Source organism: Phycodurus eques, chromosome 1 (assembly GCF_024500275.1).
Source record: "Phycodurus eques isolate BA_2022a chromosome 1, UOR_Pequ_1.1, whole genome shotgun sequence".
NCBI lineage: Eukaryota > Metazoa > Chordata > Actinopteri > Syngnathiformes > Syngnathidae > Phycodurus > Phycodurus eques.
In genome coordinates this window covers 16733779-16877273 of record NC_084525.1, presented here as the reverse complement: position 1 = coordinate 16877273, position 143495 = coordinate 16733779, and the positions used below count along the sequence as shown (strand labels likewise).

The window sequence follows — 143495 nt, the reverse complement described above, 5'->3', positions numbered from 1 at the left end:
TTGTAACAAGTTGCAGGTACTTAAAGTTTGATATGTTGTACATATTTCCCAATTGTATGTGTATGGCTCGCCAGCCAATCGCAGGGCACATAGAAACAAAAAAAAAAACATTCGCACTCACATTCACACCTTCGGGCAATTCACAGTCTTCAATGAACTTACCACGCATGTTTTTGAAAGCCCACGTAGGCACGGGGAAAACATGAAAACTCCACACAGGCGAGACCGGGATCTGAACCCCGGTCCTCAGAACTGTGAGGCAAATGTGCTACCCGGCCGTCCACCGTGCCGCGGGGGGCAATTACTTTATCAATATAACGAATTCTAAATCAATTAAAATCAACATTTTGAGAAGAAGAATCATCTCTATTCATCGTGAACGCATGCACAGGCACATTTTTCCTCTGCATTTTACCCATCACAATAGTGGACACTGCAAATACACACATTATTAGTGGCACACACTGGAGCAGGGGGCTACTTAAGAGCCCGGGGAGCAGTTTGGGTTATCGGTGTCTTGCTCAAGGATACCACAGCTGTGCGTCTTGGGGAAATTGGCTGTGGATGGATAATTGCCCCCACCTCCTTGTTAAATAATTAATTAACTAAGGGTAATCACATTTTGGGCAAAGCTGAGTTCATTTTCATTGGCTGATTATCGCCAGACTTGTTCAATCAGAAAGAAAGAAAAATCACTTAAATACAACCTGTTTGAAAAAATGAATTCAACCAAAATATTTCAAAAAGCTGCAACAAAATGCCACAATCCAAAGTAATTCAAGAACAGATGAGAAATAAAGTAATTGACATTTGTCAGTCGTCAAAGGGTTACAAAGCCTTTTCTAAAGCTTTAGGACTCTAGCAAACCACAGTGAGAGCCATTATACACAAATGGAGAAAACAAAGAACAGTAGTTAACCTTCCCAAGAGTGGCCAGCCTACAAAAATTACCCCGAGAGCACAGGTCATCCAGGAGCTCACAAAGGAACACGGGACAACAACACCTTGCCTCAGTTAAGGTTACTGTTCATGACTCAACAATAAGAGACTGGGTTTAGAGATTGACAGTATATACACATATACTGGACATATGTACATACAGTAGATACATATGTACATATTCAGTATATATACAACATCGAAGTTGCCATCATGTTCATTGTTTTGGACAAAAATATTTGTTCTGATTGTAATGCAATATTTCACTATTTACAGTGACTGGCTTCAGACCCCATCCATGATAGTAGGTCTGTCACATTAGTTTTCTTTCATGATTGTCTTTTTCCTATTTTTCTATCTGCATCCTAGATTTACATCAAAATTCCACAATGGATTGTTTTCCGATTTTTCGCATTCTTTGCAGCATGCTTGTTGAAGCTTAAAGCGGTGATAACTTTGCATTATTTGCAGCAGGAGATTGAATTTCCCTTAAGAACCAGCAGATGGTGTGCTTTTTTGTCTCTCCCAATACAGTATGTATTTTATGTTTAATACAGAGCAAAGACTGACAAGGAATGTTCTCACATTTTCTGAGTCCTGTGATTTCAGCCGAGGCAACTAATGGCATGACCGGCGAAAAGCACACAATAGCTAAAAATGTATTTCTGTTGTTAGGTTTAATGAAACACGAATTATGCTGTCTGTGTAATTTAGAACATTGTCACTGAGGCACAAAATGGAATTTAAAGAACATCAGATAGCACGAGTGCAGCCCACCACCGATTTTCTTCCATGAAAAAAACCCTCCAAAAAAGTGATCAGGCAGCAGCAGTGCTGAAGAGTATTGTCTCAACTACGGGCATCTAGTGTGCTCGGACTACCATCTAGTGGTGGACAGACAGACAGACAGACAGACAGACGGACAGACCTTCATTTCACTGCAGGCTCAACTTCCACGTGTTCTTCTGTATGCATACACAGGTATGATGTTGGTAACCCTTCCCTGTAACCCTTCCCATCAGAGGAGAACGTGATTGCGGTTCAGAGTAAGTGCTAATGCAGTCCATGTCCCTTGCTCATATATATGGAATGTCTGGAGTTAGATTTGTTTTCTTCTTTTTTGTATGTTTGCAATTTTCTGGGCTTTTTTTTTGGAATGTGTAAGGGGGATAACAGGGAGCGGTGTGTCGTATAGGCAGATTCACAATGGAAGGTGAAAGGTATTACTGAAATAAAGGTAATGGGCGGGGTGCCACTTATGAAAATAATGAGGAGCGAGAGACAGGAAACCGATGCTTGGGGTTGGAATGAGGCCATGGGGTCGGTCACTAGTTTGGGGGAGGGTCACACGTGAAAGGGAGATGGAATTGGGGATGGGAAAATGGGTGAGGTACAATGACTTTAGGTGTTGAGAAGTGAATAAAGTCATCATCATTGAGGGTGTGTTTGTCTGCTCTGTCCAGATGAGACAACACGGAATACTGGTGGAAGAGGCTAAATGGCGAAAAAGGATGGAGTGCGGGGCCAACAGGAAATGAGGGGAGGAGGAAGAGGAGGAGGCGAGAGAAGCGGGACTGGATTGTGTAAGACAGCACTAAGCCAGAGTACTGATAAGGTGCAGCTGTTTAAGAGCAAGAAAGCATGAGGGATGACTAAAGCTCACGTGTTTCTGTTGATCTCAGACAGTTTCTTTCTGTGATTTGCCCAAGTCCCAACTAAACCCGACAAAATGTTCAGCATGTACGATAGAGTGGATCCTCCAAAGTTGATTGAAAATATGCCTCAAAAGTCAAATCATTATCTATTCATGGCAACAATCTTGTGAGACTTCAACTCAATGAAAAACTGAACTATTAACACCACGTCATTGGTTTTTGGGGAGGGCGCAGGAGTGCCGACCATAGAACGGTACCAATAATGGCAGAGGGAAAGTGTGATGATGACCATAGAACCGGAAATACAACGGACTGTGACATTGGAAAGAGTGTGGCTAGTCAGTAACCTACAATAAAATGACTTTGGGCAATAGACAGACAATACACTGGACTGGTCACCAGTCAATCACAGGGCGCATAGAGACAAACAATCATCCACTGTCACTCACACCGTCAGTGAGTAGGAACTGAACCTGCTGCCTGCACCAACATCAGGCGAATGAACCACTACAAGAAAGAAATTAATGACATAAATTACATGCACAATATTGGACTTTAAAAAAAAAAAAAAAAAAAAAAATTCAACTATTTGTTCACTAAAGCACACATTTGATAACATGAATAAGGACACACAAACACACACTCTCAAGACGCTGGCTGCCGACGGACATGATGATAAATTCGAGCAATACCTAAAAGACAAAGTTCCAAGTGCCGCTCTGCAAACATTTTATACTTCCCTCCTTATTACAGGTGAGTAGTTTTACTTTATTTTAGTTTCATTTCACACTAGTTCATTTGTTTAACAGTTAAGGAAATGTTACTTTGCCTGTGTAGTTAATAGAAGTTGAAATTAAACACCTTGGAAGACAACCAGTGTCATGTGTTTGACGTTGTAGGTTACACCGAGTGTAGTCCTGTGACGTTGTGTTTTAAGGCAATGATTCCATGAGCTGTATGCCGCAGGAACCATGAATATGTTGGGGTCCACCGTATATTAGGGCTTCCTGGAAGTGCAGTATAACAGAGTTTTGTGTTCAATTAAACATGCCCAGATTTCACAGTTACTAAATGGAGACGAGCTCATCATTATTTCATTATACTTTTTGCACATTTTGGTTTGGTGGTGTGCGTTGGGTTTTTCCAATGTCGAGTATGTGCCTTGGCTTAATAAAGGTTATGAAACACTGTTTTACAGAAGTTTGCAGACATATTGCCCAATGAAATGGTTTATTTCCCTGTCTTTGCCCTCCATCGTCTGTAACAAACAAACAAGACTTCCAAATGTTGGCCAGAGTTTGGTCCAGATGATTGTTTTGAACCCACTGGAATCTAGCCTATACAGACTTGAATACACCAATTGTTTTCCCCCTTGCTAACATGACAATACTAAAGTGGCTCTATATTTACCAATAGCTGCTCCCTCAGTGCTCCTTCCTGTCTCGGGTGTGTTTATAGTGAATGCCTGCGGCTCTGGGCCACAGTCTAGGTCAATCTCAACACTGTTGTTCACACGAAAATTACAGGGGGCGACGGACAAATGTGATATAAAACATCACAATGTCAAGTTGACTTTGTTTTTCTAATGATAAAAAGCAAAAGTGGTTTCTATTCAAGTCTTCAGTGGTGAGAACGTGAGAATGTTAGTTGAGCTAGCTAGCAATTAGCCAGGGAATTACCGGGAGGCTTTTGAGCTCGTACACGAAAGTCATACAAACTTGAGTTTTAACAGCGGCAAGGATTAACGCTCTGTGCGTGCACGTGTGTTTGGCCTTTTCTTTGAGTTTTGATGGCTTTTGTGCAACACCAAGAGACGGATCGAGAAGAACGAGACAAGTGTTCTTTTACAATTATAAATAGGCATTTTCAGTACCACTTTTTTTCAAACCGATACCGGTACGAGTATTCACTCTTGAGGACTCAGTGATACCGATAGTGAGTACCGATACCACTATTACTTTTGAGTCACAAAATTTCAATGAACGCAATGATTGATAACGAAGAGCATTTGTTTCCCTTCTCTCTTTCTGAAGCGTGTGTTGATTTGTCGATGTGTCAAACCGTAGCAGTGTAGCACCAACTACTGGTGTGGAGGACTTAGTGTCAAGATTTTATTTTTTGCCTTAAGTATCAGTGGGGGGAGGCTTCACAAGTACCCGATACCTTGAAATAAGGCTGGTATCGGCCCGATATGGTACCGGGTAGCGGTTGTTGCCGATCCCCAATTGTAAGTTGAGTGAAATCAGCAGTCACATTAAAACCAGTAGGACTCCAGCCTTGCCATTGGTGTCATAAAGGTACTATATAGCACTGTGTGTGTGTGTGTGTTTTGTTGTTTTCATGCTTTCCTGTAAACTTCATTTTACACTTGTGTGACAAGTAAAATGTCAACAAGTGTTATATGCGGTGCATCTACGTCAAGACTCACCGTCCGATCATACCGTCCCCGTTAAAGTTAAGACAGTGCTTGATTGCGTTCCCCTTTTACTATTAACAGTGTTTAACTTAGATGGCAGTTAAGAATGTTAAAATGTTAAAGGTACTTAACATTTGCCACTACTGCTAATACAAGTTTGATGATGGCGACAGTTTGACTATTCTAGTTCCATTATATACACAAATTTGTTGAAGACTCTAAATTGTCCTTGAATGTGCATTATAGTGTGATTGTCTTTCTTTTTTTTTTTTTTTTTTTGTGCCCTGTCATTGGCTGGCAACCAGTCCAGGGCGTAGCCCGCCTCTCGCCCAAAGTCAGCTGGGATAGGCTTCAGCTCGCCTGCGACCCTCGTGAGGATAAGCAGTATAGAAAATGGATGGATGGACGTTTCAAAATTGAGATTGAGCAACATTCCTGAAAAGCGTCTTCAAGAAGTGACTGTACATTTTTGTACAAAAATGAATGTGCTATGATTCGCAGAACATTCAGATCCTTCTGGGGGGTTCCTTGAAAATGTTTTAGTCTTTTTTCATGAAATATTGTGGGGAACAAATATTCCCTGATGCAGTAGTTGCATGCAAAGTAACACTTAGATACGTTAAACCTCGTCTTAGTGTCGAGATTTACTACATTTACCATTCTATGAAAATACGAGTACAGTATTTGACGATCCAAACAAGATGGATGTCACCACATGCAACAAAGAGGTAGCAGCTTCATGACTTTTCCTGTGCTCTCCCACGGAATATTGTGTTGTTTAGCGGAGCTCTGGGTGTTGAATGGAACCATATGGACGCTAACAAGAAGCAGTTACATATCTACTGATTCTCACTGTCAATTACATCTGTGCATCTGTGATGATCTGCTGCTCGGTGACAAGCACATTAGGTTTTATTATTATTAAGTGTTGGACTGCGGTTGAATGATGATGATGCTCCAACTTGCATTGGCTAACAAAGTGGTGTTTCTGCATTTGGGATGTGGTGGTGGGTCTAAAATCTCTCAAGATCATGCACGACTTCAGCTCAGTGTACACCGTAAAGATTTGTTAATAACAAAAATACGACTGCAAAATTGAGAAATGTGATGACCAAAATAGAACCAACGATAATGTAGCTCTAGCATAGCGACGGGTCATATATTTAGTGGGATACACACATACTGACAAAAGGGCCAAATTTGAGCATTTTCCCTCCCTTGCAATCAAAGTCAACAATATTCCGATTTCCCTGTGTCTCAAAAAGATGATCCTGAGCAATTATCCTGTGGTGGCGGCACGGTGGTCGACTGGTTAGAGCGTCTGCCTCACAGTTCTGAGGACCGGGGTTCAATCCCCGGCCACCCCTGTGTAGAGTTTGCATGTCCTCCCCGTGCCTGCGTGGGTTTTCTCCGGGCAGTCCGGTTTCCTCCCACATCCCAAAAACATGCGTTGTAGGTTAATTGACGACTCTAAATTGCCCGTAGGTGTGAATGTGAGTGCGAATGGTTGTTTGTTTCCATGCGCCCTGCGATTGGCTGGCAACCAGTTCAGGGTGTACCCCGCCTCCTGCCCGATGATCGCTGGGATAGGCTCCAGCACGCCCGCGACCCTAGTGAGGAGAAGCGGCTCAGAAAATGGATGGATGGATGGAATTATCCTGTGGTGTGGAGTGTGATAAGAGTGATTTATTCCTCCCGATCTGCTCGGGAAAAGGGCAGGTTAACGCTATCAAATCAATATTCACGATCACAAAAGCTCACGTGTGTGGTCATCACCGAGATTGGCATCAAGTGAGATGGAACGATAGCCAATGAAAAAGTGACCAGGTCTTCCAAGTCATTCACCAATAATGTAATAAAAATTACAAGCAGAGTTTAACTTTGCAACATCTATTTACCACGAAAGCTAACAGTTAGCCTGGCTTCTTCTATTTCCTCTTCTCGCATTACAGTCATCACTCGCAATATCGCGGTTCATTTTTGCGTGTTCAGTGGATCGCGGATTTTTAAAATGTTCTTTACAATGTTGATTATTTGCTATATCGCGGTATTTTAATTATTTTTCCACATGGACTGTTACTGCTGACTCACGTAGCAATAAGCGAAAGACAGGAGGAAAGTGCTTGAAAGAGAGAATTCTCAAAGTTTTGAATCATTTAAAATTTAAAAATTTAAAATGCAATGTGCCTGCCTACTGGAAAGTACAACTGTCTCAAGTTACACAACTGCAGAAAAGTAAACATTGTAACCTAATTGAATATAGCCTACCACGGCTACTTGGAATGAATTGTAATCCATAACAGGTGGTTTAGATAGAGGGAGGATGGAAACAACCACTAGTGCTCTTTCAGTCGCTTTAGTGAACAAACCAGAACCAAATAAAAGGAAAGACAAGCTTCGCCGACCTGCCGACAACCTCAGCTGAAGCCATCACTTTGCACACAAAGTGGATAAAGCTAAAGCCAGTAAACAGTCAGACATCTGTATGTCCTCTGTCACAGTAACTGTAGTGTGGAATGTGAGGATGGTGACCCCCGAATGGACAAACATAATACCTGCACCTCACATGCATATACTGATTCTAATATAATGTGTGCATGAAGGTTTTAAATATATATAAATAATACAATAAATACTTGTCGCTACTTATATATATTTTGTCTACTGTAGGGGTGGTCTGGAACGTGAGCTTCGTGATAAACTAGGGATTACTGTACTCTTCTTCTTTGTATTTTCTGGTAGTCTGTATGCACGGACATCCGGTTTGGGGGTTGGCTCATGATTGGTGGTGGCGACGTGGGCGGTGTGGAGAGTTTGTCATCTTGAGTAAAGCACACACTATAAGAGCATTAAGGACACAAATGGAAAATTCGTTCCTCCTTGCCATGACTGGAGTGTCTCACTTTTAAAAAATTGGTTAAGATGTTAAAAATCTTAAAGGTGGCCGCTGCTGCTTTTTTCTTGGTCTCTTATCAAAACTAACCACATGGGTATACAGTAGATGACCTCTGTAGTGCCTACGTCAACATCAAATAAATCACCCAATATTTTTTTTAAAAAAAGAAGGAAAGATAAAGGTTATAGTGAATAGCATTAATTTTGCTTCATCGGTCATAAGATTAATTCAATTGACATAATTTCCTCTTTAACCAGAGAGGCTCCACACTCAACAACTCTCCTCGGAAGAATCCATTTGAAAGGTGGAAGATGTTTGGAACTATGCCGAGATTTCATGAGCAAATAATTACATGATACCACAGTATGTGAACTGTAGTTCTTCACACACTAAACACCTTCAGATAAACAAGTGCATTAAAAAAGAAAGCCCATAAATAGAAGAGACAACATCTCTTAGTGGGACCGAGCTGCTTCCCACAGACTTTTACTCTCACAGGGGTCATTCGCCGCCAGTTGACGTGGTGCAGAGGGCGCCGCATTCCCACAGTGCTCTCCATGTGATTTTGGCCCCGCGGGGACATGTGGTGCAACCAAGCATGCATATTTAAATATAGAGCCAGATGGTAGAAGGCAAGCGTTTTGGGAGACAAAGACAGGCGCAAACACTTGTGACTGTACTAAATGTAACCAAGCAAGGTGAATATACACAACATACAATGTTGTGATATGTTATCATACCACTTTGTCACTGGCAAGAGCAGCACTGACTATTAGCTTCTTCACACTATTCATCCACAAGCCAGAGTGCCTCATTGTACTGTTACATTATCAGTGTCATTGCATTACAACGCTGACAGCATCACGCAATGCAACACCGCTTTTGTGTCGCCACAGATGTGTGGTGAGATGATGTTGATGCTGTCATCATCATCAAGTCACAATAGATTGAGAAGTCTGATATGACTTTTGACCTCTCGTTCTAAAGGTCTGCCATGCCATAACATATTGTGGTACAATTGTATAGCATCCTGCATGTGTTTTTGTTATCACTGAAGATAATTCAGTTACATACGTGTTTTTGTTCATACTGTAATTTGTGTTCAATTACATACATGCTTTTGTAAACTTTAAAGACCAATCAGATACATAACAAAAAAGATTTTGTAAACAGTGAAGAACATTCAGTCCCATATGTTTTCTAAACACTGACGATAATTTAGTCTTCAATAAAACACATACAAACACGTTTTTGTCAACACTGAAAATAATTTTACGGGTTTATGTAACTATTAAAGATAATTTAGTCACTTGCGCCGTTTTGGAAAAACTGACAATAAGCTACAGTTGTCTTCAAATACATAACATGCCCTTCATGCTTTTGTCATCACTAAAGACAATTTAATAATCTTTTGTAAAAAAAAAATAACAATAAAAATAAATAATCAACAAACTAGTTTGAAGTTACATTACATACATGTTTTTGTCATCACTGAAGATAATTCAATCATGTATTTTTGTATACACTGAAGACAAATTTAGTCCAACTTTATCACGTTTTGCCATTACAGAAGATATTTTAGTGAATTTTTTTTTTGTTTAGTTTTCTTTTTTTTAACTGAAGACTGTTTAGTCCTCTTGAAAGCCCCTCAAAAACTGTGCTGCCCCCCTGTTAAACCATGTACTGTATAATGCAATATAGCAACCACATTGCCACACTGACCTTCATCAGCCTCAATCTGCCACTGTCACTCCTGTCCAGGCTCCGAGTCTTCACAGATGGGCTCCTGACCACCGGCACCGCTTGCACCACGTCCTCCCCACACCAGTCCGAGCTCAAGACGCAACCCATGTAGGTAGACGGGTCCTGACCTCAGGGACGTCTCCCCCTCCTATCCAATTCTGGTCCTCCGCAAAGCCTCTCGATCAGGCTCCCGGGCAGCTGTTTTTGTCAGCTAGAAAAAGAGGAGATGGAGGCCCTTCCCCTTTTCCTGGCTCTGGTACAGCCTGGCTCGACTTGCTTGAAGGGACAGAGGGGGGGATATGCTCACCCACCCTTTCCTTTCCTAGAACACTTTAAAAACACCTCTTACCTAACTCCATGCTGGCACGTGCGGACCCATTATTCTACTTTTCCCACACACTTCCCTACTTGACTTTTTCCCTTTGACTCTCTCGTGTTCATTTACTCTCCACTCTTTTCAAGCTTCTTTTCACTCTTCCCATCCCAAGAACGCATCTTCCTTTCCCTCTCCTGCCCGCCCTGCCTCTGCCACTCAGCTAGGTTACCTCACTCTTATATATACACAATTACTTCTCTGTTCTTACCCCCCTCCCATCTCATCTCCTTGGGCTTCCTGTCCCCAGATGCAGGCGGCCTCCCCTCAGCTAGCTCAATCCCAAAACACATTGTTGGCATTGTCTGGTAAACAAGCGAGAAAACCACAGCAGTGACAGTGGCTGATGCTCGTCACGACATTGACTCACCCTCTTATTCACTGTGTTCAATTATGTAAACAACATATGATCCATTCAGGTAAGAAAGCCTATATGCATTTTGGTCACGGCGTCTGAAAAAGGAGCAACATATTGTGACACAGCTCGGAAAATACACCGCACGTGTTTCTCTGCTCTTGTTTATTTTTAAGCTACTCTGTTCAGTGTTGTGGTGGTTGCGCATGAGCTCACAAGGCTTGCACAAGACAGCGCGGACCCCCTTAAAAGGCAAATTCGCCATGCACCTCCACAAACCCCCACCCTACCCGCCACATCTTTGTTATTACAGGCATTTTGCCTCAAGAAAGCCTTCCAGGAAACCTTTCTTGACCAGGAGTCCATCCCTGAGAGACAAGTAGACCCACTAAAGCCCTGCCTTATACAATCTCCTCACCTTTCTTTATTACTTTAATCTCAGACTGCAGTCCTTCCAACTACATTCCCCCAATCTCCTGATTTTACTTGCTGTGAAATGAACTCCTCCTCATCAACTTTGAAGATCTATCACTGCAAAATGTCAGTCAGTATGTAGTCTAGAGGAAGAAAGGTTAATTACTTATTTCTGGAAGATGACAAACTGAGGCAAAGCTGGAACAAGAGAGTGCGGGATACTGTAGGTTAGAGACGAGTTGAGACAACGCAAAATGAAACCAAATATGGGAAAAAGAGTGTGAGAAAGAGGGTGGTGGGCCATACAGAAACAAGCACAGATACAGTCTCTTCATCCTATGAGGGAAATTAAGGTGCCACAGCAGCAAATTTATTTCGATTGGTTTGGCAGTGATGTGACTCTCATTGCCTGTGTCTTTACAGCATGTTTGTTAGGCTTAAACCAAAAACAATAAAACAGGATGTGCAGTGTAGACATGATATGATAAGCCATAGCAACGCAAACAGTCTGATATATCACAGTTTTTTTTAAATATATATATATATATATATATATATATATATATGTTGTCCAGTTTATGGACAACATGCAACATGTTAACAAAACCAACTTTTTCCCCGATATTATGCTTCCATGTAAAATTTAAAAATATTTTTTTTGTGTACAGAACACAGGTGAACATGTTTACATTTTGTAAACGGGCTCAGCATTTTATCAGTTGTGGCCAGGTTATAAAGGCGGAGACCTTTTCTGGAAATATCTGACATATCCAACATTCACTTTCCACTTTAATTAGGAATAAGTCTAATAAAATGTTTACTTAATGTTTTCTTTTTTAAATGAAGTATGATGTTTTCAAGTTTTTTTTCCAATGAACCTCAGAACACACAGATGCTGAATACAGTGAACATATATGCTTGTGTGATTTTATATTACCCTGCAATGTACAGCACTCCAATGAATTCCGATATATAGTAAGCTACTGTAGTTACTTCCCACGGGAAGGTTAAAATTTTGAAAACTTAAGATTTTCTTTTTTTTCTGAATTAAAATCTTTAAACCACTGGATACATTGGAGTTGTCTACACAATAATTTATCATTGTCCGGCTGTAATTTATTTTGTGACAATATATGACAAAATATTTCTGATATCGCCAGTAGTTGTAGTAGTAAACAGGGAGCAATGAAAACACCATGTCAATTTCACACCTTTGACCCATTGACTGCACAGACCAAAGGAGGACTGCAATTGCGTAAACAGTGACACTATTAAGAAAAATGCACATGCAAGATTACTGCAACATTTGCAAAAGTACTGTCAATTTTAAACAATCATTTCATCAGATAAATGCTTTTTAAAGGGCAAAATAAACACAAAAGAGAGAAATTGAGTGTCTAGGTCAGTCTGCTCATTCATCATGGAAAGGATGGGAGGAAGTTGATATGAAGTCAGGCAGGCCAAGACCCGTTATGTCCAGAAGGATCTGATGAGGCTGCAGAGAGAAAAAGAGTCCACTTTGAAATCTCTGTGCAGCATAAATCAACCTGCCAAAAGCTAAACACAACTAACAAAAGCTAGCGAGTGATGTGCTAAAATAGGAGAAAACAGCAGCCAAGCACCAAGTCAAGAGAGTCAGCGAGGGACCGACAGTCCACACCTTTAGAGCATACCCAGTTAATTATATGTATATATATATATATATTTTTTTTTTTAATAATGCCAGAACAACACAGAATTTTCCAATGGGTTCAAATGTGGTACATGAGTTTAAGTATCTTCTCAAGACATCCACCGACATGTTCGTCAATTTGTGCATGGCACAAGATATTTATAAACACAGGGATAGTGTTGGATGTAGGTCACAGTGTATTAAATGAAGCAAACAAACAAACCTATATTTACTCCACATTTTGTAATAATTTCCACACATTTGTCTACTCATTTGCTTTTGTAATAAATGTGTTATTATAAAGAGACTTTATAGACACCCTGTACTATTTTCAAGCAGAAGCAAACTAGGTAATCATTTATAAGTTTTAATTTGTCATGGATATCCACATTTAAGTCGTTAATTGAAACATAAAAAATTAGTTTACAGTATATTAAAAATACCATCAGCTCTTGGTAGGTCTTGGGACCGATCATGTTTTTGTAAAGAAACAATTCTGGGATAATAAAGTCACACAAAATTTTAATATTATGAAAAAAAGTTATTTTATGATGACAGTTGCAATGTTATGCAAAAAGTTGTAATTTAGAAGAAAAAATTAAATAAAAAGAATTGTAAAGGTATCTGCGAAAGTTATGATCAAATAAATACATGTAATAGTAATTTATTGCATCTATTTTTTCTTATGTATACACATTATTTTCTATATGACTGAATATTAGAACAAACTGATTAGAATGACAGATGTTTTTTGTTAAATCACTAATAGCTTTGCCATTTCCTCTAAAGTTGTATTAGCAAAAGCTGTACAGTATTATCTTGTAGCCATTCAAAATATTTTCTGCCCAATATACCACAATTTAGTCAAAAATTAAGCAAATAACTGAATGCAGAGAAGTACAAGATGCAAAATATATTTCAAACTGTCAAAAATACCTCTTTAGGTATTGCGATTTGTTTTGCAGTAAGAGATCTTGTAGGTTTCCCTTCAAAGATAACAAAAGGGATTTCAAATGAAGTTGTTATTACATGGAGTTGAAGAAAGACTTATTGTTGGTTGTTTTTGTCTGCAAGCCTCCTCTTGAGCTCAGAATTCTCCTTTTGCAGCATTTTATTCTGAAAGCGACAACAATTAGAATACAGTATTGTAGTGGACATACTGTATCAATATGCCTGTAGGGCTGCCAACCTTGTGTCTGAGGGCCTCCACTATCAGGTCACGACCTCCCCTGACACGCTCCTCTTTTTTCGCAGCTCGGAAGACATCGCCAACGACGGAGACCAGCACGTATGCCTAGGAACGAGTTTTGGAAGGTGGGGTCCACCGATAGGCCAGCGCTCAGGTGTGTGTATGAACATGTGCTCACCTGAGTCTGGCTCTTGAACAGATAGCAGTGGTACGCGTCTACTGCAGGGTGCTTGGCCACAAAGCCGAACACTTTGGATGACGAGGGCAAGACGGCGCAGAAGGAAATAGTGGGGAGGGGGCAGGTGTACAGCAGAAACTGTCAGGAGAAGGACGTCATGCCACATGCTAGGATGTTTTGTTAAGGTCGAGGTTTGGGCTTGATGTACACCTTGGTTTTGTTTTCCAATATGTCAATCCCACTCAAAGACACGAAGAGATGGACTTTGCTCTTCTTTGTAGCCTTTTCTGAGGAGTACGGGTCAGGCGTCTGTGGATGACAGGGGAGAGCTTTACAAGTCATTTACCACAACATTATGGACACCTGCACAATCCTATGAGATCCAATGCAAGAGATGTATATTTAAATTGCCTTTACACAAGGGGTGAGCAAAGTATGGCCCAGGGGCCACATACAGTACACTCTGTTCCATTCTTTAATTCGGCCAACTGAGCAGTTACATTATCAAGACTCCTACAGTGTTTTACAGGAGACACTTTTACCTAATAATTGGCAAGTTAAAATGTATTTATGCGTTTTTTTACTTTATCTCAAATAATTGATTGATTCATTGTAAATAAAATATACTACTGGTAAAATAAAAAATTGTACATGTACATTTAACAATATTTAATATTATATAATAATAATAATAAAGGTAAAAGCTGAACGGTGACTGACTTGTTAGCACGTCTGCCTCACAGTTCTAAGAACCAGTGTTCAAATCCGCCCTCGCCTGTGTGGAGTTTCATTTTTACAATTCTTTTTTTTTTTTTTTACTTAATGTATGAAAAACCCGGCCCAACTGTCTCTTTTAAAAATCAAATGTGGTCCTTGAGCACAAAAGCTCACTGGCCCAGCTTTACACTGATAATAATCAGTTGATTATCATCAAGCTATTGATTTAACAACATCAACAACAAAAAAGTACTGTCGTTTAGGTTCACAGGCAAGCATAAAGCCAAGTCATTTAACGTGCATGAGGCACAAATCATCATCATGAGAACTTTAATAAACTCTACGGGTGATGTTTTGAGGTAACATTCCTAATGGTTATACAGTCTAAAACAAAAGTTAACATCTGTATGATAAAACTACAAAAAAGTAAAACTAGTACCCGGTTGAAGACTGCAGCAACTAAAATGTATTTATTTATTTGTGTGGGGCTTAGAGCTTTAGAATTATTGGTAAAACTATTAACATTAGTTTTTGTTACTAGTATAACAAATTAACCTAATGACACTTTTACTGGCCCATGATGTGGTCAGCATAAATCTTTCTTGCTGCATATACAGTGGCATGAAAAAGTATTTGGCCCATTCTCAGTCTTTTCTTTTTCATGATTTCCCCACTTTAAGATAATAAAACAAACATAAATATTAGACACAAATAACCCAAGTAAACAAAAGAATGCAGTTTTTCCAATGGTAATTTTATTTATCAAGGAGGAGGGGGTGGAGGGAGTATTAAAAGCTACCTGGTCCTGTGTAAAAAAGTAACTACTCCCTTTCTTAAATCATGACCAATCTACGGCCCACATTTTTGGGAAAGCTGAGTTCAATATCACTGACCACACCTAAGACTGAATACCTCCAGCCCTGTTCAATTACAAGATCACGGAAATAGAACCTCTCTGTCGGCCGAAAGATCTATAATAAAATAAATAAATAAATAAATAAATAAATAAATAAACTGCAACAAAATGCCATGACGCAAAGAATATCAAGAACCAGTGAGAAATAAAGCAATTGACATCTATCAATCTGGAAAGGGTTACAAAGCCATTTCTAAAGGTTTAGGACTTCAGAACAGAAACAGAACATAATATTTGCAAAGGCAGAATTTTGTTTACGGCTCATGTATGGGATCTCATTAGCTTTTATAGGTGAGCCTGGTGTACATTGTGGCAGACACCATGTAAAGGGTGCTGCTGTATTTTCTTGACTTGCTACCTTGACGCTCTGAGCTGCTTCCTCCAGGATATTTAGTCCGTTAGGGCGAAATACCTCCACTCGGCCAAGAAACTACAGATGAAAACCACATAGGGCAATAACAAGACAGTTGTTTTTGTGTGCCTCAATTTCACTGAATTGAGATTTTCTCACATTCTACATAAATCTCCAAATAGGGATTTGTCACACTCAATAATCAGTACTAGTACTGTATAATTTACCTTCACTGAAAATGAGATCTCATTGTCATCCTCTATGTCACTCATCTTTCCTATCAGGTTGAGCCAGGTGGTCAACAGCAGCTATTCATATTTGTACACACACAAACAATTACAAGCACAGATATGAATCAATGAGACAATGCAATATTGGAAAACGAAATGTAACTTGAGCTTACCGTTTTGGAAGTACAGTACAGTAGACAACAAGGGAACTCCTATTGTGGACAGGAGTAAAGTCTGCTCGAGTTAATGAATAACATGTCTGTTCCTTATTATCCCTTCTTGGGTATCCACGGAAACCGGTGTCAAATGCAGAATAAAAATGCTTTTAAAATTGCAAATGCATTTAAAGAACCACACCAAGAAAAGCTTCCATTAAGACCTGGATTTAATATTATGCTTACAGTAAGAGCAACTTTGTGATTTTCATAGACACAAACTTGATGTTCAACAGTTGACAGACCCGAAATTCTCAAGCTAAAACTTTTGATTGCTGTGAGTTTCAGCACATACACTAACCTTTGTAGAAATTTCCTTTTAAATGATGCGTTTTGGTCTTAAATGAGCAGCTCGAGACTCCAGCAAGCACACAATTAGTTCTACACTACTGTATTCCCCTGCACTACACAGTACTTGTAAACAAAGCCAGAAATTACAGTGATCTTGTTTGGGTTTAGGCTAGGAATGTGACTGACTTGTTTATGAGGCGGGTCTGTGACAGTTGAAAAATGGACAGGAGCGATCCCTTTGTCTATTATGGTACACAATGATTGGATGGAGCCACCAAAAGCATGGAGAAGAACCAACAATCATTAAAAAGTGCCATCTTGATCTGTTCTCTTTGCTCTCTCCAAAAGGATTTAGTGTAACAACAAAAGGCTCAATTCCATCATTTGTATTTATTTAGCTTTGGCGTTTAGGAGTCATTGACAGACATCTCCTCCATGGCGTTGGGGAGGTTCTTATCTCCTGCCTGCTTATTCTTCTGTTTTTTCGCCTTTTTGGACATCTCCTGGTCGATGGGTGCTGGCTTGACAAACCTGATGATCTCGGTTATACCTTGATGGATAAACAGCGGAGACAAGTGGACAAATCTGGTATTACAAGGCGAGAACAAGTACGTTTGGTCATACTCTTCCTGTACGGTCTTCCCTCGTAGGACCAAAACCTGCCACGAATGGTGAAACTCTACAAGTACTGTAATTAACGCCTACCCCAAAAGCTTTGCAAATGCCTCTAGAAACCAAAAGATTGGGGCAAAGTACATTTTCTCCCTATTAGACATGCTATAGACTTGTTAAATGAAGTTTCTTCCCTGACTTCAACATCGTTGCTTGGTCCCAAGATGCCACAAGGCCGCGCCGAGGCAATATTTTTATATTAGACATGGCTTTGGCCGAAGCAAAACAGCCAATAGGTAAGATTTTAAGCAAACAATGGAGGATAGCAGCCGAATAAGACAAAAAACAATGCACGATAGGGTCCCAAAAAGGTGGTTTACTATATTAGTATACAATGAATAATGTATAGACATTGCAGTGGACCCAAACAACTTCCTATTAATTTGTTTCATTGGGCTGTTTAAATGTATTCACATTTGTTTGTATTTTCTCACTGGAGAAAATGGAAGTATAATAAATGCAGTTTTTTTTCATGGCTGACCAGATTCTGGTTCTCATTCAAATTTAAGACCATATTTCCCTTACAATTTCTTTTTGCTAAGATGTGTTTGTTGTGCGACTGTCGCCATGCTTGAACTCTGGATTCATAAGTAATTCTCAATTCTTAACCTTCAAGTTTCAAACAAGTTCCAAGTTAATGTGGCAAAAATCAAGCAAGTCTTAAGTCAGACAATATTGCTCAGTCACAACATATTCACACATTAGCCACTTTTGAATTTGCGTTAGGAAGCTGTTTTAATATTCATAAATCAGAGGGTAGTTTTAATGATCCCCAAACCAGTCTCTGTAACGTCTATTAATTTGTCTTCTAAATTAAACGCAAAACCAACCTTAACCTTCATTACAGGTTTTATTAGCTATCAGTTATCTGTCTGATTTTGTAGTGGCGGATAAAATATTGTAGTTGTCTCTTATCTTCCAGTTGCAAACCTTGCATGTACATTCTCTTTTCCCAATTTTAACAAAAACAATATTAAATCCAAATTTAGGTAGCACTCTGATTCATAGCATACTAGTGGGTTGCCAGGTTCGCGTGCAAGACACAAAAAAATAACTCCCCCGCCCCCCAAAAAAAGGCTCAACAAAAGACAAAACACGGAAGACTCGTCACATGTAATTCGAGTTTGAGTTGGGTCAAGTCTAATGAATACTAAGTCATATGACTCGATTCCCCCCACCTCTGCACATGGGTTCAATAAGGTTTTATGGTACTATTTGTGGGGTTAGTATTTTCAGCATGGTCACTTTGCTTACCAGGAGGCATGAATTCCCTGAGCTTCTCTGGAATAATTATGCCCTCTTCTGTTTGGAAATTCTCCAGGATGGCGCACATCACGCGTGTGGTGGCACACATGGTGGCATTAAGCATGTGAACAAACTCTGCCTGGAAACACAAGAAGTTTCTTAAGTGTAAAGCCACAGATGAGGGTGTTTCCAAAATAAGTTTCCTTGAATAACCAATTAAATTAGACGCCACCAAATACCAAAGAAAGGATGACTTTTCACAATGACAACTAAACGTTGACTGACTGAGTTGTAAGAAAACAAAAAACACAGTAGAACAGAATGGTAAGTCTAAGACTGAGCTAAACCTCTTCACATTCAAATGTACGAGCCAAGTGTTAAAAAAAACTCATGCCTTATATTCTTTGAGAAAAACTGAAATATTAAAACCTCTAACAAAAGTGAAGATGAAGGCAAATAGTTGAGTTTATACTGTAAATTGAGAATCAATCAACTTCTTTGAAGAACATGAAAAGCAAAAAGCAATACTGCCAAAACGTTTGATGTAAAACTTTTGAAAAATCAAACTCAAAGAGTCCCAAGCACCAGTGGTTGGGAACACCTGCTATATAAGATTAAGCTGGTTATTTTCTAGTTTAAAATGGTCACACAGAAACAGTTTAGGTAGAAGAAAAGTTGAGCCTGAAGTCGCACCCTCTGATGGATGCTGCCATGTAATGAAACCCTTTTATGTTTCAACGGTTTCAACAAAAGCTCAGTGACACTCATGTCTTTATTTCCACATGACAAAACACTTAAATCAATGTCATGCCAGAGTTGCTGCACTCCCACCTTGTCCATCATCTTTTTGGTCTGTCCATAGCGGATACGCAAGCGTCTGGCCTGGTAGTCGGTGCAATTGGAGCAGGAGACCAGCTCTCTGAAAGCACCGGAGCCTGGGAACCATGCTTCCAGATCCAGCTTCTTACTGGCGGCGTGATTCAGTGCACCTTAGAACCAACAGAAACTACCATAATTCTTTGTGTATAATGCGCACCCATGTATAATACGCACCCCCAAAGTTGACATCCAAATTCTACCTATGTATAATGCATGTTTACAATGCATGATTTTGCTTCTACCCATATGATCAAAACATTATCTGTATGTTGTTAGTTTTTTTTCAAATAATTATTCTGAAGTTAAGCACTTTATTTGAATGATTTTTATTGCTCATTTATAAATTCACAGCCCTACATTTATTTAGTAAATGAGAAAACACACAGTTGTGCTCATGTTTGATTACCCAGGCAGAATTTGTAAGATGGGTACAATTATTTAAAGAAAACATAAAGGACCAGGCGAAACACATTTAATTTTATTTTAATAGGATTCCAATTAAACGGTCAAGCATTTCAGAAAATCATTATCATTAAACAAAACATAACCATAAAGAAATTAATGATGGTTGTTGTTCAATCATCTGTCATATTAAAAAAAAAACAATATTTCACAAATTCTGCCTGGGTATGTAAACTTATGAGCACAACTGTATATATATGCAGTCAGACGTACATACCCCTGTCATATTGGAATGAACTTGTAGGCTACACCTTTTTTATAACCTCTAGGTGGCGGTGGCATTTTGGAATGAAAATGTACAGATTTTTCATAGCCACTAGATGGTGGCATACATTTGTAAAATGTGAAAGTTTGTTTCCATTTGCCCCCTGTAATGCGCACTATTGACTTTTGACAATTATTTTAGGGGAAAAGAAAGGCGCATTATACAACAGAAATTACGGTAAATCATTCAGGCCTTTCCAGTTTATCTCTGTCAAAAATAAGCAAACATTGCTTGGGGATTGTACCCTAGTTGACAACCGCATTTCCTGAAAATAGCAACCTGGAACTACAGGCATTTATCTGAAGGAGGCATCTCTTTGAAAGGCGACTTTTGTAAGCAAGACACACTGCGGTCTACTGATTGGTCGAAAAATTGCTATTTCCGTGCAACTAAGGGAACAGAATGTGTACCTGCCTAACATTACACAGCGGTTTGCAATTCAGTAAGACGTAAATAATACCACTCTGTTGTGTATATAGATTGTCATAAATGTTAAGTGATTTGTTTGTTTTTCACATTTGCTTGAGGCTTGGTTGGTCTAAAGCTGACATGGGCAAAGTACAGCCTGAGGGTCACAACCGGCCCATCCACAATCTCTGACCGGCCCTTGCAGACTTTACAAACTCAAAATAATATGTAAACATTGCGGTACTTTTATTTTGAAAGCAGTGGTTTAATTTTTGCACGTGTGTGGGTCGAACAAGCGAGCAAGAGCAATGACTTGGCTCTTCAATGTTGCTGACCTAGCATCATTGTCGTATTTTCTGGTCTAAAGAATAGTCTTGTTTCTTTTAAAAAGAGGTAATAAGTTACTACATTGTTACAATTGATTTGTGACTGCCCCAATTTACCAGTTAAAATTGTGGTGATTTTGCAGGGGGTGCAACGGATTAATGGCATTTTGAAGTCATTTCAATTGGGAACATTGATATTGAAATGAGTAAATCGAGCTACCGGTGAACATACCACTGTACCTTGATCTAATTTTTAAGACTTCTTATTCAGTAAATTACACGGGCTCATTATTATATCCCAACACTCTTAAGTTTGGTCTTTGGATTTATTAATGCAAACTACCCTATCCATACACAACAAAATGAAGTTTTTCATTTTGTCTGTCAACACAATTGGACAACAATGGCACTTTTTAGGCCTTTTGTCAGATTTAAACATTATTAAGAATAGCATTTTTTTCTTTTCTTTGTAACTTAAGAACAATTAAGGCCTTAATTTTGGAAAATCTAATTTAAGCCTTTTTAAAGATCTGCAGACAAACTACATGTTAATAGCCAGCCTGAAGTGTGAATACAATTTGTTGTGTGCTTCAGCATCAGATGTTGTAGCAGGTCAGACATACCAGAGACGATGTTGACGATGCGATAAGGAATACCGAGGGACTGGTAAAAGTCCTCTGCGGTCCCGATCATTTCGTCGAACATCTCCCAAGATTTGCCGTCGTGTGGCGATGAGTAGACAAACTGCTCAATCTAAGTAGAAGAAAAAGACTGAACAATTCCCTGCCACTTTTAATGGGTCACAACCAGCTTGTTCTAACAAGGCCGACCTTCTCAAACTGGTGAACTCTGAAGATGCCACGCGTGTCTCTGCCGTGAGAGCCCACTTCCTGTCTGAAGCAGGTGGAGAAGCCGCCGTAGCGTATAGGCAGGTCCTCGGGCTTGAGCCACTCTTCCCTCAGGAACGCTGCAATTGGCTGCTCGGAGGTGGCAATAAGGTACTTCTCATCGATGGAGTTGTCGTCGTCTCGCTCGCTGCTCTTACCGATGACCTACACAGAAGGTGAACGATTAAAACTAGACACAAATTGCGAGACTGCTGCATTTATCACACACATGGAAACGAAATTACTAAAATCGCTGGTCGGGTAATTTTGCGAGCAAATCCTATCAATCATTCTAGTTGTTTTCAAATAAGAAAGACAAAGCAGCAACAATCCTCATTTTGAGAGCCAGTTTACTTGTTTACTATTTTTTATAATCAGAGCTGCCAACCTATAAAAATTCACTTGCAGAACAATTTGTCCAAATTTGTCTGAATTTCCGTATTTTCAAAATTTTGTCAAGAACATTTCTGTGCGACAGTCAATCATAATTGTTAATAAATTATAACCTCAATATTTGTCATTCTAATGTTTTTATTAAATAAACCTTGTAATTGCCATTTTGACATTCCATCATCAAAAATGTCTGCGTCTATGGATTAATTGCCAATTGTGTTTTCAACCCTGGTAATATTAAAAAAAAAAAAAAAAAAAAAAAAAAAAAAAAAAAAGTCTGAAAGCAGATTAATCAGATTGCAAATGTCAAAACTAAAACTCAGCACTCTATTTTGCAAACAAAAACATAACATTGCTGACAGACTTAATTGGATAACTTATGTATGGACAACAGTTTTGGTTTCTATTTTGTGTAATGTACTTCTTGAAGTACATTACATTACATTACACAAGAAGTACATGTAAGAAGAAGAAATGTAATTACATCTTCTTTTGCATGCTATTTATATTAGATATTTATATTTCCTATATCCACAATTGCTGCTGAAACTATGCAAATTTCCACATTGTGGGACTAATAAAGGTTATCTTACAAATATTTATTAATAATAATAATATACGTTTAACCTGCCCACGTTCTGAAGTGACGTATTAATTAATATCCGGTTCAAACATGGCGTCCTGTGTGGATGTGTATTATTTTAGATTTTTATCTCTAAACGTATTAAATGGCCTGCTATTTTGTTGTTCAAAGTTGGTTACTGTCTGCGAAAATGTGGTTCGCGACAGACCGGTGTGACAAGCGTATCGTTTCACCAAATCACTTTATTTCGATGTTTTGCGACTGCATGTAACGATAGCTTAGCAATTAGCATGGCTTTGACCTATCCACCTTTCCATTCCTCATCCTCCCCTTGTGACACTTTTGTGAGAGGCATGCAAAGAAGTATATCTTATTCACTACCATGGAGGAAAAGATCAGTGACTTACAATGCATTGACAGTGGACGCAAAGAGAACTTTTGGGGGGGGATTAATAAAATAGCTTGCACAAAGCAGCTGTTCAATGTGGACGTGCCGGTAATGTCAGACGCTAGATTTTTTTTTCCAATATTCGCAACAATCAGTGTTATGACCATAACGAGTCAACATTCAGTGATTTCTGTAACAAAATACAGACGTTCGTAACATTTGGCAGCTCTGTATAATCAACCAATTAGTCACACTCAAAATAACGTACAACACGGCAGTTTAATGTGCATGTAATTCTATATTAACATAGGCTATTGCCAATAGGGGTTTTATCGTGTTTTAAAATTGAAGGTAGAGAATAGCCAACAGACCCGCTTCTGCTTTACGTTTTTCTGTTCATGCACCAGTCCATGAACTTAGTCATGTCAAAAGAGAAGTCTACAGCCTGTACTTAGTGTGTTTGGATAAGATGGTGTTTATGGAAAATCAGTGTCCAACAAAAACAAAACTCGATTATTCCTGTTTAACAATAACATCTATGAAACTTCAGACATGGTCTCTTTATATATTTTTCCATTGTGAAAAAGCTGAAAGAGTTAAATGTGTGTCAGTTAAGATTTTTGGGAAACAAGTTTTGTTTTGCCTTGTAGAGCTCTTCATCAAATTGGCTGAGCTGGGCGACTTCTTGCATGACCTCTTTCCTCATGAAGAAGGGCGTGTACAACATGGTGTAGTTCTTGTTGTGCAGGATCCTCATAGCGTAGTTGATTAGCGCCTGTTCCAGGAACACCAGAGGGCCCTGAACACAACAGGAGAGTGAAACAGTAAGAAAGGCAAAAGTACAGTAAAGTCAGTAACCCACTAATTTGTTCACCTTCAGGAAGTAGCCTCTACTCCCAGCCACGACTGCTCCCTTCTCCCCCTCAAAGCCATCAATCATGACCACCAGATCAACATGGGAGTACTTCTTCTGGATGCTGCAGTCACCCCATGTACGTTCCACCTTGTTGTCTGCATCCTGCAAAAACAGCACAATTATTGGACAGGTTTAGAAACAAGCAAGTGAAGTGGTTCTCCACGCAGCAGATTTGCAATGGGAACCAAATGTGCAATTGATTTCTCCAGAGTGAGCTAGTCAGATTTTGCATCACAAAGGTTGAGGCCACTGACTAACACACACAAATGGTTTAAATGCTGAATTTTCATCCATCGTCTGAATCACTTATCCTTTTTAAAGTCTTATTATGACATTAAGGCCCTTTTTAAAGTGTTAGAAGTAAAAACGTAATTAACTCATTCACTGCCAGCCTTCCCAGTTAACACACCCACCAACAGTAGGAGTTGCTAACAAGCGGCTTGTGGCTCGTCTATCAAACAATCAACTTCTAAATCCATCTGTAATTTTCCATTTTTATATAGTGGCTGTATCAATGTGCTGCAGTATGCGCTTTTACAATAATAAGGCAACCGTTAATGTGAGTTGATATAACTTGAGAAACTTGACATGCAGGAGTGCCACTTCTGCAAAATGACATCTCAAAGCCACCAAAAGCCCAATTTTCGTTAGTTCCAAAGATTATACTGAGCGATAATCCTGTGGTGTGGGGTGGATTGCGTTAAAAGTGATTATTCCTCCGCGATCTGCTCGGAAAATGGTGTGGGACAACAATAGAAAATGTTTGTTCAATATTTATAAAGGCACATGCTTATGTGTGTGGTCAACACCAAGTTCGCCCAAGCCTTGGACTTTGTGATTGTAATCTGTAACAAAATTATAATCAATTAGGAAGCGACTCGACGCTTGCGTGGCTGCTGGACATAAATAGAGGGCCAACTGGTTGTCTTAGTGTTTTTCAAAAAGTCTCTCACAAATCATGCACAACAATAAAAATTACAAAGAGAAGCGGTGTAACTTCAATGTAGTTATCAGATCAGCTACTATTGCATTTCTTCTTCGCCTAATTATTCTTCGTATTTGTATTTTGCACTGTGCCAGCATGCTGCCCCTCCCAGGTCAGTCTTGGTATTGTGACAGACAGTTGTGTGTATTGTGCTGTGTTGGTCATCAAGTACATCACCCACTATAAGCAGTAAGCACAGCTTTTCCTCGTTGTGTGGGATGCTGCACTTTTTAGAAATTTAATTGATATGCATGTACCCAGCTTCACTCACAGTTGCAACATTTTACGAAAATGTCTAACATCCTGTAAGCCAACAAAAACAACACCACACTATTTACAGCACAGGAAGCGACCCTAGTGAGGATAAGCGGTGAAGAAGATGGATGGAAGCGTCTTCATCCCATGGTGCATTGCTGTAGCAATCAACCCTATGGAACGCTACACTATAAGTCTTAAACCATCTAAATGCATGTGTTTGACAAAACTCCCATACAGTAATTTACAGTGGCACTTTAACTCAGGTTCCACTCTATCTCACCAACACCCACCTCATCGTTGCTGATGGGCACAGAAGGGTGCAGGAGGTTGCCGATCTCTCTCAGGTATGAAAAGCGTTCCGCCTCCAGCTTCAACCGCTCACTGTCAGTTTTTACCATGGCCTCATCCACCAGTACACGCACTTTCTTGATCTGGGTCACTGTTAGGGCCTACACAGAGGGAAGGAGGAATGGAAGAAGGGAGGGGAGGGAGGTAGGGAGAGAGGGAGGGAGACAAGTTTTCAAAATTATTTTAAAAAAATAAATACAATTTTTTATTCAAAGGGGACAAGTTATAAAACGTTGACTTATTAATAGCTTGTCTACAAATACTTGGGTCTCTGAAGTGCCTGAAGTGTGAAATTAACCAAGTAAAGCTACGGTTGTCTGCCTTTTTCCAAAAATGTGCACTTCTGATTTTTCGCCAGATTGGGACATCACAGTGTTGTAATTTACATAACTGCAGCCACACCAACTTTTCAGCCTTGACTTGGCAGATCACCAACACCATCATGTCAAAACCTAAAGGTGAGCACAACTGCAGTGTTAGCACAGATTAACGCTACATACATTCAATCTTCAAATGGGTGCTTGATCTCCACAACCTAGGCTAATAGCTGCTAGCCTCGTGGAAAGGCTGTACAGCGATGTGAATATTTGCCCCCTTTTCAAATTCTTAATTTTTTGCATAGTTTCTCCACTTTAATGTTAAACTCAAAGGTAAATATCAGACAAAGAAAACCCAAGTAAACATAAAAAGCCGTTTTTAACCGTGATTTTATTTATGAAGGAAAAATAACTATTCAAAGGAACTTGGCCCTGTGTGAAAAAATAATGGCCCCCTAAAACTAATAACTGATTGGGTCGTGCTCGGCAGCAACAACTGAAATCAAGCGTTTTGGCAATGTCTCTTTCACATCTCTGTGGAGATATTTTGGCCCACTCTTCCTTGCACAATTGTTTTAATCCGGCAACAGTGGAGGGTTTTTGAGCCTGAATGCCCTTTTTAAGGTCATGCTACAGCATTTCGACTTTGACTAGGCCACTCCAAAACTTTTTCTTTTTTATGCCATTAAGGACTTGACTGGTTAGTATGTTTCGGATCTTTGTCCTGCTGCAGAAGCCAAGTGAGCTTCAGCTTGAAGTCACGAACTGATGGCCGAACAGTCTCGTTCAGGATTTTCTGGTAAAGAGCAAAATTCACTGTTCCATCAATTACAGCAAGGCATCCAGGTCCTACAGTAGAAGCAGCCCCAGACCATCACACTACCACCATGATTGACTATTGTTATAATATTCTTTTTCTGAAATGCTGTGTTACATTTACGCCATACGTAATGAAACACACACCTTCCACTTCCACTTTTGTCTCGTCAGTCCTTAAAATATTCTGCCAAAAGTCTTGGGAATCATTTAGGTTATTTTTTTGTAACAAAAGTAAGATGAGCCTTTACGTTCTTTTTGGTCAGCAGTGGTTTTTGCCTTGGAACTCTGCCATGGATGCCATTTTTGCCCAGTCTCTTCCTTATTGTTGCGCATGAACACTGACCTTTGTAACCTCCTAGATGAGTTGTCACTGTGCTCTTGGCGTAATTATTGTAGGCTGGCCACTCCTGGGAAGGTTCGCTACAGCTCCATGTTTTATTTATTTGTGGATAATGACACTCAGTAGTTAATTGGAGTCCTAAAGTTTTAGATGTAGCTCTGTAACCCTTTCCAGACTGATAGATGTCAATACTTTTTTCTCATCTGCTCTTAAATTTATTTGGATCATGGCATTTTTTTTCTTTTGTAGCTTCTTAAGATCTTTTGGAAGACTTGATTTTGTCAAAACGTTCTATTTAAGTGATTTCTTGACTGAGACAATTAACTCAGCTTTCCATTACATGTGAGTAGCCACAGTAAATTCATGATTTAACAAGGGAGGATATTACCTTTTCACTCAGGGCCAGATAGTTTTGACTTTGTTTTCCTTAATAAATAAAATCATTTAAAATATGCAATTTATGTTCACTTGGATTATCTTTGTCTGATATTTATGTTTGTTTGATGATCTTAAATGTTACAGTGGAGAAATTATGCAAAAGAAGAATTTGAGAAGGGGGCAAATACTTATTCACAGCACAGTAGCCCAGCCCCCTGGTCATCATGGTAACAAAAGCCATACTCACTGTTGGTAGTAGTACAGGGGCGTGTGGTGAGCAAGGGCTCATTCGCATGAGACAGAAACGGTTCGGAAATCCAAATAATTTTAACCAAGGTGGTAAATGTTTATGTTAAATGTATTGTAACTATCTTTTGTGTATTTTGACTGAAGAATGTCCAGCACCTTTTATTAAGACACCTGCTTAATTTTTCTACAAGTGCAATCATGTGCACACAAACCTAAACTTCATCATACCGCGAGTATATCTGCCGTGAGCGCCTCCTGATTCTGCGCCGCTTCTGGGATAGACTCATCCTCGCCAACCGGTTCTTTCCTCTTCGACGACATGATGGGTCAGAGGTTTCAAAAATCAAAAGGTTTACATTCCTTTTTTTTAAATTTTTTTTTTTATAAAGGTCAAGACCATACCTTCATTTTGTCCCCAATACTCTTGCTGCACAGGTTTTTTGCTTTGTTGAGGTTGTCTGCAGTAAAGCGGCCTGTTTGACATGAGGAAGACACAGCGAGCGATGCATCATAGGAATACTTTTCTCATAGTACAGTACTCATGTCATGGCACCTTGCTGACAGGTAATCACGCACAATCATAATGGAATGAAGCTACAAGCCATCAATGCACAAATAACGCGTGCTTGCAGTGTGGGTCACAATGACACGCGTGGAGGAGTCAGCCAGTTGGGCGAGGTTGTCAAACTGCTACCCGGGATTGCGTCAGACAGCGCGGTACGAGCCGGCGAAGGTGAACTAACTCATCGTCAACCCTCCCACAAAGCTATACCTTGTATAGAAAACTATAGTAGGGTATTGGTGTGTAGATTTTGTACTTCCCATTTCACACAGTTAACCAAAAGGTGTTGTCTCGCTGGCTTCCTTTGCTGGCTGAATGATGCTAACATTAGCACCGTAGCGAGGTGGCATAAGCAACTTGACGAATCACATTAAACTCTACTCGAGAACTCCAACTGTCGGGACTACTTAAAGTGACTCGTTTAACACTTGAAATTAATACAAGGCGGTAATTTCGGGGAGAATTAAAGCCGCCCATCGTAACAACTGTAATTGTCAAAATGCTTAAATTACTGCCAATGGCATTGCAGTCGGACGTTTAAAGCCACTGCGGCGTCGGTGAGTGTGAAACAAAATCAATATCGTTTTAAACGTTTCCGTGTGCATTATGACCCCGAACAGTGGCCACGCCCTGACATTATCGGTAAATTTTAAGTATTAAACTACGAACACTTAAACGACAGACTGGATGGCCCGTATTAAAATGACCAAAATCCTGAATGGCGTGAAGTCTTCGGTCGTGCCGATGCTACACTGACGTTAGCATCATTGGCTACCACGTTAGCATTAGCGCCTGTGACTGAACGAGCCGCTTACACTTTCTCCATTCCGTATCCGCGGCGACCAGCTTGTCGACGAGCGTGACATCCTTAAACCTCTTCCTTTGGACCTCACGGACGATTTCAGGATCGCCGCCTTTGTCGGTCCGAAACAGGTCCAGGTCGAGCACCATCGCTCCACGTTGTCTGTGTGTGACACTCACACAGAAGAAAAGCAGCCGAGTGAGCTCCGGCTAGTTGGATTGCGTCTCTCTCGGGTTGCCAGATTCGGGAATTCAAGTGACTAAAATGCACCGTTCTACTTACAGCAGGGGTGTCAAACTCAAATTCACGGTGGGCCAAAATTAAAAATTGGGACAACGTCGCGGGCCAAACTCAATATTTAATGAAAAATCACTGCGATGTGCATGTTTCCGTTCTCTGCAGAAATGTAGCGTTAAAGTTGATCATATGACAGCAAAATAAAATTTTGCTTAAACACTTAATCTAGAATAAACAAACTTTAATATTATAAACACATGAGAAATCAAATTTGCGATAAAAGACATCAGTGGTATTTGTTTGTTGTTTTGTATTTAAATAGATAATATGAAATTCTTCTGTCTCTCTACCTTCTATTGATCTATCTCCAACTACCTTTCTTTTTTATGTAAATCCTTTTTCAAAGGCCAACAACAAAACAACCCAAAAAAATAAATGTTCTTCAATAAAAAGCCAAACTTCAAACTATTAACAGTCCCCAGTAACAGTAAATTTGGCCCCCGGGCCTGGATTTGATTTACGATTTACAGCTAGCCTTATTAGCATCCACCTTTAGTTTATCCGGTTCACAAAACATTTATAATTTCAGAAAAACTATTCTAATCCAAAAGATTTTTATAGTGCAAAAGAGGATAGTTCGTCAAAATCAACAAGAAGGTTTACACCATGTTGGCAACACACAGCAGCTCTTTTCAAACTCTGTGAGAGTGAGAGTATGCTTAGATTTTTTTTAGGCCAAATTTAAAAAGTATAGTCAATTAAATAAATAAATCTAAGATATGTTTTTTTTTTTTTCAAACAACTTATTTAAGTATAATTCACGATGCTTTGATTTCAACGTGTGCATAAAGATGTAGTTTGATTTTATTGAAGACAGTATACGTGCAGTGGGTTCGATTCCCGAGTAGTGCAAGCGATACCAACTTGAGTTATATCCATCACAGTACACGAATGATGAATGTCGTTCAAATCCCCTGCCTGACGCTCTGCCACTGTCTGCCCCAGTGGCGTCGCAAGGCCTATTTTAGGGGGGCAAGCCCCCCAATCCCATCGACAAAATATTTTCCGTGCGACACTGCTGGGGGATAGCCCCCTCCCGAATTCAGAAAACCCAGCGATGTCCCCCCAGTCTGAGCGGCCAGAGAAGGCCACTCTGGTCCAGAGAGCAGCAGAGAGAGAGAGTGCATTTCCGAACGTATCCAGAGAAGGTCTGGTCACTCTGTGAGCTTGAGACAAAAATGAGTTTGACACTCCTGTGTGGACAGGGAAGGACGGTGGTTAGCACGGGTCACAGTTCAGAGGTTCTGCTTGGCTTCCTGTGTGCAGTTCTTTACGTTGCAGATTTTCTGCAGGTACTCCAGCTTCCTCCCACATTCCAAAAACATGTTAGGTTGATTGAATACTCTAAATTATTCATAGGTTAATGTGAGTGTGACTATTTGTTTGTCTATACTGTATGTCTCCTGTGATTGACTGGTGACCATTCAATCCCTGCCTGTTGCCCCAATTCAGATGGGATAGCTTCAGTTCACCCACAGGATAAGTGTCATAGAAAGTTCATGGATGGATTATGTAATGTGTTATACGACAGTGTTTTTTTTCAGGAAAAGAGGACTGGACTGTTATTGTCTGGACACAAAAAAAGCAAAACAAAACCTGCCACTTTTTTGGGGACTTTAAAGCTATTATTATTTTATCTTCACTGGAAGATCATAGTTGCCAGGTCCTATGATGTTTACCAGTATGTGGCATACAGTAGTTGCATAACGTTGGCATCTAGATAATCTCATGTCATAGTATTTTGGTCCTGTAGACTGAAAGAAAATCCCAACCAGTTTATTGACAAGTCGACATAATCATTTACTGTACTGTGACTGTCACATGAAACACTGAATGCACCAGAAGAAAATTCTCTTGCTTTATTAAATATTTGAATAGAAAACAGCAATAAATACAATACAAAATAAGTCTTTTCATCCATTACAAATATTGTCCTCTCCATAACTATGTCATGTACATACATATATTTCACTGAGGATCTTGTATATTGATCTATATTATTGTTAACTGTTGCACTCACAAATTGCATCATGCACGGACGGACGGTCGCAAGAGTTTAAGGGTTTCCTCATCCTCACAACTTAGAAAAACACAATTCACACAGTCATATTCATTATTTGAATATTAAGGTATACAGCGCAATGTACAGTATAATACACCTACATTTTATTATGCACTTCGGGGTAGTAAATAGTCCTCCTTATGGCAGTAATAGCTTATTCATAGACATCAGTAATCACACCATTATTACATTAGCTTTTAAATAGAACAGCAAATGTTATAAAAATACTAGTTTTTGATCACGTAATCTTAACCCTTTCACACATCCTTTGGGTACACAAAGAAGTGATACCTTGCTGTAATAGTTTAGCTTCAAAATCATCACCTCTGGCCATTTATGAGAAACTTTTGGCCTTCATTAGCTTCAGTGAAAGGGAGGGGAAAATATTATTAATAATATCTTTTTGATCATTTCTCCTATGCATTTGCATTTCCTTCTTTGCCTCCCTCCTCACTATCCAATATTTTCTTTTGGTTTTCCTTCATCGCCTCCTCAGTGTCACTGATTGCCTGCTGCAAAGCCTGTCCAGCAGGTGACAAGGCAAAATCTTCATCTGAGATGTTGTTTATCTTCATATAGCGACCTGGTGTGTGAAGGCGGACTTGGTGGAGTTGGGAGAAAAGCAGCAGCAAGTCCGCAGGCAGCTTGTAGCGGAACACCAGCCCCAGTTCGGTGGGGATATCTGTCTCCTTGGAGTAGTTGAAAATGGCTGCCATGTACTTGGATAGGTCCTTGCCGTCAGATTTGGCTCGGCCCACTTCCGCTCCTATGAGGCCGACCATCACCTCTGAGTCCAGAGAGCCCTGTGCTGAGGTTCCACCTTTGCAGCAGAGACCCCAGGAACAAACAACCAAGACAAAGTCGCTCTCCTGGATCTGACGGCAAAACCAGGCCATGCTTCCCTCCTCGGCCAGGCCCAGAAAATCCCAAAGATCCAGGCACACCTTCATGGGGAGCAGATGACGACTAAAATCAAACTCAGAGAAGCACAGTCGTTGGATTGGACAACAATTTTCATTCCAGATTACGATTAAAACTTTTTTCATTTGTTCTTGGCTCATACCAAAGCTGCAAACTATTAGAAATCAAAATCCGTTCACAACTTTTTAAGTTATGTCCAATCGTTATTCTGGATTGAGGGCAGAAGGGCAATGCCCGACCAGAACCAGCAGTATGTGCTGTGTTTTAAAATATAATATTTTTATATTTAATATAGAGCAGTGATACAAATTAATATGGTTAAAGTTGTCTCATAATCCTTATAGTGCTTTTTATCAAGTAATTCCCTTTAAATTTCTTGTTTTTAATTTAAGCCTAAACTCAACTCAACATTATTTGGTTTCAATGGTCTTTTGACGGGTGTGAGGGAGTTATTATTGAGCCTAGCAACAAGCAAATAGAGTGGGAAAAATAGTCCAAATAATTCTGTCGATCTTATTTGTTGCATAGCCAACTAAATTTCATTCAAGTTAAAAAAAAATAATTCCAAAAATGATCTACACATGGGGTTAATAATTAAGAAACAAGGAATTAAATAAGTTCAACACACTTTTTTTCCGAATATGAAAGAAATGTAACATCCATCCATTTACTGAACCGCTTATTCCTCACCAGGGTCGCGGGCGTGCTGGAGCCTATCCCAGCTATCATCGGGCAGGAGGCGGGGTACACCCTGAACTGGTTGCCAGCCAATCGCTGGGCACATACAAACAAACAACCATTCGCACTCACAGTCACACCTACGGGCAATTTAGAGTCTCGAATTAATGCATGTTTTTGGGATGTGGGACGAAACCGGAGTGCCCGGAGAAAACCCAAGCAGGCACGGGGAGAACATGCAAACTCCACACAGGCGGGACCGGGGATTGAACCCCAGTCCTCAGAACTGTGAGGCTGACGCTCTAACCAATTGTCCACCGTGCCGCCGAAATGTAACATATACAGTAAAATAATACTGATGATAATCTAAAAAAATTATGCTGTGAAGTTTTATAATGATTCATGAATTAAGTTTTTCCGTATGCTGTGGGAGGATATAAAGAGTACTGTCATTATTCTGGTATGTAGGCCTACATAACTGGTTGGTTCCCCACCATTTTCTTTATAATGAAAACGCCATCAGTGATACAAAATTAAACCCATTATGTATATCATCAAAAGTTAATCAATTATATACTTCTATACAAGTGTACTACCTGAGTTGCCATGTGTTGTTGCATGAAGGCGGCAAGCTTCATGACCGCATTGACGTGGGCGGGGCCATCATTGCTACTGTAGCAAATCAAAAGGCGAGGACGACTCTTCTGGTTTTCAGACAGTATCAACACTTCCTCCTGGGCCTTCACTTCTTCCAGCTGCTCAATTAAATCTGAAGAAGTGGGTACATAGTGTATTTACACACTACTCAACACAGCATAACAAAATCAGATTTGTCACCCTGAAAAAAAAACCATGTACTGTACTTATATAATGTCAATTGAAGTGTTTAAACTGCTTTGCACCTGATTTGATAGAAGGCTTCTTCATTTGTATGCAAGGCGTCTGCCTAAGAACAGCCAACAGCACTCCAAAAATACAGACAACAGCAAAACCCACAGGAAGCACCATAGTCCAACAGGGAGATGCTGAGGCAGCTCCTGAGGTCATGAAAGTTGTTTTTAGTTACAAGACACTTTGACTTCAGCATGTACAATGTTAGCTGAGGTAATGTGTTGTGGTCCAAGTTAATTATGCAAAATAAAATGAGCATTAACCAGGTAAATTTGCTTCCTCATTTGAAGGCAATTTGACATCAGACACATACCTCGGCGCTCAAACTGAAACTTGAATAATTTCCTCACTGCGTCCATTTCGTTTGCAGCTATCTGTAACAGTCACGTTATCAAGATAAATATTCACATGGGAATTGTGATAGTGTTCTCATCAGAATTTTGTGGTAAATCATAGAAAGTGTTACGGCATATATTTATGTATCCAGTATGACTCCACCTCCTTCACCAAAACAATTGTTTTATTTATCACAACCTAATTATAGCTATTGTGCATATCTGTTGAATTCCAAAGTCATTTTACCTCGCATGTGTAATTGCTTCCTTCTTCGAGGTCTCGGAGCTCAAAGGTGTGGTGTGTTTGGTTTCGGGAAATGTTCTAAAGATGTCAAATGGAATTAATAACTTCATTTAAAGCAAACAATTACATTTTATTACATCCATGAAACAATTCATTCATGCATTAAACAAAAACAGTAAAAAGAATACTGTGTACAGTGGACCGCGCTATTCGCAGGGGATAGGGACCAGCCCGGACTGCCAATTGCAAAAATCCTGTATAACTGATGCCCATTATATTGCACCGAAAAAAATATTGATTTTTTTTTTTTTTTTTTTTTTTTAACCCCAAAAATTCTCGAATAAGCCAGGATAGACCACCAATAAGCGTTTTCGGGGGTTGATTTCTCCCGTAAAACAAAAAAATTAAGAAAAACGAGAAAAAAAAGATAAGATGCCGAACCACGAGTATGTGGGGGTCCACTGTATATAGCCATACATACATATATACATATACTGTGTTATATATATATGTATTGTACATAAGTATGTATACACAAATACGGTTTATACATATATAGTACAGTACATATTTACGTATAGGAGGTGTGTCAAAAAAGGTCCAGGACTGGTGTCACAAAATATTTTTTTCATTGACAAACTATGACTTTTGTCCTTCATTGTAGGCCAGACAATCAATTAGCACTTCAACAAAGAGATCCCGCAGATTTGGCTTCGTTCAGTGTGTGAGAGGAGGAGAAAGTTCGGGCAGAACAACTCATGGCTGTTTCACCATGAAAATGCACTTGCTTATCATGCCCTTAGCAACGGCATGTGTCTGGTTAAGAAGAACATCGCGACACAAAGCGTTAGCTGCGGGAAGCTGTGAGCCATTTACTCTGATTTGCTGCAACAGACCCCAGGCACTTCGATGGGCGAGGTACCGAACGAGTTTAAAGGCAGTCGGGCTGGTTCAAAAAATTTAAAAGGAGGGCCCGCATTCACTCAGTTGACTCTGTAGACATGGCAAGGCAGCAGGTACAGATATTAAAGCAGCAGAGGATTACCTCAAAACCTTTGCCGAATTGATAGCAGCGGAAGCATACATTCCGCAACAAGTTTGCAACGGTGATGAGCTAGCACGGTTACGGTTTGGTTACATTTCTTATCAACAGTGCAAAATATGTGTGACAGTGCATCAAAAACGAGTTATCTTTGCAAAGGGCTAATGATACAGCTCTCTCATTGGATCTCTTTAGATAGTGCAGGTGTACCTAATGAAGTGACCAGCGAGTGTATACAGTTACGAGGAAAGTCACTTACAGGTGCGATCTCTGTGTATGTGGTCTTGCCATTTGCTGAACAATACGAAAAGTAGCTTGTGATGTCCAAGTTAGGAGGCGCCAGGTTGAAGGTGATGCTGATCACAGTTCCTCTCTGCTGAACATCAATGTAATTTGGGTACCAGTCTATAACCACAAGCAACATTTTCCATGAATTCAAAGCAATGAAGTACATGGTATAAAGAGTACTGTACAGTGAAAACCCCAAAGATGAATATAATCTGTTTATAAACATTGGCTGTTCTAGTTTCAAAACAAGGTTGGAAAAGAGGTTTCACTGTACAGTATTTAACTTTAGCATGCTTTACTGTGCATTGTCATTTCTTTTCGAAATGTGGGAAATTGAAGTTGGCTTTGTTTGCTTTGTTTCCTCACCTGCTTTGCACCGCTGAAATCCGTTTTTCTCTGCACATGCTGCAAAATCACAATGTGCAGTAATTACTAAAATGTTGTGTGCTGTAAATACAGGTCTGTGCAAAAATCTTAGGCAATCACTTGTTTTATTGTTCATGACTTTGTTCAAAGCAGAATTGTTGTTAAGATTGGTGACTGGGAGTGGGGAAAGTGTCTCTATAAATCCTAAGGCTCTGATTTTATTTTGTATTTATGACAGAATAATGATTCAATTGCATGAATGTATAAATGCGTCTAACATTCCTTCGCCATTTTCACAGTGTGTGTGTGTGTTATATGTAAAAGCCTACAAACGCCTGTTATGCCAGGTTTTTGTGATAAAAGAAAATGAGAACAAGCTCATTTCAAAACTTAATTAAAAAAACAGAAATCTTTTCGACAGTGGAAGTAAAAATGAACACCTGAGATAATGTGGAACGCAAGTTCACTAATTTGACTGATTAATGAGAGGATTAATGTTAATAGTAATATTTCTCCTTTTGCTATTCCTGCAACTGACTATATTACACTATTTCTCAAATTTTTATGTGTATTTTTTAGTCATATTCTAATCAAGAGGGCGACAACTAATGAATGAAATATAAGCGTTACAGCTTTGCCAAAAAAAACAAAGACGTTTGCACAGCAGCCTACAGTGAATGACAACCATAAGTATTCAATATTATTCGTGTGCAAGTGCAGTACGTGTGCGTATCTTACAGCGTGTGGAGAAGATCTTGCTACTGATAAAAGTGCTCCCACTTCTCAGGCACCGGCAGAGCCATAACAGTAACGGCAAAATCGGACCCAAGGAAGAGACCGGGGAAAGGTTCTGACTTGTACACCTGCAAGAGGCGAATGCTGCCATGAGTTTCTTTTACTAAATCATGTACAGTGCCATCTGAAAATATTTTCCCCCTTCTCAAATTTTTTTTTTTTTTTTGCATAGTTCCCACACTTCAAGATCATCAAACATATGAACTGTCAATATCAGACAAAGATAACCCAAGTAAACATACAATGCAGTTTTTAAATGGTTATTTTATTTATTAAGGAAATAATTAACTATTCAAAGCTACCTGGCCCCATGTGAAAAACTGTTTGGGCCATCCTTTGCAGCAACAACTGAAATCAAGCATTTTCTATAACTGGCAATGAGTCTTTCACATCTCTGTGGAGATATTTTATCCCACTCTTCCATGTGGAATTGTTTTAATTCAGCAACACTAGAGGGTTTTTGAGCATGAACTGGCTTTTTAAGGTCATGCCACAGCATTTCAATCAACTTCAATTCTGGACTTTGACTAGGCCTAAACCCTTTTTTAAGCCATTCAGAAGTTAACATGCTGGTATGTTTTGGATCGTTGTCCTGCTGCAGAACCCAAGTGTCTTCCAGCTTGAGGTCACAAACTGATGGCTGAACATTCTCCTTCATGATTTTCCATTAAAGAGCAGAATTCATGGTTCCATCGATCACAGCAAGTCATCCAGATCCTGAATTGACAATGCAGCCCCAAACCATCACAGTAACCACCACGTTTGATGTTCTTTTTCTGAAATGCTGTGTTACATTTACGCCAAATGCAAGGAGACACACACCTCCCAAAAAGTTCAACTTTCGTCTTGTCACTCCATAGAACAGTCTCCCAAAGGTCTTGGGAATCATTCAGATGTTTTTTTTGCAAAAGTAAGATGAGTGTTTATGTTCTTTTTGGCCAGCAGCGGTTTTCGCCTTGGAACTCTGCCATGGATGCCAACACTGACCTTAATTGAGGCAGGGGACGCCTGCAGCTCTTTAGATGTTGTCCTGGGTTTCTTAGTGACCTCCTGGATGAGTGCTCTTGGGGTAATTTTTGTAGGCCGGCCACTCCTGGGACGTTTCACCACATGTTTTATTAATTTGGGGATAATGCCTCTCACGGTGGTTCGCTGGAGTCCTAAAGCTTTAGTAATGGCTATGTACCCCTTTCCAGACTGATAGATGTCAATTACTAGGCTGATGTCATGATCATAACACAGAGTTACAAAGATCAGAGTATCCGCATCCAAAGGATGCTGCCCAAAAACTGCCAGATGTTGCTGGACAACTTAATATGGAGAAACTGTATGTAGAGATAATACTAAAAAAAACATGTTTGCGAACATCTGTTCTTGAATTCCATTGGGTCGTGGCATTTTGTTGCGGCTTTTTGAGATCTTTTCGCAGACTTAATTTTTTTACCCAGGTTCTATTTAAGCGATTCCTTGATTGAACAGGTCTGGTCGTAATCAGGCTTGTATGTGGTCAGTGAAAATGAGCTCAGCTTTCCCAAAAAGACGATTAGCCACAGTTGATTCATGATTGAACAAAGGGGACAATTCTTTTTCACACAAGGCTAGGTAGCGTTTAATAGTTTATTTTCCTTAATAAATAAAATTCATATTTAAAAACTGAATTTTATGTTTACTTGGGTTATCTGTGAATGATATTTACATTTGGTTGATTATCTTAAACATTTAAGTGGGGAAATTATGCAAAAAATAATTCATCTTTCTTTGCCCAAAATAATTTTAGAAGCTGAATGTTTTTGCCATTTTTTTTCTCTTCATCAGATTTTGTTTGAATACATGCTTTATTTCATAGCTATGAAGCTTATTTTGTGTATCTTAAAGACTTACATGTTATACTTTTACATTACAATATATAAGGCCATGTTATTACTTCGAAGTTGTTCTTTGTCACTGAACGTTTATTTGCAGTATAAGTGTTAATTGCTTTGTGATTTCATTAAAACATTTGTTTAATTAGAATGTAATGATATACTGTGTAATATAAAGTAGTACCAGTCATCAATTATCTTGATTTCAACAGGTTCATATCTTGACTCTCCAGTAAAATGCATCTCCACCATTTGGAGATTAAACTAACATGTTTTTAACTGGACAACAACAACATACTGTACAACCAGTCTGTCTATAATTATTCTGGAGGTGTGGAAGGATGTTATCTGTTTGGTCTGTTATCAGACCAAAAAGTCTGGAAAACGACTTCAATGCTTTTGTTGACATGTAACACCTCCGTGATAAATACCTTTTGAGCGTGTGATGCTGAGAGCGTGAGGTTTTTCTGGAAAAGAAAGAGCTGACAGGCAACACCGAAACCTCCCAGGGGCTGGAGGATCACCTGAAAGCCTCGCAAGAAGGTGATACCTGCAACAAAGGGGGGGGGACAAACTAAAAACGCATGCTCGTAAAAGACCACAATGTATTCCACTAGACAGCTTTTGGATTTTCTCATATACTATTTGGAAATGTTTCGATGTCCGCACATTTGAGTTGCTCTTCCTCAGGGACAGGCAACTTTGGTGCACATGGGCCACATTCGATTTTTGAAACAGACACATAGGCCATGTCATTTGTACGGGAAGTAATTGGTAAAATTATTTATCATAATAATAAAATAATAATTCACGGGAAACCGGTGATTGACAGTCTCATCTACCCTTTGAAAATGCCATAACATTAAAAAGACATTATGGCCCATGTTGTGAGCTCACATACTGTTGTAAAGACACAAAAAAATTATAAAGATTCTAAATAAAACTGTGACCTGTGATTTGAAGACAAAATACATGATTCATCTGGTGTCATATCATGAATGCTGCTGGTATCAGTGGTAAAGCAGTGTACAGTATGTCTCTTACACTTTTACAACCATTATTAAACTTAATTGGCACGCATAATGTTCAAAAGCGCAGTGTGTCAGACATACAGTAAAGTTACAGTATTTTCATTAGCATTACTTGAACTAAACCTTATCCATGTCAAGCAGAGATAACAGCGGGGCTCCTGTCTGACATGACTTATGAGCAGGTTTCTTATTTAAAAGCATGCGCAAACAGAAAGTGGCTTTAATGTACTGTATAGGACGAGATATGAGTCTGTTGGAATAGGTCAACACACCATATTGACTTGGCTTCCAGGAGACAACCATAGTATCAGACTTGGGCTCTGGATCGGGTACAAACTCAATAGTCACATCAGTGGGTGCTTGAACGTAGTGGTTACAGATGCCAGGGTCCTCTTCACCCAACAGCTTAAAACATGGCCATGGTAAACAAGCTAAGGAAGGAAGGTACATGTAGAAAATACAGTATGAATGCTTAGACTTTGACATTTGTAACACATTTTATTTACAAAGATTTTTATGGAACTATATCGCATTTAACACCTCCTTTTGTTGTAATGCTTTGTGTGTGTCAATCGTCATACTTTAGACATTACAATTAAAAATAGTAAGGGAGTTATTTAAATTTTCAAATATAATAGAAATTACACATCTACTGTAGCCTAAAACGTATTGCTGGCTGAGGAAATAGTTAACAAAAAGACTCCAACTTACTTCCAAACTGATTTTTGGAGGTCAGGCCCAGAGCTGCATTCACATCATCACTGCTTATTCTGCAGTAGTCACATCCCGGTCCTCCCTGTAGGTAATACAAATGCAATCAATACCAACTATAGTGGCATGGCACCTAAAGAGTGAAGCTAGACACACGGCCGTTTGATGATTGGTCAACAGAGAATCGCCAAGTCAACAACAAATTTTCAGGTACCCCTTAATCTACTACACATGATTCTATTAATCACAGCTGTTCAACAAGCTACTTGCAAAAACAGTACTCTGACTTGTGTTTATAACTCAGAACAAGTTTGGTTGTCAAGCTACGAGGTCACAGCAGCTGTACAGTCTTTGAAGATTTCACTTGCACGCAAGCTTATTGCCCCAATGGAGTCATTAGGTACACTTGCACAAGCTCCAATGCAGATCCAGTGTTTAATTGGCAGTTTGAGATATAATGTACATAAACAACATGTTTTATGTTGTAGTGTTAGTCCAATCTTCAAAGTGATAAATAAGTGAGATTAGCAAAACCTTATTTGCAAAAGGGTCCAGTAGACATGAATACTAGACTGGAATGGCACTCAGTTGAGCGTGGACCTCCACCAAGGCGGAACAATCTTAGAAAGTCTGTCTGGCTTGTGCTTGGTGATGTTCCACTCCAGCTCTGTAGGTGGGGGTAATGTAAATCGCAAAGTGCGTGCCAAGTGCCCTACAGGAATCACTGCAGCTCTTTCTGCTGTATCGAATGGGTCAATGTAGCAATCCGGAATATGCGCAAAACTACTTCAGCGTGCGGCAAATCGGGTAAAAGCACTTCCGCCTCACTTGGGTTAATGGGGATGAGGACCATTTCAAAGCACCTGTAGGAACTTTAAACGTCTGCAATGTCTTTTTTAAACACTTGATGTCACCACAGATCCACCAAATATGACTGTATGGTGTTTGGGCTTCGTTCATGTTGATATACATGATATCATGTTTGTATAAATAAATGTAATAATGTATTTAAAGCTATAATCACATCTTCGATGTGACAAAGCCTAAATGCTTATCCGGCCTCCTCCTCCTTCCAACCCCACCTGCTTTCGCCTTTCTATATGGGTCAGTCAACCTGTGCGCTGTCCATATACAGTATGGGCCTGCCCGTTCGTGGATAAAATAATTCATTTCCACTAAGTCATTTTAGAGTGCCACCAAGTGATCCAGCGCAGGAATGTATCGGATAGTCGCTAAATATAAATAAATACATAAAAAATAAACATTGAAAAATATAGCAAGAAGTGTCAGAAGATGTTAGGCTTAAACAGCATTCTGTCACCTACTCTTATAGTGGCTTGGGTGAAAATTACTTTATTTTTTTTTTAACTAAAAATAATTGTGGATTATATAGATTTAACTTTGTCCGAAGACACCAGCCATAAAGACAACTTTTTTGCTTCAAACAATCATATAATCAATCCTAGTCATGATGGTTAGCAAAGCATACACAGGAAGTCAGTCGATTCAGTGTTCCGCATTGGTCACGTGACGTTCCGCATAAAGCAGATTTGGCCACAATGCAAGCAGACTGAAAAAGGAAAACTGTAACCAAGTAATGACACATTAATAGTGAGTTCTATTGGGACACGTCGAAATTTACATATTGAGTTATACCTGTATAAGATATTAAAGGGCCAAGGTTTACTCAGGTGTGCATTTATGGAAACAATATCAACATAATTATAAATTGTCAGCATCCGTCGGGATATTATTGACAGAGTAGCCATGGAAAGTACCGAACACCTGAACTGTTTCCGCAGTGACACAATCTGTGTGTATAAATAAACACTGATGAAAGAAGACAAGTATGTTTTAAGTTGAGATAACTGACCTCATTTACAGCTATGAAAACAATAGGGGTAGGAGTCACTGTAAGAGAGCAGCCAATCAAATCCTCATCAGTATCATTAAAATGCTCTCAGAAATTGCATGTGAACGCTGATTGGCCATGACTATTTCATAATGCCACAAATGACATGCCTAGCGAACCATTGTCAAATCCTTGCCATCCAATGATGATCACTACATAAGTTGTTTGGCACAGGTGACAAAAAGGTGTCACCTGTGCCAAACAACTTATGTAGTGATGGTGCTAAGAGGATTTCAGTTATAACACTAAGTAACAGGAGTATGTTTTATACATACATACATATATACATACATAATATATATATATATATGTATATATATGTTATTAAAGAATAATAATGCAATAAATTGTCCGAATCATCAATTGGTATTATGCACAACAGATAAAACAGCACAGGAGGAGGTCGAGGGGGGGAGGGCGTAAGTTGTTTACTAATATTTGTTCATTTGAGCCAAAATATATTTGCAAATGTAGTTTATATAAAAAAAAATGAAAAATTTAAAAAAAGCAAAAACTTAATGGTCACTTATTTGTTTAGTGATCGTAAATTTTTTCAATTCAAGGTTTTTTTTAAACAAATACTGAAAACGTGGCTATTTAGTGTAATAAAAGTTATTTAAATAAGTATTTTAATTACTACAAAATAATCAAGTTTTTAAACAATTATAGGAATGATTGCCCACCTCGTCGAACTCCCACCCTAACGATTTTGGGCTCTCAACTCATCTCGGCAGATTTATTTGACAACAAGGATAATTTTGTCAAATGAATAATCAACATTATTCTTATTATGCTTCTGAAATGCGGCACTGTCACTCAAGGATTGAAACCGAAATAACAAACCATGTTTTGCTTGGAATAAGGCCTACAAAAGGTTTTCTGCATCACTCCATGCTCATATATCAGCACTGGCATGTATTTTTTAAATTTTATTTAAACACACAACAGTATTTGACAAGAATGCTAGTCTCTCAGAATTCCCATCATAGTATTAGTTTTGTTCTGATGCACATCACCATTTAGCAGAGTTGCTCATCAGCACTACAATAACTAACCCAGCAGCGTCCATGGTGACTGATGTGTCACAGGATCTGCAGAACACAGCAAGGGGACTTACCTGGCGGACACATGACAGTCCACAGTTTTGAGGAGTGATGGTGGTTCTCAACTCATCGGGCGACTGGACAAGCTGACCAGGCACCAGAACATGGCAGAGGATAAGTGTTGCCCTCCACATGTTCAGACAACCGGCATCTGAACTTCCAGAAGTCTAACGAAATACTGAGCGGAATCAAGGGAACAAAGCGTGCTCAAAGGTCCTCAGCGAGAAAGAATGCAGGAAGGAGAAAAGAGTGAAGCGGGCGTGGTGTCTTGAGCGTGTCAGGGGGAGGTGTGTCTGGTGTGACTGATCGTATGAGCGTGTCATAACAAATCAACAGCTGACTAAAGCCACATGAAAGCCTTGCCATCATTACTGTCAATAAGGAGCCAAATGTTATTACAGGTTAAATTTATTCAACAATATTTACATTTACATGAGCGCATTTATATAGGGGGACAATGAATCTTTGAGGTACGTTTTGGGGAATTAGCCTCATGAGTAAAGTGAGAGTCCAATTGTGGAAGGGCGCAGGAGAGATAATACGGGAAACGTTCACAGCAGCTTCACCGGATCTGAAAAAACACAACAGGGAAAGAGGCGTCAAATTGTTAAGGCCAGCCAAACTGCCAATTTGCAGCAGTCAGAAATGTAACTAGACCGGTGTTGCATTGGAGGCTTCAGGTTCATGAGTGTGCAAGAATACTGATGGGAGGGCCACATTTCTAGTCTATGACCAAAGGCTGGGACCAGCATGAAAAGACTGGCATCATACGCTGTGCCAACACAGCCAATATCCCCGAATGGAATAAAGTCAGAACTTACTGACTGAATTTAGACACAGGGAAGCTGGGTAAATCTGTCTTTTGTACAAAAGAAAACAATATACAGGTAATGGGATTGCCGTTTTCTTATCTACGTTGGAGCCCCTTAAATGCTGGTGAATTTGTACACTTCGGAATTCAACCACAAATTTGCCAATAATTTGGCGTCAGGCGGAATCCTCCATTGCCAAAACCATCATTTTTCAGGAACCTAAAAAAATGGCATATTTGTTGAGCCACTAACATTGCATCATCAAGAGAGCAAGCCATTTTCAACACTTTAGATTGGTTTATAATTTGTAAAATAATACACGTGGGGTCTGACCAAAAGTATCGATTGGGGATTTTTCTTGTTTTTTTTTTACCAAATTGGGACACAGCAAGTTTCAGTCCAATGCCAATGAAATGCATGTGTATGTATGTCTTTTACATCCAAATGTTTTGAAGAAGGAGCAGCCTCAACAAGGGGTGTTAAGAGAAGAATAGACATCAGAAGAGATAGAAATTTGACTCATTAAAAGCAGTAACCATTCTACTCGCAAAAAGTTTGGCTTACTGGGCTAAAGTGCACGAGAATCTTTCAAGGTGAACTTACCTTGAACTCATGGAAACATTTGAATGCACATGTCCAAGTGTTCAATGTGTCAGGACTTTTTGCACAACTTGCTGTTTTCTAACAAGGAGCTGAGTGGCAAAATTCACAACCAGTTTAATCGATGAAAATTTCCTCGACACTTCTATGCCTTTCTGTGACTTCTCCAGTCTCTGTGTTGCAACCTGATCATGTCACTCGAAGCACAGTGGCAACTTCCCTTGGTGAACATCCTGTTTGAAGCTGCACAATGGCAAGGTGCTTTTGATCAATTGTAAGGCATTGTCTTGGTCTCATTGTTTCAAAATGATAAGCATGACGAAAACAACTGTTCAAATCCCGATTATAATTGAACCGGGAAATCCATTCCTATTATTTATTATCATTATAAACGCCTGTTATGAATTTGCCGTCAAGCTCCTTGTTAGAGAACAAGTTGTGCATAAAGTTCTGAAACATTCAACAGTTGGAACTGTGCATCTAAAAGTTTAGAGAAGGTCACACTGAGTTCACATGTAAAGGTTCTTGTGCATTTTAGGCTCATCCTGAAAGTTCACCAGAAAGCCGAATAGGCCATAACTCTTTTGTGAGAAGAGTATACAGTATGTCATCATTTATCAAAGTTCTACTTGTGACAATTAAAATGGTTGACAATTCAGATGTGTCTACCACCTTTGCAATATAACGTGATTAATTCATTGTATCATTTTAAAATATATAAATATATATAATATAATATTACACTTCTAAAAGTTAGTAATGTGACAAGTCAGTGAAAACATTGCCTGTGCAGTTTACAGAGGTGTACGAATATGAGTTTATTTGTTTTTTTTTATAATACTGCAGAACTTTATGGCTATTCAGAATGTATATAGAAGGGTTATGTAGGCGTGTGGGATTATTTGCATGTTGTAGAATAGGAGTGGTTCCTGGCAAAGAGGTTTTCCAGCCATGCCAGCAAAATTGGCAAACAAGTAAACTCAGTAAGCCAGACATACTGTACAGTAGGTGCAAACTCAAAATGACGCTGAACAAACCTGTGGAGGAAAACAAATCTCACCGTGTACTTGTCCCATTTCTTCTCAGGGTCGTACGGCTCCCAGCGACTGGCGGGGAAGATGTGCTTGTTCTTCTCGTACCAGCTCCTCAGCACTACTTTACCTGCGTGAGACTTGGAGACAGAGAGAGCACAATTGCATGTACTGTATGTTGATTTTGGAAAAATCTCTTAATACTAGGATGCTCTGAGCTTCTATTCAAATATTTCATTGTAATTAAAACTATTACCCACCGCTATTGATTCCTTCCAGTAAAGAATCACATTTCGTTAACAAGCTCTACATTTGACTACAAGACTACATACATTTACATCTGTTACCTCAATCCACTTTGCCCCTGACTAAGCCTGACCCAAAACTATCAGAACACATCGCTGACTAAATTCAAGTTTTTAAATCATCTGTACTGAGCTCAAATACAAAGAAACAATGATAACATATACCTTACATGCTGCTAACAATTGTCCTTACCTCATCCTTTTCTACAGTGGCATCATTGACCAGACGGATATCATCGTGGACGTCAAAGCTGAAGAGAGGACCTGTTCAGGTAAAAACAAACAAGTCCTCCTAAGTAAGGGCATACCACAGATGTTACTGTGCTTATATTTACTCCACACCTGAAACAACGCACACACAAGCAAACAACATGGAAGTAAACACTCAGATGATTACATTTAGTTTGGCATGGACTGACTCTTTGGCCATAGGTTTGAAAGGCAGGGAACATTAGAAACATTGTAATAGTTTTCCAGACTTAATGGCATATTGGAGGTCCTCAAAATCCGCACTCCAAGAGAGAAGCCCAAGGAGGAAATAAAATATGACTCATTTTTGTAAATGTAGTCTATCGGGAAGAAAGCCTGATCCCAAAATGTTCACACTTTGTATCTATGTAGAATACACAGAACACTCACAACATTATGACCACTTGCGCAATATAACGAGATGCAATACAGAGGCTGTTTTTCAGAAGTTCTACCTTTATAAAGAATTTTGTTCTCAGTTTCGATTGCCACAATGATAAAGGTATTCATTTGACAATATGATCATTTTTGTGGTTGTCGTTTGCAGCTGTGAAGAACTGTAGCGCATCAATACTAGCTGTGTCTAATAGATTACCTCAAGAGAGTAAAAAATATTTGGAACCGCCCTAAGAAGACACATACAAGACGACATTGGAACCCTTTAACTTTTAATTGAAGACCCACGTGTTATACACTCCTGATGAGTTTTTTGGTGTAGTGAGTGTGTATGTCGTCAATCGGCATCATCTGTCCGCTTAAACTGCATTCACATGAGATGAGATCTGGATCAGTAATCAGATTTTTTTTCTCCCTGATGTTTCTCCACATAAGATTGATGGATGCATTTTTTTTCTCATACTTGCACTGCCATGATGGTTCACTCGAACCATGTAGGAATTCAGTTGTTAATTTACCCGATTTGCCCCTGGCTTTAGTCACGATGAAGTCGTAGAAGCTGTGGTGCTGAATGGGACAAAAGGGGAGGACATTAGAATTCCAAAACATTAAATTTGTGAGCGTTTTATAAAGGTATTTATTGTGTAAACTAATGAAGGCAGCAGCGCACTGCGGCACTTACATGGGGGATTATAAGATCTTCTTTAATATACATCAGCTGCTCAACCCCAGCAGACCTGTACAGAAAACAACACTTTCTATTTAGTAAATGTTCCATTTTCCTGGAATCACCTGACATCATTACAAACTAATGTTCAAGATGAACAAAACAAAAAACACATGTCCATCAACTAGAACACTCATGCTTCTAATTTCCTGAAGCTAATTAAAATCGTGCGATGTTGCTTCATTGGTAATAATAATAAACTAGTTATAAAGAGCCTAAAATAAGTCAGAGAACACAATGACTTAACTAGGCGAGTAACATTCACTTGCCAAGTGAAATATTTCAAGAACTGACAGCCGGCACCACCAGGTGTCGCAGTTCCTACCTTACAGATTCAGATAAGTTATCTAACCAAAAGTACTATGCCTACATAAACCATTAACACCAAACATTTCCAAAACTAATTCCTAACGGGAAAAGCTCTGACCTGAGCTCACTGAAGTCCTTCCTTAGGACTTCCAGGGCCCTCTGCAGAAAGTTCTGGATAGTGTTGCCCTTCTTCATCTTGAGGAGAAATACACATTAAGAGAGTATGAAAGTCACAAAGAGAGGAAACCTTTTACAGGAGTTGGCGTTTTCAACGTGGGCCACACTCTTACCTTGACAGTCTTACGATGGCCGGATCCATCCCAGTAGCTAAACGTAATCTCGATCTCCTCGCCTGAAAGCAACAGGTTAAAACCATGAGATTTAGACAAAACGTGAAGGAGTGCTAAAATATTATTATGACAAATCTTACAGCAAACGATAAAAAAGTATTTTAAGGGTGTTTGGTCCATTTTGACACTTACTCTTGATCTTCTCTTGTTTGAGCTCCCACTCTTGCCTAAGCTCTTCTCTGAGACGATTCTCCTCCTCCTGAACACCATAATTCATAAAAATTTTTTTTAACAGAACCTTGTAAGGCCTTTATTTGTACACCATTTTAATAGTATTATATTGTTTTAATTATTTTGTCCACAAATGAACTATCCACTGATAGCTTGCTATAGCACTTGTCCTGATTAGGGTCATGGGTGAGCTGGAGTCTATCTCAGATGCGTTTGGGTGACAGGCGAGATGCACCGTGGACTGGTTGCAAGTAAATCATGGCCATACCAACAAACAATCACTCACACTCATATTCACACCTATGGACAATTTACAATATTTAATGAACCTAAAATGCATTAATTGAATGTGGGAAGAAGCTGGAGTACCTGGAAAAAAACACAAGCAGAATGAGAACATGCAAACTCAACACTGGAATGCCAGAGCAGAGCCTCTAATCCCAAATCTCAGGGAACCTTGGAAAAGTTTTATTAATGAATTTAGCCTTGCTAATTTTGAATGTAGTTTGTCAGACAGCTATTAGTCGCTCTCACAAATAACTAGTGATACTAAAATTATGGAGGCATATACTGTATAATTTCTACAACTGTCAAATTGACTTAATTTTTTGTGTTGTTTTGGAAATATAAATAACTCCTCAATAAGCACCCCCGCACCCTCAAAGAGCAAGGCATTCGTTCTCGGGTCAAAGTTGATATGTTTAGCAGCGTTTGAATGCCATACTGCACTCTCACTTTCTCTGCAGGTGGCATGTGCTGTGGTCATGACATGTCTATTGTGGCACCACATCATATTGGTTTCTAAGTGCAAAAAAGGAGACGCCTCTGGTGAGGTCATTTGTTGTTCAAGTGGATGATACAACCGGTGATTATTTCCATCTAATAGAACGGAGGCCACTCTTTAAGGAAATGTTTTCCTCTGAGGTGGAGGAACAAGAAACAAAAAAAGCTTTACATGTGAACTGCAGCTCTAATGAATGTGGAATTATATAACCACACCTCTCGGTCCCGATCAGGGAGGAAACTTGTGTCCACGTCGGGATTTTTTCCAAGCTTCTTCTTCTTTACCGGGACATCTATAAAAGAAGAGTCTTCTTCATATACAGACAAGAAAGAGTTGTGTATGACACGGGGAAAAAATTAAAACACCCAATTTGTTTTTACTGAAATGCAGTAAAAACAAATATTTTTAGAATGGAGTATTCAACCGATTACCCCATCAATTAATCAGATTTAAAAATGCTTTTGTATTATTAAACAAAAATCACAAATAATTCATAATGGAAATGACAAGCCTTTTTAACAGACAAAGCAGCTGGCTTTTATTTGGAAAAACAGACGTATTTATTCCAACTCTAACTCTTGGCTCCAAAACTAACTTGTGTGTGAGGGAAAAGAGACGAGATGAGTGTGAGTGTGTTTCCACATCTTAACATATCTAGTCATACCGACATTATACTACAGACGCTACAAACACAATACAGTGGACCCCAGGTATTCACGGGTGATAGGGGCCGAGCCCAAGTGCGAACACAGAAAATCTCTGAATAATTTAATATATATTTATATTTAATATGGTAAAAAAAAAATAACTAAAAAAAAAAATGGCTAGTGCCTTTCTGACACTGAAACGTTTGAACGGCAGAGTATACATACAACTGTGTGTCATGATATTGTCTCGGCGACCCCAAACATTTGAATGGTAGTGTACCTAACGTTTTGGTCAATAAGTATTCAGCTAGCTTTAATGGCTATAGATATCCTAGACCAGATTCACAGAATTATAACACAATGATGGTAACATAACATGAACACAAAATGGCAAACAGGCTGGAACAATCCTTAAATTAGAACTCACAATCCTGCTCTTCTTCTTCTTCCTCTTCCTTTTCATCCTCCTCCTCCTCCTCATCTTCTTCATTGTCGTCTTCACCGTCATCCTCAGGATTAAATGATAAACTTGCAATTTTCCTTTTCTGTTCCTCTTTCCTCTTCTTCTCCTTCTGCTTCTCGAGCTTGCTGCAAAAAGATAAGGAGAACATGATGAAAAATTGAACACACACTATGGAAAATGGACATTGGATTGCTGAATCATGAATATGCAACACAAGATTCTTAATTTACAGCTGGAGCTCCTTGGATTGCTCCTTCTTTGCCAGCTGCTTCTCACGCTCCTTCACAAGCGCCTCCTGCTTAGCTTTCATATCATTCAGTGTCACCAGGCCTAAGCAAGACGTAAGAGAGGAAAGATGAAGAAACAGGTCAACTACCATAACAACACCGCATGTTTTCGTCTTTACAACACAGTTTATTAAGACTCCATCCACCACTATTGCTTAGATGAATTTCCATGTACAAGTATTGCGAAGGCATGTGCGTAATCTATGTCTGATGCTGATCAAGGATTGTCATACCAACTGTGCTGGACTTTAACTCTGCCTCCACAGCGTCATAGTGAGCTGAGAACTTCTTGTCGATGTTGGACTTGACCATATTGTCCTGCAAGAAGAATAGACAATGGCAAACACGGCTGTGGATACGCATCTAAATTAAAGCTGCCTCATAAATCCCATAATACACAATTCAGACAACTTTAATGACTATTATCTGATATTAAAGGTTACAAACCTCTGCGATTCTCTGTTTCAGTTGTTCAAGTTGTTCTCTCTCCTTTTCTCGTTTTTTCATCAGCTGCATGGCTCTCCCAGCTTCGCTGGCGGCTCCTTTGTATTGAGCCATGTTGCGATATTCTTTCCTCAATGTTACTCCAAAAAACGTCAGGAATGCAAATAGCAGAAACGAAAGATAAACGAATGTATAAAAACGCAGGTTTTCCTCGAAATGTTCACCTCGACTTTCTCACGGAACACAACAAGAAAAATGGCGAGGGCGAGATGCATGCTGGGTACTAAAGATGTTGCCTTCACGTACTGCGTCAACGCTCGTAATTACACGACAATACAAGTACAATACACCGTACCAAATTTGAAGATTTTCCAGAAACGTCCATCTATTTTATGTATTGCTTAGCCACACGAGGGTCGCGGGCGTGCTGGATCCCATCCCTGCTATCTTCGGGCGAGCGGCGGGGTACACCCTGAAGTGGTCGCCAGCCAATCAGGGCACACACAGACAACTAACCTCCCGGACACACATTCTCTCCGAGGCAATTTAGAGTCTCCAATTAACCTATATACATATAATATGCACACACACACACACACACACACACACACATGCATATATATATATATATATATATATATATATATATATATATATATATATATATATATATATATATACATATATACACACACACACATATATATAGGCTGCACGGTAAAAATCCTCCTCTGTCAGTAAGATACAAAAAAAAACCCTGCTTATTATTACAGTGTTTAAATAATAACAGTGGCTCGCGGCACAGGTATAATCTGCCGGCAGTCCAAACCGACAGAGCGTGCTGCACTTTCTATAATTTTACTACTGAACATGTTGGCTATTACAACCCCAATTCAAATCAAGTTGGGACGTTGTGTTAAACCTAAATAAAAACAGAATAATATGATTTGCAAATCATGTTCAACCTATATTTAATTCAATACACAACAAAAACAAAATATTTAATGTTCAAACTGATCAACTTCATTGTTTTTAGCAAATAATCATTAACTTTTAGCAAATAACATTAATTTTATGGCTGCAACACGTTCCAAAAAAGCTGGGACGGGGTGTTACATCACCTTTTCTTTTAACATCATTCAATAAACGTTTGGGAACTGAGGACATTAATTGTTGAAGCTTTAAAGGTGGATTTTTCCCCCCATTCGTGCTTGATGTACAGCTTCAGCTGTTCAACAGTCCGGGGTCTCCGTTGTCGTAGTTTACGCTTCATAATGCGCCACACATTTTCAATGGGAGTCAGGTCTGGACTGCAGGCAGGCAAGTCTAGTAGCCGCACTCTTTTACTACGAAGCCACGCTGTTGTAACATATGCAGAATGTGGTTTGGCATTGTCTTGCTGAAATAAGCAGGGGCGTTCATGAAAAAGACATTGCTTGGATGGCAGCATATGTTTCTCCAAAACCTGTATGTACCTTTCAGCATTAATGGTGCCTTCACAGATGTGTAAGTTACCCATGCCATTGGCACTAACACAGCCCCATACTATCACAGATGCTGGCTTTTAAACTTTGCGTCCATAACAGTCCGGATGTTTCTTTTCCTCTTTGGCCCGGACGTCCAAACGTTCCAAAAACAATTTGAAATGTCTACTCGTCGGACCATCGAACACTTTGCATCAGTCCATCTTAGATGAGCTCGGGCCCAGAGAAGCCGGCAGCGTTTCTGGGTGTTGTTGATAAATGGGTTTTGCTTTGCATAGTTGAGTTTCAAGTTGCACTTACGGATGTAGCGCCGAACTGTATTTACTGACATTGGTTTTCTGAAGGCGGCACGGTTGCGACTGGTTAGAGCGTCTGCCTCACAGTTCTGAGGTCTGGTGTTCAAAGCCTGACCCCGCCTGTGTGGACTTTGCATGTTCTTCCCGAGCCTGCGTGGGATTTCTCTGGGCACTCCTGTTCCAAACAGGTGTTTGATGAGCATTCCTCAAATTTCTCAGTCTTTTTTGCCACCTGTCTCAGCTTTTTTGGAACGTGTTGCAGCCGTAAAATTCTAAGTTAATGATTATTTGCTAAAAACAATCAAGTTTATCAGTTTGAACATTACATATCTTGTCTTTGTAGTGTATTCAACTCAATATAGGTTGAACATGACTTGTAAATCATTGTATTCTGTTTTTATTTATGCTTAACACAACGTCCCAACTTCATTGGAAGTGGGGTTGTACTAGGGATGCGTCAGTACATCCGCCATATTGAATGTTTCAGTTTTACTTATATCGAGTGGCACACACAGTACCAACCCTCTGAGTTACTAACGGTTCCGGCTAGCAGAGAGCGCGCCTGAAGTGAACTTCCCAACGCACCCATGTTGATATAGTGTGCTTTTGTTGTATCTGTGCGACTAAGTGTAATGCAATTAGATGTTTATAAGGATATCTGGATGTGTATTTGAAATGGGATGTATCAAATAAAAGTGCATGCGGTGTTGTGTAAACATGCAGCTAGTAATTTCTAACAGAGAACATGCAAACTCCACATATTAGGTTTGATTCGAACCCGAACCTAAGAAATAAGCCCTATCACACACACGTGATATTATAATAAATATTTTGTAAGGGAAACTTGGTAAAGTTTTGTAATTAATTCAGCCCTGCTAGTTTTTAATCCAGTTTTTTTTTTTGTCAATGTCTTTCTGTCTCCAAAGTGTTCTGTAAATTGACTGTCTGTTGTCGTACTAGAGCGGCTCCAACTACCGGAGACAAATTCCTTGTGTGTTTTTTGGACATACTTGCCAAATAAAGATGATTCTGATTCTGATTCTGATCCATTTGATGAAAAACTATTCATCAAATGTAGATCTACCCCGGAATACAGTCGCTTTGTACAGGCATCTTTATTAAATACACTGGCAACACCATAAAAGTCATCACTCTATCTTTTATTGTCATCATAGTTTCTTTCCCCACACATATACTTTAATTTTACACTTTAAATCTAGTGACATTATCAAAGTGATTTTGAATAAAGGGTGCTTTAATTTTGTAAAACAAGGAAACTATCACATTTATGTTTCTACTAAAACGTAACAGAAGAGAGACGCGATACATGTCAAACCATCTCAAGTGTTTGGAATCAAAGTAGATAACATCATACACCTCTTGATCTTCTGTGGATGCCAATACACACACACACACACACACACACACACACACACACATTATATATATATATATATATATATGTGATTTATTGATTGATGTATTTATTTATTTATTTTTCAGTGTGTGTGAGTGTAGTTAGAGTGAGATTCCCAAACTTTGTTGTCATATTCACAGTTAAAGCCAGAAGTCACGAGTTCTCCCCTGACATGAGGGCATTTTTGGCTCATGCACAGCTTGAAAGAAGCCACGAAAAGCCACTTAATTCTTTCAAAGGCAAACCTGAGTCAGCCCATCTTAACTCTGCAAAGCCCTGAGTTTTGCCTTGTCGGCCATGTATCACATATGAAATGGAATGTTGTCGTTTTTTTCCCAACATGAGTTTGTCAGATCACTGCATGCTCCTTCATTAATTGACACAACTGTAAACAGCAATGCAAACATCTTTTCAGGTCACATATTGTAAAAAGACTTGAAATTAAGAGAAAATTGAAAGCGTAAAAATAACACAGAGGCACTCCTTGACACAGGCCTCGTATTGGCTGTCTTTTTTCCTTCTTCTATATTGGTCAGCATTTGATTTTTCATAACCAGCCACTAGGGGACAGTCTTTTGCTGACATTAAGCATGTCAACCAATTTATTCTCATATCACAGAATAACTATGACGAAGTATTAGGGCCATACTATAAAGGGGAAAAAAATACTGCAGCGAGAATGAAGTCATAGATTTACCAGACTAAAGTTGCGAGAGTAAAGAGAGAATATCTTGAGAGTAAAGATTCATGAAGATTTATGAGAAATCGATATTATAAAGACAAACTCATAAAGTTGTTATATGAGAAAAAAGCTTAGCATTTTTACAAGAATAAAGTTGGGTTCTTTTCATTGTATGAGGAAAAAGTTGTTTTAATTTTGTATGAATAAAGTTGTAATATTACAAATATCCAGACTTTACTCCTGCAATTACTTTTTTCCTGATAACATTTCAAGCTTGATTTTTACAAGACATTATACTTTTTTGTTTTCCTTTTCAGTGTGGCCCTAATATTCCTTCACACCAGACAGAACACATCCCTGATTCTCAAAAACAGGAGACCAAAACCAGACTTGCACATTTGGGGGAAAAGAAGAAGAAGACCAAAAACATTTGAAGAAACACACAAGACATACTGCAATACAGCGCCATGTGGCACTATGAGATGGCACAGACTTAAATATATTCATACATCCTAAAAATAAATCAAAAATTTCCCAGAATGCATGACAGTATATTCATCCTCAAGCTTGAAATCTATACTTTCAATCATCCATCCAGTTTTAGGGTATGTCAGTCCACAGGCCGGAAAAGGGCCCGTCCTCGGATACCAAAGCCCACTTTTTTGGCAGTGGGGGCAGCTTGAGGGAGGGGAGAGGAAGGGGAGGAGGTGGAGGCGGAAGAAGAAGGGGGAGCAGGGGTCGCCGTGGCTGGGAGGGTTGGCGGCTGCATGGGCGGCTGTCGAGACAGGAGCTCCTTGAACACAGAGTTCATCTGGCGACTGATCATCTCCTGAGAGTGGAAGAGGGGCGGGGCCAGAATCAGATGTACACAGGAAATTGAGAATTACATTTAAAACGACAAACTGTTCTATTCTTTTTTATCTTTCAGGCCTCCGAAACGGTGCTCCAGGTTCTGGCACTAAGTACAGCCTAAAGGAGAACTGCACTGGTAAAACAAACTGTATGGACAAAAAGTATTGGGACACCATGTAATGACACCTACTGGAAGTCAACATCTTGCTTTCACTCTTCCGGGAAGTGTGTCTAGGGGACCTTTTGTGTACATTCACCCAGAAGAACAACTTAAATCTAGTTTTAACATCAAGTATTTCACTGACACATTGAAAAAACTTGAAATAATGAGTCACCATACATATACATACTGTATTACGTTTACATAAAATATTTTGTAATAAAAACATATATTCAAAAAAGAACATTTTACATTAAAGCTTTTCCTAAAAACGTGTGACAAAAATTTAACGTGGAGTTTAATAAATATATGACATGTTGATGTTAGCTAAACACAAACACAAAAATGTAAGTTAAGAAAATACAGTTATTTAGAACGAGTTGATAACATTTTGAAAATATTTGTAAAAATATTAGAAAACAAGTCAATACAAAAAAATATGAGTATTGTATTGAGGGACTTTCTGTTCTAAGATCTCATTGTTCCCATGAGTGATGCTCAGTCCTGGTCTGTATGAGGTCTCAAATGAACACATTTTTCCAACAAGGTAAACACAAATAAGCTTTGATTTCTACATTAAAAAAAACAAAAAAACTTTTATTTGACTAAGAAACCAAATAATCAGTTCAACTGAGCTACCCACCTTGTCAGCCGTCGTCCTGTCTGCCTGAACAAATGCGGGTCTGTCCGCAGGTTTGAACCCTGCCTGTCTTACAGTGTCCAGCGTGTGTCTTCGCTCCTGAGACCTGAAACACAAATGCATTTTTTTTCCTTTAAGTTTTCCTCAAGATCCAAATACTCAAGCATGGTGTTCTCATGACATTGTTTTCTTTTGCAACTTAGATGTGTTACAATGAGTATGAATAGAAGTTAAAAAGAGGGTTAGGTCATTCAAACAATTTAGTGTTTGGTTATGTGCTAATTTTATCATTGGCCTTTGGGGCTGTTATCATTGAGCCCTATGAACTCAGGCTATAGGGAAAATAATCATTGATCCAAGATGCTGCTTCTGTTAGTTAAAACATAATTTCAGTTGTGTAGTTTTAGAACGACTCAGGAAGGATTTGTGCTGTCGATGTCAATGTTTCCCAACCTATATTGAGCAAGGGCAAACTGTCACGTCACACCACCAGACAAAATGATCAAAAAGTGGAGACGTATGTTGATTTTGTCATCTTTTTTTTTTCATCTAACGGAAGAACATTTAATTGTTCTGCCTGTCACCATTTGTCACTGACACAGATAGATGAGCAAATACAGATACATTATTTGTAGAAAATAAATAATAGAAAAATTAGGTGTAATTGGATTTTAAATACAGTTATTGGGAATCACTGGTCTGATTTTAAATACAGTTATTGGGAATCATTGGTCTATGTCAACCCATCCATTTTCTATAGAACTTGTCTTCATTCGTGTCGTTAGTGAGCTGGACCCTATCCCAGCCACAGGGTACACCCTTGGTCGTCAGCCAGTCCTAAGGCCAGAGGAGGGAAGAGTAGCCAAATATTGTACTCGAGTAAGAGTACTGTTACTTTAGAATAACATGACTCAAGTAGGCGGCACGGTGGCCGACTGGTTAGAGCGTTAGCCTCACAGTTCACAGTTCAATCCCCGGCTCAATCCCCTGTGTGGAGTTTGCATGTTCTCCCTGTGCCTGCGTGGGTTTTCTCCGGGCACTCCGGTTTCCTCCCACATCCCAAAAACATGCATTAATTGGAGACTCTAAAATTGCCCGTAGGTGTCATTGTGAGTGCGAATGGTTGTTGGTTTGTATGTGCCCTGCGATTGGCTGGCAACCAGTTCAGGGTGTACCCCGCCTCCTGCCCGATGATGGCTGGGAAAGGCTCCAGCATGCCCGCGACCCTAGTGAAGAGAAGCGGCTCAGAAAATGGATGGATGGATGGATGACTCAAGTAAAAGTAAAAGTAAAAAGTAGTCCCCAAAATAATTACTTGAGTAAGAGTAAGAAAGTACTCAGTGAACAAAACTACTCAAGTACTGAGTAACTAGTGAGTAACTTCCGATTTATTTTTTATCAGAGCATGAACGTCAAATAAAATAAAAATACTAAATAAAATACGAATGTGCAAATTGAGATATTGCTGAACAATATCACTTAATCTAAAACGGAATAAATAAAATCTTTGTAAAATAACAAATTAAGGCAAATTCAGCTCCAAGAAATGGTCTTATACTATATTGTTTCGACTTGTTAAACACTGTAGGCTCACCAGGCAGATTTCAAAAACAGGAACAAGGTTGCAGTGGATATAAAAAGTATACACACCTGTTCATATGGCAGATTTTTGTGTTGTAAAAGAAGTTTGACCAAAATGAATAATTTAAAACCTTTTTCCACCATTAATGTGACCTAGGATTTGGACAATTTAACTGATTTATTTTTTGAGAGGGGAGGTGAAAAGAAAACAACTGAAATCAACTTGAATGTGATTAACTTGGACTTGACGTTTAACTTTCTGCCATCTTGGCCTTGTCACCGTTGCAAAAGAGATGTTCTCTTTTAACTGGCCTTTTACCTGGTTAAATACGGTTTAAATAAAATAAATACAAATAAATCTGGTTGCACAAGGATGTACTCCCTCTTATAACTGGCATGTGGCTGTGTTAAGAAGTCACAGATCACATTTGAACTCATGTTCAATGGGAGTCCACACACACCTGCGACCATTTCAATTTTTAAGCGGAAACAACTGTCATGAGCTGTGCCCTGCAGTTCCGTTGGAGCTTGGGTGGCATTTTGTGCCCCTCTCGCGCTCTCTCTCTCTCTTCCCAGTAATCAGCACCACTTTGGCCGCGCACCTGTTGTCAATCATCCTTCAACACCTGCGTTTAAGCTTGCCAGATCCAAGACTCCACTGCCAGAGTATTAACGTTCACCCGTGGTACACTGGCTCTCTACTTACGCGTAAGCTACGCCACTCCTCGCAATATTTCTGATCTCCATGTTCTTCCTTGTCCTCAGTGCTCCTTCCGTGTTCCCTGCCTTGCTGACCTCTGCCACCACGCTGTCAAGCCATCCACTTGCTCACGCCATCACCTGCCTCACGCTCCCTGTCTCGTCGACCCGCCAGTACGTCTCAAGTACCCACCTCCGAAGCCCTTCTCAATAAACCATTCTCCAAAAAAAACTTTCAGCCTGCGCCTGCTTCTGAGTCCAGTTAAAATCGCATTGTGACAACAACACCTGCATAGGTACTTACAGAAACATTATTTGCTTCATCCACTAAAATGAAGAAGCTGTTTGTTGACCAGACTTATTGATAAAGTGTGTATGTGTGTGTGTGTGTGTGTGTGAGAGAGAGAGAGAGAGAGAGAGAGAGAGAGAGTGAGAGAGAGAGAGGGAGCGAGAGAGAACAGAAAGTAACCCAGAAGATCCATGTTGTACAGTTGCTTGTGACCATAAAATAGGGCTAATGTTGACATATGGACAGCCAAAACAACAGCAAAGACATCTGCAGCTTACGGCAAGGTGTTATCTCAAGTTAGAAGTAGGCTGAAATATCCAAGTTTGACGAGTGACAAAACTACGCTGCTTGTTAAAGCTGTTGTTTTTTTGTCTAAAATGTAAACACGAGTCATGTGTGGCTGTCATGACTCACTTTGATTGGCCCGTGAAGCCGAATAGAATACTCTTTTTTTGAGGACGTGACTTTCTTGGTCGGCATGGTGGACGACTGGTTAGAGCGTCTGCCTCACAGTTCTGAGGACCCCAGTTCAATCCCGCCTGTGTGGAGTTTGCATGTTCTACCCGTGTCTGCGTGGGTTTTCTCCGGGCACTCCGGTTTCCCCACATCCCAAAACCATGCGTGGTAGGTTAATTGACAACTCTAAATTGCCCGTAGGTGTGAATGTGAGTGCGAATGGTTGTTTGTTTGGGTGTGCCCTGCGATTGACTGGCAACCAGTTCAGGGTGTACCCCGCCTCCTGCCCAATGATAGCTGGGATAGGCTCCAGCACGCCCGCGACCCTAGTGAGGAGAAGCGGCTCAGAAAATGGATGGATGGATGGATGACTCAAGTAAAAGTTGAGTTAAACATCACTGTGGTAATCACGGTGGATTGGAGCATTGGCCACCGATGGGGAAGTCGAAAACAAAAGTCGAAAAATAGATTGCGAATGCAGTCATTGATAAATGAAAGTAGCGAGTGGCCTGTAGATGATTTTAACAGAGTAAAAGTACAGTTTCTTCTTAACATAAATACTCGGGTAAAAGTAAAAATGATGCTTCATTAAAACTAGTCTGACAAGTAAATATAATGGAGTAAATGTAACGCGTTATTACCCACGTCTGCCTAAGGCACATATAGACAAACAACTATTCACAACCACATCACATTCAAACCAATTAACCTAACATACATGTTTTGGAATGTGGGAGGAAGCTGCGGTACTCTGAGTGAAGTACTCTAACCTGCACAAGCATGCAACATGCAAACTCAACACAGGCAGACCTGAGCTGAGATTTGAACCCTGAACCTCTGAACTGTGAAGCAGACGTGCTAACCACTAGGCTAAAAGCTGCCTTTTTTTTGTTATTGACATGATTTATAAAATTACAGTGGGAATTATTGCAAGTTTATTTCCAGAACACTGTTGCTTCATATGTGGTATATTTGTAGCCGCATGATCGACTACTTGATGACTTACGGTAAATGATGCGTGATCTTAGTCAATACATTTCATAGGCTTGAGATGCGTGTGTCGATCTTACACTGGCAGGTGGCGTGCAGCCGGGGAGGTTGGTGGCTTTCGACCAGGGCTTCCATCGCTTCCTCTTTGTCGCCCAGGCAACGAAGCGCCATCGCTGTTCACCCGCATCCTGTCAAAAGGCACACAGACAAAGTTTAGACCTTTGACTGACTGGAGCAATTCTGTGTGGAACTGAACATTTCTGGAAAGCAGCCTTGGGTTCAATGAAAGGTGCTACAGCGGTGGGGCAAAAAAGTATTTAGTCAGACATCAATTGTGCAAGTTCTCCCACTTAAAAATATGAGAGAGGCCTGCAATTTTCATCGTAGTTATACCTCACCTATGAGAAACAAAATGACCAAAAAAATTAATAAATAAAAAATCCAGAAAATCAATCTGACTTTTTAAAAATAATTTATTAGCAAATTATTGTGGAAAATAAGTATTTGGTCAATAAAAACGTTCATCTCAGTACTTTGTTATATACCCTTTGTTGGCAATGACAGAGGTCAAACATTTTCTGTAAGTCTTCACAAGGTTTTCACACACTGTTGCTGGTATTTTGGCCCATTCTCCTCTAGAGCAGTGATGTTTTGGAGCTGTCACTGGGCAACACAGACATTCAACTCCCTCCAAAGATTTTCTCTGGGGTTGAGATCTGGAGACTGGCTAGGCCACTCCAGGACCTTGAAATGCTTCTTACGAAGCCAGTCCTTCGTTGCCCGGGCGGTTTGTTTGGGATCATTGTCATGCTGAAAGACCCAGCCAAGTTTCATCTTCAATGCCCTTGCTGATGGAAGGAGGTTTTCACTCAAAATCTCACAATACATGGATCAGTCGTCCTGGACCCTTTGCAAAAAAAAACAGCCCCTAAGTATGATGTTTCCACCCCAATGTGTCACAGTCCGTATGGTGTTCTTTGGATGCAATTCAGCATTCTTTCTGCCCCAAACATGACAAATTGAGTTTTTCCCAAAACGTTCTATTTTGGTTTCATCTGACCATATAACATTATCCCAATCCTCTTCTAGATCATCCAAATGCTCTCTAGCAAACTTCAGACGGGCCTGGACATGTACTGGCTTAAGCAGGGGGACACGTCTGGCACTGCAGAATTTGAGTCCCTGGCGGTGTAGTGTGTTACTGATGGTAGCCTTTGTTACTTTGGTCACAGCTCTCTGCAGGTCATTCACAAGGTCCTCCCGTATGATTTTGGGATTTTTGTTCACCGTTTTTGTGATCATTTTGACCCCACGGGGTGAGATTTTGCGTGGAGCCCCAGATCGAGGGAGATTATCAGTGGTCTTGTATGTCTTCCATTTTCTAATAATTTCTCCCACAGTTGATTTCCTCACACCAAGCTGCTGACCTATTGCAGATTCAGTCTTCCCAGCCTGGTGCAGGTCTACAATTTTATTTCTGGTGTCCTTTGACAGCTCTTTGGTCTTGGCCATAGTGGTGTTTGGAGTGTGACTGTTTGAGGTTGTGGATAGGTGTCTCATATACTGATAATGAGTTCAAACAGGTGCCATTAATATAGGTAATTAGTGGAGGACAGAGGAGCCTCTTAAAGAAGAAGTTACAGGTCTGTGAGAGCCACAAATCTTGCTTGTTTGTAGGTGACCAAATACTTATTTTCCACCATAACTCTTCTAATAAATTCTTGAAAAATTTTCTGGATTTTTTTCCCCCTCATTTTGTCTCTCATAGGCGAGGTATACCCATGATGAAAATTACAGGCCTCTCTCATCTTTTTAAGTGGGATAATTTGTACAATTGGTGGCTGACTAAATACTTTTTTGCCCCACTTTATATAAATTGAAGTTATTATTATTATCATCATTATTATTATTATTATTATTATTATTATTATTATTATTATTATTATTATTATTATCCAGTCATCCATTTGCCGTACTGCTTATCTTCACTCAGTCGCGGGTGTCCTGGCGCCTAACTCAGCAGACTTCGGGAGAGGGGCGGGCTACACCCTGAACTGGTCGCCAGCCAAGCGCAGGGCACATATGCCATTCACACTCACATTTACACCTACAGACAATTTAGAGTCTTCAATTAACTTATCGTGCATGTGTTTGGAATGTTGGAGGAAACTGGAGTACCTGGAGAAAACCTTCACAGGCACAGGGAGAACATGCAAACTCCACACTGTGGAGGCCGGATTTGAACCTGAGATCTCAGAACTGTGAGGCAGTTGTGCTTTCCAGTCGACCACCATTCCAACCTTTTATTATTATTATTATTATTATTATTGTTATTAATAATAACCAATGAGAGAGGAAGGTCTTCTAAAAATACAATACAAGCAAATGGGAAGCAAAATGTTTTATGTTCAAGTATAATATTATGGCATTGCTTGATCTGCGATTGACTCGTGCATTCTTATCTAGCCATTCTGTGATTAGTGATTTAGACTTCTTGCAATCATTCAAACAATCAGTGCAATACCCCCAAAATACAATTTAAATTAATCTTATGTCTTTTGGTGCATCTTTCCACTTGGCAAATACTGACACTGTGTTTGTTGCTTGCTTGGTTTGCATCTACAGTACTGAATTTATCTAAAATATATTCAGAATAAATACATCAGTCATTAGCTAAATTTGAGTGAGATCACCGTGTTTAGTAATAAATTCTGCATTTCATAAATCAAATGTTCCTTTGTTCAATTTGTTTTACAATACAATCCTTACATGATGCAAAATAAGTGAGATAATTTTCCAAGCATTGTAGGATGTGCCTGTATGTTTATACCGAACGGTGTTCTCTGTATGAGGATCATCTGCCGACAGATTTCCAGTGCTGCCGCCACCTCCTCCTCCTTCATCTCTTTTTCCTCTCTCTGACCTGCAGGAGGAGAAAAGAAATGTTACTTTTACAACATGAAATTTAAGTATGAGAGGAGGCTTTACAGGCAATAGAATTGTAACTAATGGAGTCTTTTGCCAAGACCCAACAAATAAGGAAAAATGGTGATAGTTGAGTCTTTTTGCCAGATGAAAAACATGAGGAAAAGAAAGCAAAGTATAATATGGTCTTGGTTCTTAACGGTGCTCACCCTTCCAGGACGTTGATGTACTTGTGTGGGATGAGACCTTTGACCCCTCCTGCTTCACCCCTCCACCAATCAGAAGAGACCTTGCTGTGAAGAATAAGAAGCTCTCCCTGCTTGAAGGACAGCTCTGCCGGTGATCTCGCCGCGTAGTCGAACATTGCCACAGCTTCCGAATCTGAACACACAACACATGAAAAAAATTAAATAAAATAGAGTCCTCATGATTTGTAATCATATTAAAAGGGATGCTATGTATATTTATTGTCATATCTGTAACTATGTAGGAAGTGATGTGTGTGTGTGTCTGTGTGTGTATGTGTGTGTGTCTGCGTGCGTGTGTGCATGCGTCCGTGCATGCTTGTGCGTGCATATATGTGTGCATGAGTGCGTTCTCCTCACCGTCCTCACTGGGCAGATGTTCAGCCTCTCCATCTCCCTCCTCTGTGATTGGTTCACTGCAGACGAATCAAAGTAGAGTTTGTGGTGTTTTCGTCTTCTGGCAATCCACCACACAAGCAGGCATCCTTTGTGCAAGGTCTCACTTTTTCATTTTCATGCAATTTTAAATGATATGTTTGGGGTCTGCGTGGGTTTTCTGCGGGTACTCCGGTTTCCTCCCGCATTCCAAAAACATGCATGTTAGGTTAATCGAAGACTCTAAATTGCCAGTAGGTGTGAATGTGAGTGCGACTGGATGTTTGTTTATATTTGACCTGCGATTGGCTGGTGACCAGTTCTGGATATACCCTGTCTCTTGCCAGAAGTCAGCTGACATAGGCAGAGATGGGGGAACTCGAGTCAGTTGACTTGGCATTTCCACCCCCCCCCCCCACAAAAAAAATGTCAAAAGTCAATGGTGCGCATTATACATAGGTATAGGGGAAAATGAAAAAATACTTTCCAATTTTATAAATGTATGCCGCCATCTAGTGGTTATGAAAAAGCTTTACATTTTCATTCTAATATGCCACCGCCACCTAAAGGTTATGAGAAAGGTGTACACTTTAATTCTAATATGCCGCCACCTAGAGGTTATGAAAAAGGTGTACCTACACTTTCATTCTAATATGCCGCCACCTAGAGGTTATGAAAAAGGTGTACCTACACTTTCATTCTAATATGACAGGGGTACTAATGACTGCAGATACAGTATGTACAGTTGTGCTCATAAGTTTATATACACTGGCAGAATTTGTGAAATATAGTTTTCTTAAATACGTTGTTGTTTATTTTTACTTCTCCCAAAAAGATTTAAAAATTTTTCAAATGAGTTGTACAGGTTGTGTGTCACATTAAAGGTGAAAAAAGTTGCGAAAATATGTATTCCTGTTGGGCTTTTTTTTAATGGTGTTCTCTTAAGGACCGTAGGAGTTACAAGGCTGTCACCACAAATTATTTGTTCAGAAATAAAGTTGAGTTAAATTGAGTTTAAAATAGAACTTTTAAACAATTCAGTGCAATCAGTGCAATCAATTATAATCTCATTTGTTGTTCATTTAACTTTTATAAGGTGTGAATACTTTTTTTAGTGTTATGATTTGTGAAAAAACATTTTATAACCAGTTCAATATATGTTGCAACTGGAGCAAGATTGTATGACTTTTGACTTGTGACTTGCTTAAACCAAGTAATGGCTTGACTCGACTTGCCTCAAATTTAGTGTCGACTCGACTTGCTTGATATTTTCCTGCAGTGACTTGGGATTTGCTTGTTTGACTGCAGGAGGGACTGGTGCACTTCACAAAATAGATGACATCATGAGGAAAGATCATTATGTCAAGACTTCAGCCAGGAAGTTAAATCCAGGGCATAAATGGGTCTTCCAAATGTACAATGAGACAACGCATACTGGCAAACTGGTTAGAAAGTGACTTGATGTTAAAGAAGTCAATCTTTTGGAGTGGCCATCGTAAAGCCTTGATCTCAGTCCTATTGAAAATTTATGGGCAGACCTGAAAAAGCTTGTGCAATCAAGTCGGCTTACAAACTTAGCTCAGTTAAACCAGGTCTGTGAAGAGGAATGGGCCAAAATTCCTGCCAACTATTGTGGGAAGCTTGTGGAAGTATATGCAAAACATTTTACCTGAGTCATACAGTTTAAAGGCAATGGTAACAAATATGAGGTAATTAAATGTATGTAAACTTCTGACTTTGAAGAAAATAATGAAAACTTGTCTGAAAAAAAAACTCTCACGATTCTGTCATTCAGCAAATTATTCAGCAAATAATTATGGTAATCATAATTGACCTAACACAGGAGAAGTTTAGTCTGATTTCATATCATACAGTGAGAACAAGTGTAACGCTATTTAAAAAGACACATACATTGCCTTTTTAAATAATGTATGTAAACTTCTGGTTTCAACTGTAAGCGCTTAGATTTTCTGGCAATGCCTTGAGATCACTGCTGTATCGTCACTTTTATGTCTCACCGTTTGATTTTCTTGCAGAAAAAGTAAATTTTTAATACTGCAGGAAAAGTCCGATCTTTTTCAGTACTGGTACGTATTTTGTGGTAAAACGAATACCGGTACTTAGCCATCCTGAACAAGCAGCATGTTTTGGTCTTTGCTTGAGTGTGAATCTTTTGAAAAATGGTGGTGACACCAAACAGTGGTACAACAATTAGTTTTTGTCAAAATATAATGTTATAGTGAATGATTGACTCTTCCTCAGCAGTCACACAAAATTGAATAGTGCTTGCTTAAAGCTGCAGAGGAATGCCTTTGATGTGGCATCAAATTCACTTAATAAGCCAGAGGATAAGCCAAAAAAGAAGCTGCTTTACATACTTTAAACCGTCTCGAATTGGATATTAAATTTTGTCATTCACTCTTCTACACACATGACATACAGAGGTAAGAGAAAATGGCAAAATGAAGCAGTGAACCAACACATTTAAATAACATTTGTATTACATCCCTTACCAATATTCCTGCTCCAGAGTCATGTGCTTCTCATAGATAGCACCTGGCAACTCTGATTGGCCAGGGAATATGACATCATGCTGGAGTATCATGGTTTTGACAAGGTCATTGACCTGTGGCTGCCGTGCAACGGCATCATCCGAATCAACCCCTCTCAGCAGGCTTGGGCCGAAGCAGACGGCCAGGTTGTAAGGCTGCATCATGTTCTCATCACTGTACTGAGTCACGCTGTGAAAACACACAAAAATTATTAATAATAATATGGTACTATCGAGCTGGCGGGAGAAATGAACAAATATGCCAATTCTTTCTTGTGAAACGATCGAACAAAAAGTTAAGCACTACATTAGGTTTGAACTGGACTATTTGCCAGCTAAATAAGGCTCTATAAATGCACAAATTCTAGCAGCAACACACCACTGAAGAAACAGATGACCATAACACGTTCCACAAAGATGGCTGACATGCTTTTCACATATTGTGCTAAAAATGATATTTTGCCATAAAAAATAAATCATAGCTATCGTTTCACATTGGGTCTTATAATTTTCACAACCCCCATTACTAGAATAACCTGAATTGTATGGTTGTAGAAAACCAAAATGTATCTCACTGGGCATCATTCAATTGTATATGATGCTATACATAAAGTATGTACTATAACAGCTTATGAAAACAGTCCGATTCCAATTATATACGGTCAGCTCAATTGAAACACTGAATCTCTGAGAACCCACTGTCATAACATTATCGAAACTGAAGAAACAGATGACCATGTTGCAATACTGTACTTTATCTATTAGTGTCAGAAAAAAAAAAAAAAAAAAATCGCAGACAGGCGACTACAAATACAATGCGCCTGTGGAAAATTGTAACAATTTTAGAGTAAATACAAATACTATTTTTTGCACAAAATCCTACATCCTTTCTCATTCCTCTGATACGTTAACTCACTAATTGAGGAATACGAAAAGGAATCGCATTACGATGAACAGGTGACTACAAATACAATGCTCCTGTGAAAAAAGGTAACAATTTTAGAGTAACTCCAAATACTATTCGTTTGCACAAAATCCTACATCCTTTCTCATTCCTCTCATACGTTAACTCACTGATTGAGGAATGCGAAAAGGTATCGCATTACGATGAGGAGAGGTCGTGGAAAGGCAGAGACTATTGCTCTGATCTGTGCTGCTTTTTCCGCCATATCTTCAATTTCTGAATGAAAATGAGAGGATGCAAGAGGAAAGACCAACATCAGACAAATACAAATTTTCATTATTTTGCATTCACAGTCTTCTGGGATATTAACTCATTTGGCAGCATAACAGGAAAACTACAGTCACTACTTACAAATAGAGAGAAAATATATATATACATATAGACTAATGCCATAGAAGTATGGAAATATTGTTTTATTATTTAGAATTATTTTATAATTTGATAATTATTTATCTTTTGTTATTTTGGTGTTTCAACTTTTTCCTTTAAATGTAAAATAACCTCTACTTTTAAAACATATTGCCTCAACTACTGTGATGAGGTGTCATCGTCTTTTTATTAGTATCTATTCTATTCTACATGTCAAATAAGGAGGTAGAAATCAAGTGTGTCAAATTTCAATGACTAAAAAGTACGGTAACAATAATGTTGATGGCACAGGATGGTCAGTGTCTGCAAACATAGAGCTGGGATCTTACGGACACACTCCAGCAGCTGCAAGTAGCTATCATAGGGGAAGAGGGGAGGCTCGAGGCCCCTGAAGTAAAGCTTCAATACCCCGGCCACAGAGTCCAGGTCACACTCACTATCAGACAGAGGGTCTTCTCCTGTACGGGGAATTACAGACGTGTAAGATATACAGTATGTGTGCAAATACAACTTCACATAGTGAATACAGTAGATAAAAGGTCTGTGGTTCTTCCGCACTAAATTCATCTAGACATGCTTTGATGGCCCTTCTTCAAACTGCTTCCACAATATTAGAAGCATACATTTTTTCAAAATGTCTTGCTATGATAAACAACTAATTCAGTGGGAACTAAGGGATGTGGCGAAAGGTTTTCTCCCTACAGTATATTGCAATGTTGTGCATTGTGATACATAATGTAAATAAACTCACCACTACATCTTTATTGTCTTATTTTTCTCTTAGTTTGAAGAATAAAGTATATTTTCTTGTCAAGACACGTCAATAAAAAGTGTATTAGATAAACAGAATATTTTTTATTACACATTACTGCTTAAATTCTTTATTTCACATGAGTAAAAGTGACATCAAAAGAACAACAAAACAGACACAATTTAACAAATTAAAAATTTAGTTAAATTGTCCATATTTAGGCGGCACGGTCGGGCGACTGGTTAGAGCGCCAGCTTCTCAGTTCTGAGGAGCGGGGTTCAATCCCCGGCCCCGCCTGTGTGGAGTTTGCATGTTCTCCCCGTGCCTGCGTGGGTTTTCTCCGGGCACTCCGGTTTCCTCCCACATCCCAAAAACATGCACGTTAATTGAAAACTCTAAATTGCCCTTAGGTGTGAATGTGATTGTGAATGGTTGTTTGTTTGTATGTGCCCTGCGATTGGCTAGCAACCAGTTCGGGGTGTGCCCCGCCTCCTGCCCGATGATGGCTGGGATGGGCTCCGGCACGCCCTCGACCCTAGTGAGGAGAAGCGGCTCAGAAAATGGATGGATGGACGGATGTCCATATTTAAAAAGGAGTAGGAAGAAGGAAAACCTATTTACTCCCACCCCTATTGCTGCTTCCTTATAGTACCATATAACTATTACTTTGTAGAACATCAATATAGAACTGTAGTAATACTGTTATAATAAATCTGCATATATACAAATCCTTATTCTATATACGCTAATACAATAATACAAATGATTATATCAGTAACAGCACTATCTTGATATTTATGTGTTCAACAAACAAAACACATGCCTACACAATAACTATCCATCCATCCATTCTCAACACTGCTTAACCTATTCAGGGTCGCAGGGTAGTGGAGCCTGTCCCAGCTGACTTTGGGTGAAAGGTGGACTACACCCCGAATTGGTCGCCAGTCAGTCGCAAGGCACATATAGACACGGACAACCATTCGCACTCACATTCACACTCACATTCACACCGTCACTGAGTGGGAACTGAACCCACGCTACCTGCACCAAAGTCAGGCGAGTGAACCACTACGCCATCAGTGATCCTATACAGTAACTAGTTGCTGAGTATATATTAGTTCAGCCAATCTTTTATGAATTTAATGTACATTTACTCAATATTTTCTAGTTTTACCTCTCTCAAATGCATCCTTGATCAGATTAACTTCTCTTTGTGACCCAGGAACTCGGAATATTCCTTCATGGTGGAGACCTGAAACAAACATCCACAAAAACATGCACAAACACATACTTCGGTATGTTTTACTTGTGCATTTAGGTTCACAATAAAAATCTGGTATTACAGGAAAGTATGATCCCATATGATTATCTCCTAATTTTGGGAGAAGTAGAGACCATAATGAACTGATGTCATGATGACTACATCTGCATGTTTTAAAGTCCACAGAAGCTCTCTCAGCATGGTTTACGGCTGGTCATACAAATTGTCTCACCGTGAAGGTTTATGAAGCGGATGCAGCTTTCAACCACCACAGGGATCTGCTGGCCGGAGCTCTGCAGAGGAAAGAGGATTAGAGAGTCAGACGAAATAGGATACAAAGAAAAGAATATTATAATAACAGTCTTTACAGAAAAAAATGCAAATAAAGATGTGATGTGATTGGAAAATGAATGAACAGACTGTGAAGCAAAGCAAAGCAAAGCAAATTTATTTATACAGCGCATTTCATATGCAAGGTAACTCAATATGCTCTACATGATTAAAAGCATTTAAAAACAAAGAAAAACATCTTATAAACATTTAAAACAAAGAGAAAAAATAAAAGTACAATTAAAACAGTGTACAGTGCAAGAAATATTATGCAAAAGTGGAAATTCTCTAAAAAGCATGAGAAAAAAAAGTTTTTAACTTGGACTTAAAAACATTCACACTTGGGGCTGACTTCACTTCTGTTGGCAACTTATTACATTTGTGTGCAGCATAATAGCTAAATGCTGCGTCACCATGTTTGCTTTGTGCTCTGTGCTCCACTATTTGACCTGAGTCTGTCAATCTCAGAGCTCTTCTGGGTTTATATTCCTTTACAATTTCTTTCATGTATTCAGGACATAAACCATTTAGTGATTTATTGACAAGGAGGAGAACTTTAAAATATATTCCAAAGCTGACTGGGAGCCAGTGTAGAGACTTTAGAATTGGAGTAATATGCTCTGACCTCTTTGCTCTGGTCAGAACCAGAGCTGCGGCATTCTGAATGAGCTGCAGCTGTTTAATGCTCTTTTTGGGGAGTCCACTCAGAAGACCATTACAATAGTCAAGTCTACTTGAGATAAAATCATGGATGAGTTTCTTCTGGTCTGCTTGGCACATGCAAGCCTTCACTCTGGATATGTTCTTCAGATGGTAGAAGGCAGTGTTAGTAATTGATTTGATATGACTGATGAAAGTCAGGTCGGAATCTATCAGTACACCAAGGGTTCGGACTTGGTCTTTGGTTTTTAAAGCCAGTGACTCCAGGTATTTACTAACAGCAATCCTCTTTTCTTTATTGCCAAAAACAGTTATCTCAGTTTTGCTGTGGTTTAATTGAATAAAATGTTGGCTTATCCAGTAATTTATCTGTTTTAGACAGTGACACAACACCTCAATTGAACTGTAATCATCTGGAGACACTGCTAGATATTACTGTGTGTCATCTCCATAGCTATGATAGTCAAAATTAAAGTTCTGAAGGTTGAAAAGTTACAGAATGTCAATCATGAAATGTTGACAGCTTTTTGTTGTGAAGGGGGAAAACATGGATCAATGGCGTTGCCGGTGCCATAGCAAGGATGAGAAATGTTGTGTTAAATAAGGCTGCCCTGCCCCCATTTATTTTTCAGTTATATCTAGCATGACTGTTTCTCTCATTTGAAGTTAATTTACGACCCAACTTATAAAATCAAGAAGGTAAAGTGTAAATATATATTACTACTGTATGTACTTTCTCATATCGGGTTTGGGGATGCTTATCTACATGACTGCAAAGAGTACTGGGGCGTCTATTCGGGGAGTAGCATTTGTTAGGGGAAATTTTGATAATAACAATTAATTCATTTTTCACCACAAATAATCATTACAGATAGTAAATAAAATTTAAGCTCTAATGCCAATTCGAGTTGAGGTCATTATTTAATGAAATAAACTACAATATAATCTGGCAAATTAAAGTCTTGAGTCTGACAATTACAAGACCTCTTACAAGGATATCAATGTTTATCTTTATGCAGTGAAACATTAGAAGATTAGATAAGAAACATGTATGTATATCTATATGTAATATATATTTTTGTTGTCAGTTTTTACCATGATGATACTTACGAAAGGATAAAGAAGAATAGTTAAACCACTGTCATATTGGCTGGTCTAATTTAGTGGCTCTTTTGAGAAATATTTTTGAAGTCTTTATGCTGAAAAAAAAAACCTAAGCTAAACTAAGATAAATGGCGATTCTATATTTATCAAACAGGTATCCAAACTACTCTTTGTCCATTAACTAATATTGTAAAACTCCCCTTAGGGTTGACAGCTTTACCTCTTATTTCCTGGTTCATATGAGCAACAATAGACAGAGTTTGGTACCTGTGTACGAGACATTCTTCTTCTTCTTCTACAGCAAGCAAAGCACAGCAGAGAACAGAAAGAGAAAAGGCAAGGTAAGAAAAGGATGTGCAGAAAAAAATAAGAGTAAGAAAGATTTAAAAGCAGTGGTGCAAAGTGCACATAAGCAACCCAGTTAAATTGAGGAGTCTAGAGAGGAGGCAACGGAGACGCGAGTGTATTTTAATCCCTTTTTAGAAAGGGGAACGGATAAAAGTGGGAAATGGATTGAAAGGACAGAGCGCAATAAATAAGCCATAAGCATGACCATACAGTACTCACAGAGGCCCGTAATCTTCCACATCATTTCCTCAGAAAAGCAATGCCATATTGCACAAAAGCAAATCAAAAGAGGAATATACAATTTTGGATTTGGAGATTGCGTGATCATTACCTTTATGTAAGACAGTATATCTGTGCTGAAGAGCGTGTGGCAAAATTGGGAAATGGGTCTGGACTTCCGAACTCGCACCGAACGAGCACACTGAGCTCTGGGAAGCACAGAAATTGCATTACGGCATTTTGTTTTTGGGTATTAAAACAGGCTGTAATAATGCTAAATGCTGTTATTAGTCACACTTCAGTTCAGCAGTCCCCGTTCCAAACAATTGACCTGTTATGTAATCAAGAATGGCTCAAAATGGCGATGTTGAAACCAACTCTGTCCTCACTGCTCTCCTCTCTTGATTTCTCCATACCTCATTCAGTCACACTACTTTTACATTTCATAGGTACCTGGAGGGGTCTGTGTTGACGGCCTCAGCTGTGGGAAAGAGCAAAAAAACAAACAAGCATTTTTTAAATGAACCTTTCACATATTTAAAGTGTGACAAGCTTTTGAGAAGCTACTGTTGTATTGTGGAACCTCCAAAGTTGACTGCCTCAGAAGTTGGACAATTTGAAGTTTAAGCAAAATTTTCTTCAGCTTAGTTGATGTGTTTGTTTTTTTCTTGGGATTTTTTAAAATCTGTTTTGCCTTTTTTGCGAGGTCACCACAGAAGGGTACCAGTTATGACAAAGGGCAAAAGTGTAATAATAACCATGAAAAGAGAAATGGAACTCACTAGGAGATTGGAAAGCGTCCGGCTGCTCGTTTCAATCTGAACATTCATTCATTGATTCATCTTCCATGCCGCTTATCCTCATTAGGGTCGCGGGCGTGCTGGAGGCTTCCCAGCTGTCTCTAGGTGAGAGGTGGGGTACACCCTGAACTGGTCGCCAGCCAATCGCAGTGCACATATAGACAAACAACCATTCACACTCACATTCACACCTATGGGCAATTTAGAGTCTTCAATTTACCTGCCATGCATGTTTTTGGGTTGTGGGAGGAAATCCGAGTACATGGAGAAAACCCACTCAGGCACGTTGAGAACATGAAAGCTCCACACAGGTGAGGCCGGATTTGAACCCAGGTCCTCAGAACTGTGAGGAAGATGTGCTAGCCAGTCGGTCACAGTGCCGCCATCAATCTGAACAACACAATTAATTAAATATACATAAGCAAAGCTATGTGGATCTCTCCGGTTCTAAACACAGAGAACCAAATCGACCATATAACATTAACAAGAATAGATATGTTCACAATCTAGCATGTGAGGCAGAAGTAGCAGCTGAAAGAGGAGCATAACATATCTTTAGAGAATCACAAGCCAACTACTTGGGAAGCACAGAACCATAAACTGACCAGTGAGGAATAAACAGGGACAACTCCTCACACAAGAGGCCCAATAACTGGACTGCTGAAGGGAACACTTCCAGACCGCCCCCAGAAGTAACACCAGATATCAGCAGTGTATCAGAGCACATCAGGAGTTGACAACGTCACCCCTGATATTCTGAAAGCTGATTCCAAAGCGACCACATAGGTTCAAGACCACCTTCTCAACACATCTGCTCTACAGAGATAATCCCAATAGAAAATAATTATCATTGAGCAGTGTGTTGAGTGGCAAAGCTCCCTGTACATACATTTTATTGACTTTGAAAAAAACTTTGACAGCCAAGATAAGGAAGTTTTTTTGGAAACCCCTAGGTCACTATGGCCTGCCATGTAAGATCATCAAACCTAATAAGATAACGTGCAGCAGGATTTCAACTGCCGGGTGTTCGGCAAGGACAAACTGCCAGATACCTTTGCCAGCACAACACGGATCTGGCAGGGTTGTCTGCTGTCTCCTTTTCCTTATGGCCATTGACTGGATTATGACAAGAACAAATGGAACTTAATGTACAGGAATCCAGTGGACCTTGTTTACCCAGTTCGAGGACCTGGGTTTTGCAGACGACCTTGCACCAGTCTCTGAAAATCATACACATATGCAACAGAAGACAGGTTACAGACTAATAGTGACCAGCTTGGACTCAAGATCAACAACGGAAAAACCAAGACCAGGAGGTTAAATCTGAAAAAACATGATCCACTCACACTCAAGGGAGAGCACTTCACCTACCTGGGAAGCAACATCAGCAGGGATGGAGGAGCAGACAGGGACATAGAGGCATGCATTGGCAAAGCCCAGGTGTCATACAGTGTGTACAGTAAGATACTCAGGACAATCTGGTTGTCCAAGCAACTCTCCAACAATACCAAGCCACGGATATTCAATACCAATGTGAAGACTGTCCTGCTCTATGGATCTGAAACGTGGAAGACTACCGAGGGCCACACAAGCAAGACAAGTGTTTGTCAACAAATGCCTGCACTACATCCTAAAGCCCATCAAAATCATAAATGATGAGCAGTGGAGGATAACATGTCAGGGAAATATCAAAAAGAGGAAGTGGAACTGGATAGGTCACACCCTTTGGGGAGACTCAAATAATATCACTAGGCAGGCCTTGGACTACAACTCGCAGGGGAAGAGGAAACCACATACGTCAAGAAACACCTGGAGATGTTCCACATTTCAAGACCTGAAGAACATGGGCGTGAGCTGCCAAGAAGCAAAGGCCAGGGCTCAGAAGAGAGTGAGATGGAGAGCTCTGGTGGACGCCCTATGGCCTTCAAAGGGGTAAATTGAATTAAGTAACTCACATAAAGAAATGCATTTTACCAATCATATGCTGATGTAACCACAACCCCAATGAGCACCAGTACAACCTTTGTGTCCAACTTTGGAGGCTTCACTGGATAAGACTGTACCTTTCTGTATTGCATCTTGTAGTAGATCATGCTTGGCTTGAAGTTTGAAAGTCAGAGAACTACTGGTGAGAAACTCCTTCACTTTCTATGCCAATAAAAAAAACAGAAGACTATCAATATTTTTTTAAACAAATCATGGCGGTTGACGAGACATAATGTAATAGTTTTGTCCAGTGACTGAGATACTGCATGGAACTTTGGTTCTTTCATATCAATTATGAGATTCCGTATGCGCATATAACTCACTATAAAATAGTAGGTCTCTGTCTCCTGTTGATTGGCTCGACGCTTAGCGAGGGTAAGTTTTGGGACGGAGCCTGCTCCGGGGGGCTCATGTAATAGGTTGCTGGGCACATCAGGGGTGGGGTTGCAGTCGCTGTCACACATAGAGTCCAGCAGGGCTGTGAGTGTCGCTTTGAGAGTTTTACTGACCTGAGATAAGGTGGGACACAGATGATCATGAAATTATTTTTTACTTTCTTGCCATACAGTAGAGAAACAGGCAACTTTGACTAAAGTTAATTGACTTTATCTTAAGTAAACTATCTTTAGCTATCCTCAACTAACTTTAAATATATTCTGGTAACTTTTGGTATAGCCAGTGATCTTAACTTTAGCTATTCTCAACTAACTTAAACCATAGTCTGGTGAGGTTAGCCACAGTTAGCTAACTTTAGGTACAGTCAACTGACCTTTGCTATTGTGAACTAACTTTAGCCCTTCTTGACTAACTACAATACAATGTTATATAACTTTAGCTAAAGTCAGCTATCAGTCGTTTGTCAACTAATAAACTACAGTCTTGGAACTTAAGTTATTGTCAGCTAAATCAAGCTATCATCAATGGGCCTTGGTTACTGTATTATGAACTAATTTTAGCTAACGTCAACTAATTTTAACTAGTGTGGTATAGTTTAGCTGTCAGCAATTGACCTGAAGTTTAGTAAACTATAACTTTAAATATCCTCTAGTAACATTTAATGTATTTTGGAAACTCTTGCTATTGTCAGTTGAACATAATTTTAGTTACCTCGAAGTAACTTAAGCAGTTGTCAACTAACATCATTGAGGGATACGAGGTATGTAAATAACATTTAAAAAAATGTTTCCTTATTAAAGACAAAGGGAAGCCCGTTGGACCGTCGGCCATATGAGTCCCCGGTAATTTACTTCTGGTGTGTCACTATGTTGTGGATTAATTTCATTATGTTGTGGCGTTTACAATTGTTGTGACCTGTCTCAGCCACCATAAAGTTGAGTTTCAAATTATATTAAAGTGTTTTGGAATCATAATTTTGGTTATATTTAGGTTTTAAATTATTATATAGACAATTATAAAAAGAATTAGGGAGAGGGTGTCTATTATTGGCCAGTTTTTGCTCTTACCATTGGAGCTTGGTCCCTAACCCCTGCAAACAACAAGGTTTGCTGTATACTGAAGCTTTTCTTACCTCCTCTGTTTCCAATGTGACAGCGGCTAGTCGAGACTGAAGCTGTTGAAATCTGGTCTCCATCTCGTACCTCACCTGACTCTCCGCACTCACCTCACACACCTGGAATATAAATCATCAACTGAGTAGACCAACGTTCAAGTTTCATCTTGTTTCCACAAAAAAACAATCTACCTGGTCGCCCTCATGCGGGTGGTAGTTAAACCTAAATGGAAGGCAGAAGGCTGAGTCATGCTGCTGGAGCAGTGCATCTCTGTCTCCGCCCTGGTCCAGCGACGTGACGGCGGCCTCCAACTGCTTCAGCCCTGCCTCCTCTGTCTTTTGGATGCGCCACCTACTAGCCAGGTAGCACGTCATTACCCTCTCCACGGATTGATGGAAACCCAGGTCGCAACACTGTCCAGGGGGAGACAGGCAGCGATACAGAGTAGAAAGTACAAGGATGTAAGCAGCAAAAAAGAATGCATGAATAATGTTGGTGTGGTGTGAGAGGAACATCTCTGTATCATTGTTGCTTTTCCATTTTCAATTGGCAATTAAAAATGTGACTCATTATTTTGTTATTTGATTTGCTCTAAAACACACACACACAAAAAGAAAGAATTCCATATTTTTCATCATGCAATTGTAAGGCTCTGATAAAAAATATGAAATTGAAAAAGGAGCCCAAGGAATGAGTTTGATTATGAAAAGAATTATGAAAAGGCAACTTCTTTTTTCTGTTAGCTTTAAAGAGATTTGACAAAGTAAGTCTGGGTCACTTTTTCGATTGCCAATTGAAATGGAAAGAATGGATGATAAACAGATTGGAGGAAGACGGGAGAGATGAGAGAGCTGCTACAATGCTTATTTCTTACATCAATGAGAGTGCTGACATCCTGCAGGTAGTACTTGTTCATGGCTGCATTGGCTGCAGCAAGATTGAGCAGGTAGTCATTTCGGGCCTTAGTACACTTGAGCTGGGTCTCCTGCACTCGGCCATGCCTCTGCATACACACACAAACATCTGTCTGTCCACAATCGTTGGAGGGGATAGATACAAGAGGCCCCTGGACACGTTGAAGTCACCAGCAGTTTTCCATCAGCGCATTCTGTATTTAACAAGGGTACCCGCTGACGTTCAATGCTCCAGTCCTGTACGGATCACTGAGTCTTCTTCCGCATATAGAAACATCACCATGTGAGACTGTTTGCGCCGCTTTTAAAGGGAATGACAGAAACCGCTTCGATTGGACAGGATTGAAGTCAGCTGTGATGATGCCAAGTGCAGAGGTCCCATTTTAAAAGCGCTGGGGGTACGCTGGTCCATGAAATTACCAAAACCCAATATAGTCCGCCTCCTCACAGAGTTATGCCAAGTAAGTGCTGGATTTGCGGTAGTCACGAAAATAGAGCCCATTATGTAACCATCTGTCTGTCCATTCATATAAACACGTCATATAAACATGTCTGTCAATTCAACTTCACGCATAATATAGAAATGTTCATGACATGCTTAGAGAAATGTGATTTACCTTCTCCATTAATCTCTCCATCTTTTTGACGGAGCTCCGCCTTTGCCCTCCTGATAGGCCGAGGCCGAGCTCAGCTGACTTGCCAGTGTGCCTCTCTTCCAACCGCTCAGCCTCCTTCAGTTTTCCCTCAGCTATCAGGCAGTCAGTGTGGTACTGGTTGTATGTCTTCAAGGCCTTCATCACCATGCATCATGTGATGCACAGTGTACATGACCATTGTCACTTTCTTGTGTATATGACATTACTTTGCAGTATTAACATGCAGAACAACATTTTCAAATACTCACCGTCTGCAGCTCAGTGGTGACCTTAAGCAACTCATCTTGCATCTGGATTCCAACCTCTTTGCTCTGTTGGTAAAAAGAACATTTATATAAGGCCTGCCTCACACTGCGCGATGCAGTCGAACCCGATTGGACTGGACCATCACACAAAAATAAGAGTTGCCCCCACACACCCGCACTTGAGCGAATGGCTCTGTGGATGGCCAACGAGCTTTTCACTTGCACGAAAATCAAGCTATGCCACTATTTGCGCTCCATCGTACATTTCACAGTCAAGGCTCCGGTGCTGCACTCACCCGTTTGTGTAGCCGGTGTGTGTCCTCCGTGCTGTGCGCTAACCGCTGTGTGAGTGCGTTGCAGCAGCTGTCACCCAACGTTGAGTGCTCACGACTTTCCAAACGGGTCTGAGTCAACAAAACGGACCAGACTTGACACACCGACTGACCCCACTGCTCCTTCCTACAGAGGAAAAGACATCCTCATAAACATCGAACAGCTCATTACTGACAAGCATTTATGTGAAATGAGATGTTGGTTAATTACTTCTTAGTTTTGTGCGTGAACCTCTCGGTAAGTTTATCAAGGGCACGAGCATATTCGGCCTCAATATCGCCGCGTCGACGGAGGAACTCAGAGAGATCCGAGAGTTGCTGCTGTTTAACCTCTATCTGGGAGTCCAAAATCTTAATTTGGTCCGTCAGTTGAGCCCGCAAGTCTGAGATAGAGGGAGAAGACACTGCTGTTAAACTGTCAAAACCAAAACAAAAATCCACATAATGACTTTCCCAGATGTTTGAACAGTATCTTTATAAAACAACAGTATTTACATTACAGTTTACTTTAATTACATTAAATTAGTTTACTTACAGTAATTGTAAGGACAAAAACATACATACTAAATAAATAAATATATATATAAATATACAGTACATATATATATATATATATATATATACTGTATATGCACAACTCACAAAATGTAAGTGATATTGGGCTTTCTTTCTGGTGAAATTTAAGGATGAACCTAAAATGCACTATAACCTTTACAGGTGAACTTAAATCGACCTTTTCTAAACTGATCAAATGTTTAATGTTTCAGTACTTTTTGCACAACTTGCTGTTCTCTAACAAGGATCTGAACAGCAAAATTCACAACAGGTGTTTGATCCATGAACGTTTCCAAGGATCAGAATCAGAATCAGAATCAGAATCATCTTTATTTGCCAAGTATGTCCAAAAAACACACAAGGAATTTGTCTCCGGTAGTTGGAGCCGCTCAAGTATGACAACAGACAGTCAATTTACAGAACACTTTGGAGACAGAAAGACACTGACAAAAAAAAACCAGTCACTGAGCAGTAAAGGGTTGCTAGTTATCTGGTAATGCCGGTACATTTTTTTTTTTTTTTTGACAATTGTGCAAAAAGATGCAGAGTCCTCTAGCATTTAGAGCAGTTCGAATGACTAATATTGCAATAGTCCGGTGCAATGATCATTGTGCAAAAGGCGCCGAGAATTCAAGGAGTGTATGTGGTTTAAAGTGACGAGTAGTGCGATAATCTGGGACAATGTTGGTTGTGCAAATGTTACAGATACTCCTCAATCAGTGTGCAAATGGAGCAGATGCTACTCTGGCATGAGTGGCCAGTATATGCAAATAGTGCAGCATGGCGAGACAACTACAGTGAGTGCACAAGTAATACATAATTGGCCCCACAGAAATGTGACAACGAACTCAAGTCAAAAAATTGCCAGCTTGTTGTAATGGAATTATAGGTTAGGTGTTTAAGAAGTTGATCACAAGAGGGAAGAAGCTGTTGGAATGTCTACTAGTTCTAGTTTGCGTTGATCGGTAGCGCCTACCTGAGGGAAGGAGCTGGAAGCGCCGGTGACCGGGGTGCAGACGGTCCGAGAGGATTTTGCACGCCCTTGTCTTAGTTCTGGCAGCGTGCAAGTCCTCAATGGTGGGTAGGGGGGTACCGACAATCCTTTCAGCAGTTTTGATTGTCCATTGCAGTCGGAGTTTGTCCTTTTTTGTAGCACCACCAAACCAGACTGTGATGGAAGAACACAGGACTGATTCGATGACCGCTGTGTAGAACTGTCTCAGCAGCTCCGGTGGCAGGCCGTGCTTTCTCAGAAGCCGCAGGAAGTACATCCTCTGCTGGGCCTTTTTGAGGACGGAGTTGATGTTGGTCGCTCACTTCAGGTCCTGAGAGACTGTAATTCCCAGGAACTCGAAGGTCTCGACGGTTGACACAAGGCAGCTGGACAAAGTGAGGGGCAGCTGTGGCGAAGGATGCCTCCTGAAGCCCACGATCATCTCTACAGTCTTGAGCGTGTTCAGCTCCAGGTTGTGTCGGCCGCACCACAGCTCCAGCCGCTCCGCTTCCTGTCGATATGCAGACTCGTCACCGTCCTTGATGAGGCCGATAACAGTGATGTCATCTGCAAACTTCAGGAGTTTGACAGTCGGGTTCGCTGAGGTGCAGTCGTTCGTGTACAGAGAGAAGAGCAGCGGAGAGAGGAGACAACCTTGGGGCGCCCCAGTGCTGATGCTGCGTGTGGATGAGGTGGCCTCCCCCAGCCTGACCTGCTGTGTCCTGCCCGTCAGAAAGCTGTTAATCTACTGGCAGATGGCAGGTGAGACGCTGATCTGGAGAAGCTTGGATGAAAGGAGTTCAGGGATGATGGTGTTGAACGCTGAGCTGAAGTCCACGAACAGGATCCTCGCGTAGGTCCCTGCACTGTCGAGGTGTTCTAGGATGAAGTGCAGTCCCATGTTGACTGCATCATCCGCAGACCTGTTCGCTTGGTAGGCAAACTGCAGGGGGTCCAGCAGCGGACCTGTAACACTCTTGAGGTGGTCCAGCACGAGACGTTCAAAGGACTTCATGACCACAGATGTCAAAGCGACAGGCCTGTCGCTTTGACATCTGTGGGTGTGGGGTGTGAAAATGTCCTTTTCAAATCTGCAGTAGAAGGTGTTCAAGTCGTTGGCGAGTGTGCTATTGTTCTCAGCTTGGGCGGATCGTTGCTTGTAATTAGTCAGCGATTGGAATGCATGCCATACTGATTTAGAGTCGTTTGCGCTAAACTGTTTTTCCAACTTTGCTGCATAGTTCTTCTTTGCAATGTTAATTTCTTTAGTCAGCTGGTTTCTAGCTCAATTATACAGGGCCCTGTCCCCACTCTGATATGCATCCTCCTTAGCTTGGCGAAGCTGCTTAAGTTTAGCAGTGAACCACGGCTTGTTGTTGTTGAATGTGCAAAATGATTTTGTTGGTACACACACATCTTCACAGAAACTGATATAGGGTGTAACAGTGTCCGTATATTCATCCAGGCTGCCAGCTGAATTTTCAAAGACACTCCAGTCTGTGCAGTCTAAACAGCTTTGAAGTTCCATCTTGGCTTCATTGGTCCACTTTTTCACTGTTTTCACTGAAGGTTTCGCGCATTTAAGTTCTTGCCTGTATGTCGGTATTAAGTGAATTAAGCAGTGATCAGACGAGCCCAGGGCTGCACGAGGTATAGCACGGTATGCGTTTTTTACCGTAGTGTAGCAGTGGTCTAAAGTATTATTTTCCCTGGTAGGACAGTCGATGTGCTGCTTGTATTTAGGGAGTTTGTGGTTGAGTTTAGGTTTGTTAAAGTCCCCTAGAATAATGAGGGGTGAGTCCGTTTTTTTTTTTTTTTTCAATTTTCGTTGACTTGTTCGGCGAGCGTTAGCAATGCAGTGTTCGTGTTACTCCAAATGCGAGCTTCAGTGTGTGCTGAGCTCCGTGACGTCCGTACACCATTTTTCGTTTATATGGAGGACTATCCCGCCGCCCTTCGTTTTCCCCGATGATTCCATGTCGCGGTCCGCTCGATGAATGTTGAAGCCGGGAAGCGTGACGGCGCCATCGGGTACAGCGTCGCAAAGCCAGGTCTCCGTGAAGCACATGGCCGCGGAACGTCCGAAGTCTTTACTGGTCTTTAACAGAAGATGAAGCTCGTCCATTTTGTTGGGTAGGGAGCGTACATTCGCGAGGTGGATCGACGGGAATGACAATCTGTGTCCTCTCTTGCGGAGTTTCACAAGAATGCCACCACGCTTCCCTCTGTGGCGCCACTTCCATCTCCATGCACCGAAAACCGCGGACGGCGCTCCGGTGAGTAACTCGGGGAAAAAAACTGAGCGGATTTGCAAAAGTTGGTGACAGAAAGTCCGGAGTAGCCTCCTTGATGGTTAGCAGGTCTCCCCTTGTGTAAGTGAGTCGTGTAAGGTCTCCAAAGACGGACGAAAAACACAAAAACAAAAACAATACTAGAGAGCGCATTACCGAGGCGACCACACTGGTAGGCGCCATCTTGGAAAACTCTGTCCACTCTATGCCTTTCTGTGACTCCTCCAGTCTCTCTGTATCTCTGTTGCAAATTCCATCCTATTTGAAGCCTCGTAATGGCGTGGTACTGTTGATCAGTTGCTCGATGTTCACTTCTCGGCCTTTCTGTGACACTTCCAGTCTCTCTGTATCTCCCCCTGTATGAAGAGGACTGTTTCCATATAAATTTTAATTGAACCAGGAAATGTATTGGTCAATGCATGGACCAAATGCCTGTTGTGAATTTTGCTGTTCAGCACCTTGTTGGAGAACAGTGAGTCGTACAATAGTTTCTGACACATTGAACAGTTGGATATGTGCGTTCAAAAGTTTAGAGGTCAAATTTAGGTTCATCCTGAAATGTCACTGACTAGCCGAATATCCTAGCCTAACTTTGTTGAGTACCGGTAGTTTATATAATCACATTACTTTACTTACTTAATATGCTAAGGCATGGTTTTCAAGTAAAAATAGATTCTTAAAAATGTAGCATCTATTAATGATTTCAGACATTTGCTATCATTTGTGGCAAAAGCAATCAATGGTCATATAAGACTACATGGCCATCTTCAGCTATAAACTAGCTTTTAGCAATTGCCTGCTAACTGCAGCTAAAATCAGCCTAATTTCACCATTGTCAGTTCAAAAAGAGCAGATTCCACACATTCCACAAATGAAGCTCCAATTTAAGGTGGAGGATTTTTAATATCCATCCATCCATTTTCTGAGCCGCTTCTCCTCACTAGGGTCGCGGGCGTGCTGGAGCGTATCCCAGCTATCATCGGGCAGGAGGCGGGGTACACCCTGAACTGGTTGCCAGCCAATCGCAGGGCACATAGAAACAAACAACCATTGACACTCACATTCACACCTACAGGCAATTTAGTCTTCAAGCAACCTCCCATGCATGTTTTGGGGATGTGGGAGGAAACCGGAGTGCCCGGAGAAAACCCACGCAGGTATGGGGAGGATATGCAAACTCCACACAGGCGGGGCCAGGGATTGAACCCCAGTCCTCAGAACTGTGAGGCTGACGCTCTAACCAGTCGTCCACCGTGCCGGATTTTTAATATAATATACTTATTTACAACTGTGGCTTCAGAAATCACAAATCATTCGCATTGACCATGACTTGATAAAAATGTGTGCACTGAGCAATTTCTTAATTTCATCAATTAAAATGAAACCAGGCTTACATGAAAAGGAATTAGTCAAATTTAGTATTTTAGACATTCTTTGAAGAGAAGAACTAACAGACTTTTCTTGAGGGAATACTTGGTAATTTTTGTCTGACTCGCTTTCATCGAGGAATTACTTCCACTCAGGTAACTCGTTATAAACCCAAAATAACCTTCAATACATACACGTTGGTGAGTGAACTCAGCATGGCCCAGTGCTGCACATGAGCTTTGAAAAGGCCAATGAAGTCATCAATGTCTCATATCAAAAGTGTCTGCATTTCACTCTTCATCTATCGCTCACATAGCCTTTCTCAACTTTCTCATCCCCCATCCCTCATTTCCCTTCTTCCCTTCATTTTGGCCGCACGCATTCCAAGGCTGACTGGATGTGAGGAGACAGCAACGCCAATACAGACTATAAATACATCCTTGTAGTACAGTACAGAGCCAGTGAGCCATGGTATGCATCCTCCAAAACCCAGCAAACTGTATAACACACAAATACGTGCACACACTGCTATTTGCTGCAATATGTGTGATGTCAATATTGACTCATGGTTTGGCTTCTATTAAAGGATTCCTTACAAGGTTGAAAGGTTATTCCGACAGAACATTTCACACGGCTCATCAGGGAGCTCGATACTATGTTGGTAACACATACTGTAAGTACAAATACAGTCAGACATAGTGTTTGTACCACTGGCTGCAACAGCACACTTTCATGTGTTAAAATCCACCACTGATTACATTAGGTACACTAACACAACCCATTCAATGACATCGGAGAGAGGCCAGGACCGGACTTATGCGCTCCCTCTTACATACTCCAGTTAGGAGGGGAGCAGCAGCATGTTGAGCCAACTGGAGACGTTTAAGGAAGGACTGGCTAACTCCAAAACAAGGAGCATTCCAGTAATTAATAATAATAATTAATAATAATAATTCCAGTTTTACCTTTGCCAGCTGCCTAATATCAAAGAAACAGGATTTGACTACCCCGCCAATTTGCTCATCAAATTTAAAATCACTGTCCATTTTAAAACCCAAGTTCGAGACTGTTGCCTTTGCGTATTGTGACAAAGGCCCAAGGTCAACAAGTGAGGATTTACAAGAGCCACTTGGACCAAACACCGTCACTTCATTTTTCTTTTCATTAAAATTTAAAAAGATGCAACTGTTCATGCTTGCATTGTCAAAATGTGCTAGTGATGTCATATAGTTCAATATTACTTTCGGTTTCCCTTGTGTGCATAAAAGCACTTACAGCTGATGGAGAGGTGGGTAATCTGCGTGACGACACAACTCCAGGTTTTGAAATAAAAAAATAAATTGAAGCCATTTATTCCTCATCTCCTCCAAGGTTGGTAGGTGATGCAAAGTCCAACTTTTAGCTTTGCATAAGATGCAGGTGCGTTATCGTTCAGTCATTTTCACAAGTTGAGTTGAGTGGGTGGCTATCAACCACGAACAAGCAGGTACTTGAATAATGAGTAGCATAATCACGTAACACCAATGCCTGAAAGTGATCAGCTCCTTTTTCTGCCTTCTGCCTTTCATTGGCTATTCTAAACAATCGACAAACCACGTAGATGTCAAACGGAGACCAGGTCAAGACTCATTTTGACCCATGTTATCCATAAAACAGTGGAAAACATTGCATTTTGATGGCATGAGAACTTTAAGTACATTTTAGAGTCTATAATTAAGAACAGAGTCTGAACACTATTGCCAACTCTGCCTGTTAGGCAGTGTTAATCCCAAAAGAAGCATCATTATCTTCATCGAGGCAGAAGTTTTGATATAGGACGCTGTGATATTATACCTAATAAAGTGTCTGGTGTGTGGATATGGCACAAAATAATCATGCACACATGCCCGGTGACTCACCTTTCATCTGAGAGTCATACTCGGCCAGACTCCCCTTCTCCCTCCTCAGTTTTCCGTGTGAGGTCATCATCTTTGCCACCCTCCTGATGCTCGTCTGTTCTCTCCTACCTCTCCCAAGCCTGGCGTTTTCTTTTAACGTCCCAGTTCCCTCTCCTTTAACCTTCCAGCCTCAGTGCCTTGATTGACCTACTGTCTCATACAGCACAGCGGCATCAGCGTCGATTGGCCACACACACTCGCCAAAGACGTCAGGCCGGTTTGTTGTGTCCATGGAATGCCGATCCATGGGCGGATTGGCCTTAATGTGGGATATAGAGAGAAGGGTATCATGTTTAGAAGATATGCATGGATAGGAGCGGGCAGCTGGAAGAAAGAGAGTGAGATTTAATGCGAGAGAGCGGACAAATGAGGCCAGGGCGAGAGCAAACGGGATAGTGACACCAGAGAAGGGAGATTTAGTTGGATGGACAGTCTGATGGGGGTCACGTCAAAGAATGGACAGTGGATGGACACTGTGATGAGGAGGGTGATGACGGAAGAAGAATGGAGGAAGGGAGGGGGATGGAAGAATGAGAGAAGATCAGTAAGAGCAATAACGAAGGACATTCAGTGACTCAAGGTTAGCCCAAATAAATATATATATATATATATATATATATATATATATATATATATATATATATATATATATATATATATATATATATATTTATTTATTATTTTTTTTTGTTTATTTATAGGCGGCACGGTATAAGACTGGTGAGCACATCTGCCTCACAGTTCTGAGGATCTGGGTTCAAATCCTGGCCTCGCCTGTGTGGTGTTTGCATGTTCTCCCCTGCATGTTCTCCCATGCATGGTAGGTTAATTGAAGACTCTAAATTGCCCGTAGGTGTGTGAAGTCCAAATGGTTGTTTGTTTATATGTGCCCTGCGATTGGTTGGCGACCAGTTCAGGGTGTACCCTGTTTCTCGCTTAGAGTCAGCTGGGACAGAGTCAGCATGCCCGCGACCCTAATAAGGACAAGCGGTACGGAAAATGAATGAATAGGAATATACACATAGGTATATATATATATATATATATATATATATATATATATATATATATATACAGAAAGTACAGAAAGTATTCAGACCCCCTTAAATTTTTCACTCTTTGTTATTTTGCAGCCATTTTTCCTCATTACAGAACAACTCCGTGACTGTTCTTGAAGGGCCCAGCCAGAGCCCTGACTTAAACCCAATTTAGCATCTCTGGAGAGACCTGTAAATGGCTGTCCACCAGCGTTCACCATCTAACCTGACAGAACTGGAGCGGATCTGCAAGGAGCAATGGCAGAGGATACCCAAATCCAGGTGTGAAAAACTTGTTGCATCATTCCCAAAAAGACTCATGGCTGTATTCGCTCAAAAGGGTGCTTCTACTAAATACCGAGCAAAGGGTCTGAATACTTATGGCTGTGTGATATTTCAGTTTTTCTTTTTTGATGATTTTAGCAAATGGCTCCAATATAACAAAGAGTGAAAAATTTAAGGTGGTCTGAATACTTTCCGTACCCACTTTATATATATTTACATACATACATACACACATATAGTGCTGCAATGTTTTTGGCGGTTTCCCCACTTTAATGTTTAAGGTCATCAAGGAAATTTAAATACTGTACCAGACAAAGATAACCCAAGTAAATACAGTATAAAATAAAGTTTTCTAAATTTCATTTATCAAGGAAAAAAACAAATGTTCACATTTCCACAAAACTGAGAAAAAACATGAAATTTATTTTATTTTTGTTATATTTATTTGGATTAAAATGTGTACAGCGTGCCCTGCAACTGACTGGCGACCAGTTCAGGGTGTAGTCCGCTTTTCGCCCGAAGTCAGCTGGGATAGGCTCCAGCGCCCCGCGACCCTAACCAGGATAAGCGTTGTTGAAAATGGATGGATGGAAAATGTGAACAGATTAATTTTGGGATTGGCCAGTAAGTAGCCTGCTATTAACTACAGTAACTAACATGTAAACATAAGATAAATATGGAGTTTCAAACATTTTTCAGTGATGTATTTTGTCTTTTTGTTGAGAGGAGGATGTGTCAGAGCAGGAAGTGTCATGTTGTAATGGTTGGTTCAATGATCAATCCAGACAGTTGAAGAATCATACTACCCATTTTTGTTTTAATAAAATGGATCAAAATCATCACGGTCTGTTTTTTTTTTCCACCGCTTGATGTTTACTGTCAAACTAAACATACAATAAACAGGATTACAGGATTACTGGGACAGGGTCATGTTTACCACTGTGTTACATCATCTTTTCTTTTAACAACATTCAATAAACGTTTGGGAACTGATTCAACTAATTGTTGAAGCTTTGCAGGTGGAATTCTTTCCCATTCTTGCTTGATGTACAGCTTCAGCTGTTCAACAGTCCGGGGTCTTCATTGTCGTATTTTACGCTTCATAATGCGCCACACATTTTTAATGGGAGTCAGGTCTGGACTGCAGGCAGGCCAGTCTAGTACCCGCACTCTTTTACTACGAAGCCACACTGTTGTAACACATGCAGAATGTGGTTTGGCATTGTCTTGGTGAAATAAGCAGGGGCGTCCATGAAAAAGACATTGCTTGAATGGCAGCATATGTTTCTCCAAAACCTGTATGTACCTTTCAGCCTAAATGGTGCCTTCACAGATGTGTAAATTACCCATGCCATTGGCACTAACACAGCCCCATACCGTCACAGATGCTGGCTTTTGAACTTTGCGTCAATAACAGTCCGGATGGTTCTTTTCCTCTTTGGCCCGGATGACACGACGTCCACAATTTCCAAAAACAATTTGAAATGTGGACTGGTCGGACCACAGAACACTTTTCCACTTTGCATCAGTCCATCTTAGATGAGCTCGGGCCCAGAGAAGCTGGCGGCATTTCTGAGTGTTGTTGATAAATGGCTTTTGCTTTGCATAGTAGAGTTTCAAGTTGCAGTTACGGATGTAGCGTCGAATTGTATTTACTGACAATGGTTGTCTGAAGTGTTCCTGAGCCCATGTGGTGATATCCTTTACACATTGATGTCGGTTTTAGATGTCGTGCCGCCTGAGGGATCGATTTCTCTGAACCTTTTGATATTATGGACCGCAGATGATGAAATCTCTAAATTCCTTGCAATTGTATGTTGAGGAACATTGTCCTTAAACTGTTCGATTATTTTCTCACGTACTTGCTCACAAAGAGGTGAACCTCACCCCATCTTTGCTTGTGAATTCAGGGAAGCTCCTTTTATACCCAATCATGCCACCCACCTGTTCCCAATTAGCCTGTTCACCTGTGGGATGTTCCAAACAGGTGTTTGATGAGCATTCCTCAACTTTTTTTTTTGATGAGCATTCCTCTTTTTTGCCATCTGTCCCAGCTTTTTTGGAACGTGTTGCAGCCATAAAATTCTAAGTTAATGATTATTTGCTAAAAACAATCAAATTTATCAGTTTGAACATTAAATATCTTATCTTTGTAGTGTATTCAGTTAAATATAGGTTGAACATGATTTGAAAATCATTGTATTCTGTTTTTATTTAATTAACACAAAGTCCCAACTTCATTGGAATTGGGGTTGCATAATATAATATAGTGCTATTTTTTGTTTCTGTAAAAAAACACATTACAAATCTTTGTTGGGTTTGATGGGAAACTGGAACAGATTAATGGTATTACCATTCATTTCAATGAGAAAGATGATTCAATGAGCCTAATGAAGTTAACATTCCGTTTAATATAGCATGCTTACTATAGATTGTGCCAATTTGAGGTCTGAAAGTAGAGTTATGATTCTGCTGCTGCTCAGTGCAAGTGCGAATCTTTTCGAGTAAAATACAGGACCAAGGGCAACCCCAAATTATTTGTCTTATCACCTGTAACAGAAAGTTGTGATGGAGCAGTTTTTCCAAATTAAATATAGTATATAAACATATATTTATTTTGCATATCTTTACCTAAGGCGGCACGGTGGTTGACTGGTTAGAGCAGACATGCCCAAAGTCCGGCCCCCGGGCCAAATCCGGCCCGTGTTCATATTTCCACTGGCCCGAACCCTCTGTCATAAAACCAATAATATGTGGCCCGGCAGTACAAAATACACGCGTAATTTTATATTTTACCACAGGATGGCAGTAAACTTGTGGCTGAACTCTTGCGGGGCCGTTTTGCGCATGATCTGTTTTTTGCCCAATTCTAAAATGGCAACTGGAAGTAAGAAAAGGAAAGTTGATAGCGAGGGCCGACGTTTCCAGGACAAATGGAAGTCTGAATATTTTTTCACTGAGTTTAGAATTTGCCAAGAGACTGTGGCTGTGTTCAAGGAGTTCAATATAAAGAGGCACTACCAGACGGAACATGCTAATTAGGACAAGCTAACTGGGAACGAACGCAGTGAAAAATTTAAGCAACTGGAAGCTGGTTTCACGGGAAGCTGGTTTAACGGCACAGCAACACTTTTTCACAAGAGCCAGTGATTCGAATGAAAATGCAACAAAGGCAAGCTATGAGGTGGCAACGCTGATTGCCAAGCACTGCAAACCTTTTACTGAGGGTGAATTTATTAAAGACTGTGTGATGAAAATGGTGGAGAACATTTGTCCTGAGAAAAAGCAACAGTTTGCCAATGTTTCCTGGCTCGTAGCACTGTGTCACGAAGGATCGAAGAAGTTTCTTCTGATATTAAGAGTTGGAGCTCATTGAGCTGCAGTGTGACATGGAGTGTCGTAGCCGGTACCAACAACTCCCTCTTGTCAACTTTTATCAGCAGCTGCATAAAGACAGGTTCCAAGAGATTCGTACATTTACTAAGAAAATGTTGAGCTTGTTTGGCTCGACATACTTGTGTGAGAAGACATTCTCAGTAATGAACATGAGTAAGAACCGCGTGAGGACAAGACGAAGTGACTCCCACCTGCGTGACATCTTGCGCATTAAAACCACCGTTTTTGAGCCAGACCTGCCCCATTTACTGCAGTCGAGATCTCAGTATCACCCTTCAGATTAATGCAAACATGTTGTTTGTTGATTCTGATGTTTGAGTTTGAGTCAAATTTCATATAAAAACTTTATTTTGCATTTCATTAATTTTTATTTTAACCTTCATTTATCCAGGTCAGGCAGTTATCAGATCTACCTAGCAGCAGACAGCATAGTAAAACAAAGTAAAATAAAAATAAATACAAAAAAGCATTCCCCTCGTCGGTAGCATGTAAAATTAATGCTGGCCCGCAGGACAATTCTTTTACGTCAATGTGGCCCCTGAGCCAAAACGTTTGGGCACCCCTGGGTTAGAGCGTCAGCCTCACAGTTCTGAGGACCCGGGTTCAAGCCCCGGCCCCGCCTGTGTGGAGTTTGCATGTTCTCCCCGTGCCTCTGTGGGTTTTCTCCGGGCACTCCGGTTTCCTCCCACATCCCCAAAACATGCATTGATTGGAGACTCTAAATTGCCTGTATGTGTGACTGTGAGTGCGAATGGTTGTTTGTTTGTATGTGCCCTGCGATTGGCTGGCTACCAGTTCAGGGTGTACCCCGCCACCTGCCCGATGACAGCTGGGATAGGCTCCAGCACGCCCGCGACCCTAGTGAGGAGAAGCGGCTCAGAAAATGGATGAATGGATGGATATCTTTACCTACACTGATGGATTGGTTTTTGTGTGTTTATTAAATTAAAGGTGAAGAATGTCAAAATGAAGCCTTCTTTTGTTCTATATGTGGCCCTCAGAGAAAAATGTTTGGATGCCCCTGTCTTACATCTTCTGTGAAACATGAACTGACCATCTTACATATGGACGAACAAAAATAATTTTCTTTTACTTGTTTAAGAAGTTGAATCTTGCAGAGGTTTTGTACTGTACGCAGTTAAAAGCACACAGTGCAGTGAAGTACAATTAGCGTGGTGCGAAAGCACAGGAAAGGCTAAAAAATTATAATTCTGCAAAGTACAGGAGGCACACATTCCACTGGAGTCAATTTGTTTGAGTGTTTTGCACAGGAGGTAAGCACAGACAACCACACACACAACAAAAAAGGCAACAACTCACCACATCCTGTGTCTCAACAGGTTTTCGCACCCTGCAATGAGAGGAAAAGTCTGCCAGTTTGACAGCAAGTTTGACTGTTCCTCATTAGTTGGCCCACATCAATGAATGAACTAGCGCAATCTTCTGTGCGCGCTTTACAAGCAATGTGTCTTGAGTAGAACGTTGCCACCTTGCAGAGAAGGAGCATTAGTATTATGATTAAAAAGCTCCATTTCAATTTCCCAGACAAAGCTCAGCTACAGAAAGAATTTGAAAGTTAATGGAGAATTAAAGTGAACAAATGGAGTGATTTCCCACTGGTGGCGAATTGTGAGGACATTGAGCCCTTGGACGAGGCTCACAGGCCTTCATCAGTGAGCGCCCTTAATCAGGAAGGATCCAAGCAAACGTTAAAGATCTGCCTGGGAAGGATTTAGCAACAATCCTGACGTGAAACACAAAAGGTCAAGAAATACTCCCTATTGAAAATTTTTGTAGGATTTTGTACAGAACGTAATACACTGTAATTACTGTAGTCGAGCATGGAATTTCCAGTTTGATTTAAAATATAGGGTTTTCATTGCAAAACACAAGGCATGACTATGTTTTAAGGATTTGGTTGTACATGCACACACATCACATCTATCAAGCTGACTGGCAAACTAACTGAATTAGACTTTTGTACAATTCTCTCAGAAGTTCATACCAAGGTTATCATATGCATTTTCCCATAGTAAAAGCCAAGGTTATCAGAAGAAAGAGACCATCTAAAGGTGACTCTAAAGCAGATTAAAAACAAGAAAGGAAACAAGTGTGGCTCACACAGATACGAAAGGGATTTTCAACTATTAGTGCAAAAGGAAAAAGGTGACACGTCATTAGATATAACACAGGATGTGTTGTAAAATGGAACAAGCAAGAGGAACATTTTATTTGATTGTATGGTGTATTGTGAGTGTGTATTTCCTGACACAGACATAAGTTGTGGTGTGCAACTATATACTAAACTTGTGTTATACTGGTTGGGAAATGAATTAACAGTGTAGTCTGTTCTTTTGCCATAAAATATTAGAAGCTCAAAGGAAATTTACCAAAAAGTTACAGTATTAAGCGCAGCAGTAACTTGAACTTGCCAAATGGTACAGGCTCGCTGGCTAGACCCCCCTTATGGGTGGAGGGGGCCGGCCCCACCCGGGCCCACCCTTCCTCCATGTGCTGGCTCAGCAACTGCATACACCAGTTGACTAACATGCATGTGATATGGTGTTCATTCACTAACAAGTTTGCTAGACACACTAAAGGCTTTAATTGCTTGTGCTGCCTCCACTAATAACAGCACAGGTTATACTAACGTAACTCCAACTAACTCTAACTCTTTTCCCACAACCTGTCCTCCCCTTTTCTGTCCTCTCTCATCTTGTTCTCTGTGAGTTATTGCATGTCCTCACCAGGTGCCCCCACACCCCCATCCACAAATAATAACACGATTTGACTGTTGTAATGTTACTTGTGTTCAAATATCTAGACTGTCTCACTGTGGTTCTGCTCTGGTTCTCACCCCTAGTCCCCTTGTCCGTTCTGTCCCTCTGGCTGTCCCCTAAAACCCTTTTCTGTTCGGCTGCATGTTCAATAAACATCAGAATAATTTTAAAAAATTTAAATAAGCAGAGGGAGTATTTCAAATTCCCCTGTTGCACAGCAAAACTGTTCCAGCACAGAGGCATACAGATCCACCATTCTGCAAATCCATGTAGCTGAACAGGACAGGTTTAAAAAAAAAAAAAAAAAAAAAAAAAGAGATAAGAACTTGCCAAATCATGACAACATTTTAACTTCAATGTTAAAATAATATGCCTAAAAAACTTCTTTGAAATTGTAGCAAAATACAGTGGTGACTTGACTTACGAGTGTAATTCGTTCCATGCTTGTAAGCCAAAACACTCTAATCATCTTTCCCCATTGAAATGAATGGAAGTGCCAATAATCCATTTCAGCCTCACATTGTGCTGCTTCTGGTGCGATAATAGTAAAACTAGTCATTTTTTGCAGAGGATAAAGAATATGTCTGTGAATACCAAATGCTATTCATTAGCCAGTCTATGGCATTTTGCGTTGTGTGTTTGCATTAACCATCTCATTTTCGAAAACTCACAAGTCGGGTCAGTCGTAAGTCAAGGCACCACTATATTGTGTTTTTGTGAACACTGACTGATTCCCTGATACATATTCCGGCACAAGTCACATTTCCAGAGTTGTTTTGAATTCGCAAATGATGACTCAATCTCATTTTTCCCCACTTTAAAAAAAACAGAAGTTAATGCATCATATTCAGCAAGTTTTAGTAAACTGTCACTGCAGATGTTTGCACGTGCAAGAGGCCAGTTATCCAGTTTGAATTTACTGTAGTAATATGCAGTAATATTCAATTTTAATTGGAACAAAAAATGCCACTTGATTTTGAATCTTTGCTACAGCTGCATTGTCTCAAACAGCTACAAACTCCCACGAGTAGAAAATAAATTGTAAATTAATTTATCCATCCATCCATTTTCTGTACCACTTTTATGGTTCAGCCTCACGGAGAGCTGGAGTCTATCTCAGCTGACTTTAGGAAAAAGGTGGACTATATACTGGACTAGTCGCTAATCAGTCATCAAACCTTTACTCGGTAGGAACTAAACACACACTGCCTGTACGGAAGTCGAGTGTACCACTTCACCGTCATTTTGACTCTGTTGGAAAGTCGGTTTATTATTTGAGTCAACTAAATTTTTTGAAGCAAGCACTAAAATGTTACAAATATGTATGCTGTTGTACATTCACTGAGGTGAGACCCTCAATGTGTTTGGCTCACTGATGAGATTCTCAGGGGGAAATGGGTCCTAGCCATAAACTCCTATCTCCTGTCTGCTAGGAAGTCTTTAAAGTGCCCCCAGGAGTGTGTTCTAAAGACTAGTATGCATTCCTTGATGGCACCTTTGAGCCATAAATCTAAGCAACGGCTCATTGAGTATCTAAGTAGAGTGATATTGAATGAATATTGACCAATATGAATAAATATTAAATCTTTTTTTTTTTTTACTTTATAAGGTATTATTATAATATTATAGGAAAATTGTTTTTCACTTTATTCCCTCGTTGACTGGTATTTATGATTAACAGGTATTCTTTTGACAAATTCACCACCGTTTTGATGGCCTCAACATGCTTGGAAACTCACCAATTATTGCAAAAGTGTATATCTTGGTGAAATGTATGCATTTTAGAGGGCCTCAACATAACCCCACAAAAGTCACTCAGTAGTGTCCTCCTGAAAATTTGGGGAAAATTAGGCCCCGACGGCAGTCTCAGGGAGCCAGAAATTGAACAGGAAGTTGGTCATTTTGGTTAGAAGTGGCCATTTTGGGCAAATTCCAGGGCTTGTACAATAACAAACTCTGACTGGGAATTCACCTAAATAGGCACATTCATTAAATTTAGTCTTACTTTCATGACAACGCGAGAAAAAAAGAGGCTTGTCGAAGGTTTTTTTTTAATTATTATTATTTTTAACCTGTCCTGTTCAGCTGCATGGCCATGCAGAAGAGTGGATCTGTACGCCTTTTGTGCTGGAACAGTTTTTCTGTGCAACGGGGAAGTTTTAAATACTCCCTCTGGTTATTTTTTCCATCCATCCATCCATCCATTTTCTGAGCCGCTTATCCTCACAATGGTCGTCCGGTGAGGACAATGCAACAACTAACCAATAGGACAAAATGAGAGAGGACAGAAAAGGGCGGGGCAGGACAGGACAGGATGTGGGAAATGAGCAAGGCACTGCAGTGGGATGCTTTTATGGTGGTCTAAACACCTGCAAGAACCTGTGAGTTGATATCTTAACATAACCTGTGTTATTGTTAGTTGTTCCAGCATAAGCAAAGCCTATCGCGTGTCTATGTAATTTAGGAGTAAATGAAGACCACACCACATCCATGTTAGTCAACTGGTGGACGCAGTTGCTGAGCCGGCACATTGAGGAAAGGGAGTTCTGGTCACACTCAGATGATATTTACTCACAGTATGTTCCTTCAGAAGGTTTCCAGCCACATTCATTCCTATCAGATACATAAAAACACCCCGCAGGGTTGACTCCTTAAGGGTTGTCGTGCAGAACTAAACATCCAGCAGTAACCAAGGAACCTCTTGCAGAAAAGCAGCAGGCTGACCATTTTTAATCAAAAGCTAGAAATGAACAGCGCTGGATCTTTTTCTTTTCTTTTCTTACAAGGTGCCTTTGGCAAAGCACCAAAATGCAACAGAAGACAGAATAAAAGCCTTTTTTTACACATAGCAATCAAAATTTCGCAGATTCCTGCTGTGGTTTAAGTGGAGGATCATTTACAGTGTTTGTTTGTGTAAGGCGTAGTTGAAGGCTCTGGTAGAAGGTACGGGGAAAAAAAGAGTGAAACAGAAACAGATTCTGACGGTTGGGCACTGTACAGGGTGAGAGGCTTATGTCCCTTGCTGAAAGCACCACTGTGACAGACCAATTAGAGGTCCATTTCTTTTAATACATTTTAGTCTCCGAGCAAATTACTGTAATCATGGCTCCAATTGCTTCTCTCGTAGGTGTTACATTTTTTTCTAAGGGTGACAGACATTAAAATGAACTTTTACAGCTCAAAGATAATGTCAGTCTAATCAATTTTCAATGCAAAGATAAGCGTAATCTTTAAGTTATATTTTCCGCTAAGTGGCACAGTCCAGTTCAGCTCAGCTCAGCATGAATTAGAATGGAATGGTGAAAGCTGCATCATCCAGACCTGTGATTCCCAGCCAGGGTGCCATGGCACAATACTGTGCTGTGAGAGATCATCAGGTGTGCCGTGGGAAATTATCCAATTTCACTTCATTTGCCTTGTATTAAAAATGATTCATTAATTACAAAAATATGGTTGCTTGAAAAGCACAATATAATTATTAATTTATGTTTGTATTATTATAATTATTATTATTATTAATGTAGCACTGGTTGGGGGTGCACTTCCTGGGTACTGTCCAAATGCCCTTGAGCAAGGCCGTTCAACACCAAACTCTTCCTGTCACAGAACAATCAGCTCTACTTTATGTATTTAGCATTGTTTTTATGTACTTATTTTTACATTATTATATATATATTCACTGATTTCATGAGCATTGGTAGTTTTAAAAAAACTGAACAATTCGCGTTGTTATTGCAATGCAAAGCATAAAAGCAAAAACAAATACCACTCATATGTGATATCTGCTTATTTAGTTTCCTCTAATAGATGGAAAACAGCATTTATGCTAGACAGGGGCTGCCAATTTAAGGATGAGCTGATGTGGTTTGTTGACTTCTATTGACAATTGCCATAAATCACCTCCCGTGACCAATGAGAGACAGTGGCACTGCTCCACACAATGGCCACAGCGTAATTACACAAGCCCATACACGCACACACACACACACACACACACACACACTGAACATATTACATAATGGAGTCAGCGTGTGTCACCTACAAATGCTTTTAAAACACTAAATACTGCATAGATAAAACGTCATTCACTTTACATGTACACAAGCATCCACTCTCATGTGTAAACACATCAACCATCCCATCCCATCTCACACGCACACGCACAATGGTTGTCAGCGTTGCATACCTCACTTTGTGCGCCTCTGTTGTCTCTTTCTATCTTTTCCTCAGATCTCTCCTCCCATCCCTCCTTCTCTTCATCGCAAAGACAGCAAGAGAGCCGTGTGTGTTTGAATCTGACAGATTCCTCTCAGCTCAGTACTCTCCTACCTCCCCTAACCCTCCCTCATTTCTCTCTCTCTCTCTCTCTCTCTCTCTCTCTCTCTCACTCGCATCTCAGACTCCAAAACAGCCCTCCCTCCCCTCTTTCTTCCTTTCTTCCGCTCCCCTGCCAAATACGCTAAATAGCCTCCCTCTCACACCACAAATGCTTCACTCCTCCCATTCCGTCCCTCGCCGCCTCGTGAAGCCACTCAGGCCACGCCTCCACACTTTCCTCTCCTCCGGGCAGCTATAAATACCACTGCTGCTATGAATATACCATCTTTCTCTCTCAGCATCCCTCGTTCTTGTTCTACCTCCCTCCCAACATGCATCCATCCATCCATCCATCGTTTGCACTGCAAACACCCCCCACCCCACGTCCATTTCTCTCACTCTCCCGAATGTTATTCTGATGACCTTGTATTATTCACCCTCACATGACTTGCACACACACACACACACACACACGACATGTTTGCCGTCTGCCATGTCGGATGCAGAGCGTCACAAGCAGCTTATACTCATTACAAGACTGCAAACACATATGCTGCAGACAAACGCATTCTCCATTTACGTTATTAATGCAGCTAAGATTAGTCTGTCATTGTGAGTGACAGCTTTTACACCATAATGGAATCATACATCACCTTGGGCGACATATTTACGATTCAAGGGTATTTCATGGACTGAATGCAGGGTAATAAACTTGAACTCAGAAATGCTGCATTTTATATGTACGCGGTGGGCAGTAGTACACTCGGATAGTGTGCATCGTCAACATTACGACGGCAGCATGGCTCTGCAACAGTCTGGGAAGGAGGTTACTAACATGTGGTGCAGGCGTCTCATGCGCACCGAGGGTACACTTAAACAGAATCAAATCTTCCGCTGCAGGCTATATAGCATGTCACGCACGTAATTAATCCGCGGATTGCCCGGCAACGTGCTCTAACTCTTCAAAAATACACTGCCAAAAAAAATTTTTTTTTTTAAATACAAAACAAATTTAAGACGCTCAAATCCAAGAAAGGAAGGGCGGGTTCTCTCGGACTAATCGGCTATTTTACTTTGAATATGACCATATCGCTGCCGACCGAGATCTCTTATGTAGTTCCTTTGTACTTTTATTTTTATTGCCATGAGCTGCTTTTTACAATTGTTTGAATTAGGGCTGCAACAAGAAATTGACAATATTGATAAAACCTATAATTAAAAACAAATTTAATTATCGATTCGTTGTGTCCCACGATTATTATGTCAGCCACCCATTTTGCATCGGGCGGCTATTACGTCACTCGCGGAGTGCACTGGGGCACGTGACCCCCCACATTTTATCCTCCTTTTTTTTTTTTTACACTATGTGCCCCGATGTGTGCAAAAGGTGCCGTCAAAGTACCCTTGGGGTACAAAATTCCGCCTGAAGAATTTCAGTCATCAATTACTTATTGCTTTGCAATAAATGGAGGCACTGATGAGGAGGAAGCGAGCGCTACAACTATGGCGTAAGGCATTCAGAGTGGATGTGTGCAGATTGATACCGATAGAAAGATAGCCATCAATTCGCCAAACAGGCAAAACGTTCTTGCTTCAAGCAGTTTATTTGTCACTCCTAGTCGTAGTATTTTGTAAAACGGACACATACATACACATACAGATAAACATGCTAACAAACAATTAGCACCTATGCTAAGGTAATTATTTACCTCCAATTCAACAAAACTATATAATAACGATTAATGAAGAGACAAGTGCGTCAACACAGTCCAGACGGTGAGCGGGTGCGCTCGGTGACCACGACATTCGGGATGGAACAATTAATGTCCACCACAACAACATGTCACATTACCTAATAGTAATACTAACACATTTTATGCTAAATTGTCTCAAAACAGATTTAAAAAAAACAAATTAAGAATGTGCTAATTGCGGCACATACTACAGTAAAACTGGGCATGAAAATACATTATTTTTATTTTAAGTCTGGTAGGACTGTTATTGAGCAGGTTGACCTGCTAACGGTAGGTTAATTGACGAATTTAAATCGTCCGTAGGCGTGAATGTGAGTGCGAATGGTTGTTTGTTTATATGTGCCCTGTGATTGGCTGTCAACCAGTTTAGGGTGTACCCCGCCTCTCGCCCGAAGACAGCTGGGATAGGCTGCAGCATTCCCGCGACCCTAGTGAGGATAAGCGGTGTCGAAAATGGATGAATGGATGGATGTATTCCTAAAAGAGCTCTGGGATGTTCGTGCAGCAACTTGCCTGTGGGCTTTTCTGCAGTCAATTTGAAATAAGGTCCTGTTTTTGAATAAAATAAAAAATAAAAAATCCTTCTCAGACTATTCCATTGATGGAGAAAATATTCGACCGACTAATCGATTATTAAAATAACGGTTCGTTGTAGCCCTAGTTTGAATAAACCATGATATTAGCATAATATGGGGGGAAAAAAAGAATAATTGCTTACATAGTTGTGTTTCTGGCATCAGCTGCCTGCTTCCAAAAATGTGTCTATAAGCGGGCTGTTCAGAATTTTCAAGTTTACGTACTAATGCCCCACTCAAGAGTTTCTCCGCCCATGGTTTGTTATATATAGGCTGGGCCAAAAGGTAAGCAGAGTTGCAGTGATAACACAGATTAGCATTAGCTAACAGTGTTATAAGTGCGAGCTTCTGATAACTGGCACATACTCGAATGTTTGGCGAGTTTGTCGCCGTGGGTTTCTTACCCATGTGTCCTCTGCAGCACCACATGTACATATCCGCACACTAATTGAAGAGTCTAATTTCGCAATTTGGTGTTGGAAGTACTCCTCCTACTACTACAAATGTGTTTGTGACTGTTTGAGGACAAGTAGCCGCCTGCCCAGTGAAAGCCATACTCGACTCGGTATTGTGTTGGAGGTAAGCACAATGTCTCATTTTCATGAGAATAAGCTGCCGCTTTCCAAAACAGAGTGATATCAACCAGTGATCTAAGTAGATGTGCTACCATTCTTTATACTTTATATATTTTGCGAGAAGAATGCCAGAGACATTTTATTAAGGCACCTGAAAACGGTTTAAATGGTGAAAAATGTTCTTATTGTGTCATTTTAAAGATACCACAAAGTTAAGTAATGGTATAATTAAAAAACAAAGTGTTTACAATCTCTGATCGATGTTGTACTGCAGACTTTTATTGAGCACAGGAAGAGTACATGATTGTAAATGTTTTGTATTTTTGCTCAAGCCCTCCCCCTACAGATGGACACGAGTGTATGTGCATTTGTTCAGAGGGAAACACGTGGTCAACACCGAAGAAGCCAAGCCAACTCATATGGTATCAAAATAAGGGTGTACCAAATCGTCCCAGTATGAAACGAACTCAACTGTACCACCTTATTATTTTTTTTATGATGGGAAAAAATGCCACTTACAAAAGAGAACAACAAGTAATGAAAATAAATCATCATCTACCATATTCAGATGTTCTTTGGACAGGTGTATACCAGGGGTCATCTTTTTAAAACTAAGGGCTAATTTTCGAGTACTGATCAATGTGAAGGGCTCCCAGTTTGATAAATGTTTCTGTAATAACAAATTTGAAACAAATTATTTGGGTATAAATCATATCCTCATTTTTTATGCACCCTGGTGCTTGTTTTCAGAACCCTAAGGTTTGGACATGAGCGACAATACTGACGTTTGAACTAAGGCATATATTTTTTAAAGACTGTAATTTCCAAATTTACATCAATGCAAGTGTGATTTGTAAAAGAATAGCCACAAAAAAATTAACACATCTCACTGGTAATCTATTTTTGAACAGGCCTACTCATGTGGTCCTTGGGGGCTACTTATTGGTGACCGCTAATGTACACTATATAGACGCACCTCACGATCAACTTATGAATAACGGGGGATTTTTCTAGACTCCTTAATTCACATTTAATTTTATTTCTACACATTACCAAGACATTTTGGACAACTCTACAGGTGCATTTCAATAAATTAGGATATCATAGACAGTTCCTTTATTCCAATAGTGCAATTCAAAAAGTGACGCTATTATATAGATTCATTTAACACAGGAAAATATTTTTTAGGACTTTAGAATATATATGTATATATATTCTTTAACTAAAAATAATTTAGTTTCTTATGTAATATTATAATTAGTGGAGATGACAAATTTGGGGTTTTTGTTCACTGTAAGCTATAATCACCAAAATTATGAAAAAGAATAGAAAATATGTATTTCACTCTTTGGGTAGTGAATGTTTTACTATAGTACAATAATTAATTTAATTTTAATTTTTGAAGTGAAATACTGAAATACATAACATTTTCCAAAATATTCCAATTTTCTGAGATGCACCTGTTTGCTACCTGCTTTGTTGGAACAATTCAGGTAAGGCCCTTTTGTGTGTCAGGATGAGTTTGGTGTTGAGAAACTGTTACTATTGTTGACCCATATTGTGACTGTACCCATGTGTGTGCTTGAGTAACCATTATTCAAGAGTGATCCCTCTTGGCCTCAGTCAGCGCAAGTGCTGCTTGCAGGTCCACTGCACCAAGTGCATGCGTCTTCAATGAGTGCTTGAGGGCTTTGTGCAGGTCCTCGGGGGCAAGCAGGTGGAGGCGCAGCAGAGAGTCGACCAGCTGGGTGCGAGCACTCCCGATGAACGCATGCGACAGGAACGATGAGAGGCCACCCCCGCCTTTTGTAGTGTAGAGGGGGACTCGGACCATCCCCAAGACCTTGACATAAGAGAAAAAGAGGCGATGGGGGACATGGCATTGGGAAAATGGCTGAAATCTGTCATTCTCGAGGGAACAGCACCCATGCACACTACCTCCTGGCCATGATCTTTTGCTGTGGAGGCAGATGCTTGCTCCACCTCCTTAATCTGCTCCTCCTTTAGCTTCTTCACATAGAAGTGAGTGATGAGACGGGGGGACGAGTTGGTTCCAGTGGCATAGCGAGCATCCGCATGATCGTCTTCAGATATAGAAAGAGTCACACCCAACTCCTCCTGTAACTCCCTACAAAGCCCCGCCTCCAAGCGCTCCTGTGATTGATTAACAAACCTAAGGGGGTGAGAAGAGAGGTGGTCAAAGTTTAGAAATAAAATATCAATGCACATCAACAATTTGGGGCCTATTGCTCTTCAGTGACCCCCACATGTTTAAATAAATATGGAAAGCGGATTGTTTACAAAATGGCCAAAGGATGATATCTTCAACTCGCACGCCTGCAGGCAAGTTGGAGGCAGGTGAGATTGGTGTTTTACCCAAGAATCACCGAGAAATAAAGCATTTCTTTTCCATTATTTTTCTGATGGAGACAGTGAAATGCAGTATTTCTCCCACTTGGCTTTGTAAAAATTGCTTAAGAGGGATTTGAGGGTACATTTGAACATATATTTTTTTAAGATGGTCCTGCATTTACAGTCCTGGGTGGACCCGGCTTCCCGCTCAAAAGTCAACTGGGATAGGCTCCACCTCCCTCCCACTCAACCCTATAAAGCCAAGCACTATAGAAAATGGATGGATATTTTCCTCACCAGGCAGAGGATGAGCACCGGGTCGCACAGAGACACTGGACAAAATATATTTTATTGATCATTAGATTCTAAAAAAGGTTTAATTTTGAAAATCAGGTGCATCTGCCTGTGCCTCTGTCAAAACGCTCTTCATGCAATACTGGAAAAACGTAAGCCCACAAACTGGCAAAAATTTGTAAAAACTACAAACGTTGTTTGGAGAGATTCACACAAAAGGGGAGCAGGCCAAATAATGAGACTATCAGACAGTATCGGCAGCCCAACTTAAGGTATGTGTTTATTGTTAGCTGACTCACAAGCACCAAAACCCGCTCTGCGAAATTTGTCACGTCAGGCATTGAGGCATTTGTCTCATAAAATCTGCTTCGGCACATGGAGCTCGAGCAATAGAAACATGACTTGGGAATTTTTTTTGAAGAAAAAAAAAATTACTCCGATATGGGACAGGCTCTTTGAAGAGAGACACGCACAAGCCTCCCACACATTACGACAACAACATATAATTGTAATGGTGAGTTGCATGTATAATTAAAAAAAAATATATAAATGTCTTCACGTGAAACAGGTCCGTGGCACAAAAAAACGGTTGGGGATCGCTGTTAGACATGCTCACTATTCGCTAACCTGAAGTCTGATGACACATGTCCTGGTCTCACATGATAAGATGCTTGATGGAGGCTCTGGATCTTGCAATATTAGTTCAAGATCAACTTTAGAACAGTATATCCTATATCTTTAATTATTGCATTTAATCGCAAATTGCCCACTTATGCAATCTGCAGAAATGCAAACACCAAAGGCATGAAAAAGGTCACAAAAAAAAAACAAAACATTGTAGCAGGGGTCTGGGGGATCCCCTGGGCCCTCGCAGAGATTTTTTTTTATTTTAACATAAATTAAGCAATCTGGAAGATTCTGAAGTGTACAATAAGGCAAAAATCAAAAAAATTTCTTTATGCAGAGAAACATTTATGTACACCGCTAAAGTACATGTTGATGCACAGATTTAAGATTAAAATAAAATTTGCCTCATTTCTTTGCCTTTTTGTTTTGGCCTCCAACTTGAGCCAGGTCAATCTCCACCTGCACCTGAAGCCTGCTTCAAGCTGTGCCACATGAATAGCATCCTCCTCTTTAAGCACTCTCATTCTGGAAAATAATTGACTAAATGTATTGCCTGTTTCACTTCATTTTTCACTATTACCAACTTCAAAGGCTAATCGCAAATGCAACTTCCTGCATATTAAGTACAATATTCTTCTGTTTTTTTTTTGGACATTTCTAAATTTGAAGTTAGTTCCTGCAACCAGGGACCACGACCCGCAGTGAGTGTTGTGTGACTTTCTTTTTTTGTTTGATTGGTGAACTAGACTTAAACGTCACTAGCGCTTAAATTAGATTGACGCAAACAGCGCCCAATGCGGAAGTCGAAGTCCTAGTCTCGCGCACGAAATAATTGATAAATAAGCAATAATTGATAAATAAAAGTAGCGAGCGACATTTAGATCATTGTAACGGAGTAAAAGTACCGTTACCGCTAGCTGTCACCGTTCAAGGAGTACGAAACAGCCGATGATGACAGCGATGGTGAAAAACTAATTGGTTCTATATGATTCACGTAAATGGCCTATTTTGAGTTCAAAAAGGCGAATTTCGCCAAAAGGTGACTGATTTGCATGAATGAATCTGGTAGATGTACATGTGCTACTGAATTCCTCTAAAGTTCATTTTCTTTTCTTAACCCAATTCAAAATCCAAAGGTAATTAAGCTAAAAACTGGGCGTCAGTAGCTCATCTGTAAGGACTTAGGCTTTGAACACAAAGGCAACTAGATGTGAGAGAGATGCCAATCTGCTTCCTGGCTACCGCCGAGGTGCCCTTGAGCAAGGCATTGACCACCCCATCGCCCGACGTCAAGAGGTGCAGCACTGTTTGCACACTGCTTCACTCTGACATCTTTCTTTGAATGCCTGTATGCTGTGATATGGTTTACAAAAATGAATGTGTAATGTGGAAGTTAAATTACACATTGGGTGAATATAATCAATAAAATACATTGAATATTGTAATTGGAATTTTTAAAAATGTAATTAAATTGAGGGCGGCACGGTGGACGACTGGTTAGCGCGTCACCTCACAGTTCTGAGGACCCGGGTTCAATCCCCGCGGGGCCCCGCCTGTGTGGTTTGCATGTTCTCCCCGTGCCTGCGTGGGTTTTCTCCGGGCACTCCGGTTTCTTCCCAAAAAAAACATGCATTAATTGGAGACTTTAAATTGCCCGTAGGTGTGAATGTGAGTGCGAATGGTTGTTTGTTTGTATGTGCCCTGCGATTGGCTGGCAACCAGTTCAGGGTGTACCCCGCCTCCTGCCCGATGACAGCTGGGATAGGCTCCAGCACGCCCGCGACCCTAGTGAGGAGAAGCGGCTCAGAAAATGGATGGATGGATGGATAGTTTTATACAACCTTCACATGCTTTATTGTTCCATGTTGTGACTGCTGGCTGTTTTCCAGCCGTTTTGTGCATCCTGGTTGTTCCCAGTCATGTTGTGACTACGACCTGTTTTTTGATAAAGGTAAGTTAAGTGCAGCTGGACAAAGATAATTGTTTTGCTTTCCTTCTCTGTCTCTCTCCCTTCTGTATAATGGAGGTGATTGTTTTGCTTAGACTTCAGTAAGGGGTGACAACTCGTAAGACTTGTACCTTTTCTTCTCTTTGCAAAGACTTTTTTTTTTTTTTTGTAATAAAGACCCATAAAGACAAGATTGCTTCCTTACTTATTCTGTCGGAAAAATATTTGCCAAAACAGTAATAAAAAAGGGAGTAAGGGATAAAATAAAAGCAGCATTGAGAGCGACTCACCCGCCAGGGAAACCCAGCAGACCGTCAAAGCGCATCTGCATCTGTGGAATGTGACAGGACAGAGGCTGCTAGACAAACACACCGATGCTTCTAAACATGTTAACACATTTAAGACATACACTAGTGAAGAGAATTTGCACAATGTTTAAATAAAAAAAAAAACATCTGCAGAATTTTGCTAATGCATTCAAAATGCCTGTATTTATAAATGTTCTTTCCCTCACCAGTATGATATGTTTGATGGGAGTTCTCCCAAAAAGCTGACTTTTGGTGTCAGAGTAGAGCATCACATGACATGCGTGTCTGCAGCCTGAGCAGGCCAACGCCTCAGCCCTTGAGAGCTGTGCATTCGCCATCTACGAGTACACAAGCAAAACACAGTGTACTGTAAAACAATATGACCCACTTGTCAAAGTAATTGATAAAGAATTTATATCTGCTGCAAATAACGAGGCGGCACGGTGAACGACTGATTAGCATATCTGCCTCACAGTTCTGAGGACCATGGTTCAAATCCCAGCACCGCCTGTGTGGAGTTTGCATGTTCTCCCCGTGCCTGCGTGGGATTCCTCCGGTACGCCGGTTTCCTCCCACATCCCAAAAACATGCATGGTAGGTTGATTGAGGACTCTAAATTGCCCTTAGGTGTGAATGTGTGCACGAATAGCTGTTTGTTTATATGTGCCCTGCGATTGCCTGGCCACCAGTTCAGGGTGTACCCCGCCTCTCGCCCGAAGGTAGCTGGGATAGGTTCCAGCACGCCCGCGACCCTTGTGAGGATAAAGCGGTACAGAAAATGGATGGATGGAAGGATGCAAGTAACATATCATTGCTCATTTATCTAAGCCTGCGATATATAGACAGGTAGAACGGTTAAAATTTCATCCACTCGACAAAAATGACAATTAACCTGTGTATCCACTCGTTGCCATTCTTACAGCAGAATAATTGCTTTTTGTTCAGCGAAACAGGATGAGATCTCACACTGAATAAGTATAGTTGTTAGTAAAATTCAGACAATATAATCATTATTTCAAAAACAAAAAGGAGGCAGGATATAGTTTTACTGGAGTGAACGCTCAACAGTCAAGTCACCCAAAAGTCACTTCGAACTGTTTGCTGGAACAATATTACTTAAAAGTCAAACAACATCTAAATAATATTGTATGACGAGTTAATAGTAGAAAGCATATTTTACAATTCAGAGGAATACATATTAACGTTGGACACAAAAATATTTAAGTAAATCACTAAATGTCACAGAGCACTAGTAGACAGGAAGCTAATCGTGATTATATGCAATCTGTCATTGCCACAATGACAAAAAAAACATACAAAAAAAAAAAGGTTAATGTCACAGCATGTAGAACGAGTTCACATTAAACAGACAGTAACGCCAAATCAACAAGGTTTGACAGTTTTTTGATCGCATTTAAACACAGAAACAGCAAACAACAATTACGCCATGAACACCAAGCAGAACACACTGAACTGGTTGAGTGGGTGACTATGCATAAGCGGCGTAAAGTTTTCAATTTCAACAAGAATATATAAAGCAGGTAGAAAAACCTCACTGTTAGCGCAATACTCAGCGACTTCCTGAATTTTAATTCATGTGGCAGTCTTCAACCCGCGGATTGGTTGTATCAGTCACGTGACAGGAAGCTACTGCTGTCAAGCCAGCCTCCACTCGTAAAGTAGCAGTCAAACCAGCCACCCCTAATTTTGTTCATACTAGGCATTACGGTAATAAATCGCCAACTCGCGGCGAAACCCACCTTCAAAATAAAAGCTTTCCAATAATACTGACGTCAATGCTCTTCGCTTCAGGAATGCAACGTGCATTAAAACATTCAGTTTATTTGATATCTTTGGAAAAATAAATGGTAAATCGACTACACTTATATACCGCTTTATCAACACCATCACAGTGCCCAAAGCGCTTTACAAAGCCTCACATTCACACACACTTTCATAAACCAATGGGCGACTGCTGCCATGCGAGGCAATGCCAGGCCCACTGGGAGCAAATTAGGGTTCAGTGTCTTGCCCAAGGACACTTCGACATGCGGACAGTCGTAGCAAGGATTCGAACCTGTTCGACCTACTGAGCCAAAGCCACCCTAAAGTAATCCCATTGGTATCGCAAGACAAGTCCAGATCTGTGTGACAGACCACCAAGGACTACACGAAAAGAGGTTTGATGAAGATCTGATATTGTATTTCAAAATAAAAGTCTCTGAAAACTGCATATTTTGCTGTCATTACCCGTGACTGAAAAAATCTTTTTTTTTTTTTTTTAATGAGATATCGCAACACCGGTCCAGTTTTGGGGGACACTACACCACTCCAGGTCTCCAACAAAAGAGGTCCTATCCAAATCTGATGTGGCATTTCAAAATAAAAGCCCCTGAAATTGGTATATTTCACTGTCACTACCACTGAATAAAAACATACATTAAAAGTGTTCAATGAGAAATCGCAACACCAGTCCAGTTCTGGGGGACAGTACCCCACCCCAGGTCTCCAACAAAAGAGGTCCCATCCAAATCTGATGTGGCATTTCAAAATAAAAGTCCCCTGAAATTGGTATATTTCACTGTCACTACCACTGAATTAAAACATATTAAAAAAAATCTGAGATATCGCAACACCAGTCCAGTTCTGGGGGAGAATACACCTCCCCAGCTTTCCAACAAAAGTGGTCCCATCCAAATCTGATGTGGCATTTCAAAATAAAAGTCCCCTGAAATTGGTATATTTCACTGTCATTACCGCGTATTTAAAAAATTCATTAAAAAATTTATGAGATATCCCAACACCAGTCCAGTTCTGGGGGACACTACACCACACCAGGTATCCATCAAAAGTGGTCCCACCCAAATCTGATGTCCATCAATCCATCCATTTTCTACCGCTTATCCGAGGTCAGGTCGCGGGGGCAGTAGCTTTAGCAGGGACGCCCAGACTTCCCTCTCCCCAGCCACTTCATCCAGCTCTTCCAGGGGGATCCCGAGGCATTCCCAGGCCAGCCGAGAGACGTAGTCTCCCCACCGTGTCCTGGGTCATCCCCGGGTCTCCTTCCGGTGGGACTTGTCCGGAACACCTCACCAGCGAGGTGTCCTGGAGGCATCCGAATCAGATCCCCCAGACACCTCATCTGGCTCCTCTCAATGCGGAGGAGCATCGGCTCTACTTTGAGCTCCTCCCTGATGACCGAGCTTCTCACCCTATCTCTAAGGGATCTCATCCATCCCCGGGGCCATGCCACCGATGAGCTTCTTCACCACCACGGTGACCTCAAACCCAGAGATAGGAGAGCATGCCTCAAAGAACCCAGACTCTGCTTCGTCATTGGAAGGCGTGTCAGTGAAATTGAGGAGGTCTTCGAAGTATTCTCCCCACCGACTCACAACGTCCTGAGTCGAAGTCACCAGCGCCCCATCCCCACTATACACAGTGTTGATGGTGCACTGCTTCCCCCTCCTGAGACGCCGGATGGTGGACCAGAATTTCCTCGAAGCTATCCGGAAGTCTTTCTCCATGGCCTCACCGAACTCCTCCCATGCCCGACTTTTTGCTTCAGCAACCACCAAAGCTGCATTCCGCTTGGCCAGCCGGTACCCATCAGCTGCCTCAGGAGTCCACATGTTCCACTCGGACTCAATGTCCCCCGCCTCCACCGGAACATGAGCAAAGTTCTGTCGGAGGTGGGAGTTGAAACTCCTTTTGACAGGGGATTCTGCCAGATGTTCCCAGGAGACCCTCACAATACGTTTGGGCCTGCCACGTCGGACCGGCATCTTCCCCCACCATCAGACCCAACTCAACACCAGGTGGTGATCAGTTGACAGCTCCGCCCCTCCAAGACATGCGGCCACAAGTCCGATGACACGACCACAAAGTTGATCATCGAACTGCGACCTAGGGTGTCCTGGTTCCCAATGCACGTGTGGGGACCCTTATACTTGAACATGGTGTTCATTATGAACAGTCCGTGATGAGCACAGAAGTCCAATAACAGAACACCGCTCGGGTTCTGATCAGGGGTGCGGGGGGCGTTCCTCTCAATCACGTCCTTCCAGGTCTCACTGTCATTGCCAAGTGAGCATTGAAGTCCCACAGCAGAATGATGGAGTCCCCAGCGGGACCGCTCTCCAGCATCCCCTCCAAGGACTCCAAAAAGGGTGGGTACTCTGAACTGCTGTTTGGTGCATAGGCACAAACAACAGTCAGGACCGTCCCCCCACCCGAAGGCGGAGGGAGCATACCTTCTCATCCACCAAGGTGAACTCCAACGTGAAGGCGCCGAGCTGGGGGCCAATAAGTATACCCACACCTGCTCGGCGCCTCTCACCGTTGGCAACTCCAGAGTGGAAAAGAGTCCAACCCCTCTCGAGAGGACTGGTACCAGCTCTCAAGCTGTGTGTGGAGGCGAGCCCGACTATATCTAGTCGGAACTTCTCGACCTCGCACACCAGCTTGGGGATCGGATCGCCAAGGTCCCTGCCTTCATACACTGCCCAACTCACACTGCATCCGACCCCTATGGCCCCTCCCACAGGTGGTGAGCCCATGGGAAGGGGAACCCCCGTTACCCTTTCGGGCTCTCCCTGGCCAGGCCCTATGGGTGCAGGCCCGGCCACCAGGCGCTCGCCTTCGAGCCCCACCTCCAGGCCTAGCTCCAGAGGTGACCCGCGTCCGGGCAAGGGAAAACGTCTTCCTGAATTGTTTGTTATCATAGGGGTTTTAGGAGCTGTGCTTTGTCTGGTCCCTCACCTAGGACCTGTTTGCATAAAGCCCCAGACAACTTGGCTCCTGGGATCATTGAGACACACATTGGGTCGGCAGTCAGTCGCAGGGCACATATACTGTAGAGACCATCACTGAGTGCGAACCAAACCCACGCTGGCTGCATTGAAGTCATGCGAATGAACCACGACATCATCTGGAAGGAAAACAGTATATTTTAAATAGTTATAAGAAACACGGTACCTGGTGTGGTGTAGTGTCCCCCAGAACTGGACTGGTGTTGCGATATCTCGTAATTTTTTAAAATTAATGTTTGACAGTGAAATGTACCAATTTCATGAGACTTAAATTTTGAAATGCCACATCAGATTTGGATGGGAAATCTTTTGTTGGAGACCTGGGGTGGTCAAGTGTGCTTCAGAACTTGACTGGTGTTGCGATATCTCGTAATTTTTTCAAATTAATGTTTGACAGTGAAATGTACCAATTTCAGGAGACTTAAATTTTGAAATGCCACATCAGATTTGGATGGGAAATCTTTTGTTGGAGACCTGGGGTGGTCAAGTGTGCTCCAGAACTGGACTGGTGTTGCGATAACTCATTAAAAAAAATGTTAACAGATTTTTTTCAATCAGGGGTAATGACAGCAAAATATGCAGTTTTCACTTTTATTTTGAAATACAATATCAGATCTTCATCAAACCTCTTTTCGTGGTGTCCTTGGTGGTCTGTCACACAGATCTGGATTTGTTTTGCCATACCAATGGGATTATTTTAGGGTGGCTTTGGCTCAGTAGGTAGTACAGGTTCAAATCCTTGCTACGACTGTTCGCATGTCGAAGTGTCCTTGGGCAACACACTGAACCCTAATTTGCTCCCAGTGGGCCTGGCATTGCCTCGCATGGCAGCAGTCGCCCATTGGTTTATGAAAGTGTGTGTGAATGTGAGGCTTTGTGAAGCGCTTTGGGCAATGTGATGGTGTAGATAAAACGCTATATAAGTGCAGTCCATTTACCATTTATTTTTTCCAAAGATATCAAATAAACTGAATGTTTTAATGCACGTTGCATTCCTGAAGCGAAGAGCATTGACGTCAGTATTATTGGAAAGCTTTTATTTTGAAGGTGGGTTTCGCCGCGAGTTGGCGATTTATTACCGTAATGCCTAGTATGAACAAAATTAGGGGTGGCTGGTTTGACTGCTACTTTACGAGTGGAGGCTGGCTTGATCGCAGTATTTAACTGCGGTCAAGCCAGCCGACACAAGGTAGGACACACTCTGAAGTCTGGCTCGAGCAGTCAAAACATACCCGCGTCCTTGTCAAAATTCACCGTCAAGTGATAACAGCGCCCGACGTGCTTCGGAAAGGTAAGGGAGGTTTCTTTTGACGATCACGGACATGTAATTCAAAGAATGCTTTTACCACGCAAGAAGAAACACGCCAGCAAGGGATGTAGTTTTGGACTATTAAAATCCAGTTAGCATGAGGCTAATGGCTGTATTCTTACGTATTAAACATTCATTCATCCATTCATCTTCCGTACCACTTATCGTCACTAGCGGGGGTGATGACAGTAAGTTTAAATTAGTACTCATGTTTATGCGCAACGCATTTCTTGTTTGAAAGGTGTGTGTGTGTGTGTGTGTGTGTGTGTGTGTGTGTGTGTGTGTGTGTGTGTGTGTGTGTGTGTGTGTGTTTTATAACAGTAAATTGTTTTGTAATATACTGGTGTTCAATGTTAAATTTGACTGTTTTTGTGTTATTTTTTCTGATTGATAAATGACGCTGAACTCGATTACCCTACTGTACAAATAACTGCTGGTGTTTTAAAATTGGAAATCTGCACCCTGCTGTACTGTGCAACATATTTACGTTGGCTTAGACTCCCCCCCCCCTCTTTTTTGTTTTGTTTTATAGTTTAAATATCTATCAGAATGGCCCAGGGAATACCAAGTGAGCTACTGATGAACACAACCCTAATAAATTATTTGGCGGAAGTGGCAAAAGATGCAGCACTTTTACAGGGTGTCCTTATGAGGATGAAAGAATCCCCCAACTCATCAGAGGTGAGAATTGCACGTATTTTTGGTACCCCCACCCCTCATCTCCTTTTATGTTGACCATTACCACAAAAGGGTAAAGAATGAACCATATGAGCTTAACTCATAAAAGTCTCCTTCACGTTGACCATTAGCACCTCAGGGTACAAAATTAACCATGTCCAACTCACTTAAGTTAGTGAGGATGCCCCCAAACCACTTCCCCCCCCAGACAGTGTACAACTACAAGTACTTACATTTGAATATTCACATCCACTGATTTGCTTGATAATGGCATTACGTCTTGCAATTATGATGAAAATGTAATAACTTGACATTTTAACAACCAACAGCATGTTTTTTTTTCTTCTAACAGTCTTGACACACATTTAAATGTAGCCTGTAACACAAGGTTTTTCAGTTATGTGGTTTCTCAGTCTGAAAACGAGGGACACTGTAAAAAGCATATATACAACCCCAATTCCAATGAAGTTGGGACGTTGTGTTAAACATAAATAAAACAGAATACAATGATTTGCAAATCATGTTCAACCTATATTTAATCGAATACACTCCACAGACAAGATATTTAATGTTCAAACTGATAAACTGTATTGTTTTTAGGAAATAATCATTAACTTAGAATTTTATGGCTGCAACATTCCTAAAAAGCTGGGACAGGGTCATGTTTACCACTGTGTTACATCACCTTTTCTTTTAACATCATTCAATAAACTTTTGGGAACTGAGGACACTAATTGTTGGAGCTTTGTAGGTAGAACTCTTTCCCATTCTTGCTTGATGTAAAGCTTCAGCTGTTCAACAGTCCGTTGTCGTATTTTACGCTTCATAATGCGCCACACATTTTCAATGGGAGAAAGGTCTGCAGGCGGGCCGGTCTCCCAGGAGTTCAACGTCCATTTTCCAGAGCATAATTTGCAGTCTACTAACAGTGTTGTCAATCGATTTGCGTAAAGCATCTCCACAATGCTGACGTGATTGCTACTCTGCCTGGCCAGAGGTTATATGTCAGGCTGGTTAAGTGGCTGGTTACGCAAAACTACTTAAAACATTTCCATGAAACTTTATAGAGGGGTTGACCATTGACTATGGAAAAACCAAATTACATTTGTTCCAAGCAATCAGCTGTATATCATATTGCTCTTTGCATTTTAGGTGGTGACTTATGCTCCCTTCACGCTGTTCCCCTCACCTGTGCCAAAACCTATTTTCCTCCAAGGCATGGCACTGCAAACTCACTACAACACACTGGTAGATAAGATCAGCCAGGATCCTGACTTCCTGCAAGAGTCTCTTGCCAGGTGGGACGCTAACCTCATGTTGAAGCATAATTATAAAAGTAATAGATTATAGAGTGTTTGTTAAATAAGGGAGATGTTTTACATTTGACGCAGAAATTGTTAGTGAATAAGACAAACCTCGGAAATGGCTCATTCATTTTATGTCTTTGTGAGCTGATCTATAATAGTTATTACAATGGATAACTTGTCATGTTTTGACAAGCTTTTGTATTCTAGCACCATTGCTGTGGATGATTTCACTGCAAGGTTGTTCAAGATCCACCAGCAGGTCCTTAAAGAAGGAAGATTGCAGGTATGAGAGCCCACCTGAATAACCTGTTTTACCATTTCGAGCAAAGAATGTCCTCAAGGACCTTACTTTGTGCACGGTCATGCAGGAACAGACAAAAAAAAAAAAGTTTCAAACTGTTCCGACTCAGCATGTTTTTTATGTCTAGTTAAAATGAAGAATTAAGATTCATTGTGAACTAAGGAATGTTGTCCAAGCCCTCACAATTAAGAGGTGTTCCCAGAACCTTTGTCCATATACTGCATCTTAACATTGAGTTGGTATTAGGTGTGTGTGTGTGTGTGTGTGTGTGTGTGTGTGTGTGTTTATATATACACACATACACACACACACACACACACACACAGTGTGTGAAATAAGTATTTAACACGTCACCATTTTTCTCACTAAATACACTTTCAAAGGTGCTATTGACCTGAAGATTTCACCAGATGTTAGGAACAATCCAAGTAATCCATACATAGAAAGAAAGTTGAACAAATAAGACCAGAAATTAAGTTGTGTGTAAAAATGTGAAATGACACAGGGAGAAAGTATTGAACACATGAAGAAAAGGAGGTGCAAAAAGCCATGGAAAGCCAAGACAACACCTAAAATCTATCAATAATCAAACGACAATCCAGCCACTTGTCAGTACAAAGGAATATCAGCTGGTTCAGTCCTAATAGATGGCCTACAAAAAGGTCTCATTGCCAATGTGTGAGTCAAGACACATCTCATGATGGGTAAGAGAAGAGAGCTGTCTCAAGACCATCGCAAAGAAATTGTTGCAAAACATAACGATGGCAGTGGTTGCAGGTGCATATCTAAGCTTCTGAATGTTCCAGTGAGCACAGTTGAGGCCGTAATACGCAAGTGGAAAACCAATCATACCACCATAAATTTGCCTCAATCAGGTGCTCTTTGCAAGATTTCAGACAAAGAATAATGCAAAGAATACTCCAAAAAGTTGTCCAAGAGCCAAGGACCACCTGTGGAGCGCTTCAAAAAGACCTGGAATTAGCAGATTCTGTTGTCACAAGGAAAATGGTGAGTAATGCACTCCGCCATGGCCTGTATGCACTCTCACCACACAAGACCCCGTTGGTGGGGGAAAAAAATCATGTCAAAGTTTGTTTAAAGTTTTTTGAAAAACATTTGAACAAGCCAGTTAAATACTGGGAGAATATATGGGCCAAAATCACAGCAGAGCAATGCATGTGACTAGTTTATTCATACAGGAGGTGTCTTGAAGCTGTCATTGCAAACTAAGGCTTTTGTACAAAGTATTAAATAAATGGCAGTTGGCGTGTTCAATACGTTCCCTGTGTCATTTCACATTATTACACACCACTTAATTTCTGATCTTATTCGTTCTACTTTCTTTGTATGTATGGATTACTTGGGTTGTTTCCAACATCTGGTGAAATTATCAAGTCAATAGCACCTTTTGGAAATATATTTAATGAGAAAAAGGATTACGTTAAATACTCATCTCAGCCGCTGTATGTATTAGACTTTACACCGATTTTATCGGTATCGGCCGATAATTAGCATTGTATGCTGATCGGCTTTAATGTCATAATTCGCCGATACAATCAGTGACGTCATTGCTCCGCAAAGACATTTACTCCGCGTCACCGCGTGCACAGTATATTTGAATCCAAAAGCTAGTTTATTTTTACTCTTGTCGCATGTCTTTTGACGAAGTATTGGAAATATTTGAGTTATTTAAAAAACAAAAAACCTTGGCGGTGTGGAACAGGCAACACGTATCAGACTAAAAGACAAATTTACTCTTTCACGATTCCACAATGTCAGACTACTGCAATAAATACCACCGCATCCCATTTTTTTTCCGATCACTGGGCTTCATCGTGTCAACGCAAACGCGACCGGATACACTTGTTACCGTGGCGACGACAACAATAATGGCTCACGCCGTGTGTTTGTAAGAACAAAATGGGGAAAATTGTGTGTTGGTGGTCACCGGTGCTCAGGAGAGGACGCTCGTTTAAGGCTTGCTTCAGGTATGTTCACATACTTTTAATACGATACAGCTCGCAAGCAGGCAACAAAAACTTTATGTAGCCTAGCAAGCTAGTGGTAGCACGAACGGTTGGCCGTAAACATGCCGCCGTTCTGTCGACTCATGCTCTAAAGTTTCTGTGTGGGTGATGTAATTTAATTAAAATAATTTAATTACAGCAAGTTAGCACCCATTATTTCTGTCATGTGATTTCTAACCTTTATGGAGCCAAGGAACATATTTTACAATTGAAAAATCTCACGGCACACCAACAAACAAAAATGTCACAAAAAGTGGATACATGAATCAGTGTATTTACTTCCTGCCATCTAATAGAAGACCATTTGTTCTGTCTGTCACTATGCCTCACTGGCATAAATAGATGAACAAAGATACATTATTTATTGTAAATATACTTTTTTGAGCAATTAGGTTCACAAGTTTATACAGTAAATGAACAGGTCATTTAAATAGTCACATTTCTCCATCATGTGATCGGCTCGATGATCGGTTATCGTTTTTTTGAACTCTGATCGGTGATCGGCCCCAAAAGTCCTGATCGTGTAAAGCCTCGTATGTATGTGTGTGTATATCCTATGTATATATGAAAAAAGACATTCATTTTAGAGGTTACAACACAGGCTCTGTCTTCATCAAAGTGTCAGTGTGTCATTTGGTATTCTTGCCGTCTTCACAGTCAATTGTGTTGGGTCTGAATCGATCAGACTACATGCTGGAGCAGAAGGAGGATGGACCAATGTCTCTAAAACAGATCGAGATCAACACCTTTGCTGCTAGTTTTGGAGGCCTCTCCTCACGCATGCCTGATGTACACCGGTAAAGTAGTATTTGATATCCACAAATAAAAAATGTGGATTAATATACAACCCCAATTCCAATGAAGTTGGGACATTGTGTTTACACACAAATAAAAACAGAATACAATGATTTTCAAATCATGTTCGACCTATATTTAATTGAATACACTACAAAGAGAAGATGGTTAATGTTCAAACTGATAAACTTTACTGTTTTAGCAAATAATCATTAACTTTGAATTTTATGGCTGCAACACGTTCCAAAAAAGCCGGGACTTACCACTGTGTTACATCACCTTTTCTTTTAACAACATTCAATAAATGTTTGGGAACTGAGGACAATAATTGTTGAAGCTTTGAAGGTGGAATTCTTTTGCATTCTTGCTTGATGTACAGCTTCAGCTGTTCAACACTCCGGGGTCTCTGTTGTCGTATTTTACGCTTGATAATGCGCCACACATTTTCAATGGGAGACAGGTCTGGACTGCGGGCAGGCCAGTCTAGTACCTGCACTCTTTTACTACGAAGCCACGCTGTTGTAACCCGTGCAGAATGTGGTTTGGCATTGTCTTGCTGAAATAAGCAGGGGCGTCCATGAAAAAGACGTTGCTTGGATGGCAGCATGTGTTTCTCCTTTCAGCATTAATGGTGCCTTCACAGATGTGTAAGTTACCCATGCCATTGGCACTAACACAGCCCCATACCATCATAGATGCTGGCTTTTGAACTTTGCGTCAATAACAGTCAGGATGGTTCTTTTCCTCTTTGGCCCGGAGGACACTACGTCCACCATTTTCAAAAACAATTTGAAATGTGGACTCGTCGGACCACAGAACACTTTTCCACTTTGCATCAGTCCATCTTAGATGAGCTCGGGCCCAGAGAAGCCAGTGGCGTTTCTGGGTGGTGTTGATAAATGGCTTTTGCTTTGCATAGTAGAGTTTAAAGTTGCACTTACGGATGTAGCGCCGAACTGTATTTACTGCCATTGGTTTTCTGAAGTGTTCCGGAGCCCATGTGGTTATATCCTTTACACATTTATGTCGGTTTTAGATGCAGTGCCGCCTGAGGGATCGAAGGTCACAGGCTTTCAATGTTGGTTTTCTGCCTTGCCGCTTGCATGCAGTGATTTCTCCAGATTCTCTGAACCTTTTGATGATGATGATATGGACCGTAGATGATGAAATCCCTAAATTCCTTGCATTTGTATGTTGAGGAACATTGTCCTTAAACTGTTCGACTATTTTCTCACGCACTTGTTCACAAAGAGGTGAACCTCACCCCATCTTTGCTTGTGAATGACTGAGCAATTCAAAAAAAAAAAAAAAAAAAAGAATTCCACCTACAAAGCTTCAACAATTAGTGTCCTCAGTTCCAAAACGAAAAAAAAAAAATTTGTGTCCTCAGTTCCAAAATGTTTATTGAATGTTGTTAAAAGAAAAGATGATGTAACACAGTGGTAAACATGACCCTGTCCCAGCTTTTTTGGAATGTTGCAGCCATAAAATTTAGTTAAGTTAATGATTCTTTGCTAAAAACAATACAGTTTATCAGTTTGAACATTAAATATCTTGTCTGTGTAGTGTATTCAATTAAATATAGGTTGAATATGATTTGCAAATCATTGTATTCTGCTTTTATTTATGTTTAACACAACGTCCCAACTTCATTGAAATTGGGGTTGTACTTTAAAGCCCCAGATGTTGTCCAATTTCGAAGCTGAGCAAAAATGCCATGTAAAAACAGGTCCCTGTTATACAAAACAGAGTGAGCACTGGACTCCATGTTAAAATGTTGCATGTACAGTAAAATGTTTTATGATTTATGTAGAAAATTGATAAAATTTTCACTCTGTTTGGAGCAGCTTGTTTCAATTTACATTGTTTCCTATGGAAAACAATTCAAAATTAAAAAAAATTGTCCTCAGAGGTTGCATTGAATGTCTCACTATTGACCTTCCTTGCAAAATTTCTGTTTAATCTTGACAAATATTTTATTTACCTTGCTATAACAGACACACCCTTCAGGTGGCTGGCAAGCTGGAAGAGAACCAGCGCATCATTGACAACAACCCTGCAGTGGGCCTTGCCAAGGCTGTGGCCAAGGCCTGGGAGCTCTATGGATCAAAGCGGTACCTCCTCCCAAAACATTATTAAACATTTCATTGACAAATAATAGCTTTTACATCTGATATAAGCATCTTGAAATGCAGAATACATAACCTCAAGATTCATCCATGGGGCTGTCCAAGGATGACTTTTTGATACAATTATGCACCATACTCCTGATGGAGAATGAATCCACGTCATGGGAGTGTTTAACAGGAGCTCATGTTGTCATTAAAGAGCGGTTGTCATGTTCTTGGTGGAGGAGAATCAGAGGAATATCTTGGATCAACGATTTATTGAGAATGAGCTGTGGAAAAGGTATGGTCTGATTACTGAATACTTTAAAATGGCTTCAAAAACCTGCATGTTTAAAATGAAACACTAACAATAAAAACTTGGCTCACTGAAATTGAGAAATCTGAGATTGTCATTAAAAGAAAAACAATGTGTCTCAGGAATATTGCCACCATACGAAAGCGTTTTGAGGATGTCTCTGAATCCGGAAAACTTGATCAGGACAAGAGACTGTTTGTGTAAGTGTCTTCTGTCCATCAACATCCAACTTGAAGAAAACAGTGTAGACTGTCTTTTTGCTTGTTTTAATCAAATTCCATCCTGCCACTTATTCAGTGAATGTCAAGAAGTTGCAGTGGTCTACTTCAGGAATGGCTACATGCCTCAGAACTACAAGTCTGAACAGGTATACCAAAAAGATATTTCTTCAAAATGTATAGTGAAGCACACTCATTTTTAGGCAGGCATTCTTTTAAATTATGTTGTAGCGAGTTCAGCTCAGATGTTTAGTAATAGTTGCATGATGAAGTTTTAACCCAAGAAAGGACATGGGTTTTACAAATATTTTTCGTGCTTTGATCATTAAGAAAATGTGCAGTCTCTCGACTGTAGTGTTTCTGGAAGCCTCCAAAATCCACTAACAATGTGACTCGGGTGCAGTTCTTCTTTCAGTGTTGTCAGCTCGCAGTCACATGCTTCTTGTCCCTCTGTCAAAGTAAACTAACTTTATGCTCTGCTGCCCAATAGATCCATGTTTTGTCAAGAACAGAGAAAAAATACTTAAAATTAAAATGTATCTCGCTTCTCAAGGCCAAGGGCAAAGATGTAGTTTGCCTAAACATACAAAGGCAAATTCCAACTATTAATCATGCTTAGTACGACAATGCAGCCCTATGGGTGGCACAAGTCAGTGCAAACTGTAGGCCGGTCCCAAGCCCGGATAAATGCAGAGGGTTGCGTCAGGAAGGGCATCCGGGTTAAAACCTTGCCAAACAAATATGAGCGTTCATCCAAAGAATTCCATACCGGATCGGTCGTGGCCCGGGTTAACAACGGCCGCCACCGGCGCCGTCAACCTACGGGGCGCCGTTGGAAATTCAGCTACTGTGGGTCGAAGTCAAAGAAGAAGAAGAGGTGGAAAGCGGGTTCTTCGGCAGAAAGAGAAGAGGAAAACACAGAGCCTTGAACTGAATGTGGGGACTTTGAATGTTGGGACTATGACAGGAAAATCATGATGATTAGGAGAAAGGTTGATATATTGTGTGTCCAGGAGACCAGGTGGAAAGGCAATAAGGCTAGAAGTTTAGGGGCAGGGCTTAAATTATTTTACAATGGTGTAGATGGGAAGAGAAATGGAGTCGGGGTTATTTTAAAAGAAGAGTTGGCTAAGAATGTCTTGGAGGTGAAAAGAGTATCAGATCGAGTGATGAGGCTGAAATTTGAAATTGAGGGTGTTATGTGTAATGTGATTAGTGGCTATGCCCCACAGGTAGGATGTGACCTAGAGGTGAAAGAGAAATTCTGGAAGGAGCTAGATGATGTAGTTCTGAGCATCCCAGACAGAGAGAGAGTCGTAATTGGTGCAGATTGTAATGGACATGTTGGTGAAGGTAATAGGGGTGATGAAGAAGTGATGGGTAAGTACGGCATCCAGGAAAGGAACTTGGAGGGACAGATGGTGGTAGACTTTGCAACAAGGATGCAAATGGCTGTAGTGAACACTTTTTTCCAGAAGAGGCACGAACATAGGGTGACCTACAAGAGCGGAGGTAGAAGCACACAGGTGGATTACATCTTGTGCAAACGATGTAATCTGAAGGAGGTTACCAACTGTAAGGTAGTGGTAGGGGAGAGTGTGGCTAGACAGCATAGGATGGTGGTGTGTAAGATGACTGGTGGTGGGGAGGAAAATTAGGAAGACAAAGGCAGAGAAGAGAACCATGTGGTGGAAGCTGAGACAGGACGAGTGTTGTGCAGCTTTTCGGGAAGAGGTGATACAGGTTCTCGGTGTACGGCAGGAGCTTCCAGAAGACTGGACCACTGCAGCCAAGGTGATCAGAGAAGCAGGCAGGAGAGTACTTGGTATATCTTCTGGCAGGAAAGGAGAGAAGGAGACTTGGTGGTGGAACCTCACAGTACAGGAAATCATACAAGGAAAAAGGTTAGCTAAGAAGAAGTGGGACACTGAGAGGACCGAGGAGAGGCGAAAGGAATACATTGAGATGCGACACAGGGCAAAGGTAGAGGTGGCAAAGGCCAAACAAGAGGCATATGATGACATGTATGGCAGGTTGGACACTAAAGAAGGAGAAAAGGATCTATACAGGCTGGCCAGACAGAGGGATAGAGATGGGAAGGATGTGCAGCAGGTTAGGGTGATTAAGGATAGAGATGGAAATATGTTGACTGGTGCCAGCAGTGTGCTTGCTAGATGGAAAGAATACTTCGAGGAGTTGATGAATGAGGAAAATGATAGAGAAGGGAGAGTAGAAGAGGTAAGTGTGGTGGACCAGGAAGTGGCAATGATTAGTAAGGGGGAAGTTAGAAAGGCATTAAAGAGGATGAAAAATGGAAAGACAGTTGGTCCTGATGACATTCCTGTGGAGGTATGGAAGCATCTAGGAGAGGTGGCTGTGAAGTTTTTGACCAGCTTGTTCAATAGAATTCTAGTGCGTGAGAAGATGCCTGAGGAATGGAGGAAAAGTGTACTGGTGCCCATTTTTAAGAACAAAGGTGATGTGCAGAGCTGTGGCAACTATAGAGGAATAAAGTTGATGAGCCACACAATGAAGTTATGGGAAGGAGTAGTGGAGGCTAGACTCAGGACAGAAGTGAGTATTTGCGAGCAACAGTATGGTTTCATGCCTAGAAAGAGTACCACAGATGCATTATTTGCCTTGAGGATGTTGATGGAAAAGTACAGAGAAGGTCAGAAGGAGCTACATTGTGTCTTTGTAGATCTAGAGAAAGCCTATGACAGAGTACCCAGAGAGGAACTGTGGCACTGCATGTGGAAGTCCGGAGTGGCAGAGAAGTATGTTAGAATAATACAGGACATGTACGAGGGCAGCAGAACAGCGGTGAGGTGTGCTTTAGGTGTGACAGACGAATTTAAGGTGGACGTGGGACTGCATCAGGGATCAGCCCTGAGCCCCTTCCTTTTTGCAGTGGTGATGGATAGGCTGACAGATGAGGTTAGACTGGAATCCCCGTGGACCCTGATGTTTGCAGATGACATTGTGATCTGCAGTGAAAGCAGGGAGCAGCTGGAGGAACAGTTAGAAAGATGGAGGCATGCACTGGAAAGAAGAGGAATGAAGATTAGCCGAAGTAAAACAGAATATATGTGCATGAATGAGAGGGCTGGTGGGGGAAGAATGAGGCTACAGGGAGAAGCGATAGCAAGGGTGGAGGACTTTAAATACTTGGTGTCAACCGTCCAGAGCAATGGTGAGTGTGGTCAGGAAGTGAAGAAACGGGTCAAAGCAGGTTGGAACGGGTGGAGGAAGGTGTCAGGTGTGTTATGTGACAGAAGAGTCTCTGCTAGGATGAAGGGCAAAGTTTATAAAACAGTAGTGAGGCCAGCCATGATGTATGGATTAGAGACAGTGGCACTGAAGAGACAACAGGAAGCAGAGCTGGAGGTGGCGGAAATGAAGATGTTGAGGTTCGCTCTTGGAGTGACCAGGTTGGATAAAATTAGAAATGAGCTCATCAGAGGGACAGCCAAGGTTCGATGTTTTGGAGACAAAGTTAGAGAGCGCAGACTTCAATGGTTTGGACACGTCCAGAGGAGAAATAGTGAGTATATTGGAAGAAGGATGATGAGGATGGAGCTGCCAGGCAAGGGAGCTCGAGGAAGACCAAAGAGAAGGTTGATGGATGTCGTGAGGGAAGACATGATGGCAGTTGGTGTTCGAGAGGAGGAAGCAGGAGATAGGCTTACATGGAAAAGGATGACGCGCTGTGGCGACCCCTAACGGGACAAGCCGAAAGGAAAAGAAGAAGAAGAATCATGCTAAGTACGACGATTGAAACTTTGTTACAATATCAAATGGCATTCGTCATTGTCACAGCAGTCATTTGGTCATTGTAAACATAGGACACAATTATCAGGATTATACAAAACCGATCTGAAACTCTTGGGGTGGCACATAAATTAAGAAAGAACCTATTTGAATCTGGATAAAGTTGCAGATATAGGAATGTATCTCACTGACAACAATGGAGCTGTCCACCCCCCACAATAATAGTGTATAATAAAGTGTAAACTTCCCGTCTAGACATCAAGCATCTTTGGGTGTCCTAAAATGCATTATTCGTAACAGTATTGCCCATTAACCAGGAAGTCTGTTAACTAACAAACACAATGCCCCCCCCCACTATTAATGCTATAATCCACAATGTCTGGCGCCCCATAATGCTGGAATCCAGCATTACAACAAAGCCTTCATCGCTTCAATATGACAGACTAAATTGTAAGCCTCCTTCCAACCCGGCATGGTTTCTCCTTTCTCTGTGGTTCGGTCGACCTACGCGCTGTCCATATATGGGCTTGCCTGTTTGTCGGAAAAATACGTCATTTCCATTGCGTTATTTTAACGCGCCACCAAGTGATCCAGCGTGGGAGTGTATAGGATGGTCACTAAATGTAAAAAAAATTATATTGAAAAATATAGTAAGATGTGTCAGAAGCTGAAAAAAAAAAAAAGCTTAATCAGCATTCTGTTGTCTATTCTTGGAGTAGCTTGTGTGAAAATCTTTTAAGCAAAAGATTGTTTGGGATTATAGCTTTAACAATTCAGCCTTGGCAGAGGTTTGTGCTCAATTTAATGAAATTCTAGTTAAATATGGTGCAGTGTAAATTCACCAGGTGGCCAGAACGTCAACAGTAAATGACCAAACCTCTACTCAAAGAGCAAGTACAGTAGCTGCAACCATTAGTATTATTGTATTACATTGTATTAACTATGAATAAAGTTATATTTGTTATAAGTTATATTTGATCAAGGCTGCCAAAGATTGTTAGTTTTTACCAGCTCCATTTTCTAATTTATAGGCCTGGGATGCTCGCCTGATGATGGAGTGCTCTTTGGCTGTGAAGTGTCCAGATATCAGCACCCACCTGGCTGGAACTAAGAAGGTCCAGCAGGTGCTTGTGAAGCCCGGTGTTCTGGAACAGTTCTTCCCTGACCAGCTGCAAGTGGTGGAGCAAGTCAGGGCCACCTTTGCTGGCCTTTACACTCTCGACATGGTAAGCAGCAACACTGTTGTATTTGTATAGTTCCACACAAGGTATTTTGTCAGTCGCACAGCAAATTGTTTCAGCAAGATGGCAAAGACAGTGTGTGTCCCCCACCACAGATGATGCTGGTGGACAGGTTGTCAAGCCCATGCCAAAGCAACTTGACAGAAATTTGTGTAGCAGAAACCATTTAATTCAATGATGACACGAGGAAAAGCAGTCACATCTGTCATGAATCTGCGTACTCCTGTGTTTTAAATTATTTTCCCGGTCTGCATGAGCTGGCAATGTTTGGATGTTATCTGCATGTACAATGCAAATATTTTTTTATAGTCAGTTTTTACTGGATTTTCATGTGAAATTTGGAAATAATTTTATTTTTTGGGTTGACTTATTTAGTTTTTTGTTAGTGATCTTAAACTGAATTTACATTTGGATATATACAAGTGGACTTAAAAGCACATCTACTTCGTCTGTTACTCTGTATTACTGTTAAAGTGTCATAGTTGCATAATGATGACAATCCTGTCATGGTTTCAATTCTTTGTCCTCAAGGGAGCAGAAGGCGACAAAACAGTTGCAATGGCTTTGGCAACACCAGACCAATTTGTCCTGAAGCCTCAGCGAGAGGGAGGAGGTACAATTAAAGAAATAAAATATCATTCGTTTCATCATGCAGCAAAACATCTGTCCATTTTGTAGTCTGCTTGAAGTTGAAATTTACCAGGGTGAAAATTTATGAGTTAGGGTTACGCTGCTTTTTTCAAGCATTGCAAAGTCCAAAAAGATTAAGGCGGGTAAATAAATCATGGCTATCAAAATTAGTGTTAACAAATTATTCATCAGCCTATATTTAATTGAATTAACTACAAAGACAATATATTTAATGTTCAAACTGATAAACTTGAGTGTTTTTAGCAAATAATCATTAACTGAGAATTTTTTGGCTGCATCACGTTCCAAAAAAGCTGGGACAGGTGGCAAAAAAGACTGACAAAGTTGAGGAATGCTCATCAAACACCTGTTTGGAACATCCCACAGGTGAACAGGCTAATTGGGAACAGGTGGGTGCCATGATTGGGTATAAAAGGAGCTTCCCTGAATTGCTCAGTCATTCACAAACAAAGATGGGGTGAGGTTCAGTAGGTGAGGAAGTACGTGAGAAAATAGTCCAACAGTTTAAGGACAATGTTCCTAAGGACAATGTTCCTCAACATACAATTGCAAGGAATTTAGAGATTTCATCATCTGCGGTCCATAATATCAAAAGGTTCAAAGAAATCGATCCCTCAGGTGGCACGACATCTAAAACCGACATCAATGTGTAAAGGATATCACCACATGGGCTCAGGAACACTTCGGAAAACCAATGTCAGTAAATACAGTTTGGCGCTACATCTGAAAGTGCAACTTGAAACTCTAATATGCAAAGCAAAAGCCATTTATCAACACCACCTAGAAACGCCGCCGGCTTCTCTGGGCCCAAGCTCATCTAAGATGGACTAATGAAAAGTGTTCTGTGGTCCGACGAGTCCACATTTCAAATTGTTTTTGGAAATTGTGGCCGTCATGTCCCCCGGGCCAAAGAGGAAACGAACCATCCGGACTGTTATGGACGCAAAGTTAAAAAACCAGCATCTGTGATGGTATGGGGCTGTGTTAGTGCCAATGGCATGGGTAACTTACACATCTGTGAAGGCACCATTAATGCTGAACGGTACATACAGGTTTTGGAGAAACATATGCTGCCATCCAAGCAACGTCTTTTTCATGGACGCCCCTGCTTATTTCAGCAAGACAATGCCAAACCACATTCTGCATGCGTTACAACAGCGTGGCTTCGTAGTAAAAGAGTGCGGGTACTAGACTGGCCTGCCCGCAGTCCAGACCTGTCTCCCATTGAAAATGTGTGGCGCATTATGAAGCATAAAATACGACAACTGAGACTGTGGAACAGCTGAAGCTGTACATAATAAAGCAAGAATGGGAAATAATTCCACCTACAAAGCTTCAACAATTAGTGTCCTCAGTTCCCAAACGTTTATTGAATGTTGTTTAAAGAAAAGGTGATGTAACACAGTGGTAAACATGACCCTGTCCCAGCTTTTTTGGAACGTGTTGCAGCCATAAAATTCTAAGTTAATGATTATTTGCTCAAAACAAAGTTTATCAGTTTAAATATTAAATATATTTTATTTGTTTAACACAATGTTTATTTGTTTAACACAACGTCCCAACTTCATTGAAATTGGGGTTGTATTTGTTTTAGGTTAAGTGATATTATTCAGCAATATCTGAATTTGCATATTCATGTTTTATGTATTTTTATTGTATTTAATCATGTTCTGAGTTAAAAAAAATAAATAATTCGGAAGTTACTCAGTACTTGAGTAGTACTTTTCTTACCCTCAAGTCATTATTTGCATGAGTACCTTTTACTTGAGTCATATTCTAAAGTAACAGTACTCTTACTTGAGTATAATATTTGGCTGCTCTACCCACCTCTGCCTGAAATGAATTTTATAAAAAAATAAATCACTCTTCTTTACTTTAAGGAAACAACATTCACGGACAAGAGCTCTGTGAGGTTTTGGGCAAAGTGAAGAACAGTGCAGAGAGAATGGCCTATATTCTGATGGATAAGATCCAGCCTGTGCCTACACAGAACTACCTGCTGAGAAGAGGCACGCCCCTCAAAATCAGTAATTGTCTCAGTGAGCTGGGCTTCTTTGGAGCCTACGTCAGGTGAGCAGTCACTATTGATTATGTGTATAATTGAATTCTGGGCTCATTAGTATGCTTGTTTTAGTTGGTCATTGGTACTAACAAGTTGAGGAGTTTAAAAAAAAAAAAAAAAAAAACCCTGAAATGTTCACAGACCCCTCGGAACGCAGGACACCCCAGTATCCATCCACATAAAGAACCAAACAAACTTTTAACTAGTTTTCACAACAGCAATTCAAACAAATACAGTTCAACACATTTTAGTCGGTACACTACACTCTCCCCCCACAAAAAAAAAAAGGTCATGCCGTCATGATATGTATAACAACATAACCTTTTATGAACAAAACCAATTCTCAAACCAATCCACTTATAAAAAGTGCTCTTGTACCTCAAAGGTGATGGAGATAAACCATCTGTCTTATCATCAACCTTAGCTAGAGAGACAGTATGAGTACTAACTGCCACAGAGCTTGGAATCCCTAACAAGTCATAGGTTAGTCGGGTAGGAACCCTTTTCAGTCTTTGAGGCCGTCGTGCCTCGTCTGAACTCTCTGTAACACTGTCTTGTCTCGCAGCCGTTACATCGAATGTCTGTGCTTCAGTGTCCCTTCCAGTATCAACAATACTTTCAAAAGTCTCATCTTGCACTACGGATCCATCGTCATCTGTTGCCGCAGGTGCCTCAACTGTAACCTCATCCATCTCTTTGTTAATTGGAGGGACAACTTGATCCAAATCCAGTTTGACAGGTTCTGATTGAACAGTTTCCTGAGCTTCCGGTTGTCTTGACTCACATATGGAGTGATAATCATACCACACACCCATTTCATCCTCTTCTGAGTCAGATGCAGACTCAATCTTTTCAACATGATCAAGTGCTGGTACACCAGAAAGATTACAGTTTTCAGCCCTCTTTGCTTTGAGTCTTTTGCTGGCTCTCCTTTTGCGTTGAAGTGTATCTTCGTTCTTTTCCACATTCAATTTCACTTCCTGTCCAATGGGCAGAATGTGATTTCGGTGCAATACTTTGTTAGAGCCTTGCCCGTTCTCTGGCTTCAACTTGAACACAGGCAAACCAGGGAGTTGACTCTCCACAACGTATGGTGTAGCTTTCCAACGATCAGCGAGCTTGTGTTTTCCTTGCAGTCCAAGATTTCTGATTAACACCCTGTCACCAGAGACTCATGGACAGAAACGAACTCTCTGATTGTAGCGTTGTTTGTTCCCTTAATTTTTTTTCTAGTCATGCTCTCGGCGAGCTGGTAGGCAGTCTGTAATTCTCGTTTCATGTTTTTGACGTATTTCAGATAGGACTTGGTGGATGTACCATCACTTGAGACTCCAAATGCCACATCTACTGGCAGTCTAGCCTCTCGACCGAACATGAGAAAATATGGCGAGTGGCCTGTTTAGCGTGCAGTTGTATGCATGCACCAGCTGACTGATGTATTTACTCCATTTACTTTTGTCCTGTGCATCAAGAGTACTGAGCATGTTGAGAAGAGTTCTATTGAAACGCTCAGGTTGCGGGTCAACCTGTGGGTGGTAGGGTGTGGTTCTAGACTTCTTTATACCAAGCATACTCCACAGTTCATGAATGAGGCGGCTTTCGAAATCTCTGCCTTGATCAGAGTGTACTCGCTTCGGTAGACCATAGTGGACAAAATATTGTTCCCACAGGACCTTAGCAACTGTTGACGCCTTTTGATCCTTAGTCGCAAAAGCTTGAGCATAACATGTGTAGTGATCTGTAACTACAAGCACATTACAAATGTTTCTGGAGTCGGGCTCAATTGTCAAGAAATCCATACAGACAAGATCCATCGGCCCCTCACTGGTAAGATGTGACAACTCGGCAGCTCTCTTGGGCAGTGTTTTCCTCTGAATACACCTTGGACAATTTTTACAATACGTCTCAACCTGTGTTTTCATACGAGGCCAGTAAAATCTCTCTCGCACCAACCCATAGGTTTTGTCAAACCCAAGGTGACCTGACTGGTCATGCAAAGACTGAAGAACAGTTTCTCTGAACTTCTGTGGGAGTAAGAGTTGTTGTCGAACTGGTTTGTTGGGAGGCTTACTGATTCGGTACAGTACAGAGTCCTTGACCTTTAACTTTTCCCACTCTTTTAACAACAATGACACATCTGGATGTTTTTCGTTTGTTAGCCCGGTCCGCAAAATTCTGCACAACAGCACACCACACTTCTCCGATGCATGGGTCTTCCTGCTGAGAACGTGAGATGTCAGCTAAAGACATTTGGGGCAGTGGCTGAGTGGTTACAGAAAACACGCTACAATTAGCTCTGGGTACAGCATGCTTGGATGAGCCCAGGAGATCCACAGCTCTGCAACGGTGAGGATGAGGTGTTCTAATTGACGACATTTGACAGACAGCTTGGACGCCGGTAGGAGACATGGACACTTCCTCTTCACCAGACACATCGCTGTCAGCATGAGGACGCCGTGACAATGCATCTGCATCAATGTTTTGTTTTCCAGAGCGATATTTCAGGCTGAAATCATACATTGATAGCTCCGCTAACCATCTATGTCCTGTTGCGTCCAACTTAGCGGTGGTTAAGACATATGTTAACGGGTTATTTTCTGTGTGAACCTCAAACTTGACTCCGTAGAGATAATCATGCAGCTTGGTAGTGACAGCCCATTTTAAAGCCAGAAATTCAAGTTTATGCGTGGGATAATTTTTTTCTGACAGGGAGAGGCTTCTACTTACAAATGCAACCGGGTGCAAACCTTCTCCTTGGTCCTGATAGAGGACACCTCCTAAGCCTTCTCTACTTGCATCAACATGCAGAACATAAGCCAGATTTGGGTTTGCGATTGCTAGGACAGGTGATTCTGTAAGACTGACCTTTAATGTCTCAAAAGCTTTCTCACAGTCTTCATTCCACCTTGCCCCAAACGGCTCTGAGGGGTGGTACCACTCTGTTGTCTTCATGTCTGTTTTTGAGTTCTCTTTCTCTTTGTTGTTCTTTTCCATTTTAGTCTTTCCTCCTGGCCTTCCAGTCAAAATGCAGCCCTGCAGTAGCTGATTGGGCGGATGACAGACTCTGGAAAAATCTTTCACAAACCGTCGGTAGTATCCGCAAAACCCAAGAAAAGAACGGAGAGCAGTGATGTTCTCTGGGCGTGGCCACGACTTCACAGCTTCGATCTTTGAAGGATCAGTAGCAATGCCGTTGCTAGAAACGACATGCCCAAGATAGGTTACAGAGGGACAGCAGAACTGACATTTATCCAAAAATAATTTAAGTCCCTCTTCCTTTTAATCTGTCAAGCACTTTAAGAAGGTGCTGCTCATGTTCCTCCAATGTTCTCCCAAAAACAATGACATCATCAAGGTACACTAACACTTCCAGCAGATTCATATCACCAACCGTCCTTTCCATGATACGCTGAAACGTGGCTGGTGCTCCGCAGATGCCTTGTGGCATTCTCTCAAATTGATAAAATCCTGCCGGACAGCTAAATGCAATTTTTTTCTTTGTCAGCATCACATGAAGGGATCTAATAGTTCCCACTTTGGAGATCAAGCACGCTGAACCATTTGCTACCACTCAGGCATGTCAGGGCATCCTCCACACGTGGGACTGTATACTGGGCAGGAATTGTTCTCCTATTTAATGTCCTGTAATCCACTCACATACGTATGGTCCCATTTTTCTTGCGGACCACAACGATAGGTGACGCATAGGGGCATCTAGACTCTGAAATTATTCCAGCTTCTTTCAAATCATTTAAATGTTTTCTCACATCCTCCAAATCCTTTGGAGGTAAGCGTCTAGAGCAGACATGCCCAAAGTCTGGCCCCCGGGCCAAATCCGGCCCGTGTTCATATTTCCACTGGCCCGAAGCCTCTGTCATAAAACCAATAATATGTGGCCCGGCAGTGCAAAATACACGCGCAATTTTATATTTCACCACAGGATGGCAGTAAACTTGTGGCTGAACTCTCGCGGGGCCGTTTTGCGCATGATCTGTTTTTTGCCCATTTCTAAAATGGCAACTGGAAGTAAGAAAAGGAAAGTTGATAGCGAGGGCCGACGTTTCCAGGACAAATGGAAGTCTGACTATTTTTTCACTGAGTTTAGAAACAACTGCGTCTGCCTAATTTGCCAAGAGACTGTGGCTGTGTTCAAGGAGTTAAATATAAAGAGGCACGACCAGACGGAACATGCTAATTACGACAAGCTCACTGGGAACGAACGCAGTGAAAAATTGAAGCAACTGGAAGCTGGTTTAACGGCACAGCAACACTTTTTCACAAGAGCCAGTGAGTCGAATGAGAATGCAACAAAGGCAAGCCATGAGGTGGCAACGCTGATTGCCAAGCACTGCAAACCTTTTACTGAGGGTGAATTTATTAAAGACAGTGTGATGAAAATGGTGGAGAACATTTGTCCTGAGAAAAAGCAACAGTTCACCAATGTTTGCCTGGCTCGTAGCACTGCGTCACGAAGAGGCGAAGAAGTTTCTTCTGATATTAAGAGTCAGTTGGACACAAAAAGGAGTGGAGATTGAATTTTTTTTGTGAGCCTGTGACGAAAGCACGGATGCATCCGACAGCGCTCAGTTCCTGATTTTTTTTTTTTAGAGGAGTGGACAGTGAAATGAACGTGCGTGAAGAGCTACTTGACCTCCAGAGCCTTAAGGACCAAACAAGAGGGAAAGATGTATTTGCTTCTGTTTGTTCCGCCGTACATGACATAAAATTAAAGTGGAATAAAATCACGGGGACTATTACGAATGGCGCACCTGCCATGGTTGGCGAGCACAGTGGATTATCAACCCTAGTGTGTCACATAGTAAGCGAAGAAGGAGGTAAAGCTATAAAACTCCATTGCATTATTCACCAAAAAGTTCTATGTGCCAAACCGTTTCCGTGGATCTCAGTGACGTTCCAGCCCACCTGCAGCTGGAGCTCATTGAGCTGCAGTGTGACACGGAGTGTCGCAGCCGGTACCAACAACTCCCTCTTGTCAACTTTTACCAGCAGCTGGATAAAGACAGGTTCCAAGAGATTCGTACATTTGCTAAGAAAATGTTGAGGTTGTCTGGCTCGACATACTTGTGTGAGAAGACATTCTCAGTCATGAACATGAATAAGAACCGCGTGAGGACAAGACGAAGTGACTCCCACCTGTGTGACATCTTGCGCATTAAAACCACCGCTTTTGAGCCAGACCTGCCCCATTTACTGCAGTCGAGATCTCAGTAGCACCCTTCACATTAATGCAAACATGTTGTTTGTTGATTCTGATGTTTGAGTTTGAGTCAAATTTAATAAAAAAACTTTATTTTGCATTTCATTAATTTTTATTTTAACCTTCATTTATCCAGGCCAGGCAGTTATAAGATCTACCTAGCAGCAGACAGTATAGTAAAACAGTAAAATAAAAATACAAAAAAGCATTCCCCTCGTCGGTAGCATGTAAAATTAATGCTGGCCAGATATTATACTCAAGTAAGAGTACTGTTACTTTAGAATATGACTCAAGTAAAAGGTACTCATGCAAATAATGACTTGAGGGTAAGAAAAGTACTACTCAAATATTGAGTAACTTCCGAATTTTTTTTTTTTTTTTAAACTCAGAACATGATTAAATACATAAAACATGAATATGCAAATTCAGATATTGCTGAATAATATCACTTAACCTAAAACAAATACAACCCCAATTTTTTCACGGCAATGTGGCCCCTGAGCCAAAAAGTTTGGGCACCCCTGGTCTAAAGCGTTCTCTGAATGGTTTGTCCTCCGTCAGTCGAATGCTGTGTTGTGTGCTCTTTGCACAACCAATGTCAAACTCACTACAGGAGAAAACCTCTTTCCTTTCCATCATTCTCTGACACAGCCGCTCCTTCCACTCAGGAGGCACAGGAGAATCTACGAAGTTGAAAGACGAGGGGGATAGTTGAGATGTGGACGGCTTAGATGACTTATTTTGAGGGACTGCATTTATTACATCCACCCTGTGCAAACGAGCAATTTGCATACCACGTTTCAATGTCACAGAATGATTTGATACATTTCTCAAAGTTACTGTGATACGACAACAATGAACAGCGCTTGCTTTATCAACAACAGGCATCACTAACAGTTCTTCAGGGAAGTAACCCTCCTCTGGGCGTTCGACAAGAACAGCCTGACCAGAAAACCCCCCCGCAAATTTTGGCACGCCAACCACTTTTGCAACGCCACCAGGAGACAGCACTAAGGGCTTCTCTCGAGTGAACCAGATTGTTCCTCATTTTAGGTCAGCTGTGTCATCTGGGGTGCTCCGAAACTTCTCATAAGCCTCTTTTATTGCGGGGTGAACAGACATGTTATGTAAGAAATTATCTCCGTTTTGTGTCTTGCAGGAATGAAATAAGCTCTGAACTATGGAGGTGTTTGTGCCAACCACAATAGAAATCTCATCTTTCATGGCTGGGTCTGGACACACAAGCACAAGTGTTTCTATGGTCTTAGCTACACCCACTACATCTCCAGCAAACTCAAGTTTCAACCACATATAACCATCATATGGATATTTGTCTGCACTGAGGCCCCAAATCTCTTAAGCACTCAATAGGGGTCAAGGGCAGGTGTTTTAGATACTTGTCATAAAAGGAACGGTACAGCAGGGTAACTTGGGACCCACTGTCAAGCAAAGCTTTGGTGTAGATGCCCTCAACTTGTACAGTAACAACAGAACTAGGTCCAATTGAACCCTCTGGCAAATCAGCCTTGCTTTCTTTTAGCGTATCACACTTTGTGGAACGTGTTCTCTCCAGAGCATCAGGCCGTTCCTTTACTGAGCTCCTGGGAAGTTTCCCATCAGCTGTTTTGCTTTCAGGAGACGCTTATTTACTTTTCGGAGATTCTCTGGGTTTTCACACTCCCGCTGAAAAATGACAATCTTCACCACATTGTAGCAAAAAACATCTGCACCATATTGAAATCTGGGAGTTCTCTCTTTCCCACTTGCATATTTTACAGCAGCTTTTTGAGTGTGGTTCTGGATTGCATGCTGTGGTGGACTTTCTGATGTGGCGACAGAGACAGATAGCAGACGTGCAATATCACTTTTAAGCCCCTGAATTTCCATCTTCAGACTCTCTATGGCATGGTCGGTCTCCACTCCAACAGCTACTGCAGACTCTGGTTGTTTTGACACCACTGACGCCGTAGCACAACCTGCACACTTAACCGCAGATGAAGAAACAACATTCTTCACTCTTTCTCTTTCAAGAACGATCCCCTCTTCTTCTCTTACCTCACGAAGGAGCTCTGTGAAGCTTGGAGCGGACTTTAGCTTGTAAGTCATCCTTATACGAAGTGCAGCAAGATCATGAGTGAGAGCACCTCTAGAAATTTGCTCGATGCGTGTCATGTTCATGTCAGTGACGTCGATCCCACTTTTCCGATGAACAGCGCACAGCAGTTTGTCTAACCTGAGTAAGTATCCTAACAACTTCTCAGTTTCTTGCTGGAATGTGTTACGGAACTTTACCATGAGATCAGCTGCACTATCTGTGGTCTCAAAGGCTGTTTCTAGTGCCTTAAGATACTCATTGGCAGTGGCACTAGGGTTAGTGGCTCTTAAACCCCGGACAATATCTGCTGCAGGCCCTTTGAGACTTTCAGCGATTCTCTGTTTCTTGACAACATCAGAACATTGACACTCATCCAGCAGGTGGGTGGTCTGTTCCGCCCAAAAGTCATACTCCTCTTCTCCAGGTAGCGTTGGCTTTATGCCTGAGAAGAAGCGAAGTTTACGATAGCCTTGTCCGTCCATAGGCGGGGCTTGACATTTTTCCACAAGCAAAGAGATGGCATTGACAAGCCCTGTGTTCAAGTCAGGAACAGCGGGTGGGGCAGGCATGGTCTTAAGTAAACCTGTCACATCATCTAAAGTCTTTCCTTCACTGGCTAAGAATGATACTAGCTTGGATTGGAAACCTCTTTTGTCACTAGTCACATGGAAAGTCTGAAAATCAAGGACACTTACTACCCACAAGTCTGACTGGTCCCCAGCAACCAACTGTTCAGCTAAGTCAGTTTTAATCATGTCATCTGTGGTCTCAACTAATACGGACTGATTGTTGTTTGTGCGTGTTAGACACCGTCCTCTGATTTTAGTGCGACCGAAAATTTTAACTTCATCAAGTACATAAATGTTCTCATCAGTAACATCAAGAGAAACCCCACTAAGCACAATAGAATTCTTAACATCAATACCTTTGTCGTCACACCATTTGATTATTTGTTCGGACTCCATGTTTTTTTTTTTTTCAAAACCAGTCACACAAAACACACTCAGTATTGTGATTACACTGCTATTACAACCCCGGTCAACATTGACCAAATGTCTTCTTTTTTTTTTTCCCCTCTTTGCTCACAAATACACTAGTGAACAATAATAACAATCCCGGACGAGTCCCCACATGTAGCCCTCACTGGCAGTACTCACAAAACTGTTGAACCCTCAGTTCACTGGGGAAAAGAAACCCAAACCGATTGCCGTAGGAACGCGCCCTCAAAACGCTTCAGTAGGCACAGCGACTGGATCCCGTAGCGTCGAAGCGGCAGGCCGGTGGCGTTGAGCAGGCAGTACCCGTAGCGTCGAAGCGGCAGCCTGGTGGCGTTTAAAGAGTAAACGCCACCAGGCTGTTTCAACGTTCGCGCCACCAGGCTGTTTCAATGTTCGCGTTGAAACGGTCAATCCCGTCGCGACAGCAATTCAAACAAATACAGTTCAACACATTTTAGTCAGTACACTACATATTGTAATCCTCACGTCATATCTGTGCAGGCAGGGTGAAGACATGGTGATGAACGATTGTGTGGGCCATCTTCTGAGGACCAAAAGTTCAGAACACTTGGATGGTGGTGTAGCTGCAGGAGTTGCAGTGTTGGACAACCCACTCCTCTTCTGAGAATGTACACTTACATCTGGGCTACAATAGAGGCGCTTAAATGCACCAGCTTTTTACATTTGTTTTAATAATAATTTCCACTTCTACCTCATGCAAATCCATGTTGATAAAAGATGAACTCAAGTTTGAGGCAATGTTCATCCATCCATCCATCCATGGGCATGGCCTGCGGCTACTCCCTGGGTTCCCCCCTCTTATCGTTCCCTTGTCGGCTGCCCCGATCCGCCCTTCTTTCCAACAAACAAGGGACACTCTCCCGTCCTCGTGCTGGGCCGGGACTGGTTTGCATCGCGGGCCCAGCAGGTTGGGTTGGGGGGGGCATTGGGTCCCTACGGCCCTCACCTTGGCCAGTTGTTGGGGCGCCTCGGTGGGCCGGCGGACCGCCGTGGGCCCTCTGTGTGAGACGTGTCCCGTCCACCAGGCTGCTGGTGGACGGGACACGATCCCTGGGCCTTTACAATTAGTGCTTTGTCTTTTGTCTTCGTTTCTCTCTCCCCTCTAGAACATTTGTTCTGTTCGACTGATTGTCAAACTTCAATTATAATGCTAAGAAACTACACCGGAAGCTTAAAAGCTCCACTGTGACACAGTAAAACTGTTCATAAAAGGGATACAGATCCTCCATTCTGCTTGATCTAACAGCCGAACAGGCCAAAAAAATCAAATAAATTCTGTTTCTTTTTCATTTGTTGAATTGGTGTCTGGAAATGACACAAGAAAGTGGCAAAAGACTTATGTCACAGATTGATGAAATTTGTTAGTATAAAAGGTTATTCATATCCCTGAAAGTCAGCCTTTTGCACTGCTAATCTAAATCTATTATTATAATTAGAGGATCCTGGTAACTTCTAGTATAATCTACAGTCTCGGTCAGTGATTCTCAGTGTGGTACTAGTGCCACTAGCGGTACGATGGCTCCTTCTGGTGGTACATAAAAAAAAATAAGAATCTCTTTATACACAACACTAGCATTTCACTTTTTAGTACAATATATTTTGCATTTAATCTTTAAGAACCGTTTGTTTTCCAACCTATTTTGGAATGTATGCAGAATGCTACATATTTCCATTTACTTTGACCGTTTCATATTGTGAATATTAATCAGAATGGCTGAAGGAATAACAAGTGAGCTACTGATGAATATAGCCCTGTTTTCCAAATAAATTTGGAACAATTGTATGTAAGTTTTATGTGCAATAAATTTTAATTGAATCATTATTTTAGTACTGTTTTTTTTTTTTAATCTTCCTTTATTTAAACACGGTGTGGCGGCACGGTGGGCAACTGGTTAGCACATCTGCCTCAAAGTTCTCAGGACTGGGCTTCAAATCCCGGCCCCGCCTGTGTGGAGTTTGCGTGTTCTCCCCGTACCTGCGTGGGTTTTCTCCGGGCACTCCGGTTTCCTCCCACATCCCAAAAACATGTGTGGTAGGTTGATTGAATACTAAATTGTCCGTAGGTATGAATGTGAGTGTGAATCGTTGTTTGTTCATTTGTGCCCTGCGAGTGGCTGGCAACCAGTTCAGGATGTGGCCTGCCTCTCGGCCGAAGATAGCTGGGATAGGCTCCAGCACACCCGCGACCGAGTGAGGATACGCGGTACAGAAAATGGATGGATGCATGGATAAACACGTGTTAATTCAAACTGTGCATCACGTTGCAATGACTTATATTATGACATATACTTTTTAGGAATAAAAAAACGATTAAAAAAAACGATAACAAATGTTTTATCGTTTCTGCTTAACACTAAGGGCTACTCATTATGGTGGTACTTGGAAAGCTAAGTTTACTTGGTGTAAACAGGTTAAGGATATACCTACCTACCTACCTAAAGAGCAGGTTAGCTGAATTTGCTAACATGAGGTTAAGTGTTATTTCCAGCTAACTTATTATTGACTTGGTAAAATTTACCTTCAGCTCAAAATTTGGCCTGGTTATGAATCATGTTGGGCTTTACTTTAAATGTACATATTTTAGCTGAAAATGTAGTCTACTGAGGTAAAGTGGTCCCTTTTGGAGCAGATTAGCTTAATTAGTTTTAACAATGGATTAGTTTGCGGTAACCGGTTTCTAATATGTATTTGTCTCCAAAAAGCCAACATACTCATACACATACTCAATTACTGATACTTATTGGTGCTTCCCGCTCAAAACGTTCAGAATTTATCTGCAATTTATTCTTGATTTACAAACAAGAATCAGTACAGTATTGCTGCAAAGTTGCTAACCCTTAGCATTTTCAGGCAGCCATTTTATGCTGCATCGCCTGCGGCTCCCATGCAAACCAGTGTAGTTTTGGGGGTCTTCACTGCATTTTGTTCTACATTTAAAGGTTAGACAATCCTTTATTCATCCCACAATGGGGACATATAGTTTTATGCCAATGTGCTTTCTTGCCATACACACACCACCACTGACCCTTTATTACCCATTGGAACAGTAACCATCATGGATGTGTCATAGGGGAACATGTAGCACATTAAAGTACTATACAAGGGAAATACTTGCTTAAACAAAACCTAAATTCATATTTCCTCTAACTAAACTTGAGTTAAGAACAGTGGCTATTGACACTACTTGGTTAAACAGACCTAATAATGGTGAACTAGACAGTTACTTTCTCACCTGATCAAAACATGTTTTGGAAAGAAAATTGGACCATTAATCACTGTTGAAAAAAAGTTCTGTCCTCTAGTCACAACTGACAATAATACTTTGTTTGTGAAAAGTTATCTTAATAAAAGCTATCTTAACTTTTTTTTTTTTCCTTTTGGCCAATTCCTCCAGACATGTTGAAACAAAAAGCTTCTTTAGTATGAGCTGTTACGAAATCATTGTCTTTACTGGCCCTCGGCGATAGGAGTCATGTTGACCTTGATTGGCGTGTGAAACATTTACAAATACAGTACTGTATGCTCACCTTGTGGGACTCTTGCGTTACTGCACCATTTATCAAGGATGCAAACTGTTTTTAGCAGTGCACACAAACAAAATCAGGCCAAATTTGAGCATTTTCCCTCCCTTGCGATCTAACACAGCAATCCCATTCTCAGATGCTTTTCTGATCTTGAGCAATTATCCGGTGCTATTTTAAGAGTGATTTTTGTTGTTGTTGCCGGCCTCCCCAAGCAAGATGGTAAAAATTGTAGCTCATTTCAACTGATATTCAAGGTTGCTTCCATGAGAGTGAACACTGCACATTTATCTTCAAAGCCGAATGACATGCTAGTTAGTACCTTTTAGTTCACTTTAAATTGGACCTTTTCATTTGTGTCATGCTTCAGACCAAGTTAAGCTTGAGCAGGATACTGTTGATATAATGAAAATAAAATTGATTTGTAAACATTTGTGTTTATTTTAGGTAAGATAATCGCTTGAGTAGTGGTATTTGTCAACTACCTTCTTACGCCTGGCACCGGATACTATCATAAATTATATTTTTTCAAATTTACATCTTTCTCCTCTTTCTGACTGGTAGGTTATTGTGGGTGAAGTCAGTTAGCATCAGATCCTTTTCCACAGAAAATGCACTTTGACCAAGATCCATTTATTTTGCTGCGGCAGCCCCATAAGAAAGGGGGGGTGAACCCATACTTTTGTACCCTGGAAGCTGTTGTCATGGTGCACGGGGTCAGTGCGAAGCTATGGCTGTGCATTTAGGGGCATATTCTCACAGATGCTTAAGTCCGAAAAGGCGCACAGCTACGAGCTTCTCTGGCTGCTCAGATTCTCCCGCAGACTCAAGTATGTCATGTACCCTCCCTCGTGCCAGCTTCACACTCTGGGTGGAGCAACCCTTAAATGTGGGAGAGTTTTGGCAGATTTATTTTTTCAATTTAAAATGTTTTTTTCGCCTAATTACATTTTTTTTTTTTTTTTTTTTTTTTTTTTCCCATTTATCTTTTTGTTTTTTTCTTTTTGGGGGCTTATTGGTGGTTTCTCCTCACTCATTCAATACTTTTTTTTAGGTTAAAACATTTATTGGGCCTTAATTACATTTTAGGGAGGCTGAAGCCCTCTAAAATAGGACTCATGACACCACTGTCACGGCGTCTGCCAGATAGCGATGTCGTATCCTTTGATGGCTAGTTCAGACTTACCTGCCATGCAAGAGTTTGATTTTTGGAGTTATTTATACTCTCTGAACCCGCATTTGCTTCATTTGTGCCACATTGATATGCTTCTCCCACCTCAGTCCTCTTCAGCAGGTTGTTCTGACGAGAGAGTGGTGTGAGCAGCCACGACGACACCTGTCCTCTGTGAAGTGAAAATGAAATGAAGCAAATGCGCGTTCAGTGGATTTAAATCATTGTGAAGCACAATTCATCAAGCATTGGATTGTTGGCCCACTAATAGGGAATGTGATATGAAAGAGGGTGTGGGTGAAAATGAAACGAGGGGGATATCTTGAGCTCGTCATCTGCTCCCATTCATGTGACTTGAACATGCTGAGATGATCATTGCTGGTGACATTGAATGCAAGCTTCAATCCACCACAGTTACATTAAAAAGTTTGAAATATAGTTGGGTATTGTTGTAAAACACAACATCCATCCATTTTCTGAGCCGCTTCTCCTCACTAGGGTCGCGGGCGTGCTGGAGCCAATCCCAGCTGTCATCGGGCAGGAGGCGGGGTACACCCTGAACTGGTTGCCAGCCAATCGCAGGGCACATAGGAACAAACAACCATTCGCACTCACAGTAATGCCTACGGGCAATTTAGAGTCTCCAATTCATGCATGTTTTTGGGATGTGGGAGGAAACCGGAGTGCCCGGAGAAAACCCACGCAGGCACGGGGAGAACATGCTAACTCCACACAGGCGGGGCCGGGGATTGAACCCGGGTCCTCAGAACTGTGAGGCTGACGCTCTAACCAGTCGTCCACCGTGCCGCCAAAACACAACATATGTATACTTATATACTCTTTTGTGTGGCTGAGACTTGCTCGCTTAAAACCCATAAATGTCGTGTCGTCGTTCAGCTGAGTTTAGTGGGTGAGTACCAACCATAAAGGGAGTAGGCACTTTTAATATTAATTGACAAAAAAACTGGTGCGTCGTCAGCAAGTTCAAATGTTATTTGCAAGTGTTTTTTGTGTTCAATGGCTATTGCATTCAATCGAAACACTACATAGATGTCAACCTTAATGTCACAGACTTAAATTTGACCTATGTTATGCATAAAACAGTAGAAAAACATGGATTCTGATGGAAAGGAGATTTTTACCAAGCAAGCCTGCAACAGTAGCCTGTTATAGCCTACTGTGTTGCTTAAATGTTGTATTCTTTGTTGCCTTTAAAAATGGGAATACATGATACACTTATGTCTCGCTTCAGTTAATTTGTAGTAGTCTAGGCTCGGCATGGTAAGGCTTTATAATGCAATGAAAGAATGTGTGTGCGTGTGCGCATCTGTTAAAAATTATGTCCCTCCCACAAAGTCCCCGGTCCCCTCCCACCCTCTACCCCCCACCACTCAGTGAAATTGGACTAGAACCGCCACTGTTGACAGTCTTTGACACACAGATGTTGGAACAAGCCACGTAACTCCACTTGGGCGATAGCAGACTAAAAAGACTACATATGGTATACGTATGGTGACACACTTGCACTCTGGAGTCTGGTTTGGATGAAACAGTGAAAGCTACCTGTGTCTGTTTCAAAATTTCCTGTCTGGAAAGGTAATTGGGGTTTCTTTTAACATTCATGCAACTGTAATTCAAAGCTTTTACTGCTAAAGAAGTAACACACAGCCAAGGGATGTAATTTTTGATTATTTCCCGCACTTGGTTAAAATTCAGTTTCCATACAGCAAGTACCTGTGGCGGAGGCTTGTATTAGCTTCGTTTTTAAAATGTAAAAGATTAACTGATTTACATGAGACCAGCGTTATCAGAAAGGTATTTTAAAGACGATTCCAGTTATATACTGTATCATTTTCGTGTGACAAAAAGAAGTTATGACACTAAAACATCTGTGAAAATGCACCAATTTGACAAAAAGTGTGACCTTTTTTGTTGAATCAGTATTTCAAACTTTCTTAATTTGATTTTATTTTCAAAAGGCTGATAGCATTGGAAAAGCTTGCTAAACACAGAAACAGAACATGTTTCAACTAAATTAATTTGAGGCACTATCTGAAACATCAGGTAAATCTCAGGATAACAAAAATCATAATTTGAAAACTACAATAAATCTTAAGTTTTCAACACGGCTTAATATGAATACCTTTTAATAAAGTAAAATAATGTGCAAATGTAAAGTAATATAAATTAAAATACATCAAAGAAGGCTATATAGTGACTATCATTGCGTTATCTATGTTTT

General features: G+C 40.8%; 9 protein-coding genes across 28 annotated transcripts in view; 2 read left to right on the top strand and 7 right to left on the bottom strand.

Annotated features, from left to right (window-relative positions):
• Window positions 1-10197, bottom strand: part of LOC133404675 (tensin-2-like) — a 71534-nt gene extending 61337 nt beyond the window's left edge. For 8 of the 9 annotated variants that reach the window (XM_061680771.1, XM_061680802.1, XM_061680786.1 and 5 more), the window contains exon 1: window positions 9629-10197. In XM_061680771.1, the coding sequence (XP_061536755.1) occupies window positions 9629-9757 (129 nt within the window). In that variant the 5' untranslated portion in view covers window positions 9758-10197. The remainder of the gene's footprint in view (window positions 1-9628) is intronic. The other variant, XM_061680778.1, reaches the window with a different exon arrangement.
• Window positions 10198-11150: 953 nt separating this feature from the next.
• Window positions 11151-16311, bottom strand: LOC133404739 (PTB domain-containing engulfment adapter protein 1-like). 3 transcript variants are annotated; one of them, XR_009768863.1, is made up of 7 exons: window positions 16043-16311; window positions 15822-15893; window positions 14041-14139; window positions 13831-13968; window positions 13653-13757; window positions 13400-13579; window positions 11151-12286 (listed from the first exon to the last, which is right to left on the bottom strand). XR_009768863.1 is itself a non-coding variant. In XM_061680951.1 (7 exons), exons 1-6 carry the CDS (start codon window positions 16085-16087, stop codon window positions 13511-13513), a joined length of 528 nt encoding a protein of 175 aa, XP_061536935.1. In that variant the 5' UTR covers window positions 16088-16311; the 3' UTR covers window positions 11151-12286; window positions 13493-13510. The 3 variants fall into 3 exon arrangements, 2 of the variants coding, with proteins under 2 accessions (XP_061536935.1, XP_061536926.1); XM_061680951.1 differs by having other exon boundaries at window positions 13493-13579; XM_061680942.1 differs by lacking the exon at window positions 11151-12286 and having other exon boundaries at window positions 13095-13579.
• Window positions 16312-16412: 101 nt separating this feature from the next.
• On the bottom strand, window positions 16413-29287 carry sars1 (seryl-tRNA synthetase 1). The gene is made up of 11 exons (XM_061680878.1): window positions 29047-29287; window positions 28072-28142; window positions 27898-27978; window positions 25509-25667; window positions 23934-24077; window positions 23703-23858; window positions 21639-21860; window positions 21432-21561; window positions 19300-19457; window positions 18478-18607; window positions 16413-17101 (listed from the first exon to the last, which is right to left on the bottom strand). Exons 1-11 carry the CDS (start codon window positions 29180-29182, stop codon window positions 16959-16961), a joined length of 1530 nt encoding a protein of 509 aa, XP_061536862.1. The 5' UTR covers window positions 29183-29287; the 3' UTR covers window positions 16413-16958.
• A 1887-nt stretch (window positions 29288-31174) lies between these two features.
• si:ch211-207e14.4 (interleukin-17 receptor D) lies at window positions 31175-43873 on the bottom strand. The gene is given in 13 exon segments (XM_061680863.1): window positions 31175-32336; window positions 33588-33760; window positions 33894-34028; window positions 34196-34256; window positions 34465-34539; window positions 35763-35908; window positions 36158-36196; window positions 36896-36917; window positions 36919-37020; window positions 39246-39364; window positions 40118-40276; window positions 40557-40641; window positions 43586-43873. Coding segments are annotated over 13 exon segments (1764 nt in total). The 5' UTR covers window positions 43706-43873; the 3' UTR covers window positions 31175-31808.
• Window positions 43874-43963: 90 nt separating this feature from the next.
• fam50a (family with sequence similarity 50 member A) lies at window positions 43964-51434 on the bottom strand. Its single transcript, XM_061680892.1, has 13 exons — window positions 51150-51434; window positions 50936-51020; window positions 50646-50745; window positions 50380-50540; window positions 49521-49597; window positions 48483-48549; window positions 48291-48352; window positions 48119-48195; window positions 47647-47701; window positions 47483-47531; window positions 46513-46583; window positions 46044-46154; window positions 43964-44142 (listed from the first exon to the last, which is right to left on the bottom strand). Exons 1-13 carry the CDS (start codon window positions 51258-51260, stop codon window positions 44134-44136), a joined length of 1035 nt encoding a protein of 344 aa, XP_061536876.1. The 5' UTR covers window positions 51261-51434; the 3' UTR covers window positions 43964-44133.
• Window positions 51435-54071: 2637 nt separating this feature from the next.
• On the bottom strand, window positions 54072-98251 carry LOC133404642 (SLIT-ROBO Rho GTPase-activating protein 3-like). 6 transcript variants are annotated; one of them, XM_061680736.1, is made up of 26 exons: window positions 98071-98251; window positions 92425-92455; window positions 86348-86645; window positions 79453-79624; window positions 79206-79368; window positions 78913-78975; window positions 78626-78799; window positions 77969-78097; window positions 77286-77507; window positions 77112-77213; window positions 75907-76092; window positions 75661-75745; window positions 73251-73278; window positions 72910-73006; window positions 70369-70429; window positions 70050-70127; window positions 68451-68579; window positions 67863-67968; window positions 66751-66978; window positions 65473-65559; window positions 64223-64278; window positions 63827-63998; window positions 63523-63615; window positions 60773-60880; window positions 56681-56783; window positions 54072-55854 (listed from the first exon to the last, which is right to left on the bottom strand). In XM_061680736.1, exons 3-26 carry the CDS (start codon window positions 86415-86417, stop codon window positions 55636-55638), a joined length of 2931 nt encoding a protein of 976 aa, XP_061536720.1. In that variant the 5' UTR covers window positions 86418-86645; window positions 92425-92455; window positions 98071-98251; the 3' UTR covers window positions 54072-55635. The 6 variants fall into 6 exon arrangements, with proteins under 6 accessions (XP_061536720.1, XP_061536712.1, XP_061536750.1 ...); XM_061680728.1 differs by lacking the exon at window positions 92425-92455; XM_061680766.1 differs by lacking the exon at window positions 92425-92455 and having other exon boundaries at window positions 68559-68579.
• A 2779-nt stretch (window positions 98252-101030) lies between these two features.
• Window positions 101031-108239, bottom strand: zgc:103759 (U8 snoRNA-decapping enzyme). 2 transcript variants are annotated; one of them, XM_061684269.1, is made up of 5 exons: window positions 108191-108239; window positions 106841-106972; window positions 106617-106657; window positions 103044-103278; window positions 101031-102948 (listed from the first exon to the last, which is right to left on the bottom strand). In XM_061684269.1, exons 2-5 carry the CDS (start codon window positions 106970-106972, stop codon window positions 102703-102705), a joined length of 654 nt encoding a protein of 217 aa, XP_061540253.1. In that variant the 5' UTR covers window positions 108191-108239; the 3' UTR covers window positions 101031-102702. The 2 variants fall into 2 exon arrangements, with proteins under 2 accessions (XP_061540253.1, XP_061540336.1); XM_061684352.1 differs by having other exon boundaries at window positions 106841-108204.
• Window positions 108240-112562: 4323 nt separating this feature from the next.
• On the top strand, window positions 112563-138383 carry LOC133404631 (glutathione synthetase-like). Of its 3 annotated transcripts, none has more exons than XM_061680697.1 (13): window positions 112563-112736; window positions 113287-113435; window positions 114585-114730; window positions 114947-115022; window positions 117725-117864; window positions 119860-119976; window positions 120191-120271; window positions 120409-120486; window positions 120584-120653; window positions 125307-125501; window positions 126048-126129; window positions 128048-128237; window positions 137042-138383. In XM_061680697.1, the coding sequence occupies exons 2-13, from the start codon at window positions 113304-113306 to the stop codon at window positions 137163-137165; spliced, it is 1431 nt and encodes a 476-aa protein (XP_061536681.1). In that variant the 5' UTR covers window positions 112563-112736; window positions 113287-113303; the 3' UTR covers window positions 137166-138383. The 3 variants fall into 3 exon arrangements, with proteins under 3 accessions (XP_061536681.1, XP_061536689.1, XP_061536699.1); XM_061680705.1 differs by lacking the exon at window positions 137042-138383 and adding an exon at window positions 131229-133550; XM_061680715.1 differs by lacking the exon at window positions 113287-113435.
• A 4292-nt stretch (window positions 138384-142675) lies between these two features.
• LOC133406420 (glutathione synthetase-like) overlaps window positions 142676-143495 on the top strand; it is a 15133-nt gene continuing 14313 nt past the window's right edge. For both annotated transcript variants that reach the window (XM_061684071.1, XM_061684153.1), the window contains exon 1: window positions 142676-142849. The gene's annotated coding sequence lies outside the window, so the exon portion shown is untranslated. The remainder of the gene's footprint in view (window positions 142850-143495) is intronic.

Excerpts from the sequence above, each read along its gene's own strand:
- LOC133404739 (XM_061680951.1), bottom strand. The coding sequence starts at position 16,087 with ATGAGTGACATAGAGGATGACAATGAGATCTCATTTTCAGTGAAG. Across the intron at positions 15,894-16,042 it reads AGATCTCATTTTCAGTGAAG|TTTCTTGGCCGAGTGGAGGT; the intron begins GTAAATTATACA and ends TTTCATCTGTAG. Across the intron at positions 13,580-13,652 it reads TGGAGGCCCTCAGACACAAG|AATAAAATGCTGCAAAAGGA; the intron begins GTTGGCAGCCCT and ends TGTCGCTTTCAG.
- sars1 (XM_061680878.1), bottom strand. The coding sequence starts at position 29,182 with ATGGTGCTCGACCTGGACCTGTTTCGGACCGACAAAGGCGGCGATCCT. Across the intron at positions 28,143-29,046 it reads GGATACGGAATGGAGAAAGT|GCCGCTTTACTGCAGACAAC; the intron begins GTAAGCGGCTCG and ends CATGTCAAACAG. Across the intron at positions 27,979-28,071 it reads GTATTGGGGACAAAATGAAG|AGGAAAGAACCGGTTGGCGA; the intron begins GTATGGTCTTGA and ends ATGTCGTCGAAG.
- fam50a (XM_061680892.1), bottom strand. The coding sequence starts at position 51,260 with ATGGCTCAATACAAAGGAGCCGCCAGCGAAGCTGGGAGAGCCATGCAG. Across the intron at positions 50,541-50,645 it reads CAATCCAAGGAGCTCCAGCT|CAAGCTCGAGAAGCAGAAGG; the intron begins GTAAATTAAGAA and ends ATCTTTTTGCAG. Across the intron at positions 48,196-48,290 it reads GCCATCGTAAGACTGTCAAG|ATGAAGAAGGGCAACACTAT; the intron begins GTAAGAGTGTGG and ends TTTCTCCTCAAG.
- LOC133404642 (XM_061680736.1), bottom strand. The coding sequence starts at position 86,417 with ATGATGACCTCACACGGAAAACTGAGGAGGGAGAAGGGGAGTCTGGCC. Across the intron at positions 78,098-78,625 it reads TGGAGAGATTAATGGAGAAG|AGGCATGGCCGAGTGCAGGA; the intron begins GTAAATCACATT and ends GTGTGTATGCAG. Across the intron at positions 65,560-66,750 it reads ACTCTGGAGCAGGAATATTG|TGCACCAGTCCCTCCTGCAG; the intron begins GTAAGGGATGTA and ends TATTTTGTGAAG.
- zgc:103759 (XM_061684269.1), bottom strand. The coding sequence starts at position 106,972 with ATGGCGAATGCACAGCTCTCAAGGGCTGAGGCGTTGGCCTGCTCAGGC. Across the intron at positions 106,658-106,840 it reads CCATCAAACATATCATACTG|ATGCAGATGCGCTTTGACGG; the intron begins GTGAGGGAAAGA and ends CACATTCCACAG. Across the intron at positions 103,279-106,616 it reads CTGCTGGGTTTCCCTGGCGG|GTTTGTTAATCAATCACAGG; the intron begins GTGAGTCGCTCT and ends TCACCCCCTTAG.
- LOC133404631 (XM_061680697.1), top strand. The coding sequence starts at position 113,304 with ATGGCCCAGGGAATACCAAGTGAGCTACTGATGAACACAACCCTAATA. Across the intron at positions 119,977-120,190 it reads GAGCTCTATGGATCAAAGCG|AGCGGTTGTCATGTTCTTGG; the intron begins GTACCTCCTCCC and ends TTGTCATTAAAG. Across the intron at positions 125,502-126,047 it reads GCCTTTACACTCTCGACATG|GGAGCAGAAGGCGACAAAAC; the intron begins GTAAGCAGCAAC and ends TTTGTCCTCAAG.